The 144,179-nt window shown below is 34.8% G+C and overlaps 4 protein-coding genes, 1 long non-coding RNA gene and 1 pseudogene across 6 annotated transcripts; 1 reads left to right on the top strand and 5 right to left on the bottom strand.

Annotated features, from left to right (window-relative positions):
* Window positions 1-32,786: 32,786 nt before the first annotated feature.
* LOC149782412 (uncharacterized) lies at window positions 32,787-61,414 on the bottom strand. Of its 2 annotated transcripts, none has more exons than XM_089933803.1 (7): window positions 61,078-61,414; window positions 54,934-55,068; window positions 51,899-51,932; window positions 41,198-41,274; window positions 40,615-40,651; window positions 38,733-38,812; window positions 32,787-37,197 (listed from the first exon to the last, which is right to left on the bottom strand). In XM_089933803.1, exons 1-7 carry the CDS (start codon window positions 61,322-61,324, stop codon window positions 37,160-37,162), a joined length of 648 nt encoding a protein of 215 aa, XP_089789929.1. In that variant the 5' UTR covers window positions 61,325-61,414; the 3' UTR covers window positions 32,787-37,159. The 2 variants fall into 2 exon arrangements, with proteins under 2 accessions (XP_089789929.1, XP_089789930.1); XM_089933804.1 differs by having other exon boundaries at window positions 51,899-51,929.
* Window positions 61,415-62,292: 878 nt separating this feature from the next.
* LOC149782411 (cell adhesion molecule CEACAM5-like) lies at window positions 62,293-106,224 on the bottom strand. Its single transcript, XM_089935133.1, has 7 exons — window positions 105,963-106,224; window positions 92,942-93,244; window positions 81,111-81,377; window positions 73,072-73,338; window positions 68,152-68,421; window positions 62,673-62,978; window positions 62,293-62,309 (listed from the first exon to the last, which is right to left on the bottom strand). Exons 1-7 carry the CDS (start codon window positions 106,222-106,224, stop codon window positions 62,293-62,295), a joined length of 1,692 nt encoding a protein of 563 aa, XP_089791259.1.
* Window positions 106,225-109,036: 2,812 nt separating this feature from the next.
* Window positions 109,037-114,170, top strand: LOC149782410 (uncharacterized). The gene is made up of 2 exons (XR_016414589.1): window positions 109,037-109,332; window positions 113,847-114,170. It is a non-coding gene; the product is annotated as an uncharacterized LOC149782410 (long non-coding RNA).
* Window positions 114,171-127,894: 13,724 nt separating this feature from the next.
* Window positions 127,895-129,316, bottom strand: LOC149782409 (uncharacterized; annotated as a pseudogene).
* Window positions 129,317-132,694: 3,378 nt separating this feature from the next.
* On the bottom strand, window positions 132,695-135,413 carry LOC149782408 (uncharacterized). The gene is made up of 4 exons (XM_089933802.1): window positions 135,324-135,413; window positions 134,540-134,694; window positions 133,537-133,707; window positions 132,695-132,743 (listed from the first exon to the last, which is right to left on the bottom strand). Exons 1-4 carry the CDS (start codon window positions 135,334-135,336, stop codon window positions 132,705-132,707), a joined length of 378 nt encoding a protein of 125 aa, XP_089789928.1. The 5' UTR covers window positions 135,337-135,413; the 3' UTR covers window positions 132,695-132,704.
* Window positions 135,414-135,493: 80 nt separating this feature from the next.
* LOC149782407 (uncharacterized) lies at window positions 135,494-142,921 on the bottom strand. Its single transcript, XM_089935132.1, has 7 exons — window positions 142,695-142,921; window positions 141,179-141,223; window positions 140,782-140,871; window positions 137,062-137,146; window positions 136,660-136,737; window positions 136,288-136,410; window positions 135,494-135,547 (listed from the first exon to the last, which is right to left on the bottom strand). The coding sequence occupies exons 1-7, from the start codon at window positions 142,919-142,921 to the stop codon at window positions 135,494-135,496; spliced, it is 702 nt and encodes a 233-aa protein (XP_089791258.1).
* Between the last annotated feature and the right edge of the window lie 1,258 nt (window positions 142,922-144,179).

The following is a 144,179-nucleotide window of genomic DNA, read 5'->3' as shown; positions in this document are numbered from 1 at the left end:
GACAAGACACACACCCTTTTATATACGCTGGTCTGCCATGACTATAAATTAGTCTATGGTGTTTAAACTTGAGTCATTTGACGTTTTGCACTCGAGATGAAACGATCCAATTCATTTGAGAAGAAAGAAGAAGAAAGTAAGAGGCAGAAACGTGATCTATCGCCTCGTACCAGGGCTGAAATCTTGGCACAAATTCATGCCAGTGATTTTGAAGAGGACATGAGTGAACCAGAATACGAACCCTCTAAATCAAGTTCACCACCCCTAGTCAACCCTGAAAAATACTATTCCATTCGAGAGACGGAAAAGCGCTCCTCTAGAAAATTTAGAACCACGGCTTACAAATACACAGTGAAGTTTAAAGATTTTAAGGCTGAAGTGCCGTTAGAGAAAGCAGAAGTGTTTATCACTGGGGTGTGGGATTCTTTGCTCACTGCACTCAAGCGACAATGTCAACCCAAAGAAGACGATCGCTTGAGACTTTCCATACAACACGACGGTTTGAAATCCCCTGTTTGGATCGAGTTTAGCACCCCTGCGGAATTGACCGCTTCCAAAGTCATGGACAAGATTCAACACGTACAACAATCTAATGACCAGTTTGACATCACCGATGGAAAAGCCACACTGGACATGACCCACGTATCTCCTCCTCAAGGGACTGGACGCAAAAAGATGTTATTGGTGGACGACCTTCGCAGCACCAGAAAGAGTCTCGTCCAAATTAACAACCCTCGGGACCAGATGTGTTTAGCCCGTGCCATCGTGGTGGGACGAACCTATGCCAACAAGAACGATACGGTAGAATGGAAAAGAGCCTGGAAAACTATTCGACAATCGGACGGAGCCAAACAACGAAACGAAGCAGAACTCCTGTTGCAACAAGCTGGCCTGTCCAAAGACACACCCTGTGGCATTCCTGAGATGAAAAAATTGCAAGATGCCCTAGCTCCACTATACGCCTTGAAAGTGCACCCTCAAGAAGTGCGCGGACCTCTGTTGTTTCGAGGCCAAGACTTTATGGACGGAAAATACATTCATGTTTATTATCACGATGACCATTTCGATACCACTACCACTACCACTGGATTCCTGGGATATATTTATTATTGTGAGAAATGTGACCGTGGTTATAATAATCGAGAGCAACACAAACATTGTGGAATGAAATGCCCAGGATGTTTGGCCTCTCCACCCTGTCTGAGCGAAGGACCAGTGCCTTGTTCAACTTGTCTGCGCACGTTTGTCAGCCCTACCTGTTACCAACAACATTTGAAAACACAAGGTTCACAGAAGAAATGTGCTTGTCAACTCCTGAGATTGTGCCCTACCTGTGGACAAGGCATATGTACCAATGCTGCCAAGGCACACGTATGTCGAGGAAAGAAAAAATGTCACATTTGTCACCACATCGTGGACTTGGAACACCAATGCTACGTGCAAAAATACCAACTCCCACCAGAGAAAGAGGACGGTCACAAGAAGAAAGGCAATTTCATCTTTTTCGATTTCGAATGCATGCAAGAGACCGGCATTCACATTCCTAATTTCTGCGTGGCTCATCGAGCGTGCGAGAAGTGCATTCAAGAACCTATCTTCAGTCATTGCCCTCACTGCAGTAAGATTCCTGGAGGGCGTGAAAAAATCTTTCGGGGACCGAACACGTTAGCCGATTTTGCCCAATGGGTTTTAGACCCCGTCGACAAGACGTGGAGCCAAGAGGACATCGAACGTTACGGAGATTGTCATCGTCATGCCACGGTGATGGCTCACAATTTCTCCGGATACGATGGACAGTTTCTTTTGAGATACTATACGGAGCAAGGCACCGAACGTCCTAAAGTGACTTTGAACGGAGCCAAAATCATTTTCATGCAAGTGGGACAAGTGCAATTTAAAGATTCGATAAGCTATTTGGCCATGCCTTTGAGTCGAATGCCTAAAACGTTTAGAATGACAGAAATGGCTAAAGGGTACTTTCCACACTTTTTCAATGCGGAAGCCAAACAACACGCCGTTCTACCCATTTGCCCGAGGCTCACTATTACAACCCCGACAACATGCGTACCGAACAACGATAAGCTTTCTACGCTTGGTACCAGGCTCACGCCTCGGACCCTTTCGACTTTCAGGAAGAAATGCTAAAGTATTGTCGTTCCGACGTGGACATTTTACGGCGTTGCTGTGGAAAATTTCGAGAACTGTTCATGGAACACTGAGGGGTCGATCCTTTGAAAGAAGCTTGCACCATTGCCAAAGCGTGTTCCTTAGTGAATCGACAACGATTCATGCCTGAAAACACCGTGGCTGTCATCAGCCCTCAAACGACCCACTTTGTCAAACGTCAATACTCGGTCAAAGCCCTACGTTGGTTGCATTACTTGTGCGACAAGGAAGACAAGTGGATTCAGCATGCCCGCAACGGAGGGGGTGAAAAGACCATCGGAACGTATTCGGTCGATGGTTGGGACTTAGAAAACCCCAAGATCGTGTACGTGTTTAACGGTTGCTTATTTCACGGATGTCCCGTCTGTTACCCTGACCGTAGCACTAAAAATCAGTTTTTACAACGAACCATGGAAGACTTGTACCAGGACACATGTCAGCGGCGTCTAAAGTTGGAACAGGAAGGATACCAAGTGGTGGAAATGTGGGAACACGAGTACGATCACCGTATGAAAACCGATCCCGAGTTTAAACGTCTCGTGGAAAGTTACCAGTTCATGGACCCGCTGAACCCGAGGGATAGTTTGTACGGAGGAAGGACCAATGCCACCTGTTTGCTGTACGAAACCGACGAAGAGAAAGGAGAAGAAATCAAATACTTGGACGTGTGTTCGCTGTATCCCTACGTGTGCAAATATTGTCGCTTTCCTGTAGGGCACCCACAATTGCTGACGGAACACATCGACCTGAAAAACATTCGACAATACGAAGGCTTGATCAAGTGTAAAGTTTTGCCTCCCACGAACCTATACCATCCCGTCTTACCTCACCATTGTCAAGGCAAACTGATGTTTCCATTGTGCCGTACTTGTGCCGAAACGTGCAACCATGACCAGCCTTGCCATCACACCCAGGAAGAACGTGCCTTGACGGGAACCTGGGTCAGCGTAGAATTGTTCAAAGCTCTGGACATGGGATACCAACTGTTAGAAGTGTACGAAATTCGCCTCTTTCCCAAGACACAACAATACCACAAGGGTGATCCCAGTCAGAAAGGCATTTTCGCCGACTACGTGGATGCCTTTTTGAAACTGAAACAAGAAGCCAGCGGCTATCCGTCCTGGTGTCACACTCCCGAAGACCAAATACAATTCAAAGAGAAATACTATGAACAAGAAGGCATCACTTTAGACCACATCGAGAAAAACGAAGGCAGGCGATCGTTTGCCAACGTGATGTTAAATTGCTTGTGGGGTAAAATGGCACAACGACCGTGTTTACCCAAGACGGAATATTTGACAGAACCTTCCCGCTACTTCCAGATGATTCACGACAAAACCAAATACATGAAACACGTGGACGTCGTTCGGGAGGATTTGATCTTGGTCAATTACGAAGAAGATCTGGACTTTGTACAAGAGAACCCTTTTGGAAATGTCATCTTTGCGGCTTACGTGACAGCTCATGCTCGCTTAAAATTGTACGAAGCTTTAGAACTGTTAGGGGAACGCGTCCTGTACTTTGACACGGACAGTTGCATTTACATCCATCACCCGAGTCAACAGCACCCTGACATCGAAGGAGACCGTTTAGGAACCTGGACAGACGAGCATCCCGACGACAAGATTCTAAGTTTCGTCAGTGGCGGTCCCAAAAATTACGGCTACGAATACCGGGACAAACAAGGAGAAGTGCACACGACGTGCAAAGTGAAAGGACTGATTCTGAATTATCGTACCAGTCGAGTGGTCAACTTTGGGGTATTGAAAGAAGCCTTGAAATCCGGAGAGGATGGAAACTTTAAAGTGACCACCTATCAACCCAACAAGATTGTACGTTTACCCATTCATCACATCGTCAGTCGGCCCTTGGAAAAAGTCTATCAAATCGTGTACCAGAAGCGAGTGCGACTTCACAATCATTTCACCTTACCGTATGGACACGTTGGTATAAAACATTGGTTGTAAGAGGAAAGTCACCTGCTAGAAGGATGACTTCGCCACAGCAAGAATCGAGTGAGAAACCCGATGAGAACTCCAAGTTCAAACCCTACCATTTTCCAGTCTTCTTACCTGACTATTGTGATTGTGCCCGTCGATTGGACACGTTTCAGAAATGGCCTAGGGAAGGATTACCTTCTTCGCATATTTTAGCTAGAACAGGATTTGTCTACTTGGGACCTGAGTCAGGATTGGGATACGAGGTACAGTGTTTCGCTTGCGGACTGAAGTTACGAATGGATCTATGTATCTATAAAGATTCAGCTATTCTGGAACATACTCGATGGTCTCCGCACTGCCCTTACCTTTCTATGGCCTTTCCGCCCATCACACTACGGTACAATGTTGACGGTACCTTCCAGAACAAGACATAAAAAACATAAAAAAGGAAAGATGTACAAGCTGGAGACTGCATTGCGACTAGTATAAAAAGGGGGCTATGGTCAAGATAGATAGTACATTGTGACTACCAAGACCGAGCGAACAAGATGAATACTTTCAGAGAAGCACAGAACAAGTTGTTTAGAAAGGCACAATTCAAGTGTGAGGCTTCGGAAGTGGAATGCGATTGTGAGCCTTGCGATGGGTACGATGCTGTACGTTGTGACCGGAGCGATGCCTTAAAGCATCATGGGAACTTTGTTCTCACTGCCCCTATCATGGAAAGTGATGCTGTGCGTGTCAAACCTGAGGGATGCGAAAGTGATGCCGCTCGTCCTCTTGGACATTTTACTGGGTTTCGTTTTAAAGGGGAATGTTGACCTTCACGTCTTCCCCCCTACGGATGTCATCCAGCCCTGAGCAAACTCCTGTCCATGTCACCCAACCCTCATCGAAACGAACCTGTGAAAGACGAATATTCGTTCCCTGTGCGTTTGTCGGAATACTGCGACTTTGAAAATCGTCTTCAATCGTTCAAAGGAAAATGGCCTAAGTTTCTGGGAGGACCGACCCCCGAAGAATTAGCCAGAGCCGGATTTTTCTACTTGGGCGAAGGAGATAAAGTCAAGTGCTTCAGTTGCGGTGTGTCACTTCACCACTGGGAACCGCAAGATTCGGCCTACGTAGAACATGCTCGATGGTCACCGAATTGTCATTACTTGCCCTTAGTGGGACCGAGACATTGAACTAACTTACCATAATCTGTTCATGGATGCTTTACAAGAGAACATTCGTGCTTTGCCTGTGGAGTTGAGAGAACGCATTTACCGAGAGCTGGTCAAAATACAACTGAAACGTAAAGAACAATTGCATCCGTTACGTCACCGGTGTTTGAACCACTGGTACCTGAAGGCTATACAAGGACTGATTCAATTGAAAGTGTTCCATTGGACAGACATTGATCAACGATCCCCTAGTTTTAAAAAGGATTGGTTTGTTATGGACGATTCTATCTACTACATCATTGTAAACGTACTGCATCGAATTCCAGAGGAAGAGTTAACGAATTACCAACATCTTGAACACAATGTCAACTTAGTGAAAGAGGAAACTTCTGAACGAATTGTAACGTGTGACTAAACGATTTAAACTCGACACTGAAGTAAAACCATGTTTGTGCTAAGAGTACATGTCTTGTGTCAGACCAAAGAGGATTTAGTATGACCTATTCATGGATACTTTGCTAAAGCACATCTGTGCCTTGCCTGTGGAGTTGAGAGAACGCATTTACCGAGAACTGATCAAAATACAAGTGAAACGCAAACGCAAAGTTATTCATCCGTTTTTAAATTATGCTCTGTTCCAAAGTATAAGAAGACTGATTATGAGTGGATATTACATCAGGCACAAAGGTAAACGAGGCTATTGGCCACCACCCAAGGATTCCAAAAACAGTGTATATACTTATGGATACTTTACAAGAGAACATTTTGGGCTTGCCTGAGGAGTTGAGAGAAAGGATTTACCGAGAACTGGTCAAAATACAAGTGAAACGTAAAGAACAATTGCATCCGTTACGTCACCAGATCTTTAACCACTGGTACCTGAATGGTATAAGAGGACTGATTCGTCAGAAATTGTTTCAGTGGTCAGACCTTGTTAGTGAGTTAGTGAATGAACGAAATGTTCATCATTTTGGTTACTTGGAGATTCACCTAGAGCAACGCATTAAGGAACACGAGTTAAAGGATTACCAACATATGTTACGTGGAATCAACTTAGTGGAAGAGAAAACTTCTAATCGAAGTTTGAACTGTAGGTTACAGTATTCTAGATTTCCTTCTGGAGAACGAAGATGTCTGGGTAGGATGTACGTGTATTGCTTCCGAAAAAAAGAGAGTACAAAAACAGGAATCCATGCCACGGCTTATGTCACAAGTGATTGAACAGATTCCGTGGAAGGAACTCACTGACCATATTCAAACCGTGGATCATTACCATCGATTATTACAAGAACTGTATCCATTCAATTTGGGTGGCCAAGTGGTGAGGTGTCTTAGTGACTTGTTTTCTGGGATTTCGTTTACCAGCTGATTCCTTGTGGACTCTTTACGATCAGTACTTACCACCTCAATGGCTTAAATCGTCACGAAAAACTCCTTTTGCTCAAAGCCTTGCGTTTTCATCTGGTTTCTTCTCGACCTCTACGGGAAAAAAAGATTCGTCAACTTTTAGCTACCCAAGACGTGTATGACGATGTGTGTGTAGCTTGTGACTTACATCCCCATTGGACAGATGTCCCTGCCTGGAAAGAATGGGATTTTGAGGCTTGGACCCAAGAAGTGGCCCAGTATGCATGAGAGTTGTTCAAGGAAAAAAGTTACTTTTCAACCCGTGTTAGTGACGGTGCCAGAAGAACCCGTAACCCAGGACGGGACTGTCGTGGACAGGCCTGAAAGACCCTTTCGGGAGGACACTTGTGTGACCTTACCCCCTACTATAGAACTGGTTAGAACATTACACAAAACATGTTGTACAGACACTTGTTTTTATTCCACGTTAATGGTTATCATGTGCCTTTTATCCTTGTACTTAAGCCTTTGGCTTTTATGTATTTTTGTCTTTCGTATTCATGTTTGAAAACATTCAATAAACGTGTTCTGAAAAAAAGTATATAAACTCTTGTCTTGTTTGTTTTCGTGTCACAAGTGATATTTCTCACACAATGGCTACCTCTGCTGTCTCTGCTCCCTCTTCCTCTACTGTCAAAGTCATCGACGAACACTTAGATCGTGCCAGTTGGGAGGCTTTGTATCTTCGCCATCCCTTTAACATGCTCATTGCTGGACCTAGCGGTTCAGGCAAAACCGAATTCGTCAAACGTTTGATCGAACATAAACATCATTTGATCGATCGGCCACCTCAACGGATCGTGTGGTGTTACAAAGAGTGGCAATCGGCGTACAACCTCTTGCGAGAAAGTCAAGGCGATTCCATCGTGTTTGTGGAAGGCATTCCTAAAGAAGACGACGGCATCGTCTCTGACTCCCGTCAAACCCATTTGGTCATTTTCGACGACATGTTAGGAGAAGACGAAGAAGAAATTAAACTGTGGTTCACGCGCAAAGGGCATCACCGTAATGCCAGTGTCGTTTACATCACCCAAAATTTGTTTCAACAAAGTAAAGCCCATCGCACCATCAGTCTCAATGCGCATTACGTGGTCTTGTTTAAAAGCCCTCGAGATAAATCACAAGTGCAAGTCTTAGCCAAAACAGTTAGGAACGCCTTGGCTGACTCAGGCGTACGACGATGCCACTCAAATACCACACGCCTATTTACTCGTCGATTTGAAACCTACGACCCCCGAGGATTTGCGATTTCGTACCCACTTGTTTCACCACTGGTGCCAAGACGGAGGGCCTGTCCTGTACACGTCTCCGTCCTCGACTTAATTTCACTTCACATAAAAAAATCTATAAAAACCTCAGACCCTTTTAGTCTGTCTCACACAACGTCAACATGACGTCCCTTCAGTCGCATCTTCCCGTCAAATTGATTCGTGCCTTGTATGGCATCAGTCGAGAAAAAAATCCACAAATACGAGCTCGTGTCTTAGAAGCTAGTCTCAAAGAAGTCTTACGATGGTTCACGGTGACGGCACGTCAATTACTCCAAGGAATCATTCAGATTCCTCATCAAACCAAACGCTTTTTCGATCGAAACAAAGTCGCTTTGGTCAAACTGGCCGATCCCCGCATCGACACTCAAACCAAAAAACAAATCATTTTGAAACCTGGAGGGAGCGGTACTCTAGGAGGGGTCATCATTCGCTCTCTCTTAAGACGGGATCCTAATGCCCCCAAAGTTATCCCCAAGAAAAAAGTCCAACGAAGCCCCAAGAAGAAAAAGAAAAAGACCAGGCCCCCAAGGAGAACTTCTCCAGTGGCAGGATCCTCCTCTTACCAGACACCACCCCGGAAAAAGAAAAGAAGCCCCCAGAAAAAGAAACAGAGAAAAAGTCCCCAGAAAAAGAAAAGTCCACAGAAGAAAACTAGTCGCAAGAGAGGCACTTCGGCCAGGTCGCAACGTTACACTCGCAAACCACGACCTGCCACGGCAGTGACTGTGTCTCCGGCAGCCTCATGTTCATCCACTTCTCCGTTAATGACACCAAGAACTGAAGAGTACTTGGAGACGTTGATCACACCAAGAACTTCTCTGTTAATGACCCCCAAAAAGAACTTCCCCAGTGGCAGGACCCTCCAATTTAGTGGCAGTGGCTGCTGCTCACAAAGTACCTTCTCCCAAAATCAAAGTTCAAGAAAGATCGGACATGTTACAAAGTTTACTGGATTTGTCCAAGCAAGAACTGGCTCGATTTAGTCCGTTACGTACCCCTGCACGACGTGTTATGCCTGTCCTCAAACTGATACGACGTAAAGACAATCAGTGGCGACGCGTTCCAGTATAAAAAAGGCCTGTGACCAAGTCGGGGGTATCAGTGTTTTTTGGTGCTCCTGAAGACTCAAAAATGTCACCCTCCAGAAAACCCCAAGGAAAGAAAAGGAAAGGACTACCACCACGTTTAGTCAAACATGGGGACATGTTCTCTATCCTGTCCAAAGCTTCTCCACCTCTACGAAAAAACTCATTCAATCGGCCTCCAAAGAGGTCATCAATACCGTGTGCGAATGTTGTTTGAACGTCTTGAAAGGCACGATCCCTTTGTCCAAACACCAGAAACAATCCTTAAGCAAACATCGTCACGTTCTTCGCCAAATGGTTCAAAAGAAAATTCCCATTCGTCAAAAGAAGAAGATGTTGGTCCAACGTGAAGGCATTTTACCCCTCTTGTTAGGCCCCATACTGAAAGAAGTCTTGGGAACTATGTTGGGAGGACTGGTGGGACCAAGATAAAAAGGCCTTCGGAAGTCCCAATATCTCAGAATCGACCCCTGACAACCCCATGGAAGGACGAAAACTAGCTTTAGTACCTTACAAACGATGGATGGAATACCATCGGTGGCAAGAACAACGTACCCCGCATTTACCTTCCAATCCCAATTTGAGCGAGATGTCCCAGTTACAACACGAACTGCAGTCCTTGATGGATCGCCAAGATTTGTCCGAAACAGAAAAATCGCAAAAGTTCGGTCAACTTTTGCAACGACTGCAACTCTTTCACCAGAAAGCTTTAGACGAAACAGCTCTACCCACTCTGAAAGATTTTAAGACCTTGATGAAAAGTCCAGCACCATCACCAGTACCAGTACCAATACCAGTACCACCACTACCCGTGACCAAGACAGAAAAAGGAAAAGAAGAAGAAGAAGGGTGTCAAACTCCACCATAAAAAGTACACAAGTTAACAACACCACCTACCTCCAGAATTGGATGGATTAAAAAGATGATGGCCACCCCTTCTTCATCACAAGAGAAAAAGAAAGTGAAGACAGAAGTGAAGACAGAAGTGAAACAAGAACTGATATCCCCCGCTCAGACATCCTCCTCTTCAACACCTATTGCCGGTCGCACACGCAAAGCATTGCAATCCAAGAAAATACCCCAAGAGAAAAAGAGTAGCATCCTCCAAGAGTGGGTGTCTTATTAACATACGAACACAAAAAAATGGAAAAAGTCTTAGCCAGCATTTACTACGATCCCTCGCATCCTGCAGGTTACGCAGAAGTTCAAAAATTGTATCGTGCTGCCAAAACTCGACTGAAAAGTCTCCGTTTACCTCAAGTGCAACGATGGTTACAAGAACAAGCTACCTACACTTTACACAAACCCATTCGACGCACGTTTGCCAGAAGTCGCACCCGAGTGGAAGGCATCGATCATCAATGGCAAGCCGATTTAGCCGATGTCTCTCATTTGGCCAGCTACAATCGTGGCTACAAATATTTGTTTTGTGTCATCGACGTCTTTTCCAAATTTGCCTGGGTCGTGCCCTTGACTTCCAAATCGAGCGGCGAGTTAGTGCGAGCCCTGCAACGGGTGTTGAAACAAAGCGGTCGTCACCCTCTTCGATGGCAAACGGACAAAGGCACCGAATTTCTGAACCAAGCTTTCCAAAAAGAATTAAAGAAACGTGACATTCATTTTTTTACCACCGAGAATCCCGAAACCAAAGCCAGCATCGTGGAAGGTTTTCAACGCACTTTGAAAGAACGCATGTGGAAATATTTTACGCATCACCACACTCTGAAGTACATCGACATCTTACCGCACCTGGTGCAAGCGTACAACCAATCTTACCATCGAAGCATCGGACGTGCCCCGCAAGACGTGACTCCCGACAACGAAGTGTTGGTGTTTGAGCGTCTGTTTGGTACGTCCCCGACGAGGGCTGTCCCCAGGAAAAGTGGAGAGTTGGCCGTAGGAGATTGGGTGCGCATTCGCAAAACCAAACGCACGTTCGACAAAGGTTACTTACCTAACTGGACGACCGAATTGTTTCGCGTCATTGGACCAGTGCATGGCCGTCATCCTGCCGTCTATAAATTGGAAGACATGAACGGAGAAGTGCTCAAAGGAACGTTTTATTTGCCCGAGTTACAACGTGTCACCAGAAAAGAAGACGACGTGTACGACATCGAAAGCATTCTCGAACGCAGAACCCGTAAAGTGGACAAACGACGTGTCAAAGAAGTCAAAGTACGTTGGAAAGGATATCCACCCAGTTTTGATTCTTGGATCGACGCTTCGCAAGTCATTGACTATAAAAAGAAGTGACCATCATGCCCTTTCACACAGACGCAGCTACGTCGACCACTCCTTCACCTAGTTCTTCTCTGCAAGATTTACAAAAACAACCTTTGTGGGTGTGGTGTGGAGAACGTGTGCCTAAAACGCAAATCGACTTTTTCTGCCAAATCTTCGTGGTGTATTGTGTCACCGGGGCAGCCATTGCCAATTTGAGTTTGCAACAAGGAGACAAACAATTGTGGACCATTTTATTGAGCAGTCTCACCGTCTACTCATCAGATTTGAAAGTGAGGATAGAAGTATACGTATTAAATTTTGCCCTGGATTGTATGACATTTTAGGTGGAGACCTCAATTTGGTCACGGATAAGCAGACCAAAAACATTCACATCGCAGAGATTGACAACAACGGGCATTTTGCAAGGTATTTTCGTTTCCCGGTAGAACTGAACCAGGGACTGAATCTGATGTTCGTGTACTCCGATGTGGTGGAGTACAACGTGGTGGGACACACCTCCGTGCCGTTATTGCGTGCCATTCCTTTCAAAGTAAATTCTGCCACGGCCACTGACGAGGAAGGTGGAAACACTTATCACGTCCACCGCGGATTTGTACATCCTCATTATTTGCCTGTCAGCAAGTCGTATTTGGACACGGTCAACATTGCTATAAAAGGAGATTTGGGACAAAATATTCCATTCACCAAAGGAAAAGTCACGGTGAAACTCCATTTTCGAAAACGGTTCTCTCACGACTCGTAAGTCATGTATCCAGTGTACCGAGGGGTTGCTCGACAGCGAGGACACGGTTTAGGAGATATGTTGAAATCGGCCTTTCGTTCGGTGGCCCAGGTGTTGAAACCGATGGTGACACGCGGATTGCACGCCTTGAAAGATGCGGCACTGACGCAAGGCAAAGAATTTCTCCAAAATGTCATCATCGACAAAGAAAACCCTAAAGTAGCCTTCATGAGGGCAGGCAAAAATGTCTTTCTGCAAACGGGTAAAGACCTTTTGGGCCGACGAGACACACCTATAAATGCTCTGCACGCTACCGAGTCAGGCATTCAGCAAGGACAAGGCAGAAAGAGACGACGAAGAAAACACCCTTTCACAAGACTTCACACGTCTAAAGCTAGAAAGGCCAAGAAAAGAAGAACCGTTCGAGACTTAGACGTTTTCGATTATTGAGACACAGCAACAAACAAATGATGCACCGAGAGTCTTGCGCCTGTTCCAAGTCGGAACTGGATCTGTTTGCCATGCCCCCCACCATGATGACCATGCAAGAATCCCAATGGGTGGAATTTCATCCCGTTTCCTCACTGGCAGATTCCGCTCCCATCGAGTTTGAAATCAAGGGACAACCCGAAGATTACATCGATCTGAATAGCAGTTACTTGTACTTGAAAATCAAAGTTCTAGATAAGGATAATGGTTCAGTAGAAAACACTGAGAATATAGCTCCCGTCAACAATTTCATGCATTCATTGTTCAGCTCAGTGGACTTGTACTTGAACAACAAACTGCTTAGCAGCAGCATGAATACTTACCCTTACCGTGCCTACCTGGAAAATCTCTTGACATACGGAATAGATGCCAAGAATACTCATCTCAATGCCTGTGTGCTATGGGAACCTGACGAAGCGAAGGCGTTTGAGGAAACAGATAAAGACAATGACGGCTTTGTGGAAAGACGAAGCAAAATCCTAGATGGAAAGAGTTTAGAACTGATGGATCGTTTGCATTTGGACATGAGGTTGCAAGAGAAATATTTGCTGAACGGGGTCAATGTCCGCTTGAGACTGAATCGTAGCAGTGCCGCTTTCCATTTGTTGGCTGATACTGATGCTGGCAATCCTAAAAGCCAAATCGAGGAGGCCAAACTTTACGTACGACGCGTGGAAGTGTTACCCAAAGTGGGAAACGACATCAGTCAAACGTTGAGCAGAACGACCGCCAAGTATCCCATACGAAGGGTGGAAGTGAAAACGTTCACCATTCCCGCTAGCCATCATTCCATGATCGAAGATCATGTTTCAAGGACAGTTACCCAAACGTTTAATCCTTGGTATGGTCGAGAATGAAGCCTTCAACGGAGCCTTCAAAAAAATTCTTTCAACTTTCAACACTTTAAGGTGAAGAAAATCGAAGTCAGTCGCGATGGCAAGACCTTGTGTACCAGACCTTTCGAACCTGACTTTAGTGACACGAAGATGAATTACTTGAGATCGGACTTGTCCTTGTACGAAGCCACTGGTCAGTTAGGAACCAACACCAGTCACGGCATTACGTACGATGATTACGCAGGAGGCTATGCTTTGTGGGCTTTCGATTTCACTCCAGACCAAGGCAGCGACGAGGGACATTTCCACCCTATAAAATCAGGCCAGATTCGTGTGGAACTTCAGTTTGCAGAACCACTGGACAAGACAGTGAACGTCATCCTGTATGCAGAATTCGATAATACGATAGAAATCAACAGTTTGAGAGATGTCATTCTAGATGATTAGAAGCTATGGAAGACTGTTCTCCCTCTTTACCTAGTGGAGAAACTTTGGACATGAAATGTGAGGAGACCGTGGAAGGAGAATCCCAAGACAAAGACGAAGAAGTTGTCATGATGAAGTCGAGATAGCCAGAACAAGAAGCCCATTTAGTCTGCTGTTTTGCCAAACACTTGGCGGAAAAAATGACGGAACTGATCAAGAAAAATTGCTGTGGATGTCAAAACGATCATCCCAGTAAAATTCAACACGATAAATGCCTGATGCTGAGTCAAGAAGAAAAATTGGACGAGTACCTGGACGATGTTTGGAGTCTCATCTCGGACAAAGACGTGTTGCATCAGTGGTATAAAGACTTGCGTGAACATTCTTGTCCACCATTAACCACTCAAGAGATCCATCGTATCGAAGCTCTCCTGAATCAAAGTGAGGAGACTAAACGAAGAAACGGTTATTTGTCAGACATTTTCAAGCAAAAAGTCAGGATCGAATTGACAACGTATTATTACCTGTGAAGAAGAAAACAACACACAAATGGATACCTGGGAACTTTATTACCTTTTGAACCACAGTTCGTATACGGCTTCTTGGAATCCTGTCGTCTGTGCTAAAGATGAACTCCCTCATCGCAAACCTAAAGACCATCAAGCTTACGTGATCAACACGGACGACAGTCATCTCCCAGGAACCCACTGGGTAGCCGTCTACTTTCCTCAAGAAGGATGTGTGGAATATTTCGATTCGTACGGATTGCCCCCTTTGGAAGACGATATCATCGACTTTATGAGAAGAAATGCTCAAATTACAAGGCACAGATTCCTTGGTGTGTGGACAGTACTGTGTGTATTTTCTGCATCATCGCAGCCTTGGCTATTCCTTAGAACATTTAGTGACTCATTTTCATCCTCGTTCTTCTTCAAGAAATGATGTGAAAGTAGATTGATGGTTTTGTGACCATTATGCTTATCTTTTGTCTCAAGCTAGGAAACGTAGTGTCCATCAATGGCCTAATGATTTCCAACAGTGGAAATCACAATTTCATTCACAACGTTGTCAGCCCTGTTTAAAGTAGTGTGAATTGAGAAAAAAATGTTTGTCATTTTTTAAAAAAATGTTTGATGTTATAATGTTGGATTATTGTTAAAAATGTTAGATTATTGTTGGTTAGTGTTAAGTGATTTTTGAATAAAAAATGTTGTGTTTTGAAAAAAATGCCTTTGTCTTTTGTTTAGCTATAAGAATGTTTGATTGATGCTCTTTCACTTCTTACTATCCCTCTCATAACACTCATTGAACGTTGCGACTCGAAATCCGTGTGGGGGATGTTTTCTTTCACGTCCGCGCTTTGACTTTAAGAACCGGGTTGTTTCCAGTCTAACCATCCATTGTCGACTCATCCTCCTACGAAGATGTGCTCCAAACTAGCTAAGCTAAACGAAGCCTACGTGAATTTGCCTAGGGTCAGACACAGTCTGATACCGAAGCCAGAAGAAATAGAGAATGTGAGAATGTTAAAAGTCACTGAAGACCTGATAGAAGAGCTCTTCAGAGAAGAAGTGAAAAGGGAGAAAGAAGAATGGACAGAGAAGTACAGACTTCAGAGACAGCAGCAACAGCAGCAACAACAACAACAACAACAGCAGCAGCAGCAGCAGCAGAAACCTGAAGCTGACAGAGGCTTTGTCGATTGTCGTATCGACACCAAAGAGTTCTTCTTCTCTTTCCGAAGAAGCAGACCTATTGCCAGAAAGTCTATCCTCAGAGGACGTCGCATTCTTAGAAACTAAAAAAGATTGCCATAGCAAACAAAAAAAAAAACAAAAAAAAAAAGCCCTTTTCAGGGCTGCCCAATACTCTAGAAAAGAAATAACCATCAATTTGCCAATGTGTGTAGGTAGAGTAGTGTGAATATAAACACTAACTCTTTTTTATAGTGTGAGGGTATGTGTTTGTGTATAAGATTGTGTGTTTGTAAGTGCTCACGTACGTTGGTGTGGATAGTAGATTAAAATGATGTCTTTTTTTTGGTGTTTGAGGTGTAGATTTGGGGTTAGATTGGATTTCTTTGCCTATGTGAATAGTCTATTGAAGTGATTAATGAAAATTTTTTACAATAGTAATGGGTAGCATAAAAAGTGAGCGAGTGTTTCTTTTAGGTCCGCGCGTTGTTTTTTGGTCATGATCTAGGTAAGATCAATTTTATGTTTTTAGGGGGATGTTTTCCATCACGTCCGCGCTTTCAGTATAAATTGAAACTCGCTCGGTAGTCTAGCTACCCTTGTTGATTGACCAACACCACCAGAAGAATGAACACCAGAATTGTGAAACTGCTAGAACTCCAGATGCACCTGGAATATGCCAGGCGCATACTAAATGAACTGGCCGCGGAGGCCATTGTCGAAGAAGCAAGAATGAAAGAGGAGGAGGAGGAAAGAAGAAGAAAAGAAGAGGAGGAGAGAAGAAACAAAGAAGAGGAGAGAGGAAATTTCAGAATCCCAGAGACAGAAAATTGGGATTCTGAAGCCACATATCCCGCCTCTGCACTCCCAAGAAGAAAGGTGAAAGGAGACTGGGGAAGAAGATGCGTGTGTGGCGCCAGGCCAGGAAGGTGCCATCATTAGATAGGTGCATCTGGAGTTCAAAAAGAACCAACAGCCCTTTTCAGGGCTACCCAATGCTCTAGAAAAGAAATAACCATCAATTTGCCAATGTGTGTAGGTAGAGTAGTGTGAATATAAACACTGACTCTTTTTAGTGTGAGGGTATGTGTTTGTGTGTTAGTGTTTGTAAGAGCTCAGGTATTTTTGTGTGAATAGTAGATTATGGGTTTCTTAGCGTATGTGGAGAGTATATTTTGGGTTTTATTATATGAAATAAGAAAAGTGGGGATGTTTTCCTTCACGTCCGCGCGTTGTTTGATCATGATCTAGGTAAGATCAATTTTATGTTTTATGGGGATGTTTTCCTTCACGTCCGCGCTTTTCGTATAAGAACCCACAGTATTCGTCGTTCAAACCATTCTACAAAGAAGATGGCTTCGAACCAACTTGACAAAATGCAAAAATTACAAGACGTTTTAGACAATTTAGGAATGATGGAGCAGATGTTAGTGAGACTCAATGAAGACCACTATTCCTATAGTCCTCATCGTGTAAAGATGGAAATTAATAACTTAAGAAAAGTAAAGGACATAATAAGTGGTGTCATGAAAGAGATAAAGGAGGAGAAAGAGGATGAAGAGAAAAGGATAAGAATACGAAAATGGAACGAAAAAATTGAAAAAGAAGAAGAAAATGAGAAGAGGAAGAAAGAAGAGGAGGAGAAGAAAGAAGAGGAGGAGAAAGAAAAAGAAGAGAAAGAGTGTAGGAGAGAAAATAAGAAGTTGGTGGAGAAAAAGAAGAAATTAGAAGAAGAAGAAGAAAAACCAAAGGCCCTTTTCAGGGCCACCCATATTTCTCGAAAAGAGAATGACTTTTCAATTGCCTACCCCTTTTTTTTTAAAAAATTTTAAAAAAAAAAAATCCCATGTTCAATTCTCCCCTTGTCCCTAAATAGACCCACACTTTATTCGCCCATGTTCAATTCCCCTTGAGGCTAAAGTGACCCAAGACTTTTTTCCCATGTTCAATTCCCCTTGAGGCTAAAGTGACCCAAGACTATTTCCCATGTTCAATTCCCCTTGAGGCTAAAACGACCCACGATTTTTCTCCATGTTAAATCTCCATTGAGGCTAAAACGACCCAAGGGGGCTCTGTAATGCTAATTCCCATTGAGGCTAAAGTGACCCTATTTACTACTCATATGATTAACCATTGTCATTGTAATTATCTATCAATCTATCTATCTTGTAGGATTCATCGTTTCAGATTCAGACCTTGAAAATATATATTGACCTTAAATTCGAATTGTTTTTTGTTCATATGCATTAGATTATAACATTTGTAAAATGTAGCAATGCAAGTGAATTAAGGTAAATATTTTGTCTTTATTTGCATCTTCATTTCCTACTACTTTGCTCTTCCGAAAAAGTCGTGTACAGGTGTGTACCATGATGACCTACCCTGTCTATATTGAGCCTTGTATACATGTCCCTAAGTATTCTATTTATATGTGAATGATTTATATAAGAATTATAAAAGTAGGAAGTTTTATTTAGTGACCGAACTCAAGTTTCATGATGGCAGTGGTTTACAGAGATCGGCGAGATAGGGGCTGACTACCAATAAAAGCTTAAGTCTAAAATCATGGATTATAATTAATTTTCTAGTTTTGAAAAACGTCATATGTTGCAAATATTCTAAAATTAAACGATACATTCAATTAAAATATGAAATACAGAATTAAAGTGTCATTTGTTAATTATAGGATATATTAATATTGACAATACCCCTTAATCCATGGGTAAATATTGAGTTACATGATGATGCATGTTGTACCCAGTACAATGCCGATATCATACTCGTCCTCGTTAACCACGCAATTGAGGGCCATGTCAGAGGACTTTTAAATACGATATACATGATAAAATGTGTCTTGAAGTTTGTTATGAAGAATAAAAAGAAACATAAAGTTAGAAACTGGGTGGAGTGGGGGGTGGGGATGGATAGACAATGAGAGGGCAACAAGGAAAAAATGCAAAATAAATAACAATCAGAGGGGAATTTATTAGACCAGTGTTTTTAATAGGCCTGTCCTGTATTAGTATATTAATTTATGTTGTCATTTTTAACTATATTTGCAAGCAGCTTTTAATAACACACGGCAATGCGTTCTATTGACAACACGAATAGTTGGAGGAACGTTTTAGTTGCATGAGTTTTGTACATACGACATCAAAAATAGAAAGGGCGTACTGTTATTTAAAAGATATTTCGTTTCTTTTGTCGTAATTTTAGATCTTCGTTCAGTTAAAGACCCCAAAACGTAATTCTTTGACCAAGACCAAACATATGATTAACCATTGTCATTGTAATTATCTATCAACCTATCTATCTTGTAGGATTCATCGTTTCAGATTCAGACCTTGAAAATATATATTGATCTTAAATTCGAATTGTTTTTTGTTCATATGCATTAGTTTATAACATTTGTAAAATGTAGCAATGCAAGTGAATTAAGGTAAATATTTTATCTTTATTTACATCTTCATTTCCTACTGCTTTGCTCTTCCGATAAAGTCGTGTACAGGTGTGTACCATGATGACCTACCCTGTCTATTTTGAGCCTTGTATACATGTTCCTAAGTATTCTATTTATATGTGAATGATTTATATATGAATTATAAAACTAGGAAGCTTTATTTAGTGACCGAACTCAAGTTTCATGATGGCAGTGGTTTACAGAGATCGGCGAGATAGGGGCTGACTACCAATAAAAGTTCTTGTCTAAAATTATGGATTATAATTAATTTTCGTGTTTTGAAAAATGTCATATGTTGCAAATATTCTATATTAAACGATAATTCAATTAAAATATGAAATACAGAATTTAAGTGTCATTTGTTAATTATAGGATATATTAATATTGACAACACCCCTTAATCCATGGATAAATATTGAGCTACATGATGATGCATGTTGTACCCACTACAATGCAGAGTTCTTCCTTGTTCTCGTTACCCACACTACAAAGGGTCAGGTCAGGTCACTTGTATATACGATAGACGTTATAAAACTTTTCCGGAATGTCGGTTGTAATAATAAATAACGAAAACCTAGAATGATTGCAAATTGGGGAAGGAGATGGGCTATTAAAGGGCAAAAATAGAGATAAAAGTGTGTAGAAAATGTACCGATGACAGTACATATCACTGCAAACACATTTGTATACCACGGCTTTTTTATATTAAAACTCAAAATGACTTCTTTCTTCAGTACTATTTTTGCTTTTCAGTCAAGTAAAATCCTTGGCGTGTACTCGAAATTGGAATTGTGATTTGTGGGTATGAGATGGAAATAATTAAGAAAGTCCAATGTCTGATATATGAATAACGTATGTATGTATGTATGTATGTATGTATGTATGTATGTATGTATGTATGTATGTATGTCTGCATGTATGTATGTGTGTATGTGTGTATGTATGTATGTATGTGTGTGTGTGTATGTATGTATGTATGTCTGCATGTATGTATGTATGTGTGCGTGTGTGTGTGTGTGTGTGTGTGTGTGTGTATGTATGTATGTGTGTGGGTGTGGGTGTGGGTGCGTGCGTGCGTGCGTGCATGTATGTATGTATGTAGGTATGTATGAATGCAAGTATGTATGTATGTATGTATGTATGTAAATATTTTGTGGTTTAGTGTACTTTAGTTTGGTGCTTTACGGAAGAAAAAACAGCTAAGTTATTTAGTGTCGAGGACACACCCCATATTAATTGACTCATTTGGTCCAATCGTATGATTCGAACCCTAACCATTCTGTCATGATGACGGTCAAGGTTAATGCATTCATTCATTCATTCATACAAAGTAGCAACCTATGTATAATTTGAGTGATTACGCATACACATAAGCAACATAAAACTGTGAATATCGAATTTTTTTATGAAAAAGTCAGGCAAAAGAAGAAGACGATAAATATGACGATGGTAAAGATGATGATTATCAATCTACCTCTGACTGGTCTTTCTAAACGTACTGTTTTCAGACTTTTTTCGTTCAGATTATTTTACAAGCATTGTCTTTAACAACTGTTCAGCCTAATTCATCGAATTCCAAGTTTCCTTGCAAAACGCAAAGTAAACCGAGTTACTTCAGGTGTGGACTATAGTCATGAACAAGTTCAAATATTACACTTTTTGATAGTTGATATAGTTATATTTATGTGTTTATGTTCCATATTAGTTTGGTAAAACCATCTACCCCAACCCCATTAATACAATTATGAGACTACCCTTGCATTGCCACGATCTTGTTCTGGTAGAAACGAACTTGCATTAACATATTTGAACAATATTTTTATATTTTAGCGCCATATTAAAGAATAACTTAAGCCCAAATATAACACATGTATCATGCCGTAAAATGTTCCCTTGTTTATATTCTTGATTTAACTTAACTTTTCAAACTATCCCTCCAGCGTTTGTTTTTCTTCCATACGTGATTTTGTGTCTACATATACAAATGAGAAATTATAACCGTACTCGAAAATCACAGACAACACTAATATTTATTACCATCACCGTCGGCGTCGGCGTTGTCACCATCATTATCATAATCGATGTCGCCAACCATCTCAATAGCAACATGAGAAGTGGTAGTAGTATCAGCAGTCAGGGTGGGCTATGGACGGGTTTGCAATAGTTGCTTTTCGAGTGAGAAGGGGGCGAAGGTGACGCTCTCCCGGGGTGCCGCTTCGTCAAGTGCAAACGTGGGACATACCTGGCAGCAGTAGTACTAGGACTTGCTGGTTTTGTTATTTATTTATTTCCTTTATAAAGATGTTGTCACCAATGACGAAAACGATGAAGATATTGGCGAATCAGAAGTATTCCAAAGTTATATGTAACGTTTCAATTCATTCTGAGTTTGTGCATTCTTATTTTGCAGCCGTTTCATGTCATGAAATCACTGTATAGTGTTTGGTTCGTTTTCTAGGTTTCGTGCCTGGATTCATATTCATATAACAGTTTTAATTTTATTTTGTATTTCCATGCTGGACGTGCAAAACAACGAAAAAAGAACCATTTAATAAGTTGCCAGTCCAGGGGAGGTAACTCAAAAATGCATACCGACATCATATGACAGTAGTATAATAGTGGGGAGTTCTAACGGAGTCACAATTCAAATTCATGTTGTTCCACGTTTCAGAATACGCTAGTATCTATTTACATCCACTATTGACATAAAGATATGTCTAGTCTGCTATTAATCTCTATACAAAATATAATGTATCGTTAATTGATTAGGTCTTAATGTACAGTTATTAGAAGAGCCACTGACCTTGACATTAACATTGTTCTACTGAATACAGTACACACTCTGTATGCTTTAGCACGGGATTGTTGGCATATACAAAAACTGCGCATTTAACTTGCCTTGCTCAATCAGGAGTAATACTACTACTATTACTACTACTACTACTAATAATAATAGTTATGATAATAATAATTTTTAATAATAATAATAATTATTATTATTATTATTATTATTATTAAACAGTGTGCAAAGTGACACTTAGCATTGCTAGTAGAGTCAATGTTATTAATTAAGTACATAGTGTAAAACTAATTGTGCAACAATTTTACCAGGCAACTAATCGGAACTTATTGGTTCGGACAAGCCTAAGGATACAATCGACAGGATCAATTTATCAAATGTTTAAAAGGTGTTTCTAATTAAATATATTAAAAATTATAATATTGACACCCTGCAAATAACTACAAAGGCTTTGTCTAATGATATCAGGTGTTGTTACAATACAATTCTTTTTCCAGCAGGAAACTATAGAAAACTACAATGTTCATGTTCAACAACATGATAACCTAAGGATTAAAAAAAGCCTCCTGAATCTTTGAGACTAGCGAAATCTATGGAAAATGTAATGTCTGTGTTTATCTCAGCAGTCTTTTAATCAGTATTTTCGTTCGGCCTCTCTGAATGTAAATGTAAATATAAATCGAACTCTCGATGAAAGTTGCGTCAAACGACATAAAGTGTTAATTTTGTATTGTAGAGATTTAACCACTACCCGTATTAACAGATAACGTTAATGCATGACATAACTTTTCGGAACCTTGTTTGTGGAAAGAAGTTTCTAACTCTATCAAATGAAATGCTTAGATTGTCTCCCTTGATGAATTGCAATACAGTCTCTTTATTCCACTCTTGCTTGTTTCTAAAGTAGTTGAACAAATTGTTATCACTTCCCAAATTAACTAGCTCAGTCAGCCATTGGTGGGTTATCATTTTGTTTTCAATTTTAGCGAGTATAATATTGGCCTCTTTCTGGATTGTTTATTTAATGGATTAAGTGAACTTCCACCAATTATGTATGATGGCATCAAGGTTCAATTACTGTTTCAAGTACTTTATCATTAGGTCTTTTTTCTCCAATTTTGTTATGCTTTTATATTTATTGGTGTCTTTTCACACCATATACAACCTCTTTTTAAGTTATTGCAGTTGCAATAAATTTTGTATAGTTTCGAAAATGGACTGGATATAAGATACTCGCTCATTGTTTCTAAATGCCTCTGCACATTCGCAAAATATGTCATATTTTCCCCTCCTTCTTAAGTTCTGAGAAAAATGTATTTAACACCAATTATAATTTGAAACGTTTAGAGAAGTTTACATTTCTAATTTCGCTGATCCCAATGCAGCGCATCTTCTTCAGCATAGATGCATCGGGCACTTCTGACGTAGTTTTATTTGAATAACTTTAAATATTGTATATGTTTAAAATGACTTGTTCAAATACTTGTAATTTCTTAATCTTGTTTGTCAGATATCATTTATTGTCATCGCATGGCACTGATAGTTTGTTTATTCTGATCGTATATATCATAAATGAACGACCTGAACAAAGTCATTTGTTGGCAATAAGCGAGTTCACGGAAAGTTACTTCGCATGTTGTTGTATTGACGGAATAAGCAATCAACGTACATTTAAACGTGAAATTATTTGGCAAGAAATCCTTTAATGCCAATTTCTTCTCTTTCGTGGTCTGTCTTGAACATAAAGGAAACAAAAAATTTTGCCTCAGACTTTATAATTTCCTTACATAATGCACGAGGGTTCCGTGTTCAAGCATCATTTTGTTGATTTGTGGAATGTTTAAAATGCTGCCAGTTTTGTAATAACTTTTGTAGTATATTCTGTATTTTATTTGTGATATCGTCATACAGTTCATTCTCTCAAACGTTATGCACGATAATCCGTATCTGTAACACTAGTTTCATTGTTTATCGCATTTAGTTTGGGTTCTCTAATATTACATTTTCGAACAAGCTTTAACACTAAACGTACTGAATTTTTTTTATTATTTTTTGCTAATTTAATTTTCCTCAGATAACAAACACTAAGTTATCGGCGGCAATTTACCTGCTGGAAAATAATTGCTTTATTTACAATGTTCAATATTTCCATTCATTCCAAGGCTTTAACCGCTACTGCTTTTCCCATTCAATTTATTCATTTCACGCCCACTTACAGTTGTTGACACATATCCCATTTTTTTAAAACTGTCAACATTTTGATAAATTATGAATGACTTGGGAGAGGATTTATCATACTCATTAATCTCGTATAATCATCAGTAGCATATACATCATTGTTAGCTTTTTGCATAAATGTTTGTTATAATGTTAAGTCGTCCGCTGATACTGATTCAATTTTTTTTTAAATAGTACATTAACAGTTTAGATTTTCTAATCTTCTCGAAAGGCTCACGTATCATCAATACATATTTCTGGACCTAATAGTTACTAAGGTTACTTAATGTTTCAAGTTTAAAATGATTCATAACATCTTGATCATTGATTGTCGTCATTGGATACGTTAAAAATGAAGCGCAAAGAGTTTAACTTCCTGAAGTCGTGGTCTTAAGTCAAGCAATGCTAACAAAGCTCTCATCTAATTGCATGTCATTTCTCGTGCATTTTGGTTGCATCTGTCCAGACTATGTGTTGTTTTAACAAACTCATCATTATTCAGATTTACTGTGTATTACTCAAATACATGATGCATAAATCTGTATTTATAATTACCAGTCTATTCTCTTAAACTAATAGAAAAAAACGAAATCCAAGTTTTCTTAAATTAAACAAATAATTTATTTCCTTAGAATACAAAAGTAAAAAACTGTGGAAAGAACTTTTGGTATTGCGAATTAAATCCCAAAAATCCTAGAATTTCTAACACAAGTCCTAATGATTAAAGATTAGAATAAACTTTAGCATTATTCAAAAATACATGCAAGGCTGAAAAGTGTTGATGTGCCTGTGATGCCCTGTGTCAGAATGATTAGTCAACAATTTTGTGTTGAATAAAAATAATACAATGACTATCCAAGATTATATCCTAACATCTATTTCACTATAAATCCGAGTCTCGATTCCCAAGAATGTTGTGTTTGAGCAATTGGTATTTCCACAGAAGAATACATTGAATTAAATAATTTGAATAGATAAATTTTAGCCCAAAATGAAACCCCGGATACAATATTAATGCAACTAAAATCTGTTCAGTGAGAACAACAAGAATTAATCATTTCTAGACAAACAAAATTATATGGTACTCTACTTGACCTCATGTAACAATTAGCAATGTAAAATCAGAAAAACCACAAAACCTAAAACAAGAAAACACAACAAACTACTGTGGGACCCCGCTATAACACAGTAGTTGGGAGCCGTAGAATCAGACCGTATTATGAACCGAACCGTGTTATATGCAACCAAGTCAGTTAGCTGAAGAAAATGTAAACCTCCCCCACCAAAAAAAAAAATGTGGGTGGGTGGGTAATAAATGCGGGCGGTAAAATACGTGCTTCGTCGGCACATTTGCTATCTTGAATTAATGCATATTAAATGAGAATACACCTGTAGTGAAAGAGAGAAGACATCATATAATAGTTTACTTTATTTAGAGAACCATGAATTGGTACATATAAGTGAATCCTGTTTATATTTAAATGTCTAATGTATAGCATGAATAGTATCAAGACCGTGTACTCACCTGCAAACCTCATCATATACATTGAATCCACAATACAATTGATTCCATCGAAAATATGCAAACACAGCTTTAAAATACCCATTAATTTTGTAACAGGTCATATTGGTCTGAATTCAGTGGATAAACATAGCACAATCACGTAACGAATGACGAAGCACATTTACTTTGAAGTACGTTCGAAGTCAGTAAAAGTTAGTTTGCGTTTTAAGCCGCCGTTGGCATAAACTTTTTCCTTACAAAAGTAAACTTTCACAGCACAGTTAAAGTGTTCCAGTCACGTTGGAAAATGCAAAAATCCATCAGATTCTATCACTTTTATTTAAGTTTGGTACTGACTTCCTTTGAAGAAAACTTCTTTGCTGTTATTGAAAGATTGTAGTCGGCTTTATTTGACGAAGGGTGAATGCGCTTTTGAAGTCGCCGCTAAAGAACAGCTTTGAAGAACAAAACGAATGTCCATTTCTTATTGTGGCGGCAACATCAAATAATTGAATTGCATGATTGAGACGGGGATTTTTTCCATTTGCTGAGTACATTTTCATAACAGTCGGTGCTTCAAAGGTAATCTGTTTCCTTTGAAATTTCAGCAAACTGTTTTATCTGGATACATTTTAAAAAGGAATTGGCCATCGTTTAGACTATTCTAGTTACTGTCCCTCCATGCCTGCTGAATAAACCAATAAGATTTTTTAAATTATTTTTTTTAAATTTTTTTTTACATTTGTCGTAGCAGCGTGATGGTGCCTTCTACGTATGCGTCTGAAAATTAACAAAGTCTTAACGGACAATAGAGACGCAGGTGTTGTGATGACATAGATTATTACAGAAAACGTGAGTGTTCTGAAGGATTTAATTCAGAGTGAAAAGAAGAGGAATTTTACTTACCATCCACACACAAATGCCAGTCTTTGTAAATATATTAATTACTAGCGAGCGGCCGAAAATCCGATGAAAGACAGATTACGAGAGAATGCTTCGTCCAGCTGATCTCCGTTACCAGAAATGTCAAAATAAAAAAAGCGGATATTTCACAACATACAGAACTCATGCTAGATGTCAGGATAAGCGGATTATGATATAACAATGCACTGTTTAGATGGTTTGTCAGTATAGACAAAGAATTTGTTTATGTAACAATAGACAAATTTCAGTGCATTTTATATCCAGTTTGCGGCTTCCTTTCATGGGGCCTCTGAATTTCTGCACTCCAAACAAATGGTTGTATATACAATTTTAAACAGCCAACAATGTTGCCAACAAGTAGAAAATCCACATGGTATGTTTTGCAGCCAATAAGGAAAAAAAAAATCAAAGTTTTCGACATTGGCGAAGACCTACGCGATCCCAGAATAAAATTTTTATACGTTTTTTTTCTTCTTCTTATAAGACGAAAGAAAAATTACTTTTTCGTGTACGAGAAAAATACTTTTTCGTGTACGAGAAAAATGCATATATTTTTTTTTATTCATACGCAATCTCTATCCCAAAATGAGGAGCAACGTTTTACGTTTTTTTCGTACTTTTTAAGAAAATTTTTTGTGCACAAGAAAAATACATGTACATGAAATTTCGGAAGACACGCCACGACCGCGTTATATCCGAATTCGCGTTATAACGGAGCGCGTTATAGCGGGGTCACACTGTACTTCCGAAGTGGAAGTTTCATTCTGGAAGGTTCCAAATATTTACAAGATGAAATCTTAGTTATACTTAGAAATTGTGGTACTATAACTATAATAAAAAATGTAAACAACAGGTAGACCTGGCATTTCAAGGGGAATTTCCAATGTTTTGGACTAATAAGTGAGATTAATATGTTGCTTACAAAACTAAACTCATTGATTCAGGTCAGGTAGAAAATGAACTTGATTTTGGACACAGTCAAGTCCAAAATACAACTTTTATATCATATAATGAACGAAAAACAATGCAAATTAAACATACATGACACTATCTACAAACATGAAAGATTATTTTACCATTATTATGTTGCCACATCTCACAAACAAATCTATATTTTGTATAATTCAATTTGCAATCGTTAACAACATCACCTTTATATGCTCAAAAGAAATCATAATGATCGCCATCTTTAAAATCATCAATCTCTTTCTCGGAAAAGTTTTAGTTGGGTTTTGAATTGAATTGTCTTCAAATATTTTAAATTGAGATACTGTAACATTTTCAAACAATGACACTTCATTTATGAGAAAAGACACCTATGAGTATGAGTACTTTGATATTCCATCTTCTGTAAAAGAAATATATAAATATGAGCACTTCGATATGCCATCTCCTGTAAAAGAAATCTATCAGTATGAACTCTTTGATATGCCATCTTCTATAAAGAAAATCTCTCAGTATGATCACTTTGATATGCCATCTCCTGTAAAACACATATACAGGTATCAATATGAGCAATTCGATATGCCATCTCCTAAAAATGAAATCTGTCAGTATGAGCACTTCAATATGCCATCTCCCATAATTCAATTAGTATGAGCACTTTGATATGCCATCTCCAATTAAAGACATCTATCAATATGAGCACTTTGATAATCCATCTTCTGTAAAAGAAATATATAAATATGAGCACTTTGATATGCCATCTCCTATAAAGGAAATCTATCAGTATGATCACATCCATATGCCATCTCCTGTAAAAGACATATACAGGTATAAATATGTGCAGTTCGATATGCCATCTCCTGTAAAAGACATATGCATGTATCAATATGAGCAATTTGATATGCCATCTCCTAAAAAGGAAATCTATCAGTATGAAAACTTCAATATGCCATCTCCTGTAAAAGACATATACATGTATCAATATGTGCAATTTGATATGCCATCTTCTGTAAAGCACATATGCATGTATCAATATGAGCAATTCGAAATGCCATCTCCTCTATTTCAATTAGTATGTGCACTTCAATATGCCATATCCAATAAATGACATCTATCAATATGAGCACTTCGATGTGCAATCTTTTATAAAAGATGTCAGTAAGGATAAGTATTTAGATATGCAATCTCCAATGAAAGAGTTTTACCCATCATCTTATGAGCGAAATCTATATATTGATAATTGGCAACATGTACATTACTTGGTTCCATGCTTTAATTGCCAAAATACGATCTTCATAACTACTGATTAATGAAGAGTACAAGAAAATTAATCAACAAACCAATTTATTGTACCGAATATATGCTGCCTGCGTAATCCTTGGAGTTTGAACAAGTTTCTCGGACTGCCCTGCCTGAGTAATGTAGCTATATTTTGTCACGAGGTAACTTAACTTCACCATTTAAGTAACAATAATCATTATGGAAACAGTCCAGTCATCCTGTATTCGCTAACTATTATATTAAATTTATCACAATTTATTTTGTTGTCACTTATTGATTTACTCATTTCATTAACTCTGTTCAACTTATCTATAACATAAATTACAACCTCGTCGTGTTTCAAATTTGTATAGAGTATAACAACTTGTCTTTCCAAACTTTTGCATCAACCTTTGTTAAGGTAAAGGAATAAAAGGTCAGTTAACATGGGCAATCGCAGCTCCTTAACCAGTAGGCACAATACCAGTTTAACTAGAAAAACTTGCCATAACAACCTCTATAAAGTTTAAAACCTTAAATACTGCTGTATATTTTTTCTTTCATTTCAACAATGTTACATCTCTATATGTTAATAGCTCTTAAATTACATTAATTGTCATTAATGTAACATTAATTCAATGTTCAATAGGTAATTTATCTACCACCAAATTATTCAATTTGTGGATGGTTGAGCCCATGGTGACATCAGACAATTTTGTTAACAACTCAAAGAAATAATAATAATAAGCAATTTTAGTAGTTTTTCCCTGCCCATGCTAGCTGAGGAATCAATATTGAAATTAAATATTTTTTACATAAGCAAACAATACTTATTGTAGAACTGAGTTTAATGCCATGTCCTAAAAGTTGTTAATTTTGTTGTTCATTTCACTTGCCTTTAACTGTTAGGAGTTAGTAAGTCAGGAGATGCACTCAGCAAAATTGATGAACACTTTAGATAGAAGTAACACTCATACAAATTTGATGGCCACAAAGGCAGATGTTACGCTTATAAAAAATATAACAACCAGGGGTCTCAGTTTTTCTTGTTTAAGTGCCTTAAGATTATATATTTTGTCTTCTAAAATCACTTTTGAAAAGAAACAAAGAAAAATAAATCGGCCACAAATGATCAGTTAATCAAATGAGATGTTACATTTCTGATACAACATTTAATAAAACATGTCGTAATAGAGCAAATTTTTATTCTATGTTTTTTAATGAAGAGGTAGCTCTGTATGTAAGAAGTATTTTGATTGGGTTAGGCTTCTTAGTAAAATGTTGATGACATGTAGCCTAGGTGGCTTGTTTTTTCACATATCTATTTGAAGACAGGAAGCATAGCGAACCACATTTGTTTCTGGCCATAATTTACAGGCAGTTTAGTGGCCCAGAAGTCATCAAATCTGAAGGCCAATGACACAGAATCTGCCAGTGGTTGAGTGGTCCAGCAGGGTAACATTTTTAAGCCTAATGACCATTTTGTTATTAAAATTCAAACAAACAATAAAGCCAATTTAAGTGCAAATGGTTTACTTATTTTAAATTTGAAAAACTTGAAAGTTGGGAGCTAAGATCAGAAGGTTGGAGGGTAAATACAAAAGGGTGAAGACTAAAGGATTAAAGACAGCATTCAGATAGACCTTAGGAAAGATGCACTACTTATTTCGGTTTTCGATGACAATGTTTTCTTGCTCTTTAAGGCAAAAGACTTAACTTTATAATTCATGTACTGTCGTAACAGTAAAAAGTGTTTACTTCAGAGCAAAGAAAATCCCAAAGGTGACACATCAGCCCTAACTTATAGCCTTGAGAAATTTGTATGGATCAAATGTACACTGGGTGTGAATGAAGCCAGGGAAGGGTGAAGGTCAAAGATCAGTTTGCCTCAAGGAAAAACATTGAGTATAATATTTGCATGGTGGTAAAAGTGCATGGCACCTATTGCTACAAAAGGTTACATCAGATTATAAAGAAATCTTTCATTCGATTAGAAGTATCATCATGTGGTACCAATCATAAAGCAACAACTATGTGATGATTTCATTAATTTTATTTATGTTCTTATTTACAGTTTTATAAATAACAAACAGACAACAAATACATAACTTTTAAAAATACTTTTGTGTATGCAACTGTCCTGAATGATGACCTCACCTACAAGGTGGAAGATGCCTTCCAAATATATAATGTATCTGTACCTTGGACTTGATGAAGAAAAAAGCCAGCAGCTTTAAATTATTTCATAAATCTTGAGAAAATGATCTCAGGTGTACATGTACTGCATTCAATATATATATATATATATATATATATATATATATATATATATATATATATATATATATATATATATATATATATATATATATATATATATATATATATATATATATATATATATATATATATATATATATATATATATATATATATATATATATATATATATATATATATATATATATATATATATATATATATATATATATATATATATATATATATATATGTATATTTCAATATTCATGCCAAGATGTACAGTGAGTGATGTATCCCCCTCCCCATAATTATTTTATAGGTAATGGAAAACTCTTCACATTTCATACAAAAACTAAAACACATTTTGTTGAAGCAGTGCATGAGCTAATTATTGGAGAATTGCAGTGGTAACAACACTGTACTAGCAACATTACACAAGTTGGGGTTTATATTTTACAAACACAATTTCTATTCATCTGCTTCCATTGTTGTATATTTGCAATTTATAATTACATACTTACCACATTTTAATTTGGTACATTCTGGCCAGAAAACAGGGTTAGTTTTCTTATATATGAGGACCTGTTATCCAAGTTTCTCATTCCCCATGAATTAGAATTTTTTGTGCAATTTTAACCACAACATTCTGATAAGTAAATAAAAATCAATAAGCATTTGCCTTCACCAGTCTGAAAGTAGGTCATACAGTTTTAATCCTCATAACCCCAGAAAGAAAAATAATAATAATAATAGTAATAATAATGATAATAATAATAATAATAATAATAATAATAATAATTATAACAGCAATAATAATTCTTTTTATTTGATGAGGGTAAATAAGTATATTGTACTACATGTATTCTTCCTGAGGCCTTCAGGATGAAACAAACTATTGTAAATACAAGAGAAAAAAATACATAGATTACAAAAACACAGTGTCAATAAAATGCACTAACAGAAAATACCAGAGTGCATGTATTTCAATATTTACAATGAAAGTTGGCTTTCAAGATAGTAATGTGTTATTGTTTTGAACACATTTAGATTTGTATAGGATCTAATTACTTTCGGGTGTTCATTCCATAGAATAGCATGATAGTAAGCAAATCAATTTTAAACATTATTTGTTTTTGGAAATGGTATTTTGCATTGATTATTTTTAACTGATCACAGTTTAGGTCCCTGGTACTGTTTTTTTTCTGAATTAAAATTAAACACACAGTGCAAAAAGAGTGGAAAAATATCATTCTTTACTTTGAATATTAATATGGATTTCAATTTTAAGATTTGATTTCTCTGGATGCATAATAAAGTTTTACCACCTGACCTATGAAAAATAAATAAAAAGTAATTTCACATCATTAAATACAATGTCACGAAAGAAGCCTCTCACTTACAACACTAAACATGAACAGTGTAATGGTAAATTACTCAATATAAAGCACAACCACTTACACCACAAGCCATGAATAGTTTTATGATGAATCCTTCAGTATAAAGCCCGATCACTTATAACACAAGTCATGAATAGTGTTATGATAAATCCTTCAGTATAAAGCGCGATCACTTATACCACATGCCATGAATAGTGTTATGATAAATCCTTCAGTATAAAGCCCAATCACTTATAGCACAAGCCATGAATAGTGTTATGATAAATCCTTCAGTATAAAGCCCGATCACTTATACCACAAGCCATGAATAGTGTTATGATAAATCCTTCAGTATAAAGCCCGATCACTTATACCACAAGCCATGAATAGTGTTATGATAAATCCTTCAGTATAAAGCCCTATCACTTATACCACAAGCCATGAATAGTGTTATGATAAATCCTTCAGTATAAAGCCCGATCGCTAATAACACAAGCCATGAATAGTGTTATGATAAATCCTTCAGTATAAAGCCTGATCACTTATACCACAAGCCATGAATAGTGTTATGATAAATCCTTCAGTACAAAGCCCGATCACTTATAGCACAAGCCATGAATAGTGTTATGATAAATCCTTCAGTATAAAGCCTGATCACTTATAACACAAGCCATGAATAGTGTTATGGTAAATTCCTTTTGATGTCGTAACAGTCGATCTCATGAGTTAAATTTTCCACCTAATTTCTTATCACATAATTATTAATAAGTTTTACAAAACACATATTTAAAGTCATTCCTTCCTTCTTTCTGTTTCAAAGTAGTACTCAATTATATGTAATATATCTGTTCTATAGATCATTTTTTGTTTAAAAATGAACAGAATTTACAACTTCAAAATTAGGAAAGTGTTTTCACTGATTACATAATAGCACCTTAATTTCATAAAGATAAGACACTGTGTTAAACATTGCTATCTTGTTTTTCTCTTTTTCATCTTCTTACTACCCTGGGGCTTATACTATAAAACAAGAAAGAGCAACCACCAGTAAGTTTTATATAATTTAAAATATGAATTTATTTTTCTAAAATACAAAGCAAAAGAATGGAAAATAATCTTACATTGGTTAATAATTCCATCAACCCTAAACGTCCTATCAGTTACAGTCTATCCCATTTCATTCCATAGGTATTAGGAATGAAAACTGTTATGTCCTTATGTATCAATACCACATATGAATCACTATCAAAAATCAAACAAATGTATTTCTTCCAAGATCAGTACAATATCAAGAATGAGAAATTATGCGTAAAATATTATTTGAATAAGATAATATGCCATAACAATACATTGTAATATAAGCCTGTGAAATGAATCATTATGCATTTTGAAATTCTGAAATTCAAGAATTTTTTTTAGCTAATTTACACTGGCTTTTCAGGATATAGGTCAGGTTGACTTTTTAACAGTGTGAATGTCCTCGTGAGATCATGTGATGTTTATTTGCACTGTTCCTTTGCATCTACCTTGAAATTTATGAATACCATGCATAATACATGTTGTAACTCATCTTTAAAATGCAGACTATGATGTCAGAATATTAGCATCAAAATGCCATTAAATAAATGCATCTTACCAAAACCATTATGAAAATAATACATATATGTATAAAATAGATATATACCAAACAGTCTGGTCAAATTACTTTTGTATGCTCATATACGGCATCTGGTAGTATTAATTTATACTATCTAACTCATTTACTTGTACACTGAATATTGTCAGCCCAAGGATGTTTAGAGGAAATACTGATCATATAATAATAATAATAATAATGATAATAATAATAATAAAGTCTTTATTTAATAAGGGTGACACAATTGATACAAAACCTAACTTTCCTTGTGGCCCTTTATTATCTACATGAGTGAAGGCAAATATATAAACTACAACTGGAAAACAAACTTCATATAAATAATAATGGATTAGTGTACACAAGAGCAACTAATAATATATTATCACAGAAAGCATTGCATACACAAACATGTATGATATACAAAATGTATTCATTCATTCAAGCACAAACATACATACACAAGTGAAAACACCCACATTTGATATAATATATACATATACAATATTACACAAAGTTGTTCAAAACTGTTTGCATACATTATCTGGAATGCATATAATTTAAACATCTGTTATTATAGGAAGGCATTGATGATGCTACTTTAAAATCTTTAGGTAGATCCTTCCAAATGATGGAACCCCAGATAACCAAACAAAATGTATACGATTCAATTTAAACTTAGGAAGAAGAAAATGATTAGATGCCGTACAGCATATCGTCTACAGACTAGAATTTGTATTGATATTGTTTGTCTTTTTACTGAACATGTATTTAGTTGGGCATTGAAAATTGGAAACTTTCAACACACGTTAAGCTTTTTTTAAATGTATTCTTTCATATATAAAGATGACCTTCAAATGCATTATTCATGGACAATATTAACTTAAGCTCATTTTTAAAGTCTTTCCACTTTTAATAAATTTATTTTGGAAGCATTACCTCATATGATGCAGTCCAGGTGAAGTTGAATATAATTATTGAAAAACATTATCATGTAGTTTAGGGTTAGAAATTCTTTAATTATTTTACTATTAACCATATATTGCTAGCCATCTTTTGTAACATTATGTACATGCTGTAACCATAACATGCTGTATATTGTAATCAACTTGAACTTCTACACGTTTATCTTGACTAACAGTTATTAGTTCCATGCTTGTCAGTAAAATGGATGTGAAGATTATCATCTTTAATTACATTACATAGTCCCTGAGGAGTGATTATCTTATATTTATATCATTTGTGTTCTTTTTTGCATCATTGCATTCAACAATCTCTAACACAATAGTCTTCTACACTGTAACAACCTGGTCCTTTCTGTACAAAACTATCTTGTTTACTCTTGCATTCCAGTATTTTATTTTCTCTTTTCTTGTTTCATAGGCGTACAGTAATACCTAGTGCATTCATGTTTCTGGACTCGCGAATTCAAGGATTCGCGAAATTTTCATTGGTACCCTCTACGTACATGTTTTCTTTATTTTATTGAATTGTACCTTCTTTATATGACTTCTGTAACATATGAAGTTTACCTTCCTGACAATGACAAAGAAAATGTCAGTCATTAAGTTTACAGTCCCATTTGTCACTTGGTTTTACCTTACTGTGAGTGCAAAAGAAAACAGCAGCCAATGAATTAGTATAGGAGTAATATTAGTATACGTATTGTAAATGCGCTAGTGTGGCAAATACCCATTAGGCAATACTGTACTCTATTTTTACGTCAACCATTTATTTCTCTTTTTAAGGGTAATGTATTAAGCTAACTTTTAAATGAAATTAAAGTGCTTTGGGAGCATGATTTGGGTCATATTTAGGGCTTAAACCCTAGAAATAAGCATTTTATAGCATTTTTAGTGACTCATACCAAACATTCGCGATTCCTCCTGATCTGTGACTGGTTCTGGAACCTAACCTCACGAATGTTCGAGGTATTACTGTATTTAGAATGTACTAGTCATAATAATGATACCTTTTCTTTATCATTCATTTTTATATAATATTCCAAATGATTTCCATATATAACAAAAATGGTATTTAAAAAATTCATATGTACAGTATTTACATTTACAAAAAGGCTTAATTGTATGCAAGTGAAAAAAATGTTTATTTAAGTTCAAATTTGGATGGGGTTAAACTATGCCAAAATTTGTGTTGTACAATTTATTCAATTTGCATTGAAATAATTATGCAACCTTTCATTTTAAATGTATGTACATGAGGTAAATTTAACCAACTTATATCATCGATGTTTGCTACACGTTTTAAAACAACAACAAAAAAGATTCAAAGCAATAGCAAGTAAATGCATAAAAACAGGATCACCTGAGTATGATAAATACAGGAAATGTCTGTGCATCATTTGTGCATTTATGCATGAGAACTTCGCTTGGGTATTTTAGATATTGTATATATTCAGATTATTTATTTTGTATAATTTTAACTGATGACGAATAGTGGCAAACAAATCTCTGCCAAGATTAATGCCAGAGGACGTGAACTGGAAACAGTGAGCCAGTTCAAATATCTTGGTTCCATAATCACTGAAGAGGGATCAAGAGCAGAAACTTTGTCAAGACCAGCACAAACAATGGCAGCTATGTCAAAGCTAAGACCCATCTGGAGAGACAAGAATATCTGACTGAAAACTAAAATCAGACTATTGCGAGCTCTAGTCATCTCAGTCTTTTTGTATTCATGTAAGGCTTGGACCCTGACAGCAGAATTACAACGAAGAATCCAGTCACTTGAAATGAAAGCTCCAGAACCATATTTGGCATCTCTTACATGGACCACATCACAAATGAAGAAGTGCTTAATACCATCAGGCATGAAGTAGGCCAATATGAGGACCTCCTCACCATCATCCAAAAGAGAAAGCTGAAATGGTATGGCCATGTCACTAGAGCCAACAGTATATCCACAACAGTCCTGCAGGGCAACGTTCAGGGTGGCAGAAGGAGAGGTAGACAGAGAAAAAAGTGGACGGACAACATCACAGAATGGACCAGGAAAAGTTTTGCAGAGAAACAGGCATTGGCACATGATCGAAACAAGTGGAGGGAACTGGGTTGATGTTCAGCAACACAGTGCCTCACCGGCCACACTGGGTCATGAGACTGATGATGATGATCATGATGATGATAATTTTAAACTTGAGAAATTCTCGGAATGTGAAATTTTAAAATGTTTCTTAATTTCATACTTTTAAGCTCAATTACACTATTATGTGTAATACGGATATAAAAATTGTTTCTGATGAGTGAAGCCATCCCTCTTGGAAAAACGTTTCTTCAAATATTTTCCTGGTTATGTGTACTGTTAATGACGTTTTCATGAAACAGTCGTGTTTTCATATACAATTCTTTCTCCTGAAAATAAGGATGAAATAACATTAATTACCAGCATCATAGGTGTGAAACAAAAGAACAAATCATATATAATATCATTGAAAAATATTTCTGAAGAAATTTAAATATAATCAAACCTCTTAAAACCATCCAATCATGTCCCCATATAGATATTTAAAGTACAGATAAATATTAAAACTGATATGGAATAAACCTGCATTTCAATTTAATGTAATAATCTATATTTTCTTCCCTCATTTTATGGGATATCAGATTTGTTTGATTTTAACGCTTTTCCACTCACTTTATTCAACAAATTTTCTGCATTTTCATAGAATGAATTACAGCTACATTAGTATGCATATTAAATCTAACGTAAACTTTTAAATTTCTACATTGTTATCACCTAACACTTGTATGAAGTACAATATTTCTCCACTGCATATTTAATGATGGCAGTAAAATTGAATATTTATTGGCGCAGCTGATGAGCTAGATTAGCTAATAAAAATGCTTCAGGACCCAATAAAACGTAGTGGTGAACATCTTTATACTTTAGATACTGTATTTCTATATGAACACCAACTATGTGAAGCCAGTAAAAAATTAATACATGAAGTGGAGCTAGCACACACACACACACACAGACACACACACACACACACACACACACACATGTGCATACACTGTTAGTAATAATTCAGGATTGCAGTTGAAAGGGCATCCCTTTACCTTAGATACTGCATTTGAGAATGAACCTCAACTGTTTTACACCACTAGAGCCTAGACTGGTGGAGGAAATGTGTCTTCCCTGTGTTTTCTGGGTTATTAATGTGATTTGCCTTGCGGGTGGGGTCATTTGGCAGAAGAATTGATATGAATGGATCTTTCTCTTTAATCATAGAAGCGGGCGTGTGACAGGTGCATTTTTTACCCCAATGGGCACTGGAAGGGGGGCAATAGGGACACCAGCCCCTAAAATCTCCAGTGAAAAACTTTACCAGCATGACAGATTGAGTCCACAGTATTTTGTTTGAAATGTGTGAATAAGTTTCTGAAATGTACAAGAAAGAACAGAGTCTGTCTGCCATTGTCATATATAAAAAGACAAATAAATATTTAAGCGACGCTAACGACTAGTGGATGGTATTAATTGGGAACATATGATGATGCAAGAAGGCTGAAGGGTTTTTGCTAAATTCTAAATTATTGAAATGTACACAATGTTGGATTTAGGACATTATTCCAGTCTCTGGGCACGGTCTTATTGTCACAAACGTGTGACAAAAATGATCCAGAATACCTTAAAGTGCGAGTGAAGTAACTTTTATTGTCTGCATTAATACTAAAGATTACCAGTAGCAGAATATATCTTCAAAGATCTGGAGTATTGCTAAAGGTTGCTAATTCTCATATATTCAAAAACATACACACATCCATACAAACACCCCAACCCATATATATATATATATATATATATATATATATATATATATATATATATATATATATATATATATATGCATATATGTGTGTGTGTGTGTGTGTGCATTTACCACTAGAGAGGTCATTATATACATGTTCTTGATCATTTGGACTTGAACATATCGTTTCGTAGAATCCTATCCTCGATGACCTACAATATTAATAATATAAATAATATAAATAAAAATAATAATAGAAGAGCGTTGGTAATTCTAATTATGCGATCTACATTCTGATGTTCAGTTTAAACAGAGAGTAAAGAATTTTGAATATATTAATAAGGCTATGAATAATAACTCTTCCCTTATAACAATTTAACAAGTAACCGATACCAACTGGGTTAAAACACACTGATGTTATTTATAAATTAAATAGTAGTGTGTGTCTATGTGTGTGATTTGGATATTTTATGTAGCTTTTAAAAAATTGTTAGTCTTATTGCTACAATGTCAGCAGTGTGACAGTTTATGTCTAGCACACAAGCATCATGCCAGACATGTAGCATGATGTCCCACCCAGTCATATTATCCTGACACCAGACTGATCAGTCCTAACACTAACCTCTTAATGCTTAGCACCTAGCAAGGCAGCTGTTATAAGTACCATCATTTTAAGTGCTTGGTTTGTCCCGGCTGGAGTTCAAACCTGCGACCTCCCATAACCTAGGTAGATACTCAAACCACTAGGCCACCGAAGCGGTCGAAGTAATATATATTCTATTTCAGCGATCACCTCACATTCACCTAGCTTGTTTTATTGAAGACGCTGATGAAAAAAGATACAAATAGAGACACACACACACATGTGCAAACATTTAACACATTTGACCTAGCAGAACAATATTTTATGATAGCCTAGAATTAAGTAATAAATTACATTTGTTTTTTATTACAAATTATCAAACACAGTCGATAACAACAGCAAACTGGAAAAAGGGACAATTAACAATAAGGCTTTAAGTCATCTAACTACGTTGAGAAGCAATCAGTGTAATATCTTTGCAAGACATAATTTCAATGTACCAGTTATAAATACAATGTATATTGTATATATTATTCATGTAGTAATCAGTGTAATGTCTTCACATTAAATAATTCCAATCTTATAAATGCAATGTATATTGTATATATTATTCATGTAGTAATCAGTGTATTGTCTTCACATTACATAATTCCAATCTTATAAATGCAATGTATATTGTATATATTATTCATGTAGTAATCAGTGTATTGTCTTCACATTACATAATTCCAATGTTATAAATGCAATGTATATTGTATATATTATTCATGTAGTAATCAGTGTAATGTCTTCACATTACATAATTCCAATCTTATAAATGCAATGTATATTGTATATATTATTCATGTAGTAATCAGTGTATTGTCTTCACATTACATAATTCCAATCTTATAAATGCAATGTATATTGTATATATTATTCATGTAGTAATCAGTGTAATGTCTTCACATTACATAATTCCAATCTTATAAATGCAATGTATATTGTATATATTATTCATGTAGTAATCAGTGTATTGTCTTCACATTACATAATTCCAATCTTATAAATGCAATGTATATTGTATATATTATTCATGTAGTAATCAGTGTAATGTCTTCACATTACATAATTCCAATCTTATAAATGCAATGTATATTGTATATATTATTCATGTAGTAATCAGTGTAATGTCTTCAAATTACATAATTCCAATCTTATAAATGCAATGTATATTGCAACATAGCCATATTTCTTTTCACTACAACCACATTATTATTCATGTAGTAATGGTATGGCATTGTATGGCATGATGATTTTACTTTCTTTTTTAACTTGTGAAGAATTAATTAAATAAACTGAACAAATTAATCTCTAAACTTCACACTAATATTCAAGGTAGCCAATCAAACTATACTTCACAATTGTTTGACTGCATTAGAACTACAATACCTGACATTTAGGTTTTCACTGCCTTCACTGTTGATGTCTGAATAATAATAAGAATAATAATAATAATAATCATAATAATCTGACTTTAAAGATCTTTGCTTAGTAAAGTTATAGCATAAATGAAGCTTTTCTTTGAGTTTTTATTGCTTTAGCACACGCTAATGAAATGTTTATTTCATGATTAAAATTTATGTGAAATATTTAATCCCAATGACTAAAATTTCATATCTTATGGATGTTTATCTTAAATTTATGGACAACAGGGCAATACTGAGGCATTTGAAAAAAAAAAAAAACAAAATAGTAATTAATAATGAAAGAAAAAAATGTTCAAAGTTTAATTGAGAACACTTTGATACTATTGTCTTCAACATTTCCATGTTTATTGCATCCGCAGTAATCAAGGGCTTGAATGGAAATTGCATATTAGTAACAAAAGAACTTGATACATTAGACAATGACTCAGGGAACTTGTCATGCTGTTAGCCTTCATAAACAGACACTAAATTACAATAATGCAGGTAACATAACCATGCCAAAATTTTACTTGTGACAGTGACATGCGGGTAAAAAAATAACTTACGTTGAAGTTCTAGATATTGACCTTCTTTTTCATTAACCTGTGGATCTTTGCTCTTTTCAGTACTGGCCCTGAGGCTTCTGAAATTTTAACAAAGTCAATTTAATGCATTGGCCATGTGAAGATTTATGTCTTTGAAAACATTCTTTTGAAAGCAAGCAAATAAAACGCAACAAAACCAGAGAACGAATTCCATAGGTCTTGTGTGTATATTTAATCCAAGCACTACCCTTGCTATCCAACAACCACTTTCATGAATCTAATATGTGTAGGAGGCAAATACCCTATTAGGATTGCTTTATTTACGTTTATTTTGGGGAACCAGTCCTTTAATACAAGAAACCACAATTATACAAAACATAAAGATGACAAAAGTGATAATAATGTGATGACTTACACAACATACAACAAAATGCCCATACGGTATCAAAATTAACAGAAAACAGATGATAAAGACAGATGGAGGCAAATATGAATTTCACAGATATGTACAATCCAAAAATGTTACACATGTAAAACAAAATGGATGACAGAGGGATGGGTAAGTTAGGGTAGATAAATAGCATTCTTATTTATAATTAAAACAAAATGGATGACAGAGGGATGGGTAAGTTAGGGTAGATAAATACCATTCTTATTTATAATTAAAACAAAATGATACACATATAAAAGAATGTTTCCAATGAGAACATGAGTGCACATTTTGTTTAAAAAATCCATTACCAAAAACACATATACAAATACAAAATTAGATGTTGTCAAGAATGATCCATAGGCCCTACAAAAGTCTATTGGGTTGGCATGAAAATGGTAATGTCTAACGTTTGACTCCTAGCCAATCTGGTTTCTTAAAGAACAGAGTATGAAAAGAAACACAGACACTTAACATTACTTGGGTCCAACCAAAGAAAGTTAGCGACATTGTGGATACCATGGAGAAATCCTTCTCCTATGTAGGCAAATCCAGCTCTGGCTATTTGTCTGGGTGTCGGTCCGACATATGTTTAAACCATTTCACCTCGACAGTTTGGAATCGACTTTTAAAGTCACAGTAACTGGCAAAGCCACAGACAAAGTGTACTTTTCTTTGACAGATGCATTTTGTTGAGGTGGCGGTGACATTCCAAGTCATTTGTACAGGCAGGCATGAGATCCATAGGACAGTACACACATGGCATCACACTCACCATGAAAACCAGTAAATGGTTGTGTTGCATCTCTTCCACTAGTAAACAGGCACGGTGCGCGGTAATGAACAGCATTACTTTTACATTCATATGGTGGTACATGAACAGCATCACTTTTACATTCATATGGTGGTACATGAAGAGCATCACTTTTACATCCATATGGAGGTACATGAAGAGCATCACTTTTACATCCATATGGAGGTACATGAAGAGCATCTCGTTTACATCCATATGGTGGTACATGAACAGCATCACTTTTACATTCATATGGTGGTACATGAAGAGTATCACTTTTTCATACATATGGTGGTACATGAACAGCATCACTTTTACATCCATATGGTGGTACATGAACAGCATCACTTTTACATCCATATGGTGGTACATGAAGAGCATCACTTTTACATCCATATGGTGGTATATGAACATCATCAGTTTTACATCCATATGGTGGTACGTGAACAGCATCACTTTTGCATCCATATGGTGGTACATGAACAGCATCACTTTTACATCCATATGGTGGTACATGAACAGCATTACTTTTACATTCATATGGTGGAACATGAACAGCATCACTTTTACATCCATATGGTGATACATGAACAGCATCACTTTTACATCCATATGGTGGTACATGAAGAGCATCACTTTTACATCCATATGGTGGTACATGAACAGCATCACTTTTACATCCATATGGTGGTACATGAACAGCATCACTTTTACATCCATATGGTGGTACATGAACATCATCAGTTTTACATTCATATGGTGGTACATCAACAGCATCACTTTTACATCCATATGGTGGTACATGAACAGCATCACTTTTACATCCATATGGTGGTACATGAACAGCATCACTTTTACATCCATATGGTGGTACATGAACAGCATCACTTTTGCATTCATATGGTGGTACATGAACAGCATCACTTTTACATCCATATGGTGGTACATGAACAGCATCACTTTTACATCCATATGGTGGTACAGGAACAGCATCACTTTTACATTCATATGGTGGTACATGAAGAGCATCACTTTCACATCCATATGGTGGTACATGAACATCATCAGTTTTACATCCATATGGTGGTACATGAACAGCATCACTTTTACATCCATATGGTGGTACATGAACAGCATCACTTTTACATCCATATGGTGGTACATGAACAGCATCACTTTTACATTCATATGGTGGTACATGAACAGCATCACTTTTACATCCATATGGTGATACATGAAGAGCATCACTTTTACATCCATATGGTGGTACATGAACAGCATCACTTTTACATTCATATGGTGGTACATGAAGAGCATTACTTTCACATCCATGTGGTGGTACATGAAAAGCATCACTTTTACATCCATATGGTGGTACATCAACAGCATCACTTTTACATTAATATGCTGGTACATCAACAGCATAACATTTGCATCCATATGGTGGTACATAAACAGCATCACTTTTACATCCATATGGTGGTACATCAACAGCATCAAATTTGCATCCATACGGTGGTACATCAACAGCATCACTTTTACATCCATATGGTGGTACATGAATAGCATACATTTACATCCATATGGTGGTACATCAACAGCATCACATTTGCATCCATATGGTGGTACATCAACAGCATCACTTTTACATCCATATGGTGGTACATGAACAGCATACATCTACATCCATATGGTAGTACATCAACAGCATCACTCTTACATCCATATGGTGGTACATGAACAGCATACATTTACATCCATATGGTGGTACATCAACAGCATCACTTTCACATCCATATGGTGGTACATCAACAGCATCACATTTACATCCATATGGTGGTACATGAAGAGCATCACTTTCACATCCATATGGTGGTACATCAACAGCATCACATTTACATCCATATGGTAGTACATCAACAGCATCACTCTTACATCCATATGGTGGTACATGAACAGCATCACTTTTACATCCATACAGTGGCACATCAACAGCATCACTTTTACATCCATGTGGTGGTACATGAAAAGCAACACTTTTACATCCATATGGTGATACATGAACAGCATCACTTTTACATTCATATGGTGGTACATCAACAGCATCACTTTTACATCCATACGGTGGCACATCAACAGCATCAATTTTACATCCATGTGGTGGTACATGAAAAGCAACACTTTTACATCCATATGGTGATAAATGAACAGCATCACTTTTACATTCATATGATGGTACATCAACAGCATCACTTTTACATCCATACGGTGGCACATCAACAGCATCACTTTTACATCCATGTGGTGGTACATGAAAAGCAACACTTTTACATCCATGTGGTGATACATGAACAGCATCACTTTTACATTCATATGGTGGTACATCAACAGCATCACTTTTACATCCATACGGTGGCACATCAACAGCATCACTTTTACATCCATGTGGTGGTACATGAAAAGCAACACTTTTACATCCATATGGTGATACATGAACAGCATCACTTTTACATTCATATGGTGGTACATCAACAGCATCACTTTTACATCCATACGGTGGCACATCAACAGCATCACTTTTACATCCATGTGGTGGTACATGAAAAGCAACACTTTTACATCCATATGGTGATACATGAACAGCATCACTTTTACATTCATATGGTGGTACATCAACAGCATCACATTTACATCCATATGGTAGTACATCAACAGCATCACTCTTACATCCATATGGTGGTACATGAACAGCATCACTTTTACATCCATACGGTGGCACATCAACAGCATCACTTTTACATCCATGTGGTGGTACATGAAAAGCAACACTTTTACATCCATATGGTGATACATGAACAGCATCACTTTTACATTCATATGGTGGTACATCAACAGCATCACTTTTACATCCATATGGTGGCACATCAACAGCATCACTTTTACATCCATGTGGTGGTACATGAAAAGCAACACTTTTACATCCATATGGTGATACATGAACAGCATCACTTTTACATTCATATGGTGGTACATCAACAGCATCACTTTTACATCCATACGGTGGCACATCAACAGCATCACTTTTACATCCATGTGGTGGTACATGAAAAGCAACACTTTTACATCCATATGGTGATACATGAACAGCATCACTTTTACATTCATATGGTGGTACATGAAGAGCATTAGTTTCACATCCATGTGGTGGTACATGAAAAGCATCACTTTTACATCCATATGGTGGTACATCAACAGCATCACTTTTACATTAATATGCTGGTACATCAACAGCATAACATTTGCATCCATATGGTGGTACATCAACAGCATCACTTTTACATCCATATGGTGGTACATCAACAGCATCAAATTTGCTTCCATATGGTGGTACATCAACAGCATCACTTTTACATCCATATGGTCGTACATGAATAGCATACATTTACATCCATATGGTGGTACATCAACAGCATCACATTTGCATCCATATGGTGGTACATCAACAGCATCACTTTTACATCCATATGGTGGTACATGAACAGCATACATCTACATCCATATGGTAGTACATCAACAGCATCACTCTTACATCCATATGGTGGTACATGAACAGCATACATTTACATCCATATGGTGGTACATCAACAGCATCACTTTCACATCCATATGGTGGTACATCAACAGCATCACATTTACATCCATATGGTGGTACATGAAGAGCATCACTTTCACATCCATATGGTGGTACATCAACAGCATCACATTTACATCCATATGGTAGTACATCAACAGCATCACTCTTACATCCATATGGTGGTACATGAACAGCATCACTTTTACATCCATACAGTGGCACATCAACAGCATCACTTTTACATCCATGTGGTGGTACATGAAAAGCAACACTTTTACATCCATATGGTGATACATGAACAGCATCACTTTTACATTCATATGGTGGTACATCAACAGCATCACTTTTACATCCATACGGTGGCACATCAACAGCATCACTTTTACATCCATGTGGTGGTACATGAAAAGCAACACTTTTACATCCATATGGTGATAAATGAACAGCATCACTTTTACATTCATATGGTGGTACATCAACAGCATCACTTTTACATCCATACGGTGGTACATCAACAGCATCACTTTTACATCCATGTGGTGGTACATGAAAAGCAACACTTTTACATCCATATGGTGATACATGAACAGCATCACTTTTACATTCATATGGTGGTACATCAACAGCATCACATTTACATCCATATGGTAGTACATCAACAGCATCACTCTTACATCCATATGGTGGTACATCAACAGCATCACTTTTACATCCATACGGTGGCACATCAACATCATCACTTTTACATCCATGTGGTGGTACATGAAAAGCAACACTTTTACATCCATATGGTGATACATGAACAGCATCACTTTTACATTCATATGGTGGTACATCAACAGCATCACTTTTACATCCATATGGTGGCACATCAACAGCATCACTTTTACATCCATGTGGTGGTACATGAAAAGCAACACTTTTACATCCATATGGTGATACATGAACAGCATCACTTTTACATTCATATGGTGGTACATCAACAGCATCACTTTTACATCCATACGGTGGCACATCAACAGCATCACTTTTACATCCATGTGGTGGTACATGAAAAGCAACACTTTTACATCCATATGGTGATACATGAACAGCATCACTTTTACATTCATATGGTGGTACATCAACAGCATCACTTTTACATCCATACGGTGGCACATCAACAGCATCACTTTTACATCCATGTGGTGGTACATGAAAAGCAACACTTTTACATCCATATGGTGATACATGAACAGCATCACTTTTACATTCATATGGTGGTACATCAACAGCATCACTTTTACATCCATACGGTGGCACATCAACAGCATCACTTTTACATCCATGTGGTGGTACATGAAAAGCAACACTTTTACATCCATATGGTGATACATGAACAGCATCACTTTTACTTTCATATGGTGGTACATCAACAGCATCACTTTTACATCCATACGGTGGCACATCAACAGCATCACTTTTACATCCATGTGGTGGTACATGAAAAGCAACACTTTTACATCCATATGGTGATACATGAACAGCATCACTTTTACATTCATATGGTGGTACATCAACAGCATCACATTTACATCCATATGGTAGTACATCAACAGCATCACTCTTACATCCATATGGTGGTACATGAACAGCATCACTTTTACATCCATACGGTGGCACATCAACAGCATCACTTTTACATCCATGTGGTGGTACATGAAAAGCAACACTTTTACATCCATATGGTGATACATGAACAGTATCACTTTTACATTCATATGGTGGTACATCAACAGCATCACTTTTACATCCATATGGTGGCACATCAACAGCATCACTTTTACATCCATGTGGTGGTACATGAAAAGCAACACTTTTACATCCATATGGTGATACATGAACAGCATCACTTTTACATTCATATGGTGGTACATCAACAGCATCACTTTTACATCCATACAGTGGCACATCAACAGCATCACTTTTACATCCATGTGGTGGTACATGAAAAGCAACACTTTTACATCCATATGGTGATACATGAACAGCATCACTTTTACATTCATATGGTGGTACATCAACAGCATCACTTTTACATCCATATGGTGGCACATCAACAGCATCACTTTTACATCCATGTGGTGGTACATGAAAAGCAACACTTTTACATCCATATGGTGATACATGAACAGCATCACTTTTACATTCATATGGTGGTACATCAACAGCATCACTTTTACATCCATACGGTGGCACATCAACAGCATCACTTTTACATCCATGTGGTGGTACATGAAAAGCAACACTTTTACATCCATATGGTGATACATGAACAGCATCACTTTTACATTCATATGGTGGTACATCAACAGCATCACTTTTACATCCATACGGTGGCACATCAACAGCATCACTTTTACATCCATGTGGTGGTACATGAAAAGCAACACTTTTACATCCATATGGTGATACATGAACAGCATCACTTTTACATTCATATGGTGGTACATCAACAGCATCACTTTTACATCCATACGGTGGCACATCAACAGCATCACTTTTACATCCATGTGGTGGTACATGAAAAGCAACACTTTTACATCCATATGGTGATACATGAACAGCATCACTTTTACATTCATATGGTGGTACATCAACAGCATCACTTTTACATCCATATGGTGGCACATCAACAGCATCACTTTTACATCCATGTGGTGGTACATGAAAAGCAACACTTTTACATCCATATGGTGATACATGAACAGCATCACTTTTACATTCATATGGTGGTACATCAACAGCATCACTTTTACATCCATACAGTGGCACATCAACAGCATCACTTTTACATCCATGTGGTGGTACATGAAAAGCAACACTTTTACATCCATATGGTGATACATGAACAGCATCACTTTTACATTCATATGGTGGTACATCAACAGCATCACTTTTACATCCATATGGTGGCACATCAACAGCATCACTTTTACATCCATGTGGTGGTACATGAAAAGCAACACTTTTACATCCATATGGTGATACATGAACAGCATCACTTTTACATTCATATGGTGGCACATCAACAGCATCACTTTTACATCCATGTGGTGGTACATGAAAAGCAACACTTTTACATCCATATGGTGATACATGAACAGCATCACTTTTACATTCATATGGTGGTACATCAACAGCATCACTTTTACATCCATACGGTGGCACATCAACAGCATCACTTTTACATCCATGTGGTGGTACATGAAAAGCAACACTTTTACATCTATATGGTGATACATGAACAGCATCACTTTTACATTCATATGGTGGTACATCAACAGCATCACTTTTACATCCATACGGTGGCACATCAACAGCATCACTTTTACATCCATGTGGTGGTACATGAAAAGCAACACTTTTACATCCATATGGTGATACATGAACAGCATCACTTTTACATTCATATGGTGGTACATCAACAGCATCACTTTTACATCCATACGGTGGCACATCAACAGCATCACTTTTACATCCATGTGGTGGTACATGAAAAGCAACACTTTTACATCCATATGGTGATACATGAACAGCATCACTTTTACATTCATATGGTGGTACATCAACAGCATCACTTTTACATCCATACGGTGGCACATCAACAGCATCACTTTTACATCCATGTGGTGGTACATGAAAAGCAACACTTTTACATCCATATGGTGATACATGAACAGCATCACTTTTACATTCATATGGTGGTACATCAACAGCATCACTTTTACATCCATACGGTGGCACATCAACAGCATCACTTTTACATCCATGTGGTGGTACATGAAAAGCAACACTTTTACATCCATATGGTGATACATGAACAGCATCACTTTTACATTCATATGGTGGTACATCAACAGCATCACTTTTACATCCATACGGTGGCACATCAACAGCATCACTTTTACATCCATGTGGTGGTACATGAAAAGCAACACTTTTACATCCATATGGTGATACATGAACAGCATCACTTTTACATTCATATGGTGGTACATCAACAGCATCACTTTTACATCCATACGGTGGCACATCAACAGCATCACTTTTACATCCATGTGGTGGTACATGAAAAGCAACACTTTTACATCCATATGGTGATACATGAACAGCATCACTTTTACATTCATATGGTGGTACATCAACAGCATCACTTTTACATCCATACGGTGGCACATCAACAGCATCACTTTTACATCCATGTGGTGGTACATGAAAAGCAACACTTTTACATCCATATGGTGATACATGAACAGCATCACTTTTACATTCATATGGTGGTACATCAACAGCATCACTTTTACATCCATACGGTGGCACATCAACAGCATCACTTTTACATCCATGTGCTGATACATGAAAAGCAACACTTTTACATCCATGTGGTGGTACATGAAAAGCATCACTTTTACATCCATATGGTGGTACATCAACAGCATCACTTTTACATTCATATGGTGGTACATCAACAGCATCACTTTTACATCCATATAGTGGTACATCAAGAGCATCACTTTTACATCCATATAGTGGTACATCAACAGCATCACTTTTACATCCATATGGTGGTACATCAACAGCATCACTTTTACATCCATATGGTGGTACATCAACATCATCAGTTTTGCATCCATATGGTGGTACATGAACAGCATCACTTTTTCATACATATGGTGGTACATCAACAGCATCACATTTACATCCATATGGTGGTACATCAACAGCATCACTTTTTCATACATATGGTGGTACATGAACAGCATCCCTTTTACATCCATATGGTGGTACATCAACATCATCAGTTTTTCATACATATGGTGGTACATGAACAGCATCACTTTTACATCCCATGTGGTGGTACATAAACAGCATCAGTTTTACATCCATATGGTGGTACATGAACAGGATCAGTTTCCATGGTGGTAGTAGTGGTAGAGAAGCAGCCATGCCATGCTGAATCGATGGTGCTGCAGGGTATAGCACTGATGTGATCACAAGACACATAATCACTCTCAAGTTTCTCTCCATCACTCACTTGTGTCTGTGTGAAATGATTCATCTTTCTTGCTCTGTGTTTCTAGTCATAATGAAGTATCCTATCAAGGATATCTTCCATTTTTATACTGGAGCTCGACATGTCCATAGGGTGAAGGACTGTGTTCTCAATCCACTCATTTCTGGTACACGAGTTGTTAAATTTTGTCCAAAGGGAGACTGATGACTTGGTAGTTTTGTAACAGCACAGATTTATGTGGCTCCAATGTGGTCACATAGGAGTTTTGATCCCTTCAGACTGCATAGTTTCTTTCAGCATGACAAGGTTAACCACTTGACTTGCGCAATAATTCAGTGTTAATCCTTAGACTTTGCAGTTGGTATGCATTTCTTTCAATATGGCAGTATCTCTGGTATATTTCATGTCAGTTTCAGTTCATTACACTTTTCATGTTTTAAAACAGAAATGTCATGACTACATTTTATGAATTACAGTAGGCCATATTAGGGACCTATTATTTTGTATTCTCTCTCTACTTATAGAACAATTTTTAAAAATATATTATCACTTGTTTTCATATGCATTTAGAATCTTACATTTAACTTTTGTTATTTTGTCTTCTAAAATGCCTACTTTACTCTCTAAAGATTTATCTTTCCATGTGTGCCAAGATGTCCCTACGTTAGTCAAACAATGACATTTGTTTTTCTGTTTACATCACAAAAACATTGTGTACTGTATTTGCAGCAATACAGACAGAAATCAAAAACAATTTTAAATTATTAATAATTGTTCAGACATGAGTGAAATATTTAGTCAGTACTTACCTTGGGGTGTTTTCTCCTTTCACACGATTACCTGCTCAATTAGAAATAATAAGATATTCCCAAACCAAAATGCATGCTTACCACAAGCTAGCTGAAGTTGCACAAGCTAGTAAGGGAGCTAGAACAAACTTGCAAAAGAAATTTTTTCAAGTCTGCAAGCTTGCAAAATCTGAAGCTTGCACAAGTTTGCAAAAGAAATTTTTCCAAGTCTGCAAAATCTAAAAATCTACATAAGCCTGCACGCAAGCTTGCATTGTAATTTAATCAGTCCTGAAAGTGGAAAGTTGGCAGCTAGCTATAGCTCCTGCACAAGATCATACAGTACCTGTTGAAATGTTGAATATACATTTTGACTATAGATCATGTGCAGTAAGAAACAAGTCAAATTTAAATGTTATTTTGTTTTTAATTCATAGCATCTGATAATGCACTCTAGTTAAATATATGTACATACATTTTCAATTCTTGCAGAAATGCTAAACAGTTGTACTTAGCTGCTACATATATAAAATGTATTATTCCAACATTTCTGTCTGAACTTAAATAGGAACAATATTAATATATATTTCAAATTAAACTGATTTCTTGTTCTTTTTTAATATAAAATGCAATTTAATTCTACAAATATCTTTTTTCCAAGTGAATGATATACCTTGTTTAAAATATCAGCCAGGTTAGATAAACAATTGAGCTTTGAGCTTTTTGCATATAAGAAACATTCTTTAAGTGACTGTACATTGAATTGGCTATTTTGTCAGTGATTTACATGGATTATAATCATACAATAACTATTAGTTGTCTGTAATATGTTTATGTGCCTAAACATACAAATATTTCAATCTACAGTTAAAAGTTTTAAACTATACAAAAACGTGTCCTTACAAACACACATAACCAGTATATTATCAAAGTCATCCCATACAATGTTTACTATATAACTAATTCAATCAGTTTCCACAGTATATTATCAAAGCCATTATCATGCAGTGTTTACTATATAACTAATTCAATCGCTTTCCACAGTATATTATCAAAGTCATCCCATACAATGTTTACTATAGAACTAATACAATCACTTTCCACAGTATTAGGTCTTAGTATGATACAGCTCTTATCTTTTAAAAATAAATTAACCCACACCAACAATGTTTTCAAAAGGTATGGCTACAAAATCATCAGATAATTTCCCAGTATAAACGTAAATCAAACATGCATGAACGAGGGTTGTTTCATCTACAAATGCACATTTTTCATCCTTATTTACAGACTACCTTAATACGGCAAGATATTTGATGTCAAGTACTTGTAAATGCTATTTACCGACTGCACCATCAAATATAATCTCACTAACTACTGTAATATAACTTCTGGCATTGAGGTTTTGAAATAATTGTCATATATTTGTTTCAATGACAATCTCCTGCCAGAAGAAAGAAAAAACGATGGTCAGTTATTTACTTACTAATATATACAATATCTGGGTTTTTTTGAGAGAGAAATACATCCCATTCAGCCAACATTCTATAAAGAATTAAGCTTTGTGAATTTCTCTAGCTTAAAAGTAAATCAAATCTAGCCATGGAAGATTAATGTGGTTTTCCGCAACAGAGACTTAAGTCAGTATCAAGTCGTTAAAGATAAATACTTCCCCCATTTACGGTCAGCAGACTGGTATACACACAACATATATGAGTCACAAGAACACAAAACAACCACTGTAGCGTCGCTTAAAAAACAATTTAGCATGTTAATTCTGTAAATTTCATTGCCCACTGAAGCAATATTTGTACAGTAACCGATCCTATAAGCCGAGAGATAATTTGAAGACACAGAGTTATCATGTTGGTGAGTAAACTCAAGAGTGTGTCATACGTTTACAGTGTTCAGGACTGTAGACTGGCGGTAGCATTCTGTTTCACTTTTATGATTTAAATACGCCAAAAAATTACTTTGTATTGTTGCTTCATCCAATGATTGAGATGACAATTCTGAAGATCATTATTATTTATTGCTGCACTTGGCAAATGTTAGTAATCAATGCAGTGCTGTCAGTTATCGACAATAAGGCTATGAAATTATAAAATTAAATGCATGCTTATGAATCTCATTTCCGTTATTCTTAGGGTCTTTATTTACTCTTGCATATCAAAATTAACAATTGTTCAGAGGTTGTTACATTTAATCCTTTTCATTCTCAAAGAATATCGCATTTATTTTATTTCAATAATTCATATGGTACCTAATCAGTTTCATCGGATTTTTTTTTGCTTAAAGCTCTGAAGTGCCATTCGTTTGACGTGTGCCTTTCAAAATGGATGGTAAAACTAAATTTTAGGAGCTCGTTAAAGGATGATCATGAATAACACTTACTGATATTTTTTGGACTTCATAAGTGATTTTGGAACTAAAAATGAAATACTTTTATCAAAGAGGTAAATACTTGGGTTTTTATTCCTGAATACATAGTATATTTGCCACAGTTTCAAATATAAGCTTGCCGCAAACTTACTTAACAAGCTCGCAGCATGCTTGCTCAACCTTAAAATAAGCTTGTGATTTTGGTTTGGGTTTGGCACAAATGGAACACAACACATTTGAACTTAAATTTCTTTGAATCTAGTTCCAAAAAATAAATATTACCTATAAGTAGGAATTAGCATGGTTAAATATTTTAAAAAGCTATCAGCAGATGACCAACATCATAATCATCTCTCTCAAAAAATTATACGCTGATCGCAGGATTCAAACCCTGCTCCCTTTCAGCTGTGAGTCCAGACTACTAATACTGAATAAAACATATGGCTATGAAACTCTGCCCTGAACTGCAATCTGCAAGTCATGATTTCATGAGTTAAAATTCTATTAAAAAAATCATGCAAGATTTACTTTATTATTTTTCTTACTCTGATATCAGGTAAGCGCTAAACATTTCTTTAAATGCATATACATACTTGTTAATAATTTCAAAACTGTTGATGAATTTACCATTAAATATGAAAAGGAATCAATTATATTGTGTTCGTATTATATATTACCTTCATCATGGGCATTTCTTTTCCGATACAGCAGTATCCCAATAACAGTAACTACTAATGATACAAATAAGGTCGACCCAACTGCACTTCCAATAATTACTGCATCTGGGCCACTCTTTTCCTGTGGTTTGCTACCTGTTAAAAAAGTAAGAGATTTTTAAGCAATTGATAATATCTGTATATAGGCTACAATACGCTTGACGCCTGTACCCAGCAAGTGAAAACATTTGGTTTACTCAGGTGTTACTTTTCAAGAATCTAGTTTCATCATCATATACTTTCTCAAACTGAAGGATTTTCTTCGATATCAAAGACAAAGGTCTAAAAGGATAAAAACTAATTCACCTACTTGAATGAGTCAGATAGCAGTGCTTGATAGGTTGAATGTCACTGATGATGTCAGAGTGAAATTATCAGTACTCAAAAACGACTATGAATCTAAGTAGTTTATGGTATCAGTGATGGTCCATATCAACTTTATGGGGGACTGTAACATTACTGATGTCACTACAATGACCTATGTCAATTTAATAAGGATGAGACAGTATCAGGCACAGTGGACATTTCAAACTTGAGCTGATATAAATGTTCACTATAAAAATGAAAAGAAATTATTGGTCTGTTGATCTAATACAACTGTATTTTTGTATTGATTGGAAATGTAATTATACAGATGGATACATAATATCCTTTATAACTAGAGTTGAACAGTACGAAAAGTTTGATAAATTAATGTACATTTTAGAAACTAACAAATACAAGATTTAATGCAATAATTACAATGTAATTCAATAACTGTGTTTGTAAATTTCATCTATTTCATTTTCTGCCCCTGCCAAGGAATATGGATATTTAGAATAAGCTTCAATAAGCTACAATTTTAAATTAATCATATATAAATAAATGTCTTATTTCATTATCATTCTTAGTGTGTTTATTGTAATAACCTGACCCCAACCCAGTTCATCTTGCTACATTATCCTTGCACAGCTAGATATCCTAATGAGGATTGAAAGTTTCCTGTGAGACCATAGCATTTGAGAGAAACAGCGACCTCCAGTGGGTGTTGACAATGCCTAATTACCAATGGGTGTTGACAATGCCTAATTACCAATGGGTGTTGACAATGCCTAATTACCCATGGGTGTTGACAATGCCAAATTACCATTGTGGGTGTTGACAATGCCTAACTACCAATGGGTGTTGACAATGCCTAATTACCAATGGGTGTTGACAATGCCTAATTACCAATGGGTATTGACAATGCCTAGAGAATCATGGTAACCATTTCTGCAGGAAAAATTATTGTGTTCTAGTATTTTAACATCTGGCTAATATCCACTGGTGACCATGTCAGGCCATCCCAGCTCAGTTCTGATGATGCTTCAATGTCAACAGAATAACTTTCGGTTGATATTTCAATGGCTGTGCTCATTGTTGGTTTGTATGGTAATGGCTATCTTGGCCTTCTTTCCCATGATTGACTTGGTACACAACAGAAATTCATCACTAATGGCTTCAATTTCATACACACATGTGGGAATGCCAAAGATGTTCCAATTATTATGTGTTTTACATGCAAACATAAATGAACTGTTTGCAGCAGACATCTAAATGGTTCCATGCAAACATTTGGTTAATAGTATTACAAATGCAGTGCTTCTGATGAATACCTGGCAGTGCCATGATTACACATGGAAATATGATTTTGAATTCTAGCAAGTTCGGGGTTCCCAATATCAATGTGGTTGTGCCCTGGATCATATTTGTTACCAGATTTTGCAATGACACTTTACTTTCTGTGAATATCCATTGGTCCATTATACAGTGATTAATCGACAACAGAAACAGCATCAATGAGTTCATGTACAGGTGCACAACAAACACCAGGGATCACACTACCAGAAGAAGTGGGCGACTATGTTGCTTAAACATGTAAACTTTGCCTTCTTTTGTTATGAGAGAGAAAATGACTTCGATTGAGTTGCATTTCTTGCTGTTGCAGGGATTGTGCTGGTAACTTCTCCATGGTCATTCTGATTACTCCAACACCACCAGCAATTTCTAAAGTGTTCACTTGGTTCTACCAGTTGCAACAGTGATTTAACACAATGCAATTACTTATTAGAATCCCATGGTGAGACATTCACATGTGGATTGATGCGACTGCAGCTGTTGTTTGATGGTTTCTTTTGCAGGCATAATATTTTTGTATGTAACTTCAAGTTGCTATTGTACCAACAATTTGGTATGCCCAATCTAAAATGGTGCAACTGCATTTTTAACAAGTCTGTGTGCTGTCAATCGTTTGTGCTGACATCAATGTCAGTGAAAAATCTGGTTGATACTGACACAACAACGTATGCATAGGTGTACGTGACTGATTGTGTGCAGATCCAAACAATCCTGCTTTTGAGTGCACAAGAAATTCTTGAACCTGTTGTGTACCATGTCTCCAGAACACCATGCTGCATGAATATTTAAGAACATGTGTGTGTCTCTGCTCTGTCATTGAAAACCATGAGTACATTGGGTGTTATGACGTATAACTTTCTGAATAGTGAAGTACTTGTTGCCTGACATATGATTGCCAAGTTTGTGAAGTCTTTAAGAACATGGTAGCATCACTTATCATTGGTCACTTGAGCCATCTCATGATTAAGTAGTTGTTGTTGTTTTTGTAGGGTTTAATGCAATTTTTCAGCACACAATAGGCTATACATGGCGGCCAGTATTAATGGTGGAGGAAGAACCCGGGAAAAACCCGGAAAGAACCACCGACCCACGAGAAGCTACTGGCAAGCTTTCTCACATATCCACATTAGCCGAATCTGAGACTCGAACCCACGCAGACAGAGGTGAGATGGCAGTGATCCGTAACGGAGAGCGCTTTAGACCACTCGGCCACTCAGGGCCCCCATGATTAAGTTGAACAACAACTAAGTTTTGCTAAATCAGGATGGTTCAATGAATATCACAAATCTTGGTTAATGCTGTACGATGTTTGACTGGTGCTAGAAACCTTGTTGTTTAAAAAGTCAATTACATCCATGGTGGAAATTAGAGACACCTTAAGATCATATTGTTTTATATGCCCCAGGTGAAAAAGATACAACAAATGCAGACAAATAATAACAAACACACAATCATGGGGCATGCACTAGATGTGCCAAAAGAAAAACATTGAAGCGGGAAGCAACCTGGTGGTTTAATAGTAACCAGTAAAGTAAAGTCATGGTGGTGTCACTATCTTGCCTGGTAAGTTGCAATACATGTCATGCAAGTAATATCCCTGTGAAAAGGATTTACCCAGGTATAATAACTGCAGTCCTGGCCTTCTCTCTCACAGCATTAGAATGATGATTGTTTCATAATAAACATGTGTGAACGAATCACCAGCAGGTTGAAGTTTGTTGTAGTCTTGGGACTGGTGATCAAATCAAAACCCACTTTGGATTCCTGCAACATATATTCAATGCGTGACTCAGCCAGGCAAGGGAGGTCTGACTTTTTTATGTGATTACTGGTGATCCATGCATATTTTTGGTGCAACACTGTCAATCCCTGTGCACTGTGGACAGTTTTTGTGTAAGTGAGACAACATTGGGACAATTCATTGCAAAACAGGCTTGGGGGCCTCGCCTGTGCCTGGCATATTTTGAAAGTATCCTGTGAAGGATACAACAGCACCAGTGATACATACGGGAATTTTGATTGATGAAATCTAAACTGTTCTTGCTGAAGTTTGTTGCACACTTGCTTGCGTGAAACGATGATGATGATGATGCTGTTGGGAGTCCACTCCTGCAGGAAATCTTTCATGTGCACAATACTGAAATTGATCTGATTACATTTTCAGTTTTAGTTATTTTAATAGAGCGTCCTTGGTGCGAAAATCAAAATCAAGGTCAAACCATAGCTCTACAACAGGTCTGATGTGAGATTGTTGCTGTAGTTCTGCAGAGAGGATGAACTCATTGATTTCCACATGGAGATTATTTAATTTCTTGTTCGATCATGGCCAATTTGCAACCATTTTGGTATATATATATATATATATATATATATATATATATATATATATATATATATATATATATATATATATATATATATATATATATATATATCTATATACGTATGTATGTATGTATGTATATAGGGGGATCTACATCACTAATTAAGAAAGAAATAATCATTATTTTTTGCCACACTACTATGGTGCAGATAATGTCTACTGATCATTATAGATATCCTGAGATACGTTCTTTTGCATACCGAGGCCCAGCAACAGGGAATGAATTGCCCACTGAACTTAGACACAAAGACAGTGATCACATTCAGGAGGGCTCTCAAAACTCACTTATTTCGATAGCAAGAACAAACTTAAAGACCTAATAATGTTTCCTACCTGAAATATTCTCAGCATGTTTTTTTAAATTAATTTTGTTTATGTTTTTCTAATTTGATGGTGTTTGCTTTTGCAATAATATTATTATGTTTTTTTATCTTATAGGTGTTGTCTAATGTTGTAAAGCGCTTAGAGCTTCTAAAGATTAGGCGCTATACAAAGTACTCATTATTATTATTATATCCTGAGATACACTGATAGTCCATGAGACTATCACGGGTTTATCATACCACTCCTTGGCTGTCATTACAAACAGAGGAATTGTTATTCTTAATGTTTTTGAAAACTTAACATTGAACCCATGCACACGTATTTTAGAAGATTGAAGCCAGGGTTTCCATCAAAGTCTGCATGCATCACACAGTTTTCATAATGCAATTTTTCCATGCACACCATGTTGGATTGGTGTGCATGGACCAATTAGGACCACCACCTTTACAAACATGATCAGAGCGTATGTAGCAATATTTGTGAATAAGTGGATGTGTGGCTGGTTAAATAAAAAAGAAAGGAAACCTTACTGATATTGTACATTTAAACCTACTAAAGGAAGAGAAAGGGTATAAGGGTATAATTTAATAACATGCATACACACATGCAATCCAGCATATATCCTTGTTAACTAATAGAAAATTGGTAAATGGTATGCAATTGCAAGATGGGTAGCATACAAATTTATAAATAAATACCCAGTTACAAAGAGACAGACAGAATGTGGTTTGTTAAGTAATTCTCCAGCTTTACAAATGCCCACACTAATTAACGTGCAGGGACAAAATGGGTACACTATCTTATGATGATTAACAGACATTACTTAAAAACATACTCATTCTTATAAACAATGAGATGCAGTGAACAGTGTAATTGTTGGATGCATTATATAAATGAAACAAGTGATTTTATCCATGTAGCAGTTAATTTATAAAAGCATTGGTTTATTCAGCTAGAAATTAGTTGTCTATTCAAACTTTGTTCCTTCAAGTTATTTTACATCATCATTATGGATGATCTTCTCATAGTGACATAACATTCAGTAAGTATTGTTTAAACTAATTTAATATCATTGTTATGTCAATTACATCATTGTTTACAAGGCAAGATAGTAACAGCTTCTTTACAATTACTGATATGAAATACTTGCACACAAAAACTTAATTGCAAGACTGAAAAATTATGAAACACTTTTCACAGTTTGAGTTTAAACAAAACAACACAAATTGGACAGAAATGCATTCAATACAGTATGATATGAAAGTGCATCAATGAATTGATACCACATATAAAGTGGTCCATGGAACATGAAACAACGATGTTTGTGATACTCAATGATAGTTTTATCAACTTTAGTGGAGGAAAGTTATTTTCTGAATACTGATGGTAATCCTTATTTAAAAGTAGTTTTAATTAGTTGCTTTCTATTTCAAGTTTTCAGCTATTCATTCTCTATTATATTTCTTCAGAACCATCAAGCCTATCCTAGATTTCAACTCTTGTGAGAGCCTTTGTAATTTGACAATTCCTAAATTTGCAATAATTTTACCATGAATGGATTTATTTTAGGTCAAATATCTTTTGACTTCTTTAAACCTCCTTTACACTATCACACATTTCTAGCCCTGTTGAGTATGAAAGAAAACGGGCAAGCCTTTGAAATACAGCAATTTAATCCTAGTCAAGGAAAGGTGTCATACTCTCTTAATGAATGCAGGAGCATGTGGTTTACAAGAACTTACCACTTACACTCAGTTGTAGTAGCAATGGATACATTTCCCCAACAGAATTCTGCACATGGACTTGGTATAAACTGAAGTCCTCCTCCGTTATGTTTCTAATCTCCAAAGTGGCTATAAAACCAGGTTCACGGATTCGGACCGAGTAGAAATTTACATCCACCATACTGCTGGCTACAATGATGTTGTACTTGTCTGAGTTCAGCAGTTTCTCTAGAGTTCCTCCGTTGTGTTTATACCATGTAACCATCGAATCCAACAAACTGTTATATAACTCAATGATGAGCCTTCCAGAGTGTCCTACCTCTGCATAGAAATTCGTTTCTGTTGATGTGACATAAGGGAGTCCTGAACACAACAAATACATGTTTGGATGTACATTTTGGAAGAAAAACAATTATACCTAACTGATATTATGGCAAACCTTTTCAGAAATACGAATTTGTTTTAAAGACATTCCTTAAGCATGATTTAAATTTAATTAACCGAACAGTCGCAGATATATCAATATTGTACTCCTAGGTTTAGGAGAAAAAGTATTTTAAAAAAACAGATAAAGAAAAGAAAAGACCCTTTCTGCTGAACCATGTCAGGAACATGGCAAGCACATCCTCAAGAGAAGTTAGAAACTTTACAAAATATTTAAATGATCAATTAAATAAGTGAACTCTTGCATAACCCATGGAAAGAATGTGGAACCATATATTAGGTTTACTAGTAACTGTATGAAGAATCATTATATCTAAAACATTAGGTGCTGTTACAAACAAATGATGCAGCTATAAATATGTATAACCATAATCTTGTTAATATATTTACTTTTGTTGAACAATAAAGATATTCACTATGTATAATGTAATAAATATATTAACAACAATGCTTCAAACAAACATGGTTAACATAAAGAGCTCTCACCATTAGAGATGACTACCACCTGAAGGCTTGGTTTAGAATAGGCCCGATTTGCCCTCCAGCATGAGGTAAGAGGCAGACATTTAGTGTAGAACTATAGACTTTGTGATTGTCCATTGATATTTAACTGAAACTTGCTTGGATTATTTAACAGAATAATGTTTATATCATTAATAAAACAAACATATTTTAAGGATTTACCCTCTTTTACTTTTAGCTTTCGGTACCTTGCATACTGTTGTCTAAGGGGGTGAAATTGGGGGTAGGGATAAAAAACCTAAGCATAATTTCTAAAGCCTGATGTTTTTACATATCACTGAATCCTATGCATATAAACACATTTAGCTTTATATTAAAGAGTACTTGTAAAATGTTCATGAAATTACAATTTATTTAGACTGTTGTGATCTATAATAAAGGCCATTATCTGTAACAAAAAAAATGGAACAGAAATTATAATTTAAATATTACAGTCTATCATGTGAGGTACAAAACATTTATCTTAACTGTTTAGTTTGAGTAAAAACTGATACTCAATTACACCACCTTACAGATAACAAAATTATGTAGATGGGTATGAAATACAAAAAAAGACATTATGTTGATGAATGTACAAATATTAAAGGTTTAATGAGAATAAATATGGAAATAAAGAAACGTGCATTTTATATTAATTTGACACTGACCTTTAATCCAAGCAGTGGAATATACACTTTGATCCAATGATCCATCAGTGTAGTCCAGTATTCCATTGTTTACACTACAAGTGTAAATTCCTGTGTCCATATAGGTAGGATTATTAAAACGGTGGATTATTACTCCTGTAGAGATGAACTCATAACTCACTTGTCGTATTTCTATGCCAGAGGACAGAGACTTGTGTGTCAATCTGTAGGTATATTGTTCAGGTATGCCATGTGCTGAGCATTTTATCATAAGACTCGTGTCGTTGTGACTTCCATTTCTACTTTCCATGTCAACAGTTGGGGGATCTGCAATCAAAACACAAAAAATAAATAATGAACACTTAATTTAAAGTAACCTATTGAGTCTCTCAACTTGCTGCTTCTTTTTTCTGTTGCAGCTAAAATTCATATTTGTCGATTAATATTTGATACGCAATTTGACATATGCATACAACCCTAAATCCGATGTCAAACAACTATAGTGAACTGATGAAAAAACCCAACCCAACTAAATTATGGTTTTCCAAAAGTTTCTTAAAATCCATTCTGAGACTCATAGTTAGAATTTGCCATTGCATCACCAAATTTTATTAAATTCCTAACAGATTACAAATGACCGTACCAAAACTGGGGTCACAAAGTGATCAAAATTAATTGACCCATTATTCTCCTGTACAGTACCCACACATGCAAACCATTTATCATTTATTTATTGCTAGCAAAGAAGATCATATGTATACAAGTATGAGTAAATCACTGTTCCTATGCCTGAAAAATCTTTAGGTTCAGGATCAGATATTGTGAAAAAATAATCCCAATTATTTTCTATTTCTCAATCTCTGTGTCAAATTACCATAAGTTAGCCAGTCTGAAACTCCACCCATTCAAAATTCAGATGTTTTCAAATTTTTTTAATCAACTGATCATACAAAATATACTGACCAAGATGGAATTAATGTATAATTTTAAAATGTGTTAACAACTGTTAAAGTGATGCTATTCTTTAAAAATGGGGCAAAAGATGATTTATCTATTGATAATCTAAGCTCGGTTTTACCCTGATATGAAAACTAATTGGGTCACATGCCTTTAATTCTTCTATTTCTTTACATAAATACATAATTCCAACAATAATTCAGGTTCCAGGAAACAGCACTCACTATTTAAAATCAAATAATGTTAATTATTAGCATCGGGAAATGGATCGAGACAAATCGTATTGGTGCATTTTTCTTGGATGCTCAAATTTAAAACTTAAATTGTTTTGCTTTACAGCAGATTTCATGGTATTTGTTTTAGTGGCATTTTATATACTTATCTGTTGCTGTGTGAGTTTCTCCCAAGTCAGTTGTATGGTTAGTTTTTCTGCGTATCAGTTTATATACAATGCTGTCGGGCATTTCTGCGCACTTAAGGTTTCTGTCTCCAATACTGAAGCAAAACGCATACCTAATTCAACCAATGGACAAAAATAATATACAGCAATGCTTATCATTTGAAAAGAGGCAATTGTAACCAGAATATTCTGTTCAAAATAATATTAATTTTGGACACGGGGATACCACCCTTGTGTTTTCCTGATTCGTGATATGTCGGCCTATATTGAGCACAGCATTGACAAGATGTAATATTTATTAATCGGGCAATAGAAATGAAATGCATTACTTTGGACTGTCACTGTCAGCATTTCAATCAAGTAATTAGGTCAGGTTATGGCTAGCTTTGCAAAATTCAATGTAATAATACCAATAAATGGCAAGAGATATTTAGCAAACAAAACCCGATCTTGTAAGAGAGTTAGTAAAGTTCAACATTTAATATTGTTTTTATATCTATTATGTAGAAGAAAAACAACACTGTGTTTACAATGTCTTGCTGATAGGGAAAAATTAATAAAGAATTTAGAAACAGACTATACGCTGGTGAATTTCTTGAGGATTTATATTCTAGAGGCATGTTGACACGTTAGGTAGCAGACGATCTTGTACGTGTAGGAGAACTTCTTGCAAAAACGGAAACTTGGATTAAAATGCAGTATTGTTTTAAGGTATAAATTTCCATCTTTTTTATATGTATTCATTTGTATGATTCTAAAAGATACTCAGTAAATCAGATTTTCTGGGTTACCAGTTCAAGAAGGTCATGAAGTGGGTCTTCATGTTGAAATTTAAAATCACATTTTCATATGCATTTCGAGTCGAAATGCTGGAAATTTTTGTACACTTTATGAATATCACTTTTCTTAATTAAATTGTGATTATTCTTTCTTGATACAAAATGGATTGTTGACCCAAAGTAACACCTGAGCCAATGTTTACAGAAATGATGTATCGTTGCACAGAATTACCCGACGCACAGAATTGGCCGACATGGTAGTAGTTGTTACCTTAAATTGGTTCCTGACCATAATAAAAAGTTTATGTAAATCGATGCCACCACTGCTCATGCTATTAGAACAAATACTGATGATATTGAGAGTAACCCTAAAGTCTGACATGCCAAATTCATAAACTTGACGTGGGAACAATTTCATAGTCAAAAACTGCAAACAAAATAAAAGAATTTTAAAAGGAAATACACAGCAGAAGATGATCTGAAAGTATTTGGGTAGATGACAAGCTTGAAAGTGTCAATCCTGAAAAAAACTTTGAGAATTTACAGTTTGAATACCTGAATAGAAATGTGGCTATAACGCTGTTATAAAAAAAAAGTTCACTACATAATTAAAAATTGCCGGAAAACTCAGATGGCTACTTTTAAAGGTAGAGAAAAAGTACAGTGACTCCTGATTTACAAATTTCAAGACAACCAGGCAACAGATTATATCAATACATGTATATGACAATTAAATGTGGTCTCCAACATTCATGCTTGATTCATTAACTCTTCTATGAAAAATTAGTCATGTATCCAAAAACAACAAAATGTATGCAACAAGTTTTACATTTAGTGGTGTAGTTTACTATAAAATATCTTGCCTAATGCAATTAAATTGTATACAGCACATAAACATCAACATTTATGAAAAAAGGCTGTACTTAAAGTTTGACTCAAAACATTAACAAAGATATCATTTACCATGCATATATATATATATATATATATATATATATATATATATATATATATATATATATATATATATATATATATATATATATATATACATATGTGCAAGTTATCTAGCTGTAGAACAAAGACAGTATTTACCATGCATATATATGTGTGATTTAGCTCTAGAACAAAGCGCTCTCTTATGGGGATATTTTAATATAGAAAATTTGGGATATGTCATGAAATAAACAGTAATACTTTGGGATATGTTATGAAATGGTCAACTAGTAATCTGTGGACATTTCAGAAATTTGAATGACCAATATCCACCTACAATCAAATGTCATGGAAGGGTTGAGAGAAAAGTAATGATTACACTTATTAAACGTCATTGTGGCTTTAACGCTTTTTTCAGCACATGATAGGATATACACGTAGGCCAATATCCTTCACTGTACATCAGTCTTGATGTATCACAATGGCATTGTCAAAAATGTCTTTGAATGAATTTGTATTAATCCCAAAATGTTGCTTTAGGCCAGACTGTCAAATGAGCACTTTGTACCTCCAATACATGATTTAAATGCATGATTCCTCTAAACTTAAATCTAAACACAAAGTTAAAGACATTTGCAGTCTGACATTAAACAAGAACAATACTAGGAATAAGAAGACTTCAATTCTCTCGGCAGATAGATATCCATAACTATATTTAACATTCTATGTCACAATTTATATATGTGACTTTTCATAATACATGGCTTATTTTGAAATACAATACAACCTGTCCTGACAGACCACCCTTGTGCCAGAATATATCTCAAGACAGGTGGTCTCTCATGACAGGTCATAACACTACATAACTAATAAAACTATTAAAGGAGAACTTGCTCTCTCAAGACAGGTGGTCTTTCATAGCAGTGGTCTCTCAAGACATGATTTACTGCACAACCCACTTGACATGTCACAAATGTCAACCACTGATGTGTCATTGTATATACTGACATCACTGATGTGTCATTGTATATACTGACATCACTGATGTGTCATTGTATATACTGATGTCATTGATGTGTCATTGTATATACTGATGTCATTGATGTGTCATTGTATATACTGATTTCATTGATGTGTCATTGTATATACTGATTTCACTGATGTGTCATTGTATATACTGATTTCATTGATGTGTCATTGTATATAATGACGTCACTGATGCAGCATCACAGCTATCTATAGCAAATGTTATTATGCTTGCTAAAAGCCGGAACGTTTGGTGACAATTAATAGTAACAAATGGTGTGACTTTATATTGATAAAGTCCATCTGGAGTTGTAAATACTGAAATTTAATTTCCATGTGTGGAACTCGCCAAAATCCTTTCAAAAGGACAACTTTGCAACTATGTGACATAATTTGCATTTCCAAGTGTGTCAATTCAGTCATCAACTCTTGGTATTGTATATGAATTAGTTTTGGTCACACTGTTCAGTTTTAAATAGTCAATACATATGGAAAGTATTATCTGGTATCGGCACAAGAATACTTGGTGAACTCCAGCCATGTTTACTTGGTTCACTACATTCTCCACCAAATATTCAATTTCCTCTTCCAAATACTCCTGGTTGAGAGTATTCGTCCTGTAAGGTTGTTGTTTCACAGGTGTAGAGTCTGCAAATTCAACATCACGGTATATTTTATGTGTTCTTGGAACATCAAGAAACAGGGGCTTACCGGTATATTCACATCACAGCTTTTATAATTCACTTTTTTCTTGTGGCTCATATGAATGAAAGTTTCTCATCCAGATTGTTCAGTATTTATGAATTCTGAATATTGGCTAAATCAAAGTCAATACAGACCGACTGCACCTCATCATTTGTATTTCCATCCATGTACTCCTCGAACAAATTTATATGATCTATCTATATCTCTCTCTCTCGATATATATATATATATATATATATATATATATATATATATATATATATATATATATATATATATATATATATATAAAGGGAGCAAATTAAATGGTTGTTTTAACTGGGCAACAATATGGCATGCATGTCAAATCTGGCAAAGTTTATTTCGGACTACTGAAACATCATAATATGTCTATCATTGAAAACTCCATATAATACACTTGCACTAACAGATGGATCATAAACAAGTCTTGTCTCTGAGCAGTAGAGCTAACAAAAAAGCCCTAAGTACACAAAGTAGAGAAATTATTAGATACTGGAACACATGGACATACACACTGACAGAAAGAAAACAGACCATCATATAAAATGCACACTGGGTGATCATGTAGCATACGACTCTGCACGTAAAAACACTAGATATGAGACAATCAGACTAAGGTTAACCCACTTCCCTTCCCAGAAGGTTAGATTAAAAAAACAAATTCAAATATACCCACACTGAACTATAAGTTGAATGGCTTTCTCTGCAGTAGCATTGGTTTCTGTGTTTTCTGACTGGCAACTATAAGTGCCTGTGGCATTTCTATACACATTTCCCAAGGACAATACATCTGCTGGATCGCCATAAACCACTTTCTGTTCTTTGTACCAACGAGAACTGCAGCTGGGGAAACAGTCTGCTGAACATCGTATGTCAGGTGGAGCATGGCTCTCATTCACTGTGTACACTGTGCTGTCTGGTGTAAAGACTGGACTATCTGGTCCATCTAAACATTAAAAAGACTTGCATAAACTCTAAAAAGGTTAAACACATCATCAAAAACATATAAGCTGACCACCAAAATATAAGAGTTTCACTTTTCGAAAGATAAAAATATATAAAGAATATTAACTATAAAACTACTTGAGAACAGAATACAACTTAATGACCATACATTCATTATTTATAAAGGTAACATATACAACTAGACATACATACAGTTACAGGCATGAAAATCCCACATGCCAAACATGTTCTAGTGATCACATGTGTCTTACTTAGCAAATATTACAGATACATGCACCCACACTTAGAGATTTGGAGCAATGCTCATAATTGTTCAAGATGTCTTCTGCAAAACGGACCAGATGAAAAAAATAAAATGTTATTGTACATCTGTAAGTACCACATAACTTGACTGCAAAGTTTCAATAAAATCGGATATGGACAGAAATGAGACGATGCATGGAATTAAAACAATATAAATTGTCTGACAATTTGTTTTGCAATTTCTCAAAATATGGCTTCATGGAAAAAGTAAAACCTTGTTGCACACCATCACCAACATAATATCTAGTCTCTGAAGTTTCAATAAAAGTCTCCAACTAGTGTACATCAAACGATGATGACCTAATTTCCCAAGCAACCAGCAAATATTTTTTATGCAGTTTTAACATAAAATGCTGCTAAAAGGAGATAAATAAATGGAGAAAACCTTATTGCATTTCTAATCCAACCACTTATTCAGACTTCATAGTTAAAGAAACCTCAACCAATGGTGGTCAAAACATGAATGACAAAGTGAATTAGGAAAACTCCCCGTTTTTGACACTTTGCAAAAATTTTGCTAAACACGGTTCAGAGGAAAACTGTAAAACATCACTGTGCATCTGTACCAACCACATATCTAGTAGCCTTCAAAGTTTAAAAGATATCCTCAGACCAGTGTATGAGATGAAGCGATGATGATGTAAAATCTCAAGATATTCAATCTCTGATAATTTTTCAAGACAATTTGCCCAAAATGGGTCAGATGAGAGCAGTAAAATCTTATCTGCACATCCCCACCAAAATATCCATCATGAGATCATTGAATCAATGTGACCATTTTTCAAGATATTTCCAAAAAATGGTCGAAAGGAAAACAGTACAACCACTTCACATATCCAGTAACCAGCTATTTATTGAGCAAAATATGGAGGAAATTCTCACAATATGGGCAAGATGAGAAAATTAAAACATTATTCTTATCTCCACTGAGAAAATATTCGTCCTACAAAGTTATAATAAAATCCCTCAAACCATGTGGAAGGTGAAAGAGTGATGATGATTAAAATTCCCAAAATACCATTTTTTACCAACTTTTCTTGAAAGTTCACCCAAGTGTAGACCAGGGAAAAGATTAAAACTTTATTTCACATCTACATAAACCAAATATCAAGTGGCATAGGAGGAGAAGCAATGACAACAAAGCATCGTAAAAATTCTCCAAGCTGTGTAATAAGTTTTAACAGTTGCCAAGCGATGCCAATATGTACATTATTAGCACAGGCACTTGTAAAAATAGCATCATGCCAAGAATTACCTTTATGCAAAGCGATGCCAATATGTACATTAGCACAGGCACTTGTAAAAATAGCATTATGCCAAACCAAACCAAAATATACATTATTACAGGCTCTTGTCTAAATAACTGAATGCCAAGAAATAACTCTATTCCAAATAAAGCCAAGATTACATTAGTACAGGCATTTGGAAAAACTACTTTGATCCGGCTCCATCATGGATCATCCCTTAGTGGAACCAGGGTACTTCATAACTCTGGACACCTCTCTCATTCAATCATACAACTTTGATACACCGGGAAGGGTCAGTAATTAAGCAGTAATCTTCTTTTCATTGGGAAGTCCTTAGCCACAGGTGACATACATACAACAGAAAGTCAGAAAGTCATCCCTCTCATATAATAAAGGTGTAACAGTTGTTCATATGCTGGGAAGTGTCATCACTGAAATAGGTGATTTACAAATTCTATGAAGTGCTATAGCCACAGGCAACATCCATACATCAGAAAATAATGTGGCCCCTTCCTGGGCATTGACAGCATCCTTCAGGTCTCAAATCCTGTTGGGCCACAAACGACAAATTAGGAATGATCTATCTCTACACATGACCTGCATACCGGAGATGTTGTCCCATGCTGCAATAATGTGCCCACAATTTCCAGCATCTCAAGGTATTACTGAATGTATTACAACAATGTTGTATTACAACAATGAACTTAAACCCAAAACTATTGGAGAAATAAAACACAAGAAGCATAGCTTCACTAGTGATATGCTGAAGACCCTCATGATCAATGATAATGGACACAGATACATGAAAATAAAGGAATGACAGGAGAGAAATAAATATATTCACAAAAAGTATAAGGGGAACACATCTGGGTAGAAATGACAAAAATACCTAAATCAATCAAATGTTGAGTGCCCCAGAGACACATGTATAAATGCATGATGTCCAAGTAAAAGAAGGAGCCTATTCTGTCTGTCCGAAGGTATCAGACTTTTATCGTGTTTTTTCTTTCTTTCTAGACCTCCAATTTCTAACTGGTATAGGCAATGTCTTAAACATGTGATGAGCATCAGGAAAAGATACACCAAAGCAAAAATAGCAGTTAATTATTACAAATATTAAAACAAATATACTGTACACTTTCATGATCAACTCGCAAGACATAAAAGCTCTAACCCTTGTTGTCATTGCCATTTTAAGATACATTTATTCTTAATAAGGGTACCAAACATTTGACACAACAGTTTCAATTTCTGTGCCATTCACTTCTAAGTAAAAGTTTCTATATTTGGCCGCCCATTATACAGGGCAGATTAGCATTAAATGGGTTTCTGCAAATTAAGGCCAAGTTTATTACTGCACAACCATTTCATTGCTGATAGTAAATCTTCATTTGGTTTGCTGCCAGCAATTCTAACATCTTTATCCCCAACATTATCTTCAGTATACACAGTCACTGAAGAATGTTTCAAATAATTTGGAAAATCATATATAGAATATAATTCATATGGTGAATAACAGTCATTTCAAGTGCACTGGTTCCAGCAAGGGATCAGGTTTGTCAAGGATTAATTAAGATAAATGCAATAAACTGACAATGAACAGTGGAAAATTAGTTTCTAACTAGCCTGAATAATTTCGACTCTAAATGAGTTTTTTTCAAATGCAATTACATAACACAGACAAGACACATAAAACGGCAAGACTTGCAGTTAAAAAAATTACGTCAATATTTCTACATGAGGCTTGAAAATTTTGACTAGTTAGCTTCAACTTGATGCTGATGTTGCATCATATTTTACACTGTCCAAGAAATTGATGAGCCCTATCACCATCTGTTTCTGGGATGCAAAGTTGGGTAGCCTCAAAATATATCAAGAATATTTCATTATTTTATTAGCAGTTGTGAGCTGCTGGATGACTAATAAGCAAATTGAAAGAATTATTGAAATTAAAATGTGCCGACTGCAAAAGAATGACGATTTTATTTGTGTGTGGCTTTTTTTTTTCTTCCTGGTTTAAACCACTTGGTTTCAATGTTCTAAGGCAGCGTATCTTGGAATAAGATTCCTTTTCTTTCCTGGTTTGGGGACTCCAGTTGGGGTTCAACAGTGAGCAGTTGCAATAAGTGTTACATCACAGTATCTTTGGTCATGAGAAGAAAAGTGTTCTGCAACTGGACTTCTGTACAGTCAACGTCTTTGTCATCCAGTCAGATCAGTGATCCCTTTGTGTAACTTTTCAGTTCGTCCAACATAAAGAAGGCTACAGATATTACATGTGATGAGATACATTTTATTCTGTTTTGCACGTTCTGTTTGGACCATGTATGTTCAGTTTTTCGCTAGTCGCTGTGCTAGCCTCAATCTTATGCTGTTATGTTTGGAACCTTTTATCACTACAGGGGCTAGATTTACTAGGCTGGTCTTGGTTAGTGATTGGCATTAGCTTAATCGGACTTAGGATGTCTTTGAAGTTTCTCAGCATGTAATAACCAAATTAGTTACGTAAACAACACTGGACCATTGGGTAGCTTCAAAACTCTGGGGACTGGTTCTTTGGTTATCACTTCAAAAGTATAGATCTAAGGCCTCTCCCTAACATATATGACAAAAGAATGTAATATATTTCAGCTTGAAATGACCAAATTAGTTATGTAAACAGCAATGGTCCATGGGTAGCCCATACCCCGTGGGGATTGGTTCTTAGGTTATAACTTAGAAATCTCCGTTAGACCCATTCTAAATGTGTATGACAAAGGAATTTAACACATGCAGTCAGCACTGATTCCTCTGTCTATTTTTCACAGCCTTAGTTTCTGAGTCACAGCCTGAAATATTTTCACAAACCCAGTCTGTAAAATGTATGTACACTTAGTTTGCATAAAAAGGAGAATATGTTATATAGTAACCAAAACAAAGATGGTACGTTGAAATGAGAAAGATGACACAATGTGTTCTGCTCACATTAATTACTGATGTCTAAATAAAGTGTATGATAGACAAAATGATTGATAAACATTGTGGCAGCTATATACTTTCAAAAGCCACGTTACAACAAGTCAACTTGTATAAATACTTACACTGATCTGTAACTGATACAGTAGCAGTAACTGATTTACTTGTTATGCTGGGATTAGATGCTGTACAAGTAAACACACCAGTCTGACTTCTGGATATCTTGGAAATGGACAATATTCCTGTTTTGTTGGTGTAATTTCCACCAGGACCAGTCCATCTGTACTGACAACTGGGGAAACAGTCTGTTGAACAGTTCACATTGAGAGAAGAATTTTCTGCATGCTCATAGGACATCTGGCTTGGGGATAGTGTAATGCGGTCTGGTCCATCTGATAAAACAAAAACTTACTATGGTTAGCTAGCATTTAAAGTTGATGTATACTACTGTTGATATATACTACAGTTAATTAGCATTTAAAGTTGATATATACTAAGGTTAACTAGCATTTAAAGTTGATATATATAAGGTTAACTAGCATTTAAAGTTGATATATATAAGGTTAACTAGAATTTAAAGTTGATATATACTAAGGTTAACTAGCATTTAAAGTCGATATATACTATGGTTAACTAGCATTTAAAGTTGATATATACTAAGGTTAACTAGCATTTGAAGTTGATATATACTAAGGTTAACTAGCATTTAAAGTTGATATACATTAAGATTAATTACCATTTAAAGTTGATATACACTATGGTAACTAGCATTCAAAGTTAATGTACACTAAGTTTTTCTAGCATTTTAAGTTGATATATACTAAGGTTAACTAGCATTTAAAGATGATGTATAAAGAACAATTAAATCTAATTAAGATTGGTTTATAAAATCAGAGTACCCCTATTGGTTGTAAGGAATTTTCAGATATCCATGATAGGTCTCTTTATTTTTTCATTTTGTTCTCTTTAACTGCAAAGTACTAAAATTATATAACATATTCTTCAAAACCTCCTCATATAAAAGACAACATTTGTTTTACCTTCTAAATGGCCCTAGTAACGAATTTTCATGGATAATTCTATCTCCATCATGACAGGTTACAATACCAGTAGGAGTTCAAACAGGTAACCTGTGTTGACATGCACCAGTACTGATGTCATGTAAAGAAATGATGTGAAATGCAATTTTATAGACAAATATGCCCTTTCTGGACAATATCTAGCATAGAGCATATGTATCTCCCATCATGATATTTTGACAGATGGTAAATGCAGATAATATTGTCATAAACTATATTGCTTTCTTGAGGTGAGATAATTACTGTTCACTGATCTTCTGAAGATTAATTTAGGATCACAAAAATACACAATTTCTAAAATGACATTTAAAAAGAATTTTTAATTAGACATATTTAATCATTACAGAGATAATGATGGTAATAAGTTAAATAGTTTGCATAATTTTCACAAATACACTAAGATGTCAGTGATATTTGAGGTTAATTTAATTTTTTGACTTTTTTGTACTTATTGTAAAAATATATCCATCTGCGATAAAAGATAAAATACAAATGTGTGTATGACTTTCTTTCTCCACTTGTAATTCATCAGATATACTTTTTATTCTGTTCCTGTAGTCTATTGAGAGAATACACTTTTTTAAAGTTATCTGCTGCAGGCAGTGCCCCCCTCTCCCTTATCAGCTGATTTGATCGAGAACTGATATTACATTGAATTTGTTTCAATTAATCTACTTTTAACCATTTTATTTCAGTAGAAAGGTTGATTACAGTTACATAACCAATATTCCAATAGAAAACATCTTCCTAATTACTCTTTTGAATGTAAACTAGAAGGAAATGACTTCCCATATCGAAAAAGTCATGAAAACAAAATTGTCAAGATGGCTGTCATGGCAATTATATTAAATGTCAGATTGACATCAAATACATCTAGAATCAACCACATATCATAAGAAGTCTTTTTATTGAAAACTCCATGCTGATATGACAATCCAATCATGCAGAGAGGTGATATCAAGATTTCCACTGTGGTGGCCATATTTAATGTCCAAGTGGAACTATTTTCCCTTTGAAAAAACTAAGTATTATACAAATCTCCCTGTGAAAGCCTCATGTCAATACAAATTTATGTTCTAGAGTAGCAATAAGATCTTCAAGATGGCTGCTAATGCTGCAATATTGGATATCAAATCATTGTTTTCATTTAGGACCAAAAAGACATCATAAAAAGTCTTATGGGAAATATTAATAGTGAGAAGTCCATTAATGATCAAATTTTTATTTATGGCCACTTGTTGAAAAATATCTTATAAATTCACAAATTCACAATTTCTTTTCAAAATGGTCATACCATGCAACAGTTATTCTTGGTCTGGTACTGACAACAGTAAAAGAACATCAATATTTGTACAGACATCACAGTCACCTGTCCTCAACATAACTGAATATGTGTGCAATTTTCTCAAAATCAGATTGAGAAGATCTCTGCATATCACTAAAACTTGTTTTCTACAGACTACATCAAGGCATTATACAGAACCATTCTCAAAAATGTTATAAAGTCAGAGGCAACATCACAAAATCCGTTAACAACAGGTGGGTCATAGCAGACAAATAAATGGACAAAGCCTGTAGAAGGGAATCTCTGATGAGACTGTAAACCAAGAGTTGTCAAATTATTTGTGGATGGAAATATATAAGGACATCAGATGCAATTAACTCCATCACCATGTAAAAAGCTCCTGGGGTGGAAGCAAGTCCAAAAGGAAGAGCTCAAATTAGAATGCCTCATGGCTGAGGCAAAACAGGAAGTAAGATACGGATTTGAAAACTGATAGAGACTGCCCAGTCAGAGAGCCTTACATGATTTCTAACTAAGCAGTGGTCTCCATCTTGAAGCTTTTACCCCAAAGGCAGAAAGGTCAATGTGTCAGAACCATCTTCCTTTTTTGAGATTAGAAGTGTCAGGAATAAAAACTTTACTGCATCCTTCTTCAAAAAGGAGCATATTTCTTCCCTTAATTCGCATCAACTTGGGTTGGTGAACAATGTGTAAGGTCCATGATAGTGGAGAGTGTTCCCAAACTGTGGTTGGCAGCACTTGTCTAGTGCAGAAAGGACCAACACATTGCCTATGATGCTTGACAAAGGCCAAGAAAGTAGGGTTAGCTGAGTTCCTATGGGTAATGCTTGGAAAAGGCACCCACAGCAATATATGCGCCAACTGGTAACAAACTATTTTTTTTAAGAAGAATGAACTTTTAACCCCCATCCGGGAATCTGTTTTGCATCTAATTTAGTCATATACCTGATTTATAATAAAGGTTTGTCAGTTGGGCTGAAAACACCTGACACGCCAAGTTGTATTATACTGTGTCCAGTTTGGGCTATATTTTTATTTTCTTCACATTATTGAATTTAAGTGATTTTTCTCCATGGAAATACAACAGTGCTCTGATATAATTCTTGGATAAAGACATTCACTGGAATTTATACCGAATTCAAAACTTGAATAATATTTTCTGTGATTCAACAAGAGGCTGTTGACACATCTGCACTTTGTAGGTTATACAGACGTCATCATCTTCCACCTTGAATTTGATCGGGATTTGAACCAAGATTCACTTAGAACTTTTCATTGATATGACTTGTGTTTATAATTCTGGGATTATTTTGGGATTTAATTCGCAATACCGTATGTTCTTTTTCTCATTTTTCACTTTGTATTCTAGGGAAATAAATTATTTGTTAAATTTTACAAAGCTTGTTGTCTTTACTCTTTTCTGTTACTTATTTTAAGAGCATATACTTGTAACACAAGACACTGGAATTTATACTGAATTCAAAACATGAATACTATTTTCTGTGATTCAACAAGAGGCTGTTGACACATCTGCACTTTGCAGGTTATACAGACGTCATCACCTTCCCCCTTGAATTTGATCGGGATTTGAACCGAGATTCACTTAGAACTTTTCATTGATAGGACTTGTTTTTATAATTCTGGGATTATTTTGGGATTTAATTTGCAATACCATATGTTCTTTTTCTCATTTTTCACTTTGTATTCTAGGAAAATAAATTATTTGTTAAATTTTACAAAGCTTGTTGTCTTTACTCTTTTCTGTTACTTATTTTAAGAGCATATACTTGTGACACAAAACACAGACAATAAAAGGGCCATAAAAAGAAAGCATGACATATTTGGAAAAAAGGTTTCCTCACAGCCCCTATGGGTGTAAAGCGAATATAGGGAAGGGGGATGCTAATTCAACCCACTTCCCAAGTTGAAAGAGTAATGGCCGACTCCAAATCCCACATCAAGTGGTAGCACAGAAACCCGGTAGGAGGGGGCTCAATCTACCCCCTGCCTCCATACCACAAATGGGATGTCACTGAAAGGTGTTCAAAGTCTGATGACAGGTGATTGATTCCCAAGCAAAGACTGGTCAAGTGATAATGATCTGATGTGCAGCTTGCATCAAAACTTTACAATCGCTGTACTACCTTCTTAGAGAGGCACAATTCTCTTGTGAGCAATACGGAGACACCACCACTGAGGGAGTGCTGCTACTCCGTAATGAAGGATGCACTACACTTGTTGGAGGTTTTCATACCTCGGGCGGGACTTAATATAAATTCCTTACCTGTACAATAAGTACTTTATTAGCATCAAGGATCCGTGGGAATTATAAGATTTCCTAACCATGTTAGTCTCACTGATTTTATTAGAAACAGATGGGGTATCAACCTAAACTTTGTCCTTATTATTTTTGTTCTGATTATTACTAGTACATGTAGTAGTAGTAGTATTGTAGCAGTAATAGTAGCAGTATTAGTAGAATTGCTGATGTTGTTATTATCATTATTATTATTATTATTATTATTATTATTATTATTATTTCAATTATCTGTGTTATTATTCCATTTGGTGGAGAGTCTATATAAGATGAAGATGAAAATGGACTTTTCATCCTCCCTTTATATGTGAGGCAACTTCCACTAATAGTCCAATGCCATATCAGAAAAAATACAACAGAACGGACAGCTGTCAATGTGTACACAATATGTTCACGCTAAATAGGTACTTTTTTTCCTCCCTTATTTGCGAGGTGACCACCACTATGTCCCACACCTCATTATACCACAAACAAAAGAAAGAACAACCATCCATATGTACACAACCTGTACATGCTAAGCACATTGTGTGCTTCCCAAATGGGCTTCTGCTCTGACAATTACCCACCACTTATAATACATTATACTCACACAAACAAATATTTATACAAATGAGACAAAATCAGGAACTAAACACAGGCAGAAATACTTACCCTAACAATAAACTATTAAGGCAGATACAATTATTATAATGCTGCCTAATGCCAAGCAAGGTGTTTTCTTCTGAAACTGAATTAACAAATTAATATAAACTTAACAGTCAGCTGTTGCAGGTACTAGGATGACTATCACTCCAGCAAATCAAAATTATAAGTGGATTGCCAATAGTACATTTAGAAACCAAAAAGATATTTTGGCAAGCAAATAGCACACATCTAGTTGTCTACTACACATTCAAATAAAGAGGAGATTTAACAAGGTTTGGGCTGTGTTCCATGCTATTAGAAAGAGGGGCTCATGTAGAATCATGTAACTTGAAATCTGCATCTCAGCTGAGTAAGCAATGCAACAGTAGCAGGTAATGTACTGTACTAGTACATTCTCTGCTACTGTACTATAGAAGTTATCAAATTTAGAGATTACTGACCAATGGTTTGTAACAACCCTGCCTTTTGGCGAGGGTATGTCATTTTGAATCACACATACAATCACCATTTACCTTTAAACAACAAAGTAAGAGCTTTCTTTATTACCTAAGTGCAACCCATCCAAGGGTATGTGCTATGAAACCCATTGAACAACTGAGGCAGAAAAAATGGTTGAGATACAATGAGGATGCACATGTCTGTGTTTTTTTGGCGTGGACTCCTACATCAGCATTACTACAATATTTTTCTGCCACGTTGTAAAGGGGAGCTAAACAGACATACAAGGAGTTTGGGTATCCAAAACAAGGCACAGAAAACAAATATTAAGGCAAAAAGGGTAAAATCCATAAAATACAAAGCAAACTAATTATTTTACATAACTTCATTTTCCTTTAAAGTCTATTAGACTTCAGCTGGAACTTCATTTGATGCAACCCATGGGTAAAGGTTACTTCCCTTAGTCACCTCTCACAACATTCATGAGTGTGTATTGGACCAATTCATAAAGCCTGTAAAGGAGGACATAGAAAAAAGTTGCCATTCTTGATTCTTCTTATTGAGACTGCGATAGTTTCACCCTGAATCTATACATCACACTTTATTATAGCTGTACCAGAATCTATACATCACACCACTTTATGATGGCTGTACCAGAATCTATACATCACACCACTTTATGATGGCTGTACCAAAATCTATACATCACACTTTATTATAGTGTACCAGAATCTATACATCACACCACTTTATTATATCTGTACCAGAATCTATACATCACACCACTTTATTATAGCTGTACCAGAATCTATGCATCACACTTTATTATAGCTGTACCAGAATCTATACATAACACCACTTTATTATAGCTGTACCAGGATCTATACATCACTCTTTATTATAGCTGTACCAGAATCTATACATCACACCACTTTATTATAGGTGTACCAGAATCTATACATCACACTTTATTATAGCTGTACTAGGATCTATACATCACTCTTTATTATAGCTGTACCAGAATCTATACATAACACCACTTTATTATAGCTGTACCAGGATCTATACATCACTCTTTATTATAGCTGTACCAGAATCTATACATCACACCACTTTATTATAGCTGTACCAGAATCTATACATCACACCACTTTATTATATCTGTACCAGAATCTATACATCACACCACTTTATTATAGCTGTACCATGATCTATACATCACACTTTATTATAGCTGTACCAGAATCTATACATCACACCACTTTATTATAGCTGTACCAGAATCTATACATCACACCACTTTATTATATCTGTACCAGAATCTATACATCACACCACTTTATTATAGCTGTACCAGAATCTATACATAACACCACTTTGTTATAGCTGTACCAGGATCTATACATCACTCTTTATTATAGCTGTACCAGAATCTATACATCACACCACTTTATTATAGGTGTACCAGAATCTATACATAACACCACTTTGTTATAGCTGTACCATGATCTATACATCACACTTTATTATAGCTGTACCATGATCTATACATCACTCTTTATTATAGCTGTACCAGAATCTATACATCACACCACTTTATTATAGGTGTACCAGAATCTATACATCACACTTTATTATAGCTGTACCATGATCTATACATCACTCTTTATTATAGCTGTACCAGAATCTATACATCACACCACTTTATTATAGGTGTACCATGATCTATACATCACTCTTTATTATAGCTGTACCAGAATCTATACATCACACCACTTTATTATAGGTGTACCAGAATCTATACATCACACTTTATTATAGGTGTACCAGAATCTATACATCACACCACTTTATTATAGCTGTACCAGAATCTATACATCACACCACTTTATTATAGCTGTACCAGAATCTATACATCACACTTTATTATAGCTGTACCAGAATCTATACATCACACCACTTTATTATAGCTGTACCAGAATCTATACATCACACTTTATTATAGCTGTACCAGGATCTATACATCACTCTTTATTATAGCTGTATCATAATCTATACATCACACCACTTTATTATAGGTGTACGTGAATCTATACATCACACTACTTTATTATAGCTGTACCAGAATCTATACATCACACTACCTTATTATAGCTGTACCAGAATCTCACCAAAACTTGAAACTTTTGATTGCCCTGGACAATAAATGCTTGAAAAATGACATTTATACCAGCTGACATTGCATTACTGAAAATTTGCAAGAATTGCTGTTATTTTCTATCATTATCAACAGTATTATCTTCCTCCAAATCATTGTACTTTATTCTTCTTTTGTGGTATAGTTCAAGGCTAAGTGGAATTATACATAAAGGAACTTACAATTCACTCTGACAGTTATCTGAGCTGTGCCAATTTTGAGGGTGTAAGTATTGTTGACAGTACAAGAGTAAACACCAGCAATGTTTCGGCTGATATTATTTATTGCCAGGGTCTGACTGGATCCAAGCAGTGTTAGCTGAGAATCTTTGTGCCATTGATAACTACTGCATGGTGGATTACATTCTCCAGAGCAGGTTATGTTCAGCAGTCTTCCCTCATCCACAATCAGTTCACCAGATGGAGATATCCATGTACTGTCAGGTCCATCTGTAAATTTATCAGATAAGTAAAGGGAAATAAATCGTTATTAATTAATGATGCACACTTAATCCACAGATCTAAATCCATATATATTCTAAGTCTGACATAACAAGATTTATGTTTGCAAAGAAAGGATGCCTGAAATGTATCAGTGTAAAACTTTAAAGATGATTCCCTTAAACAGATGACCATATGCTCATTGTACTGGCTGAGTGTTGAAACCGCCTTGAGGAATAAAATTTTCAACATTGGATCTGCTGCAGCCAAACTTGACAGAAGATCAGCAGCATTTAAATCTAGTACGATGTAGACACCATTAGCAGACTTTAGATGCAATCCCAATATTTATATAATCATTCATTCAGGAGGGTTCATGACAAAATTGTCATCAATATGTTAATTGCAACATCCAAATTTGAGGTCAGACTGGCACGATTGTTATTCAGGACAACTATCTATCATAATTAATCATCTTGTTAAAACCCTATGGCAATATGACTTTCCACTACAAACAAGAATAACAACAATTACAATGGTGGCTATACTAGATGTTGGTATCAGACAGTTTCATTTCTCATTAAGTCTTTCTCTGGTAAATTAATCCTTGATTCACACAGTTTCGTTTGGCAATAAGTCTTTCTCTCTGCAAATTATTCCTGTACTCAGTTTCAATTGGCAATGTCTTTCTGTTGGCAAACTATTCCCCAACTTGCACAGTTTCAATTGGTAATGTTTTTCTGTTGGCAAATTATTCCTTGACTTAGAGAGTTTCATTTGGCAATAAGTCTTTCTCTTGACAAGTTATTCCTTGACTCATACAGTTTCAATTGTCTTTCTGTTGGCAAACTATTCCTTGACTCACACAGTTTCATTTGGCAATAAGTCTTTCTCTAAGCAGGCTTTGATAAACATCCATCTGATAAGAGTTCTTCCAAATCCAAATCTGACACAACTTAGATATCAGATAAGACTGATCAGAAATATTTATCTCTTTCTACGTGCATTATCTCTGATTGCTAAGGGTTGAAGTATTATTTACGATACATCAATGTCATTGTCATTTATTGAAAGCAGAACAAACCACATTCTGATATTATTATGGAAAATTATGAACTGTTCATATCAAAAGGTTCTATGTTACTTACTGGTGATTCTGCCAGGAGACACAGGAGCTTCTCAGTCTTTTATTATCAAGTACATTGCTTTTATCTAAGAAGTCTTCTTGTGGTGAAAGTGTTTCTTATTCATGGATTAGTTGTTGTTGTTGTAGGTTTTGATGTCATTTTTCAGCACACGCTAGGCTATACATGGAGCCCAGAATTAATGGTGGAGGAAGAACCCGGGAAAACACCAGAAATAACCACTGACCCACGAGAAGCTACTGGCAAGCTTTCTCACATACCCACATTGGCTGAATCCGTGACTCGAACCCACGCAGACAGAGGTGAGATGACAGTGATCCGTAACGTAGAGCGCTTGGCATTAATATTGTAGATTCAACACCTGTGAAGCAGCATCTTATCTATCATAACATTAATACCAGTATTGTAGATTCAACACCTGTGAAACAGCATCTTATCTACCATAACATTAATAGTGTAGACTCAACACCTGTGAAACAGCATCTTATCTACCATAACATTAATATTGTAGATTCAACACCTGTGAAACAGCATCTTATCTACCATAACATTAATAGTGTAGATTCAACACCTGTGAAACAGCATCTTATCTACCATAACATTAATAGTGTAGATTCAACACCTGTGAAACAGCATCTTATCTACCATATCATTAATATTGTAGATTCAACACCTGTGAAACAGCATCTTATCTACCATAACATTAATGTTGTAGATTCAACACCTGTGAAACGGCATCTTGACAGGATGAATCCTCTGAAGCAGGAATCAGTTTGAAAAAAATAAATTCAATAATTTCTGGAGAATGAATATTACTGAAGCAAGTGAAAGTAACTTTAGTTCGCCATGTATTGTCATAATGAAACCAGATAATACTTTCCATGTGTACCAACTATGCTGAACAGTGTCACAAAAATAACAGAGTACTTTTCAATTTCAAGAACCCATGACTGCACTGACAAAACTGGAAATGCAAAATGTGTCACCAAGCTCAAGTTTTTGAAAGGATTCTAGCAAATTCCTCTCATGGAAAGACCAAAAGTATTTTCAACATATGCAACTCCAGAAGAGCTTTATCAATATAAAGTGATGTTCTTTAGTATGAAATCTTTCTTTCTCAACACGCCATTGTTCAATGAACATAGTAACATCTGGTCTAGATAATTATGATCATTACATCAATGATGTACTCATCTACAAGTGTACCTGTAAAGATCACATGGAAACCATTTGAAAATTTTGTGATAGACCAGTGATGCAAATTTTACAATTAAATAATGTAAAAGTGAGTTAGATTTGCCTTGCCTGGGTTACATTTTCAGGACATTGTGGGACATGGTAAATTAACCCTGCAGAAATCAAGGTCAAAACTATCTCTGAATTCCATATGCCTATCAGTAAAAGGCAACAGATGTAATTTTGGGGTACGGCTGGATATTACCAGAATCTTTGCTCAATTTTTCCATAATTGCTGAAATCCTGACCAATTTACTGAGTAAAAAATTTAAATTTCTTTGGTGTCACAAATATCAAGAGGCTTTTGATAACTTAAAGGCCATACTTAAAGGTGCACCGTTTCTGTCAGCTCAGATTAAAGTTTCTGCACCTGATTTATGGGTTGGTGGTTTATTGATTCAAGAAGACATAATTAGTGATGGTTATCCAGTGTGCTGTCTTTCTGAAAAATTAAACAAAGAAAAAAGAAATTATTCCACAATTGAGAACGAAATGTGGCTTCGAGATAATGGCTTTTACAATACTTTGAAGTGTACGTATATCAGTTCAGTTCCTCTGATTGTAAAAACAACACATGTCAATATGTATTTTGTTCAAGAGAAGCAGCCATAAAATTGGACACTATAGTCGATTGGTCTAAAGCACTCTCCGTTACGGATCACAGCCATCTCACCTCTGTCTGCGGCAGTTCGAGTCTTGGATTCAGCCAATGTGGGTATGTAAGAAAGCTTGCCAGTAGCTTCTCAAGGGTCTGTGGTTCTTTCTGGGGTTTTCCTTGGTTCTTCCTCTACCAGTAATACTGGCCACCATGTATAGGCTATCGTGTGCTGAAAATGGCGTTAAACCCCACAACAACAGCAACAACAATACACTGTAAGAAGTCTTTTGATAAAATCCTATGGCAATATGGCCTTTTCTTCTGGAGGAGTAGAAATAACAAATTTTCAAGATAATTGCTGTGGCAGCCGTATGTGCCCTCAAATCAGCAACATTTTATTTAGGACCATGGTATAAATGTACGTGTAATGTTTCATATTAAGCATCCAGGCAAATTAAGTTATAGCAAAGTTGTGGTATCGGATGGATAGACACAAGACCATATCATAAGGTCTTCTGGTATATGATCCATAGAGCTAAACTTGGTGAAATATGTGGTACACAATTTTAAATATGACGCCATGTCAATAGATTTCTGCCATTAATATAATATGTAGCCTAATCATGAGAAGATCCAATATTTCTAATAAGAAGTTTCTATTCTGCATGTACTGAAAGGTATATCCATCTATTAGCAGCAATCAAATACCATAGCTTTTTCTACAAGTCTAAAAATGGGACCAATGGGGACTAGAAATTTGAATACATTAAAAGATCAATATGGGAATTTCTTCATTTATTTTACAAAGCACTAAAGCACAAACATAAGCACAAACATTTATAGACGAAAACATTCTTGAACACTTAAGAATTTCAAAAGCCTATGCTATTTTGACTCTTTAAATCCCTTGCTACTCCCATCTTTGTAGTTTTCTAGGTAATTTGCATCAGATGTATTATAACACATTGATAGGGTAATTTGATACTAAATCTGAAGAAAAAAAACTGGTCATTCTGATGCTGGAAATGAGGCTGATATTTAGTCTAAATCAGGCCCTGAAAAATATGACCAGCTTATTACACAATTATTCTACCAACCTAATTAAAATACATGTATATTATTTATTACCTATTTGATTTAGAAATATCCAAGGAAGAAGCAGAAAAACAGCCAATCACCACCTGTCCATGAGATATTCTATCCTCTACAACTAATTTATTTTTAAACTTGACATTGTAAAGTTATCTAGTTCACTTGACAAATTTTGCCACAGAAACATCCTTTCAGCTTAATTGCATTCATGCAAATGCCATTGTTGATACTAGTTTTACCTACAAGCAGGGTAATATATGACTTTGAAATCTTTGAGGAAAGATACATGAACTAATTATTATGCATATTACTAGTTTCTAATTAGTGTGATGTTATGGTAGAGCAAAGCCATTATCTACTGGTATGGCTCTGACGTGGCTTTTACATTTACCATTACTGTGGTAGCTAGAAACTGTATAGACAGGATTATGATCATGATATACTAAGCCCAATACACACACACACACACACACACACACACATACACACACACATATATATATATATATATATATATATATATATATATATATATATATATATATATATATATATATATATATATATATATTGCTCATGGGTGTTGCCCTGTGATTTTCCTTTCCATCTTTCCAACTAAGAAAAGGATAAATGTATATCTCTCGATTTTACCTGTCTGGAAAACATGTAAATAAAAAGTGGCAGATTATTCCTTCATTTATATCGGAAATATTTCTTTAGCAATAAGCAACTAATCTATTAACTTATAAATAAAAATTAAGGTTGTTGCACTTTTAGTCAGTACATTGCTGCATTAATATACATGATCTTATTTGTCCAAATTGCAGAATAATGAATAAGCTATTTCTACAATATTTATGAATGTAAAATGACTTATCTTTTATGTTAGGGAAAAAAATATAACCCTGAGAGTTTCATTGTTGACTTTAATTTAATGACTAGTGGACTTTGACATTAACTCATATTATAACTTAGAGAAAATAAGTAAATATATTTACTTCTTTTGGATTCCATTAATATTAATCTTGTCAAAGTCATGAAGACAACATATACTACACCTTTACAATGGTGCTATTACAAATTTCTGGGGAGATCAATGGACTGATATGTCAGAGTGTGATCCAGGAATGCATGGACTATTCCATTAAATGATAAACATTGTGAGCATTATTTTATTCTGCCAATTACTTTGCAATCATTTGCTTAACATCCAAGATTCTTCATCTGGTCAAGCCTCTATGTAGTATTTCCACACCAAATATACATGTAACACAACAAAATGTTCCCAAGGAACAGAGAAGCCAGATACGTCTTGACCACGTACTGATAAAAAATACCATAATAAGCAGATGCTATATATGTCTTGACCGGTACTGATAAGAAGACCATAATAAGCTGATTTAGTCATTGTTAGTGGCTCACAAAATAATTATTAAATTTAAGAAAAAAGTGCTGAAAAAAGCTTCAACATTTAAATAGTTTCAGGAGGAATCAAGCATTTTGACATCTTATAGTTGATGTCAACATTATACAAGTTTATTGTATACAATACGTTTATCCAGTTCCTAAGACATGTACTGTAATTTTGTCTTTTTGAACGTCGAGCCAAATGGTTTATTATCAGCTAGGTTCCTAGCTTTCCAATAAGAATGATTACATTCAGATATGGATAGGGGACCAAGCCAATATTATGAAACAGTGTTCCCCTTTACCCTCATTTGTGTTTTAGAGACCCCCAAATTTTTAATTTGACTCCCAGTTTTGATACCAAGGTTCTATTTGTACATGTAATCTGACCCCCAGTTTTGACACCACAGAGATTTTTGACTCTCACTCTTGCACCCGTAGGGGATACACTGTGAAATTATTAAAACAAATTATATGATCACCCAAATGGCATTAAACCTTTGGGGGGCCACTATGTTTAGTGTGACTTTAGAAACTCTCTACCATCTGATAACACTCAATGCCAGTTGGAAGTTGGCTATGTAAACCATTCTGCATTATATCCTTTCTTGCAAACTGAGAAAACTAGTATGATCATCTTTGGGTAATGGCCTTCTCTGTATACTAGCTTGAGAAATTGGTTAAATAAGGCAACATTTAGCTACCCTTTATACTTGCTTATAAGACAACTCAACTATAAGTCAACCCTACCCTTTTAGTACTTCCAAATGCTACTTTCACTTTGGCCTTTCTATAACCCTCTGTAAAATGTATTCATGTATCGATAAGATCCCACATCCTTAGGTTGATAATGAGGCTAATGCCAGAAACATGCTTTAGCAACTGCAACTGCATTATCGATGGTGACAGCTGAACAAATTTAAGTGTAAAATCATGGCGAATATTGTTGTGTTCTTTTGTATGATGGAAATGCTAGATCAAATCAATAACATAAGCTTCCATTATATTCCATCTACGAATAAAAAAGAGGAGCCACAAAATCAATTCATTGTTACCATATGTTATGATGAGAGATATTGTGTCAAGTTATGGAAGGTTATTGTTTTTTGCCTGATCAAGCAACTGTAGCAGCATAAGAGACAAATCCTAAAGTTGGGAATAGGTTTCTTTTCATCACCACTATACTAAAATGTCTAGAATAGCTAACCTGGTTGGTATTTGGCCTCATATAACTATATTAGAACACTACACTCCTCTCCATCACTTACTTTAATATTTGTCCTCAAATGTTATCCACATACACCTTTCAGAAAAAAGTCTAAAACTGCAACTGAGAGTCAGACTATCATGATCAGGAATTGAACCTTGACTGACTCTCTTTCATTCAGGTGTACATAACATTAGACAAAAGTTCTGGACCAGCTTGGCCGGTTAGTAAGTAGCCTCATAAACCTGAACACAGCAATATCATTACAAAATTTCAAGACCAATCTCCATTTGTGGCATGTTTCTTGTAATAAAGAACAATAAGCCTATGGACAGCCAATCTAATTCTAAGTCATGCTAGTTGGTGAAGTTAATATTATTCACATGCCCACTCATCTTGAAAGTAGCATCTTCATTACCCATATTATGGCTAGAATTGATAAATTAAAGTAATGTTTATGAATTTATGTTGATCAGCGTATACCACTTAGTAACGGGTGTTTAATGATGTTGGTGTCAATACCTTACCAGGCTATCTAATAATAATAATAATAATATCACCATCATTGTCATTGTTGTCATCATTTCAGTTTCTGATGGTAACATATTAAGCACAAGTTCATCTGCATGACTATAGTAAACATGCAGTAAAAACAGAAGATAAATAATACAAGTGACATGAATTATAAATTGACCTAGAGTACATCGATAAGAATACATAGTATGTGTAAGTGTAAGTGGTGGATCCTTGGCTTTATGATTTTGCGTGTGTGTGAGTGGTTTAAATTTTTAACGTAGCTTTAACAATGATTCAGTCAGGTTGCTATGATGTCTGCAGTGTGACAGCTTACAGTGATGTCTAGCACTGGGGCATCATGCCTCAGACATGTAGCATGATGTCCAACCCAGTCACATTATCCTGACACCAGGTCAACCAGTCCTAACACTGACCTCTAAATGCTGAGCACCAAGCGAGGCAGCTCTTAGTTCCAGGCTTTAGGATTTTAAATTTTGAATTATGTTTCATTATCGAATCATCTTTTTAACAATGGTCTATTTGTAGAGGTGAATTTTGCACTTCAAATCCACCTGTAAATAGTGACTTGTCAATAGTAAGTCTGAATTACAGTTTGAAATAGAAACAAGCCAAACTGACAACAAAAAACAGTTTAACATAAATACAATTGTTAAATGGAATATGTCATAAATAAATTAACCACTTATATTTTGTATATGTTAGTGTAATAAATTTGACATAAATCCACAATAATCATCATTATATTATGAATCGTTGAATTCTAGTATAGGGCACATGCAGGAATAAAAATAAATGCCCATATGATCAGAAGAAGAAAAAAAATCAATACTCCCTAGCATGCATGATTGAAAGCACAATAATTAATTTTCAACATCCAAGTCACCAAATAAGTATTGATATCCTCCATTGTTATCTGCTTGTTGTAAACAATGTATGACTCCGATTCCTAATTTTTACTGTCATCTGTGGTTTCTTTGTGGAGAATGAGCTAAGGCTTTGTAAGTGACACTTCGATCATAAATTCAGTGAAATCAATTAAAGGATGCAACTGAAAAGATAACATTATGCAACATGGTCACGGGGAATTAAAAATAACAACTGTCTCTTAACTAAATATGGGATTCTACTTGGTACTGAATAATGATCAAATCTGAAGTATAATAAAGAAGATGTCAAATGGGGAAATTATTCACTTGTTAACTTTAGAAGTTAAGTGATTATGTTCTGATAAACATGTAGAGATGCATGACTCTACTTTACACTGAACAAGTATCAAATGTGCAGCTTGATCAAAGGATTATCAGCTGAGAAATCAATGGGGATGATTCCTTTACAAGTCAAAGGCTTATATCAGTCCACATGCTTTACTGATAACTTTGGAAATATGACTTGGTATAAAGATTTGGCTTGTGAATAAGGCAAATATACACAAATTAAAACTTTGTATTGCATTAAACACATTATTTATAGAGCAATTCAAACACTTTGATAAAACATGAGTTATCCAGTGTTACCTATAGGGGTTTAACTGTAAATAACAAGACCAGGTAAAACCAAACAAATATTCAAGTTTTCCAAAATATAAATTTATATTAATAAAATACAGAAGTGAAAATATTAGGAAGAGCTTACACTGTATGAATTCCTAGAATGATAATAATCCTAAAATTTACTATCAGATTCTTACTAATCCAGAAACTGCTTCAAGGTATTCTAAATGAATGTTCTGAAGTACTAATGTTCTACTGTGATAAGACTACAAAGTTCAGCAGTTGTTAATCCAAACATTTTTACTTCAGTGTAATCTTTTGAGTATAAAATATCACTTAAATTGTGACATGTTTCATATAAACTAATAGAATTAATTAAATATTAAAGTCCTTAAATGTATTCAAATAATATCAAATGAATGACTGTTTAAAAAAATGATTATCCAGTCTGCCATATTCAATGAAAATAGTGTATCGTAAATAAATCAAGTTCCTCTCTGACTTTTAAATCCAGCATAACTGAATAAGAATGGAATATGTGGTGTATATAGTCATTATTGTAAACATATGCCAAACAATTCAACAGAATCACTATGATTTCTCAAACAATTAAATGATAGTATTTCAAAATAATTCAGGTCATAAACAAACAGTCCTGTTCTGACCTGCATGTCTTATTGAACCAATCAAATGCTCAGGTTGTGTGCGATAGCTATATACAGGGCAAATATACTGAATTCCATGTGCTGTTTATGTCACCTCCATTCATATTTGTGTGGCATTCTTGACTGAAATAGTTCTTGATTTGGCTTCAGCTACTGGCCTTGTTACGATAAAATGCACATGTACTTCATTATATTACTAACTAGCCACTGAATTAAGGAATGTTAAATATAACTGTTATATTCTTAAATGACTTCAATAAAAACTATATTATAATATAAAAGATAATATATATATATATATATATATATATATATATATATATATATATATATATATATATATATATATATATATATATATATATATATATACATAACAACACACTTGCACAAAAATATTCTAGCTAGTAACCACCCAGTGTAAACATCATTGATAGACTGACTATTCACTATGTGGTGGGTAATACATAAATAACTATTTTCAGATTATTCAAATCCAAAGAACAGGTATTCTGTAGTGACTAACATAATTAAATAGATACAGTATACTGATTACTGGATGGAAATAGCGGTGTGAAAAAATAACAAATTATTTGACTCAACATTATTTTGCACATACTACGAACATCTAGAGTTTCTAATAATACACTTAGGTTTATTAATTGATTTATATATAAGATGATCCACTCAGTGCATCGAATAAAATCAGTAAACTTTGTTGACTTATATGTGAGTATAGTACCTGTCTATATAGTACATGCCTGTCCCTGGAGCTCTCAACTAGTAGAATGAAAAATGATGGATGGGAGGGGCAGAATAACTTTTACAATACAGTAACTTGCCTGGTAATCAAAGTTATTCCAAGGTCTGTTTTATTCCAACTTCAATGTTTTCATCAGCTTTATAAATGTATGTGGTGTCCATAAAATGTATGTACTATGTATAATTCAAAATCATAAAAACAGATGTCAAGAAAATTGGAATTTTTAAAGTCCAGATATTCAAACTGATGATGATAGAATGAACTAAAGTATGTAAATGATAGAATGAACGTAAGCATGTAAATTTGTTTCTTCTTATAGTCCATTTTAGTTGGGTGTCTCACATGACCCAAATTTACAACGTTATGTCTCTATTCAGTGTTACCATGATCCTACAGTCACATGTCCTGACAAATTTATCATCTAAAATTCCTCTTCTGGTCTGCCTTCAGTTCTGAATCTTCAGAAAAGGATATTATGTGATTACTTCATTTGAAATAATTGAGACAGAAACCTGTTGTCAGAATTCAGTATGTTTACAGTCCATTTTGTCCTGAAAGTATCATAGTTGGAATATCTATAACACTGAAAACTCATCACGCTTAGATGAGTGAAAAACAAATATTAAGACTGAATGTTGCATGACCAAACTAAATACACTCAAACAAAGATATTATGCACAGTGTTTATCTGTACATTTCAGTTCTTGGGTCAGGTCCATTGCACTTTACAGGGAGAGTACAGTGGGAGCTCAGAGCTAAACAGTAATGTAAACATCAATAATGTGATTGATTCATTCAACAACCCCTTAAGTTAACAGTAAACATTTACTTATTTCATGATAATTCCAAATGAATGCATCCTTAACACAATTTAGTATGATACAGTAAGCAATATATCGACCTTTCATTTATAAATTCTGTTCATATTTTTATGTTAAGCAAATAAGACTTGCGGGTGAGCATTTCCAAAATAAAACAGTACCTGAAACAGCAAATTATTAATCTACATCATATTTAATTGTTTCCTCTATGTTGATAATAAATATTGTTGTGACCCTGACATCGAATATTTTTGGCCCAGAAAGATGAAGAGTGTTCTTTTAAACAATAAGTGAAAACCAATCACAAAGCTTTCGACCAGGTCTTTCATATAGCACTAATATTAGTATTTGTTCTCAAATGAGACAGTGGTAAACATACCTTCTAGAAATGGTCATAATAATTTGAACAAAGGCAGCATAAACCTAATGTGGTGAGTCTGATCAATGCCCTACTGATATATATATATATATATATATATATATATATATATATATATATATATATATATATATATATATATATATATATATATATATATATATATATATATATATATATATAGACAGAGAGAGAGACAGACAGAGAGACAGACAGACAGACATATTACTCACAATAAACATTCAAGGGGAATGCAATACTTTCTGGAGACTTCATACGCTGGTCCTCAAAAGCTATGCATGTTAAACTGACATTGTTGTCAGTCCTGCTGAGGTTTCTAATTGTCAATATAGTCCCACTTACACCATATTTTGTATCTGCCTTTATGTTCACTCCATTTCTCTTCCACTCTGAAAACATTGTCAGGTTATGGCCTGGTTTTTCACTTCTGGAAACAGCTGAGCAGTTCAATCTGTACTCCCTTCCTGCTACAGCTTGTAGGGAAAGTTCAGTGATAACTGGTGTGCTTGGGCTTTCTGTAAAATTAGGTCACAATTCATTAATATGTTATTAGACTAATCTTGAAGTAAATTCTAATACTCAGATTATTTTACTCTATCTCTCAATGATGTTGTTTGAAAGATACATATTTTCTCATAAATTCATAATTATTTTAATGACATGACTGGACCTCAGTTGTAAGTATTTAAATGGATCAATATATTCTGAGTTAGGTAAAACATACAATATGTATTGAATGCATAACACATAATGCATATAACAAGTGACTCATGAAGGGATAGAAACTCTTCTGGCTGTAGATAACTATTTGTAAATCCCAATCACCAGTCACCAATCCTACTGAATAAAGTTGCCTAATTAAATTCAATGGATGTTCAAAATAAGATCCAACGCTGATGGTATTTGATGTTCCTGTTGTGGCCTGAAGTGTAATGATATGCTAACACTCTTTGGAAGAATCACCATAATATAATCGTTGTCTGAATTCACTATACTTTGAGGTTAAAGTCTCTGTCCAAGAATATTATTGAAAAGCACTTTGTATTCCCAGAGAATAATAGTTTGAATAAATAAGTATGGTCTTTTTCAAGATCTTAGAGCCAGGATGTATGACAAAAGTTCATTTCTAGAATAATCTGTTACTAAAGTTGTAACTGAGAATGTGGTAAACGTCAGATAGGCCAGGTATTTTTACAGGGAAATTCAAATAACAATGACCCAGACACTAATAAATATGTTTACTTGTATTGATAATGACCCTGATATTTAACCAACACTTCCATAAAAATATTACCTATGGTTTACCAACATAAAAATATGTGTCTTTAGTCAGGAATACAGTGAACTTTACTTTGGACAAGGTTAAGTCTAAAATATGATTATATATAACATATAATAATGGAAAACAAATTAAATATACATAACAACATATTACATACAAGTTCATTGTTATTTAAAACAACAGAAGAATGACCATCCATTCTGGAGTGTTTAAATTGGCATCAATTTCATTTGCATCCAAGAACATGCAAAGAGAAGTGTTCAAGTGAAAATTATTATGTAATATAATCATCCCTTTATAAGGTCTAGTGAAAGCCAAGATTTTCAAAATGACTGCCATTTGCATTAGGACTAGATATCACAGTGCATGATAATTAACATCCTGTATGTCACCTCAATATTTTTTTCATGACCTGATAGATATCATAAACCAGTATTTTAGTGTAATGCCATGTTGTTACAACTTTCAATTTATAATAAATAACCATAACAAGATTGTCAAGGTTGTCACTATGATGGCCATATTTTACTTTAGATCAGCATCAATTTCATTATGTATCAACCAGATATGGTAATGTCTTTTTGTGAAAGCTCCATGTAGTAATGAAATTCAGATTCAGAGATGTAGTGATTAAAAGATTGATGGCCTTGTTTGAGGTGTAGTTAGCACCTCCATATAGTATCATTGCAGACACAATAAATCTTTTAGTGAAGATACCTTGTAGAAGCATCCATTTAGGTGGAAAAATGATTAAAACAAAAACTGTCAAGATTGAATGCTAGATGGAATGTCAGTGGGTTCAAGCAGCATTTCTGTTTCATTCAAAATAATGGAAACTGTTTTTAAAACAATTAAGCATGTGTGCAATGCAAACAGCTGAAAATTGCTTTTATAGAAGGTTTTGTTTCCTTGTACATAGAGGTTTCCTTGTCTAAAAATAGACTGACAACATGTAATATAGTCATGAGATGTACCAAAATCATAATTTGACAGGTATGACTTGTGATTCTGTGTGTTGGTGGTCTCCCATTAATTTCTGTCATAATAAAAACTTCTGCCAATGGGATGAAATAGTTTTAACAGCAATGTATTCTCCTATTAGGAAATCAGTTATATCTCCTTTTCTGGAGCAATATATAAAGAAAGCAATTGTTGTGTCATGGATTTATCTCAAGGTATTACTATTTAAGATATCTCTAATAAAACAAAATAATTAAAGAATGAGTGACCCTTTTATTTATTTAATGCTAAGAATGTAATGTTATTATATACTAAAATACAATTAATATATGATGTATAATTTGTTTTCCTCCAGTTCCTTTGTTACAAAATAAGACAAGAAAATCATTATGTTTTGATTAGAAGAGATGTGTTGTCAAGTCCACTACTAAAATATCATTTCAAGGACTGGGGACTGTGGAGTACATGCTACATCACAATTATCCAATTTGCCCTTAGCAGGATGTTTTCATTCCTAATAATTACAGGCAACAACCCTCTTTCTTTCTTTCCTGAAAGAATTTCTGAAGACGAAAACAACACCTTGATCAAATATCAAAAAGTGTTATTTAAACTTTAGGTGTAACAATTATAAACAAAATACATATGTGTGACTGGAAAACTTGAAGTAATTGAAAATCAGTCACAAACCATTTCTGAAATAATTCAAAGCAAAATACCTAGTAAATTCAACCTATTCGCCAATTTATAAATCCATGCTAATAGAGCAAATATTATATAAAGTGTGGCTGTTAAGATGGACATAACTGTAGTGTGAAAATAGGCATGCTTCCCTTTTGTCTGCCAATCAAGCATGTGCTTTGTTAGACAACAGGTTATTGTAAATGTGTAGCCTATAGGTGCCTGATGTATACAGTGTAAGCTATCTTTCAAGTTACTGCATGTATCTATTAATATATGCTCACGTTTAAAATTGGCACAGAAATTATCTTTTTTTTAAATGTCATTGTGTTTGAAGCATCAAAATCAGCTGCGGCATCTTTGGCTGAAAAAGCTGTAGGGGATAAGATCACCGATAAAATGAAAGGTGAACAAACTAGTTAATAGCAAACTATGTCCATCCCAGAGGTGTTATCAGTAATAGTTATGTCAGTTCCAGCTCAATGTATAATAACTGCTACAGCAAAATGAATACTGTCTAAACATGGGCATGAAATCATAATTGACCTGGAGTTGGCCAGCCATGTGATAATGGGCATGCCTGCCACAGCTGACTTCACCACCAGCAAAGGTAACTTGAGTAAACTCGTTGACAGCCAGCTGGCCACAAGCAGGCTTACCTAACACAGAATGACATCCATGATGACCGTAACATGATTATCTTGTGTGTATTAAGATTTTTGTGTAATGGCATAGTATAAAGAATGTTGTACACAATGTATAATTCAGAATTTTAGACTTTTCTATGAGGATCCCATCAATAAGTCCATACAAATTCATAGAGTTCCTTAACCAGGATTCTCATTAAATCAACAAACAAGGCTTGAGTGTTTGAATACCAAAATAAGGATGCTTTAATCTGTTACCGCATAACAGTTTTATTGAGATCCATGGAAAACTACAGACATTAGTTGTACTGCCTGCCACTTTTGCCGTTGATGTGGACATCATGTTGGTCAACAATGGTTGTAGTCTATTTGAATCTGCAATGTACAAACTCAACAACCAAGTCATAGATGAAATTAACAAAGTCCCCATGATTATTATGATCAAACATCAAGTGATGTTCAATGATAATTTCATTCGTAGTACTGCCACTGACATGGTGTTTCAAAGACCAGGCTTTTGTATACATGATTATCAATGTAGCTGCGGTCATATTACCAAACGCTGATCCAGTATTTCCTGCTACTTACAGTTCATGTCCCTATAAACAATGCAATTAGAGCCATGTTTACTAGGTACAAAAATGCTTATTACAACAATGGATTTGTTACATGACAGGCTCTGACTGCTAATGGACATCAAATTTGCATTTTTCTCCTGATAAGTTCTTGTTCGGATTTTGTTACAATGTCCGCTCAGTTTTTCACAGAGTCAAACACACAATCAAGCTCAAACTGAACAGCCTAACTTTTTATTTCCATCCGTACATGGTGTTGGAGATGGGCAATTCCTATTGATAAGGTTTTCATTAAGGTTTCCTATATTCAGACCATCAGTGGTGCTTGAGAATGAACTTTAAAATCTGTTGATGTTTTCCAAGCCAGTGCATTTTGAGCAGCAACAAGGATTTAGAAACATCCATTACACATTTGCGGAAACTTATATGACATGGCAAATCACCACCAAAGCACGTCAATGTTTACAGTGTTTCAAAGAATCAAGAGTTAAATGATATGATTTGTGATCATCTCAACTTATCACAGAACCGTGTCAGAACCAACTATCGGCAGTATCCCGAGAGAGAACTCAAGTGCAATTTACACTAATGCCACCAGGACCTATTCATGTGTGTTCATCATGGCGATGCAAACATATTAGGACACTGATACTGGTACACAATTATCCATTGAAGAGTTCAGACATTTTTATCTGATTTACAATTTAGATCTTCCCAGACACAATCCTCAAGCGAAAGATCTATGTAGGAAATCGAGATCAAATGGACAGTAGATCCTGTGGCCACCAAAGATGATCCAGCTAATCCTGGTAACATGTTAGTGACAGGTACACATTATCATGCTATGCATTGCTGACCTCTGATTTGTTTTTCATGCTTGAAGTGATATTGGGTAACATGACCATAGTCATCCAAGATGACCAGTGATTTAAATCATCATAATTCAATTTTTAATTACCAAAAATGCTGATAAACAACTGAACAAATTGTAAAATGGCTGCATTATAATCAAAATGAAGTGTGCAGTGTGTAGTAAAAAGAAATCAAAATGTATGTCTGGTATGATGAAGCATGAAGCACATGGTGACTGGTGGGTTTGTACCTGATGCTCCAGGGGGCATCAATCAAATTGTAATCGTTGATGGTTATGGTAAACCCTGTGCAGGACAATTACCTTGACCACGGTTGCCCAGGAATAAATACACATGACCTTATAATCCTCTAGATAAGCAGCTGGAAGCGTCGAAAACCTTATGATGAAGCAGATTCAACCATATGAGACATGATATCTTGCTATTGCGATCATACTGAGGACAAATTAGGTCGCTACTGCCTAATGTTAGAAAAACTCAAGGTGATTAAACCCAGTTAGTAAAGAGAACATATCTATAATGAAGTTGTACGTGCCCTCATTGGTACTAAACAAACTTGGAGTCAGTACGACATGCCAAGTCTGGGTTAAAGGAAAGCATAGTTGTGTGGGCAAAAGTAAACATACTCATGTGAGTAAAGAGAAAACAATCACCATCAATAATGAAAAATTAGGAGATGAATTATATGCACCAGCAAGAAAAAACTTTCCATGGCAAAGAGTGATCACTAATGGGGTGGATAATATTCACACAGCTGATCCTGTAGACATCAGTAAGTTCTCAGAGAATAATGATGGATATAAGTATTTGCTAAACATCATAGATGTATGCTGTGAATTCACATTGAGTACCACTCACAATAATAAAACTGAATTGGTAATCAGAGAAGCATCTTAGTCAGTAGGGATTAAACCAAATAAACTCAGGGTGGATAATGGCAGAGAATTTCATAAAACATTCGAGGAATGGTTATCCTTGAGAGGAATGCATGAGTACTCAAGACATAATTAGGGTAAGTCCGTGGAGATTCAACACAGTGTTAAAAGCTAAAACATGTAAACATTTGACAAAGAGCGGCACAACGAGGTATATAGACATGTTACCTGGGCTCGTGTCAGAGTACTATGACACCAATCATCACAGCATTAAAATTACCCCAACTCAAGCGCGAGAACAAAAACATAAGGTTGCTGTAGTAAACGAGCATTATTGTCAAAGATGGAGCTGTTTACACCCATCTATTTCCTGAGAGCAACATCAGCATTCAAGTGAGAATCAAAGGCACTGGAAACGAAAATACTACTGCAAATGAGTAGCCTATAGATGTCATAAAAGAAACACTGCCTGATGCTCACATTTCAAATTGGCACAGAATTCATCTCATTTTTAAATGTCATTTTGTTGGAGAATTTGCATGCATGAATCCAGATTTGTTTAACCAGGGGTTGCTCAATTCCGATGATGATACAGGTTATATACCAAAGGTCGATTGTGAATATTCCACTAAACTTCATGTGAAGCATAAAGATTATCACCTGAAAACATTGTGTGTGATGATATGATCAGTCCAACGAGTCAGCAGCTGAAGGCGCAATTAAGTGCAGAAGTTAGCGTGCCAGAATTGGTGCCTAATCTGATGGACAAATGCTGAAACTCAGTACATTAAAAAAATCCAAATATTACATGGATTTATGGATGTGGGTGACTTTTATTCAATATATGCTTCAGTTTAAACTACATTCCTGGCTTAAAATGCATACCGATTTTAATGTCAAAAAATGAAAAAAGCCCAGTCAGATTTAGAAAGGATCTTTTCAAAACTTACGATAAAAAGCATTTTTGGCAAGACCATGGAAATTATACAAAAGTGTCTCAATGTTGAGTTGGTTAATGATGTGACCAGACAATGATGTTACTTTATGTAAATCATCATTTTTATACAATAATAACAGATCAAAAAGTATCCATTATCACTATAACCATGGGCAATAGTCTAATTCAGTAAACCAGTGTGGTTTTATCTAGCATAAATAGTATAGGTAATTATCTCCCCCAGCTTATGATGAAAAGCATTTTTAAAATAAAAATAAAAGTAGTCAACTAGTTGTGTTTTATCAGGATGAAAATATTTGATGATAATATAGCACCCATCCATAGTAAGTGGACAATAATCAGACCAGAAACATATCCATTGCAGATTTACCATGCTGGAGTTATCCAAACTCCTGATGTAAGGATTTCGTTACGGATTCATTAAAAAACAATATGCATGGTTGAATCCAGATCTGTTTAACCAGCGGCTGCTCAATTCTGATGATGATACACATTATATAACAAGGGTCGATCGTGAATATACCACCAAACTTCATGTGAAGGATTAATATTATCCATTAGCTCCTGAAAACATTGTGTATGATGATATAATCAGTCCAACGACAATGAGTCAGCAGCTGAAAGTAGAGGAGTGAGCGTGCCAGAATTGGTGCCTAATCTTATTGACAAACGGGAAATATCTATGCAGATTCATATGTAACATGAGAGCTATTCAATTTCTCAAATTATCCTCAGAACAGTGAATAATATGATCTGGTTAATAAGAAGGTAATTGGAGAGTTTAAAGATGAGACGTCATCGGTACCCATTGTGGAATTTGTCAGACTACGCAGTAAGATATATTCCATCAAATTATTGGATTGAAACATAAATAAGGGTCATGGCGATATAACAATATATCATCAAGAAAAAATTCACCCAAGAAGACTACTTAACAGTGTTACAGGCTGGGTTACAGAGAACTCTCATGAACAGTATAACATCAATAAATCATATATGCTCGCTCAACAAAATTGGATTGAGTTGTTATGCAATAAATGCTATATACTTGATGATGAAATATCCACACTAGTGCTTATAGCCACGTTGACATTGCTGACAAAAACCCAACCAACGCTGGTTTGCTAGTGGAGTTAAGATGATACTAATGGCAATACTACTGAAATTATATCAATGTTGCTGGCATTATCGTAAGCTTTTATGAATATCTGGCTGCTCTACCTATGGGGTCACATAAATAAACATACAACCACTTTTTGACTCGAAATTTCTTGTATCAACAGATTTAAATGATTTTTCTTTCACTCACCATGATTAAATGACTCCCTAATGTTATAGAATTGATAGTTGGTAGTTGGTTGGAATGTAATGTACTATCACAGGATGATATGACTGTATGTAATTCAACATTTTTATAATAACAGATCAAAAAGTATCCATTATCACTATAACCATAGGCAGTAGTCTAATTCAGAAAACCAGTGTGGTTTTATCTAGCATAAATATTATAGGTAGTTATCTCCTTTGGCTCTTTACTTCATCATGCTACCTTAAGTATGAACTCATAGGCTCACCAGGGAGATCAAAAAGTGTAACCATACATCATTTTTAATATACTTGTATGTACATCAGCCATGTTCAATATAATGCTCTTCACAAAAGAGACAATTTAACTCAGATTATTAGCATCAATATCACCGTCAAAACTCCAGTGGAATACACTCAAGTATAACAATACATTCAACCCTTCATTCTGCAAATGTTGACAGAATTCAAATGAAAATGGATAAATTACAATAAATGGAACACAACTTAAGCTGTGGTAAACACATTACTTTACATAAGGCAACTATATGGTACACTTTTTTCCTACAAAATGGAAAGAACACACACAGAGTAAAGATGATTAGAAATTAATGGTATTACCAAAAAATGGTGGAATTGTGAATTTGTATTTTAACGTACACCTGCAAATTGATCAAATTTGATTGTTAAATAGCAAAATGGCACGTTCATCAATTCTCTGAGAATAAGATTATAACTGGGTTTCTGAAATAATCATATGTGCGGCACATTAATGAAAGCTAAAGTGGAATAATCAGTTGCTAACTCAACATACAGTACGCATAATAAATAATAATGCCATGCAATTGTTATGTCCAGTGTTCTCACTTGTCCAATAAGTGTAAGGGGAAGCACTACATCTCTCTGTAAGGTCACTTGTTTCCCCATCACCATTGTTTCTCTTCCATACTCTTTGAATGCTTCTTTTACTTCCAAAGAAAATCACTTTGAAAATGTATAGAAGCAATTATCAATAATCAATTAATGTATTATGTGTATATCTGCACATGTGCCGGGTCCCGGAGTGGCCGAGTGGTCTAAAGCACTCTCCGTTATGGAACACTGCCATCTCACCTCTGTCTGCATGGGTTTAAGTCTCGGATTCAGCTAATGTGGGTAAATTTGAGAAAGCTTGCCAGTAGCGTCTCGTGGATCGGTGGTTCGTTCTGGGGTTTTCCTGGGCTCTTCCTCCACCATTAATACTGGCCGCTATGTATAGCCTATCATGTGCTGAAAAATGGCATTAAACTCTACAACAGCACATGTGCCGATTTGCACACAGATATGTATTATCAAATTTAAAATGAGCTCTCAAGAGTTTACTATATTATTTCAAGTTTGAGATTTTATTCAGCACCTTGTTTGAACAGTCACATAGCCATTAAATGTATATACAGCCATTTCAAAAAGTACATGTCAAAGAAAACTAGCTCATCAGGGCCTTGAACTGGTGATGGATAAAGAAGAAATTCTTCCAAGTAAAGATATAGAGTGCTGAAATTCAACTCATTCAAGCTCACAGACAGATATATGTTGTTGTTTTTTTAAAACAGGCCCTTCCAGGTTTATCATAGCTGACAAACTCAAAATAAAATGATTTATTATTGATCGTCAGGCAAGCTAAAATGCATGAAAAATCTAATACTTTACATTCTTTTATTCAAGATTCTCCTCTTTGGTGCTGATGACCATATTCTAATAGCACACAACAAACCAAAAGTCTTCCATTTATATGCTCCACCAATATTACAATTAATTTTTGCAAAGTTACAACTTTCATAATTTCTAGAGTGTGTGATTGTCTTTCCTCCTTGATGTAGCTATGTTTGAAATCTAATTCTTCCTCTTAAGTTTCACTTTGTTTGACTTTCATTTCAGCTTTGGAGTTTACTAACATGTGTAAAAGAATCATTTCTTTGGACATTATCATTGCTGTTGCTATGATACTGGGGTAAAGAAATAAGTTATATGTTACATCATATGAACCTAGTGATACTTTTTAGAAACTAGTAACACAATTATTTTTGAGGGAACATGGTTAAATAAATGTGTACAAATTCCTTAACATTCATTCTGACCTAAAACTAGACATAGTGGATATAAGATCTTAAAATTTAAGACATAACCATATGCTAAATTGGATTAACTTCCTTATTACCAATGCTGCTGAAGAGATCCTAAGCTCTGCATAGCAGCTCGGGTCATCACTTCAGATGGGTCAAGGGCAAAGTACCAGAAATCAATGCATTTGTGGGCAAATGATAACTTGCAACCTGACAATTTGGCTGTATTGGACAATATTGTTTTTAATTTACCTTTTAATTCACTGATTTTATAAACTACAAGAGTCCCTTTAAGTAACTGATTTTCTACTGACGAACATAAATTTCCAAAAATTCACGGTTTAAAATCAGCCCTTGGATGAAAGATCAGCACCATTTTCATTTCATACCCAATTAGACACCATTAAAAATCTTTAGGTGAAACCCCATGTAAATATTACTGTATATTCATGACAGGTAGCTGTAACAAGTTTTCAAGATGGCTGCCATGGTGGCCATTTTGGACAACAGATTGGCACCAACTTTATTTAGAACCCAGGTGACATGTTAAGAAGTATTTTATTGCAAACTCCATGTTGTTATGACCATCCAATCAGAAAGATATTAAGCAATATCAAGATTTCCAAGATGGCCCCTGTGGCAACTATACTGTATATTTGAGCAGGACCATTTTCATTTAGGATGAACTTGACATTGTAATTGGTCATCTGGTGGAAACATCATGTTGATATGACTTTTCATTCATAATATGTTATCTGGTGGAAATGCCATGTCGATATGACTTTTCATTCAGTAGGTGTAGCTATAGCAAGATTTTTAGGGAAGTTGCCATGGAAGCAACACTGGACGTCAAAATCTGCACCAGATGCAATTAGAAACATCTGTACAATATAAAAAGTGTTTAGTGACAACTCCATTTTGAAATGATTATCCATTCAGAAGGAAAAGTGATATCAAGATTTTAAAGATGGTTACCGTTGTGGCCATACTGGATATCCAATCAATGCCTTTATCATTCTGAACTATGCTTGAATGAATATATGTATGTTTTATGGCAATCCTCAAAGCAGTTTAGCAATTGTAGAGATAACAAACTTGTGCTAATGGACAGAATGATCTACAGCAGAAAATAAGATAAGAAACCATTCATAATCTGTTCTTAGAGCATAAAAAATACACATACTTTGCAACAAACGCTTATGAAAGCTGTGGCATTATAACCAGAAAAGTAACTGTATGTAGCTGACACTGATTCAAAGATTTTGATGAAGAACTTGAATTCACTATGATACTGGTAGCTATTTTTGATTATAAAATAGAAGAGATAATTCATAAAATGGATAAAGTTGGCAAATTGCTTGTTCTTCATAGCTGCCTGAAGCTATCTGACAGACTGGAACTTCAGGGATAAACTTTGTATACAACACTGTCATATTAAATGAAACCAAAAATACTGCATACGCGGAAATGATAAAAAGATTGATGATAACACATAAAGATCAAAATGTGTTGCCAACAAGTGCAGGGTATTATCTTCTGGCCAAATGTGTCTCAAGCCATAGCTAGTGAATATCTCAATGAGATGTTTGTCAGGACAATCACATGCAAAATCACAATGAAACCTTGCTACCCATGAAATTCCAGTCAGCCAACAGAAAAACATGAAGGACAGCCCTATCTACTTTTAGTGGATTATTCATATGAATACTTCAGAATCTCCAAATTACCAAACATGAACTGTAAAACAGTTGTGATTACACATTGCAAATCACAGTTTGCATGGTAATGAATACAGCTTGGATTAATGACTAATAATGACATGCATGAGATTTACACCCTGTTCAAGTTGGCAACTAGGTTAGAGTGAGGACTTGAGATTCACTGAAACTGGGTCTTATTGATGGGGGATATTATACACACATCATTGTGGAGTGAGGACTGGAGATTCATTGAAACTGGGTCTTATTGATGGGGGATATTATGCATACATCATTGTGGAGTGAGGACTTGAGATTCATTGAAACTGGGTCTTATTGATGGGGGATATTATACACACATCGTTGTGGACTGAGGAATGGAGATTCATTGAAACTGGGTCTTATTGATGGGGGATATTATACACACATCGTTGTGGATTGAGGACTGGAGATTCATTGAAACTGGGTCTTAATGATGGGGAATATTATACACACATCGTTGTGGATTGAGGACTGGAGATTCATTGAAACTGGGTCTTAATGATGGGGGATATTATACACACATCGTTGTGGATTGAGGACTGGAGATTCATTGAAACTGGGTCTTATTAATGGGGGATATTATACACACATCGTTGTGGATTGAGGACTGGAGATTCATTGAAACTGGGTCTTATTGATGGGGGATATTATACACACATCGTTGTGGATTGAGGACTGGAGATTCATTGAAACTAGGTCTTATTGATGGGGAATGTGATACACACTGTACATCAATGCAGAATCAGATGGACACTCTTGTAAGAGAAATATACGCCATTTAATAAAGATCAAGATGAATATGTTGATGCTGAACCTCATTCAAAATTTGCATTGCAAGAAAATCAAAAGTAGACATCGGATAATAGCCATATATAACCTAATTTAGAAGTTATTTTCTCTTTGTAATTTAAACCTTAGTTCATAAATAGTACTGCTTACTATAGTAGACAGACAGACAGTAATACGATGCCATAAATATACAGAAAGACAATCAATAATACCAAACTTTACTCACCTAAAGCTTCAATATATGGAACTACTGTCTATCAAGATACAAATGTATGCAGTATTGGCACTACACAGAAACCAAGGACAAATTTTAGGAAATAATGTACACAAGTATATAAAAACCTGCAATAACAACGTATCATTTTCCACCAATCACATATCTGCTTGCTTTGACAATAATGTATATAATATTCATCAAGTAAATTAAACAACATACGTATATACAAACCTGCAATAGCAAGATACTGTTCCCCAGCAATCACATTTCCAGCTCCTCCTTTGGAAACAACATACTGGTACATACCAGCACTCTCTTTTCTCAAATTTGACAAAGTGAAGGACACAAATCCTTCTAAAATATTGCCTATGTATGTAACATCAGGAGCAGTGTATGATGGATTGGCCTGTCCAGGAAAGAAATCTAGAATAATTACATCATTCGGATCCTTCAGATTTCTGAGGGAATTTATATCTCTGTCAGTTACTGTCATGTTCATGTGGACCACTCCTCCAACAACACCAACAGCTGGACTACCTGCATGTATAAACATCAGATTTGATAAACTTTGTGAAATAAAGGGTGTAAGACTAATATAAACACAATTTGATACATGGCTTTCTAAAAGCTAAGCTCTCATAAAGATATAATGTCATGACAATCCTAAATCCTGATAATGTTTAACAGCAAAAAACAGTGTAATCACTAATTACAAAGTTGACCTCTAATTTATTTAGTCACCATTAGTTATTGTGAATATGTTCTTTCAAAAATGAATTCTGCCTAAAGCAATCCTAGCAGCTTTTCCAAACTAAAGATCTTTTTCCAATCGGCAGGAGACTTAGAAAAACTATTAGAATTATGGACTACTCTTAGGGCAGGATGATTCATTTCCTTAGGTAATGGTAGCATAATGAGTCACACATTGTGCCTTTAAAAACACACACAACTTTAACAAAACACCTTGCTATTTTGGAGCAGCAATGATGGAAGGTTACATATCAGTAAAAGATCTGATGAAGGATATTCTCATATCGTTCCAGGATGAGGATTCCGATAAGCCTAAAAAGTATCAATCACTCTAACTTCATGGGCTAAATTCCCATAAGAAGGTCACTTGAATGAGGAGATACCTTAAGACCCTAACTGGACAAGGCATCTATCTTTACCATCCTGAGAACAGACACGACTGTGGCTGGGATCTTTACTGTGGCTGGGATTTTGGGAGAAAGTCAGCTACTGAAGTGAGCGTATAAAGTGACCATATCTAAAGCACAATGTTTTAAAACAAAACTAAATTTGTGTCAAACTGCTGATCATAAAACTTTACTCTGTGTGAAGGGGCAAATTTCTGGTGATCTATGATGAACACATTAGTTTGAGACCAGAGAACAATTAATCAGATTTATGGAGATGAGCACCTTGTTAAATTGCTATACTGCAAGAATTTCTAAATATCTGGTTTGGTGACTGTGGTGATTTCTAATTACACTTTTGTTTATATAGCAGCCAGCCAGACTATTAGGGACACGGTAAACTTTGATTTCATACTCACTGTGGAACTGTCAAAAATTGAAAATTTCCATGAACCTGTAGGCGCAACACAGAAGGTCAAATTGACCCAAGATTTGGCGCCTGGTTATAAAAAAGGCGGCAAATATATTTAATCCTAATTGGTCATGCTATATCAGGGGCATGTTTCACACACTAAATTTCCTAGTTTTAATATTGCCACATCGAAAATTTAAGCAGTCTAAGCTTTTCTGCAAGAGAAAACAAGTGCAAGAAGACTCTGAGAGTAAATTTGGGAGAAATTATCTCGTAAAAATTTTGTCTACAAGGACTGTTGTCAGGAAAACCGACAAAATATTTGGCAGTAGAAGCAAGGAACGTTGAAAGCAAAGGTAGTTGTGACAATTCCATGTAATTTGTAGATGCCATATATAATGCTTTGCTGAATTTATTTACATATACAGCTATATTTGCATGAATCTATTTGCCAAAGACTTACAAAAATGGTACTAACAGCTGCTTCGCTTGGCACTCATCATTAAGAGGTTAGTGTTAGGACTGGTCGGCCTGGTGTCAGGTTAATGTGACTGGGTGGGACATCATGCTACATGTCTGTGGCATGATGCCCCAGTGCTAGACATCACTATAAACAATCACACTGCAGACATCATAGCAATATGAGGGAAATTTTTTAAAAAAATCATTAAAAAATCTAAACCACACACAAACTCATTAGTCATGAATAATTATTATTAGTTTGCTTTGTTATTCTTTACATTATAATTCATCTTAAATAGTATTTACAGTCACAGGCACTTGTTTTTTTTAGTAAGGATAAACACTATTGAGAGGGTTATAACTCTACAGTGCTTTGTTTGCCCGGTTTTCAAATATCAGACGAAAAAATATAGGAAAAATGAAAAAAGAAAGATAAAATAAAAACTGTTTTGAAAAGTTGGCAATGCCTGTTTTGATTTCTTATTCCACAATTCATCCATTGTCAAGAGATCATTCTGAAAGAAGGAACAAAATGACCAGCGTAATTTGCAATATTTCTCTTTATGCTTGTTTTCCAGAAGTGTTTCAATATAGAATTCAAATAAACTTTTCTACCATTTTGTTTTTTTTACTCGATATCTCTGCTTCTATTAAAATTTTATGGTTCAGTATGTAATTGATAACATCATGAAATGAACAGAAATTTTTATTTTAAGGGCTGCATAAGGTTTCACATTCATACCCATTATCCATAATACTGATACATCAAATGAGCTTAAAACATGAAGCTCACAATTTTGTGAAGACAATACAGAACTGGATATATACTGTGTGTATGTGTGTGTTTCACTGTCATTGACAGAGTTATTTTGGTATATTTACATAAACACTCTGTGAAAATATAAGCAAACTTAATTCGAAAATCAACGAAAACAGTGAAATGTAGAGTCACGTTTAAAGTTAAAGAGTTCAAGCAGGTGAAAATTATGAAACTTAATGCTGTCTGCATCAGTTTTTAAGTTTATAGTCAGTATATAAAAGCTGACCTTTTTCTTTTCCCTTTCATGTTACATGTATTTCAAATCAAAATACTTAACACATAGACCATATTTGAAATTGGAATAAGGCAAAGATAAAATCAGAACACACAATACTGTGATAAAGCTTAATGTGACCACCGATTTTTCATATTGAAAGTTACATTTTCAATTATAACAAAGTGACACTGTTGCAAAGACCAGCTGAAAATCCTTCAGTCACCAGTCCAAAAAGTATGATTATGTTGTTGTGCCAGCATGAGGGGTTATTTTTTTAAAGAAATGTAGGGACTTATTTCTGAGTACTGACTTAAAGTGGACTCCGATGTAAATAATATGATCTAATATGTTTCATAAACAATTTTATGTATTATGTGTATGTTGTTATTCCTTTTTGTTTTGACGAATAGTATGCAAGATTTATAGACATCTAATGCAATATGTTCTTTTTCTTTCATTTGTTCATTTGAACAGTAATGGCATTGGGCAAATCCAGGACGACTGCATCATCAACGGCAAAGAGAAATCTACCAGACTAAAGTCTATTTTTTAGGGTATGTTAATCAGAAAGATGAAGGTTCATTCTTACGTTAAGTTTTTGTGTTTCCTTATACGTGTACTTGCTACTGTACATTTTGCATGAGATAAGGTAAACCATGTTTTCTTATTTGCAAGTGTTTTTATATTTTGTTAATGTTGAATTCCTCAGTGTATCTGCTGAAGAATGTTCTTTTGTTTTGCATACATCGGCCAGTTTTATGTGAATTAGTGTCATTAGGTTTTGTTAAGCCCATTGTGTTGTTGCAGTTACTATTGTCATAATGTGCATTCACTTTGGGTCCCACTAGGAAACCGTATACATTCTTTATTTTCACCCTTATCTATGTAGAAATCAACAAATCATTGCAAACTTTGTAAATACTTATCATAATCTATTCATTTTTGCCACATGCTGCTTGTCAGAGGAAAATGGTGGACAAAAGCAATGCCTGTAGGTGTGTATAACTTACACTCGCTGATTGGTTAATTTGATAGGCATGATTGACAAGTGGTGATAGATCAATTTATTTTAACAGGTACATTTTAAATTGCAAACTATTAAGTGTGCATTTTAATTATTGTTTTTTCACAAATGAGTTATCTTGCTGCTATTAATTATTATACAATATTTCTTAAAGTATCAAAACGCTTCGTTAGATTTGTTTCACTTTCTGTAATGCAAAAAAAATCTGAATCAAAGACTTGTAAAGAACTTTGGATATATTAAACGATGAATAGTTACACACTAAATAATTTACATCAACAGAATCTAAACTGCTTACCGCTTTCTTCACATTTGTCATTTTTTTTAAAGATTTATGGTGTGAGCATTTATTCAGTAGCACGCTTTGATGATAAAAATGATGAAAGTGATGTCATGGCCATTCATTACCTGCACTGATGTTACTATTGGTGCCACAATCAAGCATCATTCTTCAATTTTATTTATTATAGGACTTGTTCCCACGATAGTTCTTAATTTTAAATTTGCCAGTGTCTAGTGGGAAAAAAAGCTGGTACATAATTTCTTGTCTTGCTCACTAATGTTAGTTTCAGTACCATTAATAAGTTGACAATAGTTGGAATTACAATGGTTATTGAATTTTTGGTAGTTGATCTTTTAATTCCTATGTGTTATTTTTTTTAATAACAGTTTATTTGATTTCACAGGTAACATACTAAGTTTAGGCTTGCACCAGCTTCTTTGGTGCCATCCATTTAGTATGTATGCAAAAGTCTGGCATAGCTTCACCCCTACACCCCTCCCTGTACACATGCATACTTTTTTACACACACCCCAACCTGTGTACGCATGCTTGACCACCCCAATTCTGTATAACGGCCTATATTTAATTCACGTATGAACAATCAAGGATTAATAGTATTTATGGTTTTTTTTATAAAACAGATAGTCCACCGACATTGAATGTCTGGCTGCATCCAAGAAATAACTGTGTAACTTTAAAAAGTTTGTCTCATGTCCGCTAAAATTCAAATGCCAACTGAACCCAGTCGAATAGGTTATGCATACATACGTTATCATTATACCACTCCATACGCAAGTGTATGCATTACGGTTAACCCCAGCTCCCCTCCATGCGTATGTACTAAATGGACAGCCCCTTTCCAAATCTCTAATTTTTTTTAACTACCAAAACTTACTTTCACATTTCAGTCATGAATTTTGTCAATATTTTTTAGTTTCATTATAAAGGCACATTGCCTCAATCAGTCAGTGCAGTGAGTGACAGTGAATCCTCCTGTTACATTTGACATATACTGCTTCTGTGTCATATTTCAGTGTCACATGCCAATTGAGTTAGAAATGTTCCGATAATATTGCATCCATTGATAACCCATTTACTGGTAACAGCAAATGCTTTGAGGACATTAATGTCTATGAGTATGTTATTTTGCCATGTCACTGGAAATGTAGTCGGTAACATTAGCAGACTCCTGTTACCCCTTATTTGAGCATAAGCCATTAAAACCCCAACATCCTCTGTCCGGGGCACTCTGTTGAAGCACTTTCCAAGGTTCTCCTAAGGTGATTTCAACTACATGTATCAGCTATCATGGTTTCATTATGCTATTGGCTCCAGAATTTTAAAAAATTTAAGTTGATCAGCACTTTACCATAATGAAGATGTCTTACGTTTTCAGAAACTTGTATGGGATGATCTTGGTTATACTGGAAATGAAAGTGTTCAATCTACTAACACATTTTTCTTATCTCATACAAGTGAAATAAATTTTCATCGGTTATTTTAATTAGTGATACACTTCTAAGATATCGTCCATAAAGAAGTTATACAGGGATTTTATGGGTGAGGGGTCATGCAAAATTGTGCATAATAATACATTTTATGACAATTTAGAAAATATGACCTATGAAGGTCGGATTTAATACGTACCTACAGTTTAAAGAACATTAAAGTAAAGTGACAGTGAGACAGATAATCTTTAAATTTCAGTGATGTATTTGAAATGTATCATTATGCTTTATTATTACAATAATCGATGACATTTTTGTAGGACATTGATAATGAACATTTTGTGGCTACATAATTTTGAGTCATGTTAAAACTATAAATTTATTTATACTACATACACATACATGCCAATCATTACGCTTTTTTTCACTAAATTACGCCTTACACCTAAACATATATGGATTGCGCTTTTTCGGTATATCCACCTTCCAAAAACAATCAATTGTTTGTTTTCTCGCTTTTATTAACATCTCATTAATCCCACATACCATATTTTAGAAAAGATGGCTTCTACATAACTACAATATAAGAGCAAACTTGTCCATGCTTTTTCTTAACAGTATTATGTTCTATTTATAGCAACTATCCTATTACCCAGAAACATGCTCTACTTTCAAACTTTTGACCTCGTATTCTATACATAGCAGCTTCATGGCTTAGTTTACGAGACAACAGACTGGTTTTCTAATTTTTAATCTTTACTCACAGATTCTTTTTCTAATTTATATTTAGTACAAAACCAGTCTATATGTATTTGGTGCTAAAGTGTAATTTATTTTAGTTGATGTGTGTATGAGAGCAAAAATATCTCCTTTCAAATAATTTCACAGATGGATTAGAAATAGGCCAAAAGTAAACGAAACAAAAAATAACAGAATCCTACAAAGATGAGGACACAAGGGCAGCATCACGTGACATCTATTGCAGGCCATGTGGAAATAATTTTACTATTTGGCTCTAAAAGTCTTCAGATGTATTCTAGTCGATGTTTGTGTTAGAGCACATATATTTTTTCAAAAAAATTCACAGGTGGATCAGAAAAAGACATAAAAAAACCGAATCCTTCAAAGATGAATATATGAATGGCTCGTCTTACAAACTCCAATACTAAGGGAACTTCTTATCTGCAGCAGAACTAAAGTGCGGACATGAATGTTATAAACACAGAGGTGTTATTTACCAAGTTCTTAATAGAAAGATAATGAAGATCTTGCTTTTGGTGCAGAAGCAAGAGAATTCATTGAACACAGTTCTACTCTAGCTGTGAACGTGTTGTATGATAATTTTTTGAGATTATTATGCTACAGCCTGTGATTACATGCTCCAGAAATTCCGCTATGGAGATGAAGTGCTTTTAAAGCTTCAGTTGCTGATGTAAATGAGAGACAGTCAAAAAGCTTCCAAAGTGTTAGATTCTTTTTCAAGAGATATCACTTTCTAATACCCTCGTCTGCCTTGGATCATCTGGAAGGAGAATTCCTGAAATATAAAGTTTAGATTCTACCTGACAATATACTTAATGCAGATAGAGTTGATGTGCAGTGGCACCTTATTTCCCAGCTAAAAGACACAATCACTTGAAGATATAAATTTCCTCTTCTTTGTCAGGCTATGAAAGGAATATTGGTTCTTTACCATTCTAATGCTGACAGTGAGAGATTGTTCAGTATTGTTAACAAACATAAAAGTGAATACAGATCCAGGCTCAGTAACCCAGTACTTTGTGCTCTACTGGTGTGCAAAACATTCATGGTCTCAGCTGGTACAGTGTTTTAAAATGCAACATGAAAATCTGTTGCTTTCTAAAACTAAAAGTGCTACATATGAAAACTTGAAGCAGTAAAGGATGTTAAAAGACTAGAGGGGCAAATAAATCATTGTTTATTGAAATTGTAGCATGTTATATGTGGATTCCTCTTTTTCTGCTTCTATTTCTCTTTTTGTCCACTTGGATTACACTTCTTCCTCGTCAGAGGTTGGTATGTATTCATAAATCCTAAAACATGGATTTAAAAGTATTATTATAAAATAATTTGATATACCAGCAAGTCTTGTTTCATTTTAATGAAAAATTTATACATCTTGAGGTATATCATTGATACAGCATACATACTATACATATTTTCTATATATATATATAGTTTTTATTTTTCTGCATTAGTTACAGGAACGTATAAGGCACACAGTAAAATATATAAGTATCATAAATATGAAACCCCTTAATTCCTTACTTACTGGAAGTTTTTATCTTTCAGATCCAGTGATGAATGTCATTCTTATGATGGAGAAGAACTGTGTTATTCTCCACGGAAAGCCATGTACAGTAGCTACTACATACAGCAGATTTACACAGAAAATGTGACCTCTACTAAGTCTTGGAGCACAAGCATAATTCCTCAGTCCTGAACAGCATTAACTTTTTACGGCTCACTAATTATTAGTACTAGACATATCTGTATTAGCTAATTCATTGTACATTAATATTCAAAATATTGCATTTCTGATCACACTTGCTGATGCTTCCATGCTTTTCCTATTAATAAAGCAATACAGTGTGATCCTGCTGTAACAATGTAGTTTGGCTCCATAGAACCCAGTTGTGTTATAAATCAAACCCTGTTTTAACCAACCAATTAAGTTACCTAAAATATGGTGGGCTGGAGGGGTTATAAAAGTGTTTGCATAAAGGGGCACTTTTGATTATATGTAGACTATATGGCTTCAAAAATCTGGACATTTAGTTTGCGTTTTGTACCAATGTTTTTAGCAAATGTAAGCATAAGTTTTCATGAAGAAAAAAAGGAAATAGCATTTGTTTGGTCAGTTGTAGCAGTTTCTTATGTTTCATACGTTCAAAAGTTTGTTGATTGTAGCAAATCTCGTTATCATAAATAGACCAACAATTGGATCTCTGTTTTGGTGGGTTGTTTCCCGTTACATTTCTGTTGGCGAAGTAATGCTGCCTTCCATCATACATTTTTTTTTAGAAGGCCATCATAAAATGAATACACAGGTGTTCCGTTCTGTTGGTAGTGATTACTACAGAAAATACGAGTGTTCTTAAATTTAAAATCCACTTACAGAGTTCAGTGAAAATAAAAATATTAATTACTAGCGAGCGGCCAATAAACCAACACTATTTCTTCCAAAACATCCATTATGAGCTAGTTCCTTGTGAGGATGATATCCACTACCAAAAATGATTTAAGAAAAAAAGTAATGAGATCTCACGGAACATACAGTACTCAGGCCAGATGTCAGGATAAGCAGATTATGATATAACATGCATAGTGGCCAGTATTATTGGTGGAGGAAGAACCAGGGCTAACCCCATGAAGAACCACTGACCCACGAGAAGTTACTGGCAAGCTTTCTCACATACCCACATTGGCCGAATCCTAGACTCGAACCAACTCAGACAGAGGTGAGATGGCAGTGATCCATAACGGAGAGCACTTTAGACCACTCGACCACTCAGGGCCCCTATGAGAAGAGTACATGTATATTTAATTTCAGAAGCCATGCCATAGCCATGTCATATCCAAATTCGTGTTACATCAAAGCAAGCTATAGCGGGGTCACACTGTTTATTTGATATGGCAACATCTGTACAAGACATTGTGGAAATGTTCAACAATTTCTTCATAAATATCTCTAATAAAAGTATTCAGAACCAGACTAGCATAAAAAATTGAACTTGTTGCTCTTCTGTTATTTATAATAGCTAAAATTCCTGGTGATAATTAATTTTCAGTAGCCAATGTTAGTGAAGCTGATGTTTTTGATATTGTAATTAAGCTGAATATTAATAAATCCTCTGGATTGGATGGTATTGGTCCACGAATTCTTAAAATGGCTGCACAAGTAATAACAAAGCCACTAATGCATGTCATAAATTTAATTATAATGATTGGTAATTTTCCAGAAACACTGAAATGTGCAAAGGTTACACATATCTTTAAGAAAGGAGACAAGAAGGATCCAGGAAATTACCGACCAATATCAATTCTATCAGTATTGTAAAAACTATTTGAAAAACATTTAGCCATTCAGGTCTATACATTTTTTGAAACATACTCTCTATTTCATAAAATGCAATCAGGATTTAGAAAATACCAATCGTGCCAAACAGAACTTACCAAATTAATTGATCTTTGTCTGAAGGAAATGGATAAAAATGGATAATGGACATATGGCTGGGATTGTTTTCCTTGACTTAAAGAAAGCCTTTGATCTTATTGATCATGAAATTCTGATTCAAAAAATTGAACTGTTACAGGTTCAACAATCCTTCTTTAAGCTGGCTTAGATCATACCTAAAGCAAAGGTCTCAACAAGTAAGCATTGGCAATATTAGCTCTCAAACTCATACTAGGCATTCAGGGGGCCCTCAAGGCTCAGTTTTGGGCACTCTCCTCTTCCTTATCTATATCAATGATCTACCATTAAATAATGAATCCACAATTACATATTTGTTTGCAGATGATGCAACCTTGTATATGTCTAGTTATGATAATGAAGTTAACCAAACAAGATTAAACTCAGGCCTTATTTGACTCCATAACTAGCCACAACAAAATAGGATGGTAGTTAATGAAGATAAAACAAAATGTATGATTTTGGGGACATCACTTAAGCTACACAGGTAAGGGAACTCAAAACTGTCTCTTGCAATAAATAATCATCCATTAGAAAATGTCAGACATGAAAGGCTTGTGGTGTGTCCGTAGATAATAATTTATAATAGAATGACCATATTGATAAGTTTTGTAAAACACTGTCATCCAAAATTGCCCTTCTCAGCAGAATCACGAAATATTTACCTACGGAAACTCGCAATTTATGCTACAAGTCCTATATTCTTCCAAAAATGGATTATTGTTATAATGTATGGGAAAATTGTGCTAAATCTGAGCTTGACATGATTTATAAACTTCAGAAACGAGCAGCACATGTAATTTTAGATGCATCTGTTGATCATCCTTCAAAAGCATTATTTACATAACTAAAATGTTTCACAATATATGACAGGATAGATTTTCACAAGACAGTTCTTTTATATAAATGTCTACATGGAACTGCACCAGAGTATCTTCAGGATTTATTCAGGCCATTTTCAACACAATACCAATATTCTGGTTCAGTTATGTGGAATAAGCTTCCACTACATGTAAAATCTGCTGAAAATATTAGACTATTTAAGAAAAGATATCATGAGCATGTATGTGCTTCTAATAGCTAATCGAATTTAGTATTTCAATGCTAAACATGTTAAAATAAACAGCAATTATTGCTATCTTCATATAATGTGCATTGTGATGCTCTCCATAAGAGGGCCTCAAGCAACATTAGTCCTTGACTAATGAGTCACCCTCTAAAAATAAAGCATTATTATTATTATTATTATCATTATAGATGTTATTGTCGGTGATTGATAATTTTATAAAGACAAGGAGCTAAGTTATCTGGGCAACTGAAAAGGAGTTAATTTAATAATAAGTAAAAAATAAAATAAAATCGGTGATTTGCAAAACAAAAATCGCATTTTCTCCTATCTGCATAAAAGTAAAATAATCATTTTCACATAACTAAGTGATTATTTTCAACAGATTAATATCCCTAAAAACATATAAATTATGGACAATTCAGCAATTCATAATAATAATTATTCAGATAGTTACTGGGTTGATTAGCCGAGTAAAAATGTTGGACTTATTAGAAACGATTTTAATTGTATAGTTTAGAAATATAAAAGATCTCGTTGAAATATTTTTGCATTAAATATAGATCTGAAATATTATTATGGTAATATCATATCTCTATTTTATGCAACTGTAAATTTTCTTCTCTTTGGTTGCTTATCTGCGTTAAAGTTTTTCAAAGATGTGGTCCTAGACCAGGAATTTTAGAAGTCACATAATTAAAAAAAGTTTTCTATGTTACTGGTGCTCTCCTATATTTTTCAGTTAAAAGAGACAAAGTATTATTATCTTTGTTGTGCCGAATATACTTCTCATTTAAATTGGGTTTAATTTGATATTAATCCCTTTATTGTTAAGAGAGAGAGAGAGCAAGATAAAGAGGATGTAGAGGTATGTTTTTTGTGTGTGCAGTGATATATATCATAATTGCTATAAGTGAAATGATCTATTTTCATTTTATTCAGACATCCTATACATTAAATATTACTTCAAAGGAAAATAAGGAGAGAATTATCATGGTCTAAATAAAGTTGTATTGTTCTTGTACAAAGGGTACCTGTTGACACATTGATGTAATAGTACATTATAAGTGTTACTTTCTGCAACTTAACTTGGCAAATAACAGTTCAGTATATTCCTTGATAAAAAATTATGTGCATGCAGATTAAAACTAATGGGCTATGTTCCTTGTGAGTATATATGTTTTTCACATGTCAACAGTATTTATCATAAAATCAATTTATCGACTTTTGCTCTCTTTACAATAATGCAGTGAAAGTTATATTAATAGGGTGCTTGCAAATGAATGTTTGATGAATCAAACTTGACCAAACATTTTGACTCAATCAGGCATGAACTGGAATTTAATTTTTACCGATGAAATTCCCTTCTACAACTTTTTTCAAAGCCACCTATGACAGGCGTATATCCTTCAGGTTGACAACATTGATTTATATGACATTAGGCTAAAAGAGCACCAGTTGTGAATCACACCCAGCTTGCTCCATTGACACGTATATGCTCATGTTAGTACCCTGTCCGCTTGGTAAGAGTAAGGTTACTAATATTAGTACTACATTTATATTGTGATTTATAAACACCATTAATTTCAATAAAACCATAACACAATTTATGTACCAAGAGATTGCATTTTTGCTGCTAGCGTTTTGCATTATGATTAAGGCTTTTTTTCACATGTTAACAGGTCTTGTAATAATTATTAAAAGGAGAGAAATGAAACATATGTAATATTTATGTTCATCTTAGTAATATTTTAACTCTTTTTCATTGTTAAATTCCATAATCTGTTTGTATTTAGATATTGTTATTGTTATTGTTACTGTTTTTCTGTATAAAAAAATATTGAATAAAACATTTATCTTCGTCAAATATTTCTTTAGTACTTGAATATACAGAGGCCAATGTCAATATAATGCGACTGGGTGGGATATCATGTTACATGTCTGCATCACAATTTCCCAGACACAAATAAAAACAGCCTCTGGTGGTTGAATGGTTTAAGACATTGTTATATGCACCCTGGGTTTCATAAATCTCATTAATAATGCTACTACATAAAGCCCATGAGGGTGTTTGATAAATGGTATTAACAATATAAAGCTTAGGTGGACTTAAATAAGTCATATATCAGCAGAGGATGCTATGTATCCTTATATTAAGGCACACACATTTATATAAAAATGCAAGTCCTTGGTTAATCTAGTTGCAAAAAATGAGCAAACATTTTGTTTCCTCCCTCCTGCTATTTAATACAGAATTTACTGTATGCATGTTTAAAGTTCTCTTTGACATGTCAGAAATTACATCATCATTAGTAAGCAAACAAAAGTTTTCATGCATTATTCAATTCACTAGATGTTCTGCTGGATCACAAAGTTCATACTTCACTCCATAATTCATTACCCTCGGCAGAAACCCAAGTAACTCTGTCATTATATTCAAATGCTATTCAATTCCTATATTTGCATCATACAAATGATAGCAAATTGATGGTCCTCAATTATTGGTGTGAGACTCCTCAGCCGATTTCTATACCACCATGTATATCATTCTACTATTGTACTATTCTATTCTCTACTTCCACCCACCCCCACTGCTTCCTGGAAAGATTATTAAAAAACATTGCATTATTTTGGCTTGGTGATCATCAGTCAGGACAATGGAAATATTTGCACATCATGAATTCACATACAATAGCTGCATTTATTTTCATTTTTCGAATGCAGTACAGTTAACATTTATATACATGGTTAAAGGAACAGCACTGTCACTTTTTCCCGTTAGTTTAACATTCAAAAATTAACTGTGGAATTGTAGTAGTCATACCGAATACTTCTAACAAAAAATGTTATTAGGAGCTGCCTCTGTTGCTGCTCAACATTAAGAGGTTAGGAATGGTCGACCTGAGGAGTGACCTCCTGAAGAGCCAAACTTGCCCTAAGTTCGACACCTTCTCTAACTATGATGACTTTTTGCGACAGATGAGGATGGTCAAAAAGCAGCTGAACTTGCAGAATGACGCTGGGCCCATTCAAATTTTAAAAAAATATACATTATATCTCAAGCCCATTGTAGACCAGACAGAGTTAAACTGAGTAGTAATATGAATAGCAGCCTGTACAACTATCAACGGTACTAAGGAAACGGCAATCGAGGTAACAACAACCGATGGTTTGGCTATGGTAGAGGAGAGCATCGTTTAAAAAGAGTAACCGCATCTTTATATGGCCATAGGGTGGCAGGTAACCACCCTAAAGTCCGTAATAGGGGCCATCCATTTAGTAAGTACGCATGGAGGGGGAGGGTGTTTAACCAAAATGCATAAGCTTGCGTGTCGGGGGGCTAGGGAGTCTACAGATAACGTATGTACGCCTAGGAAACGGTGTGTGTGTGTGTGTGTGTTGTGAAACCTCAATAATAATTTAATATGTAACCTGTCTTTGGTATGCCTGGGAGCAAACCCACGACCTCCCGCATCCGAGGCGGACGCTCTAACCACTAAGCCACCGAAACGGTCTCGATGCATAAATGTGGTGGCAATGGTGTTCTGGGGAGAATCAAGTGTGTTATAATCCACGGGTGATGACCTATGTGTTCAGTCACGACATTACCACTACGGAAGTAAAAGCAACCCGCATTTGTTTGGTTTTCATTTGGTTTTGGTTTATTTTAAACAAAAAGCTGATTTTATTTTTTTTTAATAGTTTTTATTAGATTGCTTTTAAATTTTGATATAATGTTTTAATTTATGTGATTTGGATGTGATGTGATTTGGAATTTTAACATAGCTTTAACAATTTTTCAGTCATATCGCTACGATGTCTGCAATGTGGCAGTTTATAGTGATGTCTAGCACTGGGACATCATGCCGCAGACATGTAGCATGATGTCCCACCCAGTCACATTATCCTGACACCGGGCCGACCAGTCCTAACACTAACCTCTTAATGCTGAGGCAGCTGTTAGTACCGTTTTTGTAAGTCTTTGGTATGACTCGGCCGGTGATCGAACCCACGACCTCCCGCATCCGAGGCGAACGCTCTAACCACTAGCCCACCGGAGTGGTTTTAATTTATGAAGACATGATGTATAATACTGATTGTTGTTTTTTTTTTTTGTTCCTGTAAAAAAATTTTTTATCTATGACCTACAATGCTCACTGTAATGTGAAATGAGCTTTTTGCACTGTATCGAGCGGACAGATTATAGTAATTTTACGATACTTGTGTCCCAAGATGAGCGTTATCAAGAGTAATCCAACGATACATCGTTGATTAAAATCAGCTGAGTCATTTTGGAGAAAATTTCATTCTTGTTAATTAGGGTTATGGTTTAGTGTTGTGGTTTTCTGGTAATAACGTACGGACGGACTTGATGATTCGGACGGTTTTCACCGCAATCCGTGTCTCATGGAGCGCTATCGATATTTACTTTTCATCAAAATCAATACAGATATTTCGATTTGAAAATGGATATTTGTCATTTAGGGTTGCTTTATTGATTTTTTTTATGAAATATATCTGTAATTACTTGGAAATTGGTCATGCGGTTTCCTTTCCTAGATCGACCTTGGCGAGATATTTTGTATATAGTGGTTCGTCTGTCTGCAGCACATAGCGCCCCCACATATGTAGGGGTTAGGTTTATGGTTAGGGTTGTAGCTATAACAGTTCTGTCAAAAGATGCGCCTTGATGAGATACATCTTTCAAGAGTTTGGTAATTTTGTCATTTTCCTTGTATTTTTGCTTATGAAAATCTTCCATTTCTGCAACATAATCTATGTGTAACCTAATAATATGAGATTTCAGAATGCAAATAAAAGTGTGTTTAGAATGGAAGGAAGGTATGTGCAAGAGTTAGCGCGTGTAAGTTGGCTTTAACGTGTCAGATATTTGTAGGAACCAATTACAGTTAAATTAAAAGTTATACTTTTTAAAACCCAGCTTTAACAATTTTTTAACTTCTAAAACGGGTTTTTCTGGTCGTGGTTATTCTTGAAATAGTTCCCTAACACTTAGTTTCTGATACGCCTTATGTTTAGCCGTCAAAGGGACCGCCCCAGTGGCCTGGTTGTTATAGCTTCCTTCTAGGATGAGGTTGGTCGCCGGTTCGAACCCACGCCGAGCCATACCAAAGATTAATAAAAATGGTACACACAGTTGCCTCGCTAGTTGCTCAGCGTTAAGAGGTTAGTGGTAGGACTGGTCGGCCTGGTGTCAGGATAATGTGACTGGGTGGGACATCATGCTACATGTCTCCGGTATGATGCCCCAATGCTTAAACATTGTTAAAGCTACGTTAAAAATCCAGTTCACACACACCAAAAAGGAGTATATTTATTCCGCAATGTTATACGATTCGCTCACTATAAATGAACGATGGGCCTTCATGTGGGAATTTTAGAAGTAACTGACCAAGATTGAAATTTCTGAATTTTTAACAAGGTGTAAAGGTGCCTATGTCTAACATTATCGGGTGGGCTTAAGTAGCCGGAAATTTTATTTGCAATAAATTTATAATTTATTAATCTTTGCACAATCACATTTATCTCTTTGCGATTTTTCGGGTATATACTGTGATGCCTGCATACAAGTTCGTTCTGTTATTTCCATCACAATGAATCGCAGAAGGCTGAATGTTGCGGGTACCAAGAACTTTATCATTACAAATTATGTTTTCGTTATGTTTTGTTTACCATTTAAAAACTTCATTACCGTGAATTTTCTAGTAAATTCTTTACCTGTTACTGAAATTTTCTATGTAGAAGTTTAGTTGTTGGCTTGAACTTCAAACCCATGTTTAGGAATGCATGTTCTGGTTATGTCTATCTCGGATAGCTTATGTTCATATTCGCTCTCCCATCCTGTCCTATTAGGGTTTTGTTGGCATTTAACCGGCCAACAAAAACCCCCACATTTATCACTATAGTTTTCCACCCAACGGCAATGTTGGTCTGAAAGGACATGCGATTTGGTTGCTGTTTTCACTACATTATTTGTATCTTAGAGCCCTATAGCTTAGTTAATGACAATAAATCAGATGGTTTAGGAGTAAAATGCAGTTGTTTACTTTATGGTTAGGGTTACTGTTATCTGTGAATTAACACACACGCACACACACACACACACACACACACACACACACACACATACATATATATATATAGAGAGAGAGAGGGGGGGGAGGGGGGTTCGCCCGTAAGTGATGGAAGAAAAATATAACTTAAGTTTTATATAATAATTTTTTAAAAGTTTATTTCCAAATGCCATGCTCACGATGGTGGTCACCGCACATAAGTCTAAGGGACCTGGCCAAAATGATCCAAATCAGGCCCCTCGTTTGCTCTTGCAGTTACTGCTGATATGCACTGAATCGATATTCATTATCTTAGAACGTTTATTTAATTGAACCAATGTCAATAACTACTTAGGGGCCGTCCATTTAGCACGTACGCATGTAGGGAATTGGGGGTTAACCACCGACCCACGAGAACCTACCGGCAAGCTTTCTCGCATATCAACGTTGGCTTAGAATGAACAGGACACAGCACACAGTCTCTCAGAATATAGTTAGGAAGGAGAGAGAGAGAGAGAGAGAGAGAGAGAGAGGGAGAGAGAGAGCAAATGACAGCGATCGAGAGAGCGAGTAAGAGAGATAAAAAAATTGAAATGTTATTTTGGAAACTTTTTTTTATTTCTTGACAGCCACAATAATAATACAAAAGTATTTTGAAGAAGAAAACACAATTTAATTACAACAGATACAGCAATATAAGATTTTATATGAAAATCTTGAAATAACATTATTTAAAAAGTTAAAATAAATGAAGATGTCTGATGCATTTCACTAAACCCCAATAAAATATATGACAACTGATGATATAAAACATAAACATCAGTTGGTCATTATCCTAAGGGGTAATAGCGCCAGTCAATTTCAGCAGTAGATATCACATCACAATGAAGAAAAATTAAGACCCATGTATTGAATGGAATGAAATATATAAAAGTATTGGGTTAACAAAAGAATTACTTAAAATATACCATTAGGAAAAGATGGGAAGTAAAGCTAATACTGTGCCGTCTACCCGCAGTTTAAGGAGCTCAGCAGTGAAAACCATTAACATGTTATTAACATGTCATTCTGTCCGGCAGGAGTTAACTTGCAGGCACTCTAGCACTGGAGTGAAAAAAAAAAAATTAAAAAAGTAGTACATTAAAGATCGGACAAGATTTATGACTCCAGTGACTGTTATGTGGATAAATATACATTTCTTTGTGACCGTTGACCTTCAAGACAATACTTGGAGACAATAAGCTGCTTGTAATTTTTAAGTAGATATTTCTTCAAAATAAATATTATTAATCTTGTTCATAAAACTGTGTTTGAAAAAATAATGTGTTGTAGCTATTACATATATCCAAACCATATTAATAATAATATTCAAAAGTCAAAACTTAGACCATTATTCTACTCTTGAATATTAACATAAAAACTTGTTTAATATTGAAGGAATGAAGAATATTCGCAGTATAGATCATGACTATCAAAATATGTGAAGATTTATTTTAAGTAAGACAAAGATCTGACAGTAATCATAATATTAGTGCATAAAAAGAAAGTAAAATAAATTAAAACAGCAGGAGGAAAATATTTAAAACATTGTTTACATATAAGTTCATATCAAATTCATAGAAAAGGTCATTTTATCATTATTGGTTTCATATTTAAAGAATGAGGAAATCCTATACTTACTCATCATGATGTCAGTCAAATTTAAACTGCTCTTGTCAATTTCACAAGTTGACATAATATCATAATGAAGCAAAATTAAGACCTATGTATTACATGTAACGTAATTTATTAAAAAAAGTATTGGGTTAATGGAAGAATTGCTAACTATATACCGTTATGAAAACATGAGAAGTAAAGCTAATACTGTGCCGTCTACCCGCAGTTTAAGGAGCTGAGCAGTGAAAACCACTAACATGTTATTAACATGTTGTTCTGTCCGGCAGGAGTTAACTTGCAGGCACTCTAGCATTAGCATTGGAGTGCAAAAAAAAAATAATTATTAAAAAAAATATTACAATAAATTATTTATCTATCTCTGTCTATCTCCCCAAAGAATAATCAATTGTGCAATCAATTTACAATTACAATCTAATACTATGTACTAGTGTTAACCATTATTACACTTATAGTAATGTGCAATTATAAAGAACAATGAGGCAGTCGGTGTAATGGATTCCTGACCCATTACTACCTGGATAAGGTGAATAATACTAAGAAAATAAATTTAAACAAAATTAAATTATCAAATGGGCAAACAAATGTGAAGCTATTATCAGTAAGAAGTGGAAATAATGTTCTACTCTTAAATAGGGATAATGTGTTAAAAATGCGATTGAAAACATTGGCTACTATAAATATAAGGAAGATACATGTATTAGCACTTTTACAGATAATACATTTTGTTAAAATAATCAATATTTGAATTGTGCATCTGTTGCACCTAAAAAGTCAAAACTTAGACCATTATTCTACTCTTGAATATTATCATAACATAAAAATTTGTTCAATATTAAAGGAATGAAGAATATTCGCAGTATAGACCATGACTATCAAAATAAGTGAAGATTTATTGTAAGTAAGAAAAAGATCTGACAGTAATCATAATATTAGTGCATAAAAAGAAAGTAAAATAAATTAAAACAGCAGGAGGAAAATATTTAAAACATTATTTACATATAAGTTCATATCAAATTCATAGAAAAGGTCATTTTATCATTACTGGTTTCATATTTAAAGAATGAGGAAATCCTATACTTACTCATCATGATGTCAGTCAAGTTTAAACTGCTCTTGTCAATTTCACAAGTTGACATAATATCATAATGAAGCAAAATTAAGACCTATGTATTAAATGTAACATAATTTATTAAAAAAATTAGTGGGTTAATGGAAGAATTGCTAACTATATACCATTATGAAAACATGAGAAGTAAAGCTAATTCTATGCCGTCTACCCGCAGTTTAAGGAGCTGAGCAGCGAAAACCACTAACATGTTATTAACATGTTGTTCTCTCCGGCAGGAGTTAACTTGCAGGCACTCTAGCATTAGCATTAGAGTACACAAAAAAAAAAAAAGTACATCAAAGATCGGACGATAGTTATGGCTCTCTGGTAAGTGTTATGTTGATAAATATACATTTCTTTTTGACCGTTGACCTTCAGGACAATACCTGGAGACAATAAACTGCTTGTAATTAGACCACTCGGGGCCCCTGTATTAAATGTAATGTAATTTATAAAAAAGGTATGGGGTTAATGGAAGAATTGCCAACTATATAACATTATGAAAACATTAGAAATGTGTCGTGTCTTCTACCTTCAGTTTAAGGAGCTGAGCAGTGCAAACCACTAACATGTTATTAACATGTCATTCTATCCAGCAGGAGTTAACTTGCAAATGTAATATATGTATATAAAAGTATGAGGGCAATGAAAAAATTAATGAATTTACATCATTATGAAAGGACGGAAAAAAGGCAAATACTGTGCCATTTACCTGCAGTTTAAGAGCTGAGCACTGAAAGAAACTAAAATGTTACTAGCATCTGAATAAGAAAAGCTAGCAAAATTTATGAAATAAAGAACTAAAACGATCTCACGGCTCTCTATTAATTTTTCTGTTGACTGATACACACAACATTTGTGCCAGTTAACATTTTTGAAATTAACCACAAAATATAAGTGTACAATTTTTAATACAGTAGTAAAATGAACAATAATTCTTTAAAGTATGACTGGAGAATACATAAGGATTGTAAAATAATTTTATCAGAGTTTGTCAGTTACAATCCAAATGTTTAAAGTGTAACAGACCTAAAGAAATTAGTGATAGTGGTCGGGTAATGATGAAGTGAATCGCTAATGTTGATTGATAAATGTAGAATATTTTGTTTAATGGAGCAAATAAAAATGTCTAAGTGGGTGTTAAAATATGGATACATTTGTCAAGTACATTTGATTAAAGATATAGCAGCAATAGTGAATAGTACTAAAGCTTGTATTTATAGTATTATGGATGAGTATAATAAAAAATGATTATAAACAAAATAAAAATAGATGAAAAAAAGCAGGCATGAAGGACAAATCTTCAAAAGAACAAATGTGAAAACCCTAAAAAGCTGAAACAGTGGGCAATGAACGGAGATATTAAAAAGATCTAGGCTTTGGAAATTGTGATCAGGTAAAGGATGTTGAAAAGTTGGAATGGCGGGATAGGAAAAAAAATGAAGCCATATTTTGTGAGGCTAGAACATGTAAATGAGATTTTTTAATGCAAATTAACTTCAGGCTCATATGGGAAGCATATCTTTGGATACTGATTGAAAAATGGGAAACTTTACATATCTCAGGATATAGAGAAGAAAGCACAAGACAAACTACATATGAGCCAATGGAAACTTAAACATTTCTTACGGCAGAGAACCAATGATGGTTAGTATGTCAGTGAACTATTGAAAGAATAAAGGTATGCTGCTACTGGAAAAGATGGCAACGATTTTTAATAAAGCAAAACGTTGTGATTCTTGTTTTCATGTACAATAAACCCTTATATTTAATAATCTGAAAAAATTGAGCTTGGAAAATCTGGAATGTGTTTACTATAATACTGCTTAATAACGTACAGTAGAAACTGTAATAAGTTTATTTCAATGTAGTTACGAAAATAAGTCTTTTAAAAACTTAGAAATATAAACAAAAGTACCTATTTGGAATCTTCGGATGCTTTTTCAACCTTCAACTTAATCTGACATCTTATCATGTGTAACAATAATATCAAATGTCATTTGTTTAATAGAAAAAAGTATCTTTACATTACTTTATGAAATTTGTCTCTGTTTATGATCATTTTATATATTGTAAATATGTTTCACATCTAAATTTTGGAGTAAAAATTACTCCCTCAACTGCAATAATACACCCAGAAATTGTATCAAACAAAACAATGTAAAATGCAGCAAAGAAATTTAAGAATATGAAAGTGTTCCAATGATCAATAGCATACATCTAAACTCCAGCTAAAGCAACTGTCATTTGTTTTTGATACCTTTCACTTTTTCTTACATTCCATTCATGTATGAAAAATTGTAAGTAGAAGCAAAAATGTTCTTGGGTCATTTGACGAGCTGATGATTTAATAAACTGAATGAAACTGTTAAATTGTTCACATATTGAAGAATTTATCGAGTCAGATCCAATCAGTCTTGATGATCGATATGCACAGGAACATTTGTGAGCAAACCCATGGAAAATGTCATGGAAGAATCTAATATCTCTAAAAAAGCCACTTTCTCGGTTTAAACAATACTCATGGAGATTACATGCAAAGTCATAAAATATATTCTTTGGTGGAGTTTCCAAGTGGGAATAAATTGATGCTGATGGGTCTTTACGTCCTTCGGCATTTGTCATATGAAATCCATAACAATGTCTATGATTAGGACAGAACCAAAGAAATAAAGATGAAGTACCAGGTGCGGAAATATGAGTTTTAGAGAAATATTTTTCACAGCGATCATGATCTAAAGGTGAATCATCATAAGACAATGTTGTTTTCCTTTCACAGTCAATAGCAAAATTTTCTGACTGAACGCAATTTCTTTCCCGACTCAGAAAAATAGTATGCTCTCCCAAACTTTGGAGGATTATAAGTACCAAACTGTGGCAATGCAGGTTCAGCTGGAGTTACATTTATTTCACTAACTTGTGTTATTAAATAGCGAATGAAGTCAACTACATCTTGGCGTATACAATCTTCACCATTCTCATTAATGTTGCCAAGCATTGATGTTGCAATCAAATCTCTTATTTCAGGTGAATATTCATGCATTTCCTGCATTTTTCTATTGAAGAAAAGATCTCTACCACCATTATTAACCTTTTCTCCTGTCATATGATCCAAAAGTTCTACAATGCAATCTAAATACGCATGAGGGATCAAGCTAATGATAGGAGCTGTTGTAGACAACATTTTAACAACATTAGCAAATGCAATATTTTCATCTGGTAAAATATTTTCATCCTCTGACATGTGTGCAAGAAATCGTCTGAAAACCGGCTTAACTGAATCACATAACAAAGACAAAAGTAAATTATTTCTGTTAAATTGTTCTTCATGTGGCAGAATCTCCTGCTGTGGTATTTCTTTTAAAATTACACTGCTTATGTAATGCAAATGTTCTCTGGCTTGTTTTAAGCTATCTTTATCAATGCCTGTCCTGTCAGGAAGGAAACATCTTGTCATTCTTCTGTGCAGTGTTGGTAAGATGGTATCAGGGTCATCTGGCTTGCTTATTTCCTCAAAGTTAGCATTGCGAAACCCAACTCTAACTTTCGTTCCATCACATGCAAGCTGATTTGGGGCAAACCCACAAACTGGACAGGGTTTTCTGAAATCTATCTTCATATTTGAAGCCCAGCTGAACCACCATTTCCAAAAATACTACATGATCCATGAATGTGCGGAAATCTGGATTTGATTCACGGTAATCTTTAGTTCTAAGGTCACAAAATGATGAAAACGTCAATTTAGAACACAAAACCTGGTTTACAAATGCCCAACCAATCTCATCACCTGCAGCAGTGTCCCTTGTAGCAACATGAATGCACAGAGATTGCCCTTCATCCCATTTTATTTTATATGGTGCTTCAGTTTTAACACATATTCGTGTTAAAACTCTACAATGCACTGGTACAATTTTGTGTAAATGGTCAATGTACGATCAAAAACAGTTTTACCATTTAAATGATCTAAATCAGTCCACCCAGCACCGCACTGACATGGAAACTCTGGTATCTCATTCACAAGGTCAGGTCCTTTTACACAACCATTTTCGATATTGCTAAAGTCTGAAGTGATCCAAATGTATCTTTCCTTTATGTTCTTGGCCAATTTTGAATCTTGCTGTTTTCGTGCTGAATGTGTACTTACACAAGGAAAGGACCAAAGTCCATCATTGACATTAAAGTTTGAGTCATTTCCTGTTGAAAACTGGTCTTCAATATTCATTTCAACATCCATACTTTCAGTAAAGGCTTCAGTTTGCAAATCATCTGCAGTATCATTAAATAAACAATTGGAAAACTCCATCCAGTAATGAGGCGCAATTTTTAGTTCCAGCAAATGGCAACATAGGTTTCCTCCTTTAGTGAGCAAATCTACATTTCTTTTGAATCCCTTTCTACTTCTGCAGAAACCATTTGTACATGAAAGTATAAAACGCTGAACACGGTCACTGAACGTTAAATGTACAAATGAAATTTCATCATCATGCAAGACTGAAAATTTCTTTGTATTTGGTCGGCAAGATGACAACTCAACTACCTTCATATCTTTGAATGATAGACTTCTCTGTATCACTGCTTGTATGTTTGTAATTGCTGCATTTTCATCACTTTCAATATTTGGAAAAATATCTTCTTTTAATACTGGACAATGCATGCACTTTATACCATTTATATCCAAGGCATCATACTGTTCTTCTTCTATATCACTGAAACATTCTAAAAGTGTGCGATAAATTTTACATGTACAAGTGTAGAACATTCCATTTTCAAATTGCTCCCTTGTCGTCACGACATACTCAGACTTCTTGAATTCTCCCGTTTCATCATTATAGTCATTCATGACAGCAATTAATTTGTGCTCATCAAAAACCTGTATAACTAAATCTCCATATTCAAGTAACTGTTTCTTGAAATTATCATAGATACTTATATCTTTCATTACATTTTCATTCTTTAGGTCAACAGTTTTCAATACCATTTCTGCTGTCACAATCTTTCCACTTGGTGTGAACATTTTCCAACGTACTGGCGCAGGTTCAGCATGATACACAATATTTTCACTGGCACTATTATTGCGATCATTTTCCTGGCAAAGGTCTCTGTAGATTTTGAATAATTCACCAAATTGTTTGTTCTTGTAAAGATAAAGCACCTTGTTCCTTAATGATTTAGCACTATAACAGATAGAAAAGCGATACAGAAATTTTATTATGTCAATTCCATGGTCATTTGATAATAAATTTAGCATAATACTTTGTTCATATAGAGACTCAACAGAAGCAAAACTTTTTAGAAAGTCTACTGAAGATTTCTCATAACGATCCAAAATTCTGATCTCTGGATAATGACATATGATATCACGAATAGCAGGAGTCTTCAGCATTTCATTGTCACAGGACATGTAACAGGCATCCGATACATCTTTGCCGATTTTAACAGTGAATCCTTTGCGAGTGGTAAGAACAAAACAGGCACATAATTCCAAGTTGGTGAAATTTTCAGCATGCTCTGCAAGTTGTAGTTTTCTTTCCTTCAAATTACTTAAATTATATTTATATACTTTATCTGGTCTGCTATGACTTTTATGTGAACCTTTCATTTTCCTCTGTGTTATCTTTTTTTTATCTTCATCAGTGGCAATGTTGCACAAGAAAAGTGATTCTTTTGAGATAGTCAATTTCTCACATATTAGATGTGAAAAATTCTCCACCATAAAATTTTGATAATATCCTGATTCAATATATCGCATATAATAAAATGGTGCTTCACTGCTGTCATTTATAATTTTAAGTAAAGTAAATACGAATACTCCCTCAGTACAATTAGGAAAAGTGACTATATTTATAGCAGCATCCTCAAATTGTTGAAGCTGCTTATTCTTCGAATCCATGAAATGGCACTCTATCAACTGACTGATGATGGCATGCTCTATGTAAATGGCTTTATGGCACTTTTCCAAATTGGTTGTAAACACATTTTTAGCAATGCTAACTTCTGATGAATCTGACTTTCTTTTCCTGGATAAAGTTTTATTGTTAATATCTGTAGGATGTAATGCGGCTTCCTGCTATAAAGAATTTGACACAGGAGTTTTAACTTTTATACTGTCATCTGTTGTCCACTTTTCTCCTAGAAGCTGCCTCTTGCAAATATATTCTGCAGTTTGCTTTTCAAATTCACGAGCATTGGAACTGTTTAGCATAGATAAGTACTGGCTGTGATCTTCAATAGTGTATGGATATTTTGGTGACATTCTGAAATCTTCATCCAGTAAAAGGAGATGCAGTTTGCTTCGCTGTTGACAGAAAAATAAAGTTAATTGTAAATAATACATCTTGAATATCACTATAAATACTATTTTATAAAGATCTTTGTTATCATCAAAATGTTATCAAATGAGCTTAATTATTAGGAAACTATGCAAATTGTTATGTATGAGAGACATTACACACAGACTGAAAGTTAAATGAGAAAAGAGGGTGAGCTGATTACCTAAAAAAATAAAAACTAATCAAGGTACGCATTAGTAGTAATGTATTACATTATAATTAAACTATTCCTCGAGTGGAATATTGTCTTAATCAGTTCCAATATAACTGCTCATTCTGCATATAGCAATATTTTATATATGTAAGAGGAAAAAAAAATATAGGAACTGAACAAATTAGTTTAGGTAAATAATTCCTTTCAAATCAACAAATGAAATAAAACTTATCATGAAATATCCACTGAAAAATAATTAAAGTTGGAATATTAAGAAACTGTCACAAAATTTCATGTTACAAAATAATAAACGTAAAACTAGATCACAGAAAATTAAGAAATCGTAAGTTTAACTATACTATACAATATGGATAACTGATATGATAATGAAAGCTATGTGATAAATAGAACTATCAGTGAACCAAAAACATGCATTTTTTAATTTCAAGGCGCATTTCTAATGACAATCATTGTAATATCTCACCAGTGGCACTGGACATAAATGCAGATCACTAGTTATTTTTGATAACTGTCCAAGAGGTAAAGCTTATTGCCATTCTTCAATGGAATGAAAAGAAAACTGTTCCTGCAAATGTGATAAAATATTTTTTTAAATGTTTAAAATAAGTAATTTTTTTCATTACAACAAAACCTTAAATATCATGTATATTCCAGAGAACAGTACATAAAGAAGCTGAAAACAAAATATATTCTGAACATTCAAATGTTGTCCAAGAATTAACTCATATGATAATCAAGTTGGCCTTAAAAACATGACAGTGAATAAAGAACTGAGCTCTCATTCACCAACAGTCAGATTTTCACAACTTAAAGATGAAGAAATTCATAGCAAGTAACCAAAAACATGGTTAGGTCATCAGAAATAATTGTCTTTTATATATGACTAATGCTGTAGCTGGTTTTGAAAGAAAGTTCCTCTTCCAGTTTCACCTGCCACTGCTGAAATACATTTCTTCATTAATGTTACTATGAAGAAGATTATTTTAATATGTTACACAGTATATGGAATATTTAAGCCAAATAAGTACAATTGTAATAATGAAGCAGTTAATATTGTCATTACAAAGTTACTATAATTATGATTAAGGTCTTCATAAGTACCAAACTAGTGTTACTGGCCACAGCAGATTTTTCTAGGCCAAATAATTTTCATAGCCCAACTTATTTAATTTTGTCTGTGATGTAACCAATTTGTGATGACTGTAGCATGTGATTGACATTTTCAAAAGTTTCAGTGCACTATTATTATGTTTTAAGGACTACAATATTCATGAATGAATGAAAAAAGATATATATGACAATAACTGAGTCACACTCTACAATGTAGAAAAAAATGCAAAAACTGTAAGATTACATACCAAATAAATGTGTTTTAATACATGTGTTTCCAACTCATTTCCATCGTAACTGGTAAAAGCACAGTCTTTCCATTGACATAACATGCCAGGATGAATATGACCTATTACATGCTGTCCTAAAAGCTGCTCTGTTTGGAATGTTTCTGTGCAAGATTCCCAGGAACATTCGATCTAGAGAGAGATTAGTAGAATAGGGCATGATATGGGGAACTAAAATACTGTAACTATGAGAACTAATTCACGTGTTAAACAAAACTGAACCTGTTTGAAAGTATTTTCCTACCTTTTAAAAGTATAAAAAAGAGAAAAAGATGACCAGGAAAACAAATAAGTTTAAAATGCTAATCTTGTATATTAAGGAAACACTGGCAGTTAACCAATTCAGCCCCGATCCCGTCTGTACGCGTGATGAGGCTGTACCCTACTTCAAAGCCCTGCAGCAGAAATTGATGTTTCTAATACAACTAGTCATTATTCTCATGGATAATTTGTTAAAAACAGCTGTATTACGATGTATTCAAAAATAGCACCCCAAATGTCCTTCTTACGCACATTTCAGGCAAAAAAGACAAAAACCTCTGGGGCCGAATGAGTTAAATTTGGTTTATTATGATCACTCACACTGCATAGAAACTTTCACAATTCTGACTGTACACACTACTGCTAGTTATATTTGCTGATCAGGAATTTCCTAGAACTTATTTCTCATTGATACATATTCTGTTTTAGTGATATGCATATCAATTCCTCGTATGATAATTTTTAATATATATATTGTGAACAGAAGGGAGAAAAAAATAAAATGTGTGTACCCAAAAGATATGTTGTTGTTGTTGTTGTGGGGTTTAACACCATATTTTAGCACACGATAGGCTATACATGGCAGCCCGTATTAATTGGTTGAGGAAGAACCAGGGAAAACACCAGGAAAAACAACCAACCCATAAGAAGCTCCTGGCAAGCTTTCTCACAAAGGTATAGATGACAATATAAAAATAATTACCACTGGAGGTCCAGGATTTTCTTCAACATCACCAGAAAGGATCAGTTTCATTTTTGCAAAGTTCTTCCAACAAAATGCAGCAATTTTCTTTACAAATGACAAACAGTTTGACAGCACTGTTTGATCTCTTTTGTCTCTTTGTTCACATTTCATGCCTATATATTGATAAAGATGATAAATTTAATAACAAATGAACGAAACATCCATCAACAATATGTAACAACTGAATTCAAGGTGATGTTAAATGTGGCATGGCATCACTTTGTTGACAGGAATTTTGCATGAGTATGCAAGGTATGTGCTTAATCAATGGCGAGAAACAGCATAAGAAAGATCTGATAATTTGCTTAATGATATTACTAAAGGCATCAGCGTCTTGAGCCAGAGTAAATATTATATCGTAATATCCTGGTTTTCTTTCTGATAAAAAATGACTATCACGGATGATATATGGCATTAAATCCACAAAGTTGAGTATCGTGTTTGAAAGGAAATTATTCATGCCTTATTGACAAATGAATGTTGAATCATTTATTGTGAAAGACACAAAATAATATTCAAATTAAATAAAGGGAAAACGATTAAGTCACATTAAAGTTCCACTTTACACATTCTATACCTCAGTCTTAATAAAACGGCACATTAGGATGGCACTATATATATATATATATATATATATATATATATATATATATATATATATATAGACACACACAGAAAGTGAGAGAGATGAAAATAGTAAACAGCCCAGATACATAACTGTAATACTGAAATGTATATTTACCAAATAACTGCATTTCAGGAACATCCAATGCAATAAAATCACTATCAGTTATGGAACTTATGTGACTGGATGCTTTACAAGTATATATCTCATCCTGTAAAAGGGTAAATTCATTATAAAGCCAATGATTGAGGGTTGTTGAGTATTTCATAAATAGGACACTAGAAGTATTAAATAGCTATACATACACAGATATCAACAAAGATGAAAATTGTACCCTGATTCTGTTGGAAGATAAATTTTAATTTATGCATGAATTATTATCATCAAAAAGAAAATTGATATCTTTTCAAGATATTATTATAGGAACATTAAAATATAACATGGACTGTATTAAGGTTTCAGAAATAATTTTATTTAAGTCAACTTTATGTGTCATGTTGAAGTAACTATGTGTGTGTGTGTGTGTGTGTGTGTGTGTGTGTGTGTGTGCGCGCAAATACCCAATCATGAATCATATGCATTAATTAAAAAATGTACACCATGAATTAGTTATGTAAGTATTTCTGGAACAAACTAAACAAACGAAGTAGTATAAGTTGTCCTCATTCAAAACAAGTGATGGCTGCCTTAACACAAGAAGCCAAAATATAATTTTGGTAAACATAATTAAAATTATTCAGTTCTGAATTGTATTTAAGCAGAAACTAATATATATCATGCCTTCATATGGTTTGGTTTGAATGAAGCATCCTTTTCTGGAAAGGAATAAATGTTTTAGATTCGATTAAAGAAAAGGCTTACAAAGAGGAAACAAAAAGCTAAGTAATAATTAAGGAATAAAACAATATTTGTGTATCTATGCTGGAAAATGAAAAACAATCAACTTCATATCACAGAATTTACAGGTCAAAAGCACCAAATATATAACACAATATAATTGTAATGCATCTATTTCACCAAGAATAAGCAAATTAACTGGGTTAATTTTTTGAAAATTTAATAATAATTTGGCAATAACTACTTCAAGAAACATACACATGATCTCCTCCATTTTCTTTCTATGAGGAACATGTCTGCTCAAGTAATGGTTCAAAAGAAAGTCTTCCTTAGTGCATTTCACACGGCACTCAGGACAGCAGAATACCTAAAAAATAAAAATATTTCAACAGTAATAGTGTTTTAGGAAAATAGAAAAGCACTTAAATGTTAACAATGCTGCACTTTTTAATAGCTTAGTATTCATTATTATTAAAGAACAGTGATTCAAATATATATATAAAAAATCTCAAGATCAGATTTCTTCTTTACTGGTCAAATGTGAAAACAGTGGCCACAAAACAGTATTTAGAATGATAAAATAAGAAAAAAAAATTGTATAGTATTTTCTACTTACCTTTGCAGGGATGATTTTCTGGATGAATCTTTTCAATTTTGGTTTCTGGTGTGTACAGGCAGCATGAATATGTCGATCCTTAAAAAGTTAAACTTTATATGATGGCACAAAATCAAGCAAATTTGATAACAACAAATGTTGTCATTGACACAGTCATATGCAAAGTTGCCTATATCATCATTTGCTCTGAAATTTATAAATAAATACCTTGTTAATTATATTATCATATATTTTTTAAAAAAAGGAAATTTCCAAAGTCATTACTTTCACTGTAGTTTCTATAACGAACTATAATACCGCAAACAGCACCGGTCTTTTATTCATTAACTTTTTTTTTAACATTCAGACTGAAACATTTATACTTTGATAATTAACATTTATACCTTAATACTAAACAATTACCTTGTATATGTTATGAATAGCTGTTGGTGGCAATATTACGGCAACATCCTCACTGACATGCACTATTATCTCATGCTGCTCTAATCTGCATAGAAAGTATATATCATCAAAAACATTTCAATGGTTATTTTCCTGAGAAAAAAATTAATCGAAACAAATTTATCAAAGTATCAGCAATAACTCTTGACACATGAAAAAAGGACACCTAATACAGTTAAATAAAAGACCTGGCAAATGCGTCACTCGAATTATAAATGTAAAAATACGTACATGTCTTTCAAGAGAATTTTTTTAAAGAAAAATAAGAATATGCGAACAATATTATAATGATGGCTACACACATTGGCTGTAAGGGGTGGAATCTGATGAAGAATATTCACTCTAATATAAAATATTATTGTGAAATAAAGATGCATACAAATGTAATTTCAATTATTATTACCATTTAGCAAATATGCAGTTTATATAAAAAGTTAAGATAGATTCATAGTGCTGGCAATGTTAGTTTTCCACAAAAAGAAATGAATAGGCCATTCTTAATCTATGATGGTAAATATGTTCAGTACACAAGCACTACCAGTTAACAATTCTCAGATGATTTATTAATCATAATGTAGCAACGCAGCTGTACAGGTATCAGTAAATTACTATCATCAAACAATAGCATAACTGATGATTTTTTTCTTGCTCAAGTAAAAAACATATCACTTGGAAAAAGGGAAAAGAAAGACAAGAAAAATAACAATATTAAATACTAACAACTATAACAAAGTATGTAGACTGAAGCTGCTTTTACACAGGTTCCAATCGACACACCCATAATGTATGTATTAATGAACACATGCACACTGAATAAACTTGAATCAAATATAAAATCAGTGTGAAAAGTTTGCTCTTGTATAAGTGAACAGATTCAGTATTATCATCTATAAATAGACATGCAGAATAGGTTAACATATTTTTTAACTAAGCTGCAGGATTGATCATAATCTCTATAATTGGAAAATATAGCAGGCATGGCCTTACATAATTGATTAAATGTACAGTAGCAATCCTCTATTTCTTAGAATGCCAAATATTGTAATTTTTATGTTTCATATAAATGTATGGCAAAATATAAAACAATTATTAAAGCAGTAAACAACATTGTTTGAATATTTAATGTACAAATGAAGTAAAAACAAATACATTTAGGTTATAAATTATAACAATAATTGAAAAGTTAACTAATCACAAATTTTGAAACACACTGGCTGTCATAAATACCCACAGGAACCCCAATACGATTTTAATACCTTTTAAAGAAATTGAAAATTCTCATTGCATGAGTGTTGTATATATTCTTTTTAGTGGTTTTATACTTCTCCAGGCCAGGGGAATTTTTTTAAAAATTAAAACAAATATTGTTAGTAGTAACAATATAACAAATTTCATTTCTGAAGTATGTGCATTATTAAAATGAATTGAAAGGAAAAAGAAACCAGTCTGGTCCATAATGAACACATTTTGTTATGACTGAATAATAACTAGTAATTTTATATAAAAAAATAACAATATAGAAGGTAGTGAACATACTGAGCTTTTGTACTGTAAATAAAGATATGCCACACTGCATGATTTCATTACGTGCTGATGAAAGGATAATTTAATGGTAAATTAACATGCACATTGTGACAAGGATAATTGTACTGTAAATTAACATCCACATCCAGAGATCGCATTAACTTTATAAGCTGGCATGATTTATGTCATCATTTGTACAGTAACTGATAAAGAGCAACTGGAGTCATCTGAGAAAGATTTTAATTAGTTTTATTGGATTTTTAATGAAGCTTTAACAATTTATCAGTTACATAACTATAAGGTTTCCTTGTCGCAGTCTATAGCCAGGGTGTAAAACCGGTTTTGGCCAAAGACCAGATTGCATTTTCTAAGACCAATATAGGGCTGAAAACAAATTTCTTTAATATTATTACTGTTCACACGCCAGATTAGGTCCACTGGCAAGGGCTTGTGCATCTATGGCATATAGTGATGTCAAAACCATGCCAAAGACATATTGTGTCACACATTATCATGACAGTGGGCTAATATACATTTACTGAAATGTGATTGCAATACAAATGAGATGCAACATCAGAGGTAAATTTCTGGTCTTATAACTCAACTAGAATAATGATGGTACTTATTGAATCATAGGATTTTAAGAATAAAACTTGTTATGTAAATAAGAAATCTTCTGTATTTAAATGTGAAATATTTCTACTTTTCCGACATGATTAATGATATAATATAGCCTGACAATTGGCTTACAATTTATCAACCTTTAATCATTTTACTTGTAAATGTAAAAAATGAACAGAAATGAAATATCAAAAAGGGAATCAACATAATAAAAACATGAGAAAAACAAACCTTTTCTGAGAACAAACTCTAGTTTTATGAGACTGAAAAGAGTTTCATTTTTATTGAAATTAAAATAAATATAAAGCAGAGATAAAAGTGATGCATGTCAGGATGAGAAAATTGATATTTTTTTCTTGTGAATGATATATCTGCCTGAGCTGTGAAACCTAACTTATGAAACAAGCGAGCTATGTACATTTTGGAAAATAGACTAATAATAATCATGAAATTTATTTATAAAATCTTTCAGATTTAATAAGAAATAAAAATGTCTCTTCCCACACCCACTTTTTTGATGTTCAAAAAGGCAATGTTGTGATGGTGATGGAACTGATGTTTAATGCCATTTTAACACACTGTGAGATGGTTAAGGTTGAAAGTCACATAACTGGAACCAACTTTGAGAAACTGACATTCATTTTTTGGAGTGTGAGTGGACTTGACAGCATCGGATTCATATGAACAATTCCTCAAACTATTTTTAAAATTTAACAAGACTTTCAAACTCTGAGACAAGACAAAAGCTACATTATGTCTATTTCAACCCTTGAACCATACCTGGACATTCCAAGCTTTCTGTGTGTGAGTTTATATAACCAACATCACTGTATATGTGAAAAATCAGAATTCTTATAACAATTCCAGCCTGTACATGTGGTATAACTGATTCAACCTTTCACCCCCAACACAAAGCAGGTCGACTGAAACAATTCCACTAAAATATTAGTGCAAAACTATTAGGCATTAGATAGTTATGGCAAAGAAAGTTACTGCACAGATAAAGCTAGAGTATAAGAGTTTTGATCTATGAACAATAGATGTGTCAATGACTTTCACAATTTATGGGTGGGTGTAGATATGACACATGATCATATGATTCACGTTTCATATGAATAATCGTTTGAAATCTTTGTGAAAACCCAGATATCGTTAAAAAGTTGCAGCATGGATAAGCCTGACGCAGGCCTAACCTAACCTTTGACTCAAAACCATGAAGTGGAACATGTAGTTGAAACTGGTATATGACACCACTAGGACAATATAAATAAATTATACAACATATAATTCAAGTCAGGAGTTATTCAAAAGACTTTGTGGCCGGGTCAAGACGATTAATTGACCCAGATTTTATTGAAAAAATATCAAGCTTTACAGATTTATGGCCATAATGTGAAAATGTGACGAACTGACTCATGAAAATAGGGATAACAATGCGGGGGGGGGGGGGTAGGGGAGACTTTAGTATAATTTCTTTTTTTAGATGATATATTTTTCAATTTTTCTTTATCTCTATCTAATACAATATGCTCATACCTTTTTAACTCGTGTTGAAACAGGTACTCTGTATCGTTTATACCTCCTGAATTTGGGAATAAATGGCTTTTTGCTAAAAATGCAGCTCTCCTTAAATGAAATAATTATAAAACATTAACAATATATGTAAACAAAAATATTCTGTACTTTGGTCAGTCCAATTACTCTTAAGTATATAATAAGCACATTAATAATTTTACCTGTCATTTTAAAAAGGACAAACATGAAGCTGACATTTTCTAAAAACAAATAGGGGCAGAACATTATGATTTAACATGGACATTTTGCTGTAATACCAAAATCATTTACCAAATATAGACTGATGTGAATATGTGACCTTATTCATGTTAAAAGCAAGTTTAGATTTTATGTAAAAACTATAATTTATGTTAGTCACCTTATCCTTGTAATCCATCGACTTAAGTTTATCTCTGGGTGGAAACTGCTTTACTACATCCGCATAAGACATACGGGTATCGACAAGGTCCAAGGATAATAATTTTTCAGCGCTGTTTATCTGCTCCATGTCCAAACTAACAACAAATGACTCCAATACTGTTTTCAATACATATGCACCATTTATATTTACATGGAGTCCATCACGTGCCAAATGCATACTTCGATCAAACAATGGGTTATAGTCAATAAAATGGCACTTATCACATTCTTGGCTTAAGCTCATAATGACATCATTTAGTGCAGCACATTCTCTTTGTAAGTCTGGTAAAACAGTAGAGTTCCAATGAAAAGATTTAATGTTACTGGTGGTTCGAGGCAGAATACCACAAACAGTGACCAGCATCGTGGGATTCATTTTCAGCAGCTGACGAATAAAGTCTCTGTAACAACTGAAAGCAAGAAGTGCACAAAAAGAATTAACTAAAATGCAAACAAAACATGACTAATAAAACTATGAAAATTTCAGAAGTTCACCACCATAGTAACTGCTGCCATTTGGGAAATATAACGAAAATGATACAAAATTTTAAAACATCTGCTACCAGGGTTATTTTGTTCAACTCTCAAGCTCTAAGCAAAAATAAATATCCCATTTTGACATCATATGGCAAGATTTCGGAACAATCAACACACTTCATTTTTGTTGTAGCAATGTAAAAATTGTATTGTCATAAAGTGCAATATGTATTACCTAATTAATGTTACCCTCCTCCCGATGTTAAGCCTGTTTATTTGTGGCATTTGGTGGATTATTAGTTAATAAATATAGATTGTTGGAAGCTGAGAATACAAAAATCAGTTAAAATTGTGACAAGAATCTTGAATTAAATGAAGCTACTGAAACACTTTCTTCAATACTTTTATGTTTTTATTCATTTTGTTAAAGAAACATACTTCAACTTAATCTGATTATGGCAATCAGGCATAAATCACATTTCAGGCAAATGAAATGTAGGCCAACATAACTTGAAATCAGGTCCACATGATTGTGTGAGAATTTTAATTTATTAGATAAAAGGCATCAGAGTAAGAACAATCTCGCTAAATCATTGTGACTTTAATTTGTAGAAAAGCATCAATACGGGCTGCATAAAGTTTGAGATATTTCTGAAATCTGACTTCTCAATATGATGCTAGGTGACATCAAAACATGCTACACAAGCACACTTAATTAGGCAATAAAACCTCGACCCCAAAACATAAATATCAGGGTCAATGTCTTAGACTGTATGACGAGTAGTCAATATGGATACTAATCATGTAAATTTGTTATTGAAAATTATGCTGGTCATATTATAATTAGAGAGAATATTTGGAATGCATCACTAGCCAGTTGTACTGTGTAAGATCAATATGATAAATTAAATATACAATAGAAATTTATAATAGTTATGCTGCAAATATTGGGCACAAATAATAAATGTTTTCAAAGTCAAATTTACAAGCAAAAATACTTTGTAAATATGCTAACATCTTTTCCAACATCATTCGAACCTATGTGAAGAATCAGCAGGTCAGGTTTTTGGGCTCGGACAATATCTAACACTTTGGATTTAAAATTGGTGACATCTCCAACCAATTTCGCACCAGGAATAGTCAACAGGAATAAGTTGGGAAGATTCAGAAGACAACTGAGTTGCTTCAGATTGGAATTACCTGCAACGAAAATGCTCCTCGACATTCTGAATATGAAATGAATATCCACTATTTAAAAGAAGTAACTGTCTTTCTAAAAAAGAAAATATAAATTACATAAACACTAAATTATACTTTTCACACCAGATCAAGTGTAATAAAATGGAAGTTAATCATAAACACTTCAGAAAACAAACTACTATCTTGGGGTAAAAACGTGTCAAATGAATATAACTAATAAAATACTTTCTAGTATATTCTTCACGCTATCAGTTCCAATACCTTAACTAATATGTGAATATGCAAACTAAACTTCTTACTTAGGTAGTAATCAAATTTAAACACTAATGCATATAAATGAACAAAAAAACTTAGCAATGCAAGTACAATATCAAATAAATTCAGCCAATATTCACAACAAATAGAAAATAAAGTCAAATTGATAAAACTTAAAAGGACTGAAACGAAAATTCAAATTGGTCTGGCAGTTGGTAACGTGACTATGGTCTATACAAACTAGTTTGTTAAATTTGCGCACTATGATAAACTGTAAAATAAATCAAAGCGTGATTAATTATAATTACATATATGTCTAACAATTTTTAAATATATATGAATCGAGAATATGGTAACTAAGATGCAGCAATTATTAATCGTTATCGCTCAAATTTGAAAGGCGTTCGCACGCATTTTGGTTCAAGCGGAAGCAGGAAGTAGAATTGGTGGTTTATGGGATTGTTTCTGAGGAATGTATTGTACAACCAATCAAAACCATCGTTTTTAGAGGATACATTTGCATATCTGAATGTACGAATATTTAATGAAGGTAGGATTTCTCCATTATCCCCCCTCTAGGGTGCATCCCATTAGAGCGCGAAGAACTAGTATCACTAGAGCGCGAACTAATCAAAAGAATTTTGAAGAAACAAAGTATGTATTATTCTCGTTCGGGGGGTAGCATTGGGGGGGGGGGGGACAGACCAAGTTTTAAATCACGAAAGAGGCTTCCTGCGATAATTTTTTTCGTTAAAGGCTTTATTTCCAAAATAAAAGGCTTATTTTAGGTGTTATTTTTGTGATAACGGACCACACATGACCAGGTATGTATTTTTTGTATACACGCGTGTTCATGAATGATATTTCATGATATTTTTGTCATGTCATTGATGAAAACATATGACGTTTATTTTCATGGATAAAAACTCCTGCGAGAAAATCTCTCGTGGAAGGTTTTGTTTCCTAATATAAGGGTTTTTTTTAGGTATTAATTTTGTATCCACGGAGTTTAGCTCAAAATATTTTGT

The sequence above is a fragment of the Sinohyriopsis cumingii genome, chromosome 15, assembly GCF_028554795.1.
Source record: "Sinohyriopsis cumingii isolate HCF-2022 chromosome 15, ASM2855479v2, whole genome shotgun sequence".
Taxonomy (NCBI): Eukaryota; Metazoa; Mollusca; class Bivalvia; order Unionida; family Unionidae; genus Sinohyriopsis; species Sinohyriopsis cumingii.
The sequence above is the reverse complement of the archived record's forward strand: the minus strand, read 5'-3'. Positions and strand labels throughout refer to the sequence as shown.

Excerpts from the sequence above, each read along its gene's own strand:
- LOC149782408 (XM_089933802.1), bottom strand. Across the intron at positions 133,708-134,539 it reads AAAATCCTGGACCTCCAGTG|ATCGAATGTTCCTGGGAATC; the intron begins GTAATTATTTTT and ends ATCTCTCTCTAG. Across the intron at positions 132,744-133,536 it reads TATTAAAACACATTTATTTG|GAACAGTTTTCTTTTCATTC; the intron begins GTATGTAATCTT and ends TCACATTTGCAG.
- LOC149782407 (XM_089935132.1), bottom strand. The coding sequence starts at position 142,921 with ATGTCGAGGAGCATTTTCGTTGCAGGTAATTCCAATCTGAAGCAACTC. Across the intron at positions 140,872-141,178 it reads CGATGGATTACAAGGATAAG|GAGAGCTGCATTTTTAGCAA; the intron begins GTGACTAACATA and ends ATTTCATTTAAG. Across the intron at positions 136,411-136,659 it reads AGAAAATCATCCCTGCAAAG|GTATTCTGCTGTCCTGAGTG; the intron begins GTAAGTAGAAAA and ends TTTATTTTTTAG.
- LOC149782412 (XM_089933803.1), bottom strand. The coding sequence starts at position 61,324 with ATGGTTACATGGTATAAACACAACGGAGGAACTCTAGAGAAACTGCTG. Across the intron at positions 41,275-51,898 it reads AAAGGAGAAAACACCCCAAG|AAGCCTCAGGGCCAGTACTG; the intron begins GTAAGTACTGAC and ends TTAAAATTTCAG. Across the intron at positions 38,813-40,614 it reads AGTGAAAACCTAAATGTCAG|GTCATCGAGGATAGGATTCT; the intron begins GTATTGTAGTTC and ends TTAATATTGTAG.
- LOC149782411 (XM_089935133.1), bottom strand. The coding sequence starts at position 106,224 with ATGACAGTAACTGACAGAGATATAAATTCCCTCAGAAATCTGAAGGAT. Across the intron at positions 81,378-92,941 it reads ATTCCCCTTGAATGTTTATT|ATGGACCTGACAGTACATGG; the intron begins GTGAGTAATATG and ends ATAAATTTACAG. Across the intron at positions 62,979-68,151 it reads CATTCAACTTATAGTTCAGT|ATCCCCCAACTGTTGACATG; the intron begins GTGGGTATATTT and ends TTTTGATTGCAG.